Source organism: Solea senegalensis, linkage group LG19 (assembly GCF_019176455.1).
Source record: "Solea senegalensis isolate Sse05_10M linkage group LG19, IFAPA_SoseM_1, whole genome shotgun sequence".
NCBI classification, from domain to species: Eukaryota; Metazoa; Chordata; class Actinopteri; order Pleuronectiformes; family Soleidae; genus Solea; species Solea senegalensis.
The window spans coordinates 12,368,510-12,481,026 of NC_058038.1; the positions used below are offsets into that span (position 1 = coordinate 12,368,510).

The following is a 112,517-nucleotide window of genomic DNA, read 5'->3' on the forward strand; positions in this document are numbered from 1 at the left end:
TCACTCCACACTCTCAAGTCTTCTTTTCTCTCTCGCGCTCTCTTTCTACACGTCAAACACAAACACATTAATGCAGTCAGACTGGTTAAAAACGTCAAGTCATGTGAATCTGAATCATCGTTCTCCTGAAGTCACGGAGTCAGTAGTGACTGATGAGAGAAGAAATGCACGAGTCCAGCTGCTACTGAGCTCGGTGACTTTTGGAGAACGGGTTAAATATAATTTTGCTCTCGTGAACAGACTTGACGTCAGCACAGAGAAGTGAGAATTTAATCAGAAGTGATCACTTAAGACACGTTTTAATGCTCCGTGCGAACAGTTGCATACCAGGTCTGAATGGGGCCTTAAGAGAAAAGTGAACGTTTACTGTCTCACATTGAGAATCTGTATCAGAGGAGAGGTTTGACAGTTAAAAATGAAACACAGAAAAACCTCAATTAATCAAACGTCGGGGGTACAATTCCACTGCAGGTTGAAACGAGAGCCACAGTGATGTTTGTATGTGTTTCCTTTCACTGCCCCTGCTTTTGTTTACCTGATTCTTCTTGTTCCTCTGTTCATTGTGTAATGATGCAGTGCATAAATAAAGTATGAAATCTATTAAAAAAAAACATTGACATGCTTTGTTTTTTTATTTCTGTGTGTTTTAAAAGTGTAATCATTTTAGTGCTCTTACAACACACGTGTAAAGGTCTAACGTGGAAGTTTCACTTCATCATGCTCGGACAGGGCTCTATAGTGCCCTCCTAAGGTGAAAGGCAAATGGAGCAAACCAAAACTAACTTGCATCGAGTTTCACAAAACTTGGTAGGGACACGTTATCGCCCAAGACGAACAAAAAAGTCAAAGGGGACCACTGTCTCAACTCAACAGGAAGTTGGCCATTTTGAATTTGGCGTTCCAACTTGGAGGTTTGCACATTTTGTAAATGAACAAACTCATCTGTGCTCGTTTATGGTTCCAACATTAAAAAAAATATGTCCATTTGTACATATTATTATTATTTTGTATTGATTGTTTATTTATTTTACATCTTATTATTATTACATAAGGACTGTACCGTGCATATAAGACAAGCTTCACTCCACGTCCACCCCTCCTCTCTTTGTCTCTCGCTCTCTCTCCATGGCTGATGTCAGAGCTGGAGCAGTGTTTACTTCAGTTCGTTCCCTCTCTGACTCGCAGCTTCACTGTCGTCTTGTGCTTCACAGTTTGCAGCTTGACAAAAGCAGTGATCAGTTAAGACGCAGCAGCTTCATCACATCCTCATTCGTCCTCAGCCAAAGAGCTGAGCTGCAGGATACAAACAGGTGAGGATTTTATTTTATTTTTATTTTTTTTATTTTTTTAAATAAAGTGTAGGAATGACTCCTAAAGGTGACATTGTTTATAATGAGCAGGACTTGTCACGTGTTCATATTATTATTATTATGCTTATTATGTTTAATTAAGTTTTGAGTTGGTCACAGCTTTTCAGTAATGCCCATACGTAGTATTTCTATGTGGAATTTCTACAAAATTATGAAACTGTAATAAATTGGCATGCAGCTCGTGAAGTGATAATGATCTAATGTGGTGACTTATGTGAGATATCTTGTCTCCTTTGTTTGATGAGGCTTTAGTATGAGGTGTATTTGTATATAGTATATTTGTGACTGGTTTCGTGAGACGTGTGATCATCTGCATGTAATTGATCATTTTCACAGCTGCATGAAATCCTGAATTTTTACTTTTCCAGTTGAATTTGTCATCGTAGGGGACAGGTGTAAGATTTTAGACGAGTCTCCAGAGGATTATTTTATGTCTGCTCAAAATATGTGAGGATTGAGATAGTGGTGGTTGGGGAGAAATATTAAATGGTTTTAAAGTCTAAATCTATCTGTCTGTCTGTCTGTCTGTCTGTCTGAAAAAAAAACAGTCACAATTAATTCAAGATCAGCTCTTGTAAAAATTAGCTATTCATTAACGACTGATGAGATGATTTGATTCCTTCCTCTGTCCCAGTGCATAAATCATTCCCAGGTCCTGGTGATGTAAATCATCACCCTGTCACTGCTGATGATGTCACACCACAGTCATGTGATCAGTGTGTGAAATCCACACTCTGACTTATAGATGCCTCTATGACTGTTTTACCTTTCCCTGTTAGAATGATGGCTGTGGAATATCAAATCCCACTTTTTTGTGTGTGTGTATTATTCTCAGTACATTTTGGAAACCCAGAGGTGTTCCTGACTCAGATGTCATTCATTTGAAGGGGCGAGACAGATGTAGCAGTGACGTGGACTGAAAAGTTTCATTCTAGGGAATTGAAAAACAGTACAAATAAAACACACTTATGTGAATCTGTGAGTCAAACAAAGTTGCATTTGGACTGTATTTACGTGAGACTTTGAAATACATCACAACAAGTGATCTGACTTTGTAAATCTGGAGTAGGTGGTCTGTTTCTCCTCTACATCTTTTCCCTTTTCCTCAGTTGAGCTCAGAGAAAATCTGCACACACACACAAAATATGGTTGCCATGGCATCAGAGGACATTACATTCCCTGGAGATTTACTTAACCATAAATATGGCTGACCTCAGCCTAACTTTAAAACATGTCTTCACCATAAAATGTAGTCATTTACATTATCGGGATCTTGATTTTTGTCCCCATAAGGAGGACAAGTCCACACAATGTGACCTTGTAGGGTCCCCACAACATAAGGAATACCTCACACACACACCTTCAAGGTTATTGTGTAAAACACCCCAAAGTTGATTGATTTGGTTTGTTTACATGATGCATTTGCACATGTTAACCTTGTTCTTCGTGTTTTACAGCAGTTGGCATCCAAATTGTTTTCTTTTTCTCATTCTTTTGCCCTTTATTCTCACTCTCTTCCTCCTATCCAAGGGTAGAACAGAGCTTCTAGAGTCCCTCATTTTTTGAATGCCTCTTTCTAATCACAATCTGTGTCTGTCAATCAAGACCAGCAGAGGTGTCTATGGGATGTGTTCTGCTCATCGAACATCTGACTGCTGTTCACATTATGGAATAGAAAGAATAACAAGGGAAAGTCCTCACATTGTTCATGGGACCTTTTTCTTCTTTTAACCACAGATCTCTGGAACCCCCACACACACACACACACACACACACACACACACACTGTCACCATGAGTGCGTGCAGCAGGAAGGCCCTGACTTTGCTCAGCAGTGTCTTCGCAATCAGCAGCTTGGGTCTGCTGGGAGTGGCAGTCAGCACTGACTACTGGTTGTACCTGGAAGAGGGCGTCATCATGCCTCTGAACCAGAGCACTGACATCAAGGCTTCGCTGCACTCGGGCCTCTGGAGGGTCTGCTTCCTTGCGGGTTGGTAACAGTTGGACGTGACACATTTCTTTATTTAATCTCCCTCGCGCAATTTGACGACAAATCATGTAAATTAGGATCGTGATCGAGATGCCGGTGTCAAATGTTAAAGTGTTTGTAGAGGTTCTAAATGTGGCAGCAGAAGCAGAAGCAGCAGCAGCAGCAGGGAACTGATGCTGTCACACTGATATATCATCACTGCGTCAGCCACATTTGATATTCACACAGAATGACATTCACAATTACTACTTCGGTGTGTGTGTGTGTGTGTGTTTTCCAAAACACAAACTCCAATTTAGGTGAGGGTATTAAATTATGCATTTATGAAAGGGTGAACTCCAAATGACCATCTTCTCTGTAGTTACAGACCTATTTCCCTCCTGATCCTTTATGGATTTCCAGTTTCTTACAAAACTGAAAACCACTGCCCTTTGATTTTTGTTCATCTGCTTCCTCCGTGTGAGTGTGTATGTGTGTGACTGGGTGAATGTTATACGTCTGTGTCTTTAGTGGGAGGATGAGGAAACAATTGGACGAGAGCATAATTTATACTGTGTGTTATGAGTGATGTCCTGTTTTATTATAACCCATTCTCAAGTTCAAGGTCAAATGTATTTAGAAAGCACATGTAAAAGTCGTTTTACATGCTTGAATCAAGTTAAAGGAATCAATACTATTGAATTAGGAAAGTCACAAAAAAAATGTGTAAAACATGTAAAACCAATAAAAAATATGCTATACAATATCAAGAGTAAAAACATGACAACATATTTCAACCACCAACACCCCAGGGATGCCCTAAAGAAGGCCGTGATGGATGATTCCTGTAGATGTCATTCAGTGACCTCCATGAAATATTGAAGGCGTTTTACTGCCATAAGTGTCTTGCTGTTTTTCATTTTAAGTTTAGGATTTTAGTTTGTATTTAAACAGTTTTGTCTGCGTTATATGCATTCAAACCCACCACATATTTCACAAAGCTGTTATAGATTCATCGGGTGATGAACATTTTTAAGGTTTGGAAGTCATATGACCTCAGGACACACGGAGGCTGCACCAGTTTTCACTGTGTGATTTCTCTATTTCTTTCATGGTCCTGTCGTCTTGTCTCTAAATCTGTTCCTGTCCTCTCCAGGTGAGGAGTCTGGTCGGTGTTTTACCATCGAGTACATCATGCCCATGAATGTCCAGCTCACGTCAGAGTCCACCGTGAACATGCTCAGTGAGTAACTACATCGGAAACATCCAATAACAACAACAACAACAACGTCGGGCTTGAAGACAGCATTTTAGTCCAAACTCTTGTCATTTTCTCTCCCACTGTTCAGAGATGATCCGCTCAGCCACTCCGTTCCCTCTGGTCAGCCTTTTCTTCATGTTTATCGGTTTTGTCCTCAACAACATTGGGCACATTCGTCCTCACCGCACCATCCTGGCCTTTGTCTCTGGAATCTTCTTCATCCTCTCAGGTACATGTTTACTACTCTTGTTTCTTGTCTTGTTTCTCTCTTCATTTCTTTTGATCCCACATGTTTCCCTCTTCTCTCTGTGTCACAGGTCTGGCTCTGGTGGTGGGTCTGGTGCTGTATATTTCCAGTATAAATGATGAAATGTTGAACAGGACTAAAAGCAGTGAGGCCTATTTTACCTACAAATATGGCTGGTCCTTCGCCTTCGCTGCCATTTCCTTCCTGCTCACCGAGGTGAGCAACAGACCATAAACACAAATGACGGCTGTCCAGTCCTGCTGTCATATCAAATGATTTTACCCGGTGTCTTTCATTACCGTCACTCACAATTATTGGCAACCTTTTTGATGATGTCACACGGCGATGCAGTGGCTAGCATTGTTGTCTTACAGCAACAAAGGTCACCAGTTTGGAGCTTGGTTCTATGTCTTTCTGTGTGGAATTTGCCTGTGTTGACCCGATGACCTGTCCAGGGTGTGACCTGTCTTTCACACCATGTCAGCTGGGATTGGCTCCATCATCTGCCATGACCCTCATGTGGAAGATAAAGTGGCAGAAGATGGATGGATGATGTGCGAGACTGTAATCCTTCAGTTCTTCTGACTGTGTATCAGACAAAACTAGTGGCCTAAATCTGTCATGCTGAGTGTTTTTTACCATTCAAAATAACATTGCATATACTTAAAGAATTCAGTTTAATCTAAACCAAAACAACGTCCTTATTAAAATATAATTGAGCAACAACGCTCCCTTCAACCTGAGGTACATTCAGCCATCTTCTACTGCTTTATCCTCCACATAAGTGTCACAGGTGTTGCCGTGCCAATCTCAGCTAACATAGGGCGTTAGGCGGTGTACACCGTGGACAGTTTGCCAGTCCATCACAGGGCCACAAAAAAACATCCATTCTCACACTAATTTATAGTGTCCAATCACCTTTGCCTAATGGAGATTTTTGGAGCAAAAATGGCTCTTACACTGAGCTTTAGGAAATTATAACATGCTTTTATGCTGTTTTTACACTTTATTGAAAAAGATAATAATGATAATAATAATACAATAAAAAAATATTAGAAAAATACTCAATGAGGTGAGCTGTCCTTAGTTGATTGGTTAAAATATTTAATTTTAGCGAATTTACTTATGGTATCTCTACCATAAGTACATTTGGTGGTCAATTTCTGATGCAGTTCACATGCAGTGTGTGTAGTGTCATGAGATTCTGCTGCTTTCTTGTGGTGGCAGAGTGAAACCGCAACACAACCGTTTATGAGCAAATCCATCCAGACAACCATCCACTCTCACGCCTACAGTGAATTTAGAGTGCCCAATTTGCCTAATTCTCAAATCTGCCTGTTTTTGGACTGCGGGAGGAAACAAACTCCATGCAGAAAGACCTGCAAGAAGAGTGCTAACCACTGCACCAAATGTGTGGCCTTTTATGAGCAAATGTATTCTTACATTTTACGATGTCCACCTTTGTTTCCATCTCCTGCATCCTTCTCCTCTGTAGAGTGCAGGCGTCATGTCAGTGTACCTGTTCATGAAGCGCTACACAGCAGAGGAGATGTACCAGCCGCGTCACCCCAGTTTCTACCGCCCCCGACTCAGCAACTGCTCTGACCACTCAGGCCAGTTCCTCCATCCAGAAGCCTGGTCCCGTGGACGTAGTCCCTCAGACATCTCTAGTGAAGCTTCACTCCAGATGAGTGCCAGCTACCCCACACTGCTCAAATGCCCTGACTATGACATGGTGTCCTCTTCACCCTGCTGATGATCGAGGTCAGGTGAAGATATAAATGAAGAATTAAAAGGCAGAGTGAAGACAGCGAGGAAAAACCCTTGTTTGGACTGTTAAGTGTAATTATAGTCAAACAACGATAATAAATCAAGCTTTTTGCACCGTTTACTGTCATCTAAGTGTACAGTTAAACCCTCAAAATGTAAAATACTTTGGGGAATTAATGTAAAACTATAAAACCACACACAGTTGACAATACTATACCCTGGTGGGTCCTTCTATAGGAAAAACGTCCAAGGACCTTGTGCTGCACTGATGATGTGTCCTCAAATTTTCCTTTAATATATGAATGAATACTTAAAAATAGCAAATAAATTATTTAACAGAACAAGATCTGTCTGGTTAAAATTAGTAAATAAGAAATTCAAATATCATTTATTGGGGATATCTGTCAACCCCTAGTGGTTGGCAACCGATATCTGACCTGATGTGGAGAATAAAGTCTAGTTCATGTTTGAAATTGCTCATACATCACAATGTTTATGTCACAATGAGTCAGTCATTTTTTTCTTTCAATGAAAAATCTCCATAGTATGTGATGTAAGTTAATTTGATTCACATTTTATTTCTGCCTCTGAATGAATATTTAAGTATTTCTACAAACTGAATGTAAACAAAGTCTGTCCACATCAAGAATCCCTTGATGTGGACAGAAAAACACACAAATTGCTGTCAAGAAAGGAAAACAGAATCTTATTCACAATATCCCATTCAACAGCTGATTGTAATATTCAGTCATGCTTCCACTTGGTCAGCCATTGGCAGAAGACGGGTGTGAATGATGTCTCTCCAAAGGAAACATCTTGTCCTGCTGATGTGCTCTTGAAGAAGATAGACAGTGTGGTCACTAAAGTTAAACATTTTCATTTCAAAAATGTAAAATGTTCATTTCCATCCAGTGTGAGAGAACCAGGTATTGTAGTACAACAAGAATGAGCGAGGCACAAATGGTATATAAGATATAAAGTATTTGGATATTAAATTTGTGTTGATGTGAAGACGTTGGGGTGAATGACTCGTTGTGCTGTAACATTTAAAATGTGGACGAATCATCCATGCAACAAATGTCTAAATTAAATAGTTTGGTGCTGCATTGACCAGTGGAGAGGACGCACAGTATATGGTCTATTTATCTCTGATGTACAGCACTTTGCTGTTGTTGGTTTAAAAAGTTGGATTGGATTGGATCAAAGTGTCAAAAATGCCTCTGCCGCAATCATTGGCTTGTCCTTGTTGACAGTGACTTTTTGCATTACCAGTAGATGGCACTCTCTCCTCAGTCTTCCACCTCCACATGCATGAGTTTTCTTTCACCACAAACCTTCTCTGTTCTGCTTCACTTCATTTCACCACCAGGTAGCATTATCCCTGCATATTATCCATTGAATGAATGAATGAATGAATGAATGCAACACACATTTGCAGTAAGCTGTATGTGTGTATGTATACTTTATATATTTTGTGATAAACACTAAACATAAACTAACATAAAAGCTTATTTTTATATGTTGTATAGAGACGTGTTCAAGGATCATAGTTAACCTCTTGATGCTTGCGTTTATGTGAGGAAGACAAGTTCCCATAATGTGACAGATTTAGGGCCCCGCAATATGAGTACACACACACACTGGTTTCCATGACTTCAGAGGACATTGCATTGACTTACATTCATTTCCTGGAGACTTACTCTGACCTCAGCCTTAATTACTACTGACCTAATCCTAACCCTTAAACTAACCTTAACCCTAACCCCCCTCTGAACTTTAAAACACCTTAAAATATAGTAGTTTATGTTTTAGGGACAAGTATGTGACTGAGTAAACAGATTTAGGTCCCCACAGCATGAGGAATACCAGGTACACACACATACATACACATACACATACACACACACACACACACACACACACACACATGCACACACACACACACACACACACACACACGCACACACACACACACACACACACACACACACACACACACACACACACACATTGCTCTCTGTTGAATTTCTCAGGCACACACTGCCGCCTTTGTGCTCAGTGAGCAGACGCCAGATAAAGACTCTACTCATACATATCGCTGAATCCAGAAAAATTCACCTCAACTCTGATCAGGTGATGATGATGATGGTGGTGGCAGGAAAGAAGTGGTCGAGACAGAGAGTTGCACTTTTTAACCCAGAGAGGGAAAGAGGAAATCCTGCCTCCATCCATGACCTCGGCGACAGGAAGACGGTGTAAAACCCTGTCACGTCCACTGGTTTGGATTTACTATTTATACGGTCAAATGCTGCTATAACACAACTTTCCCCCTTCTTTGCAACACGTGAGCTCCTCAGATCCACTTAATATTCAGATTTTATAAATTAGCCTTTTGTTATGTCAGGTGATGTGGGGGGGAGAACTGCTTACCTGTCTATATTAATATTTGTTATTTATTTAATTTATTTTCCCCTTTGGCTTCAGCATCTCTAGGGGTTACCACAGCGGATGATCCGCATATTTGAGTTGGCAGACTTTTGTATGTCGGATGCCCTTCCTGATGCAACCCTCCCATTTGTCCCAGACTTGGGACCAGCACTAGGAGTACACTGGATGTGGCCCCCCCTGTGGCTGGGGTCAATTTAGAGTGTCCATTTAACAGTGAGCGATGGGGATTGGGTACATTGCTCCGGGGCACTTGACCTGGTGGGGACTTGAATCAGCAACCCTTCAGTCACAAACAAAAGGAGTTAAAAGAGGCATCTTAATCTGAATACAAAACAGAAAGATTAAAACCAATAAAAGCTATAACATAAAAATCAAAAAGATCAAAATCATGACAAAGACATTGCACCGTGAAACCGTTAAAGGGTTTTGAATTGTAAAATTCCTATAGTCCTATAGTCCTATAAAAGCACACTAGTAAAAGTGTGTCTTTGATGGGGATTTAAAGAAGGGGAGGGAGAATAATCTACCTGACAGGGCCTGGTCACCCTTGGACCTCTGCTGAGTGTGAGGAATAACAAGAAAGTCTCTCACTTAGGACCTCAACTCTATATTTAGGTGTATGTCCAGACTTAAAATGAACCGTTAAATCATCTCTTAAATGCATTGGAAGCCAATTGGGCAAATTTAAAATAGGAGAAGTATGTTCTCCTCCAGTGGTAAGAAGTCTTTTGGACAAGCTGTAGTTTATGAAGACTCCCTTGGCTCAGTCATGTCAACAGGGTGAGGATGCATAACAGTTTTCTAGGTTTCTCCTGGATAAAGTTTTCTGAGGTGGAACAAACAAGACCTTACAAAAGAAATGACACGTTGTTTGAGATTAAGGGTATTGTAAAATGTAAGAATAAAATGTAAATGTAAATGTCAAATGTTTCTACTGTCGTATGTTGTATGGTATGGTGTAGTGTACAGTACGTGTGGAGTGATGGGTCGGGGGCATCAGGAGGTGATCGCTCTCTGGAGCAACTGAAGTAGCATGACTGCTCAATCAGGTCACGTGAAGTCGGTCAGGGGGAGAACCACAGACGTTTGTCATGATGGCCGGGCTAATCTGCCAGGCGTGCGACTGCCTGAGGGTGTGTACCCTTATTTGCACAAGAGACACGGAGTCAGAAAGCTTGAAATCCCCCACTTGTTGGGAATGTGAGCTCTTTGTTCTGTGGTTTGACCTTGTCTCGGTGTACAATAAACTCTAAAATGACTGAGCCTAATTGATAATTTTCTGATTTGAAGCCTGAATGGTCTCAAACCTGCATGTGCTCACATTCACTCTGATCACTAAGGATATCTGGGCCACATTTTAAGGTTTATTCTATGACTCAGAAACACGTTATGACATTTGTGAATGTATGGGTTTGCCTCTAATGGATCTTGCTCTGACTCAGTGAGGACTCTGTGCTTGATCAGATCCAGTGCTGACATAAATTAACATTAACAGTGAACCATATTCCAAAAGCTATCACCAAAATAATTCATATGACCTATTTTCCCTCTTAGAGAATATTCAAATAATGGCTCGCTCTGTGTCCTGACTGCTTTGCATGGATCCATGGATTTAACCGTGTGTGACTAAAGTGACTCTAACTGCAGGGTCTTCCTCAAGATTCCCCCTTTGCTATACTCTCTATATTTTGCGTTTGTTCCTCCTAATTACCCACAAAATTGAAGTTCAACCAAAGACTTGAAACATTCTCATTCTCTCTGTTGAATTTTTCCCTTTGATTTTTTCCCGGCTCAACTAATGCCACACACCTTTGGGAATGAAGTTTCCTCTAACGCACATGGTTAGGTCATCACATCTGCCTACGCTTCATGCCACAGAGTGTAGAGAAAACAAACAGTGTCTGAATGCATGGACCCAGTGCTGTAGTCACACGTTTACCCAGGTGTAACTTTAGTGTCCTCCTGCACGCCTCCAGTTTCTCTTTTTCTTGTCATTTGGCACCAAACTGCACCTGACTGGATCGTGCTAGATCAAGGTCTTTTGGTTTGTGCTTCGTGTTATGGTCAATTATGAAGCAAATGTAATGAAATTGAGATTAAATAGAGCAGCGTTTAAACGATAGACTTTATTATTAGTCAATCAGGCCATCTAAGTGAGACTGGTAAAATGCTTTTCCAGTGATATAACACACACACACAGTTTGACTGAGCATGAGGGAAATCGTTTGCTTTTCCGTACTTAACTCAAACAGATATTTGTGTTTAGTCTAGAGGACATCTCTTTGTTTAGATAAAAGTACTGAGAGTGAAACATCTGTCCACGTATGAATAAACAAATGAATGAATACATTAAAACATCTGTTCATGCTTGACCATTAGAATAATCCACACAGGAAGTGAGACCCCTTCCTTCTCTTTGGAGGCAGGAATGTTATAATTGAAACCACGTGTGAGACAAGCTCTCTTTCTGTGTATGTGTGTGTGTGTGTGTAATATTCTCCGTTCCACTATTTCCAAACCTGGTGTTTCTAGCTGCTTACATAAGAGTTGAACCAGACATTGGACTTTCATATTTTGCATTCTTGTGTCATTCCACACGCAACATACTATTTGCAGCTGCGTCAGTCAGTCACTCCACTATTTGATTCCATAAATCATCGTTCTTGCACAGCACTGACCAGCAACCTTTCTGTTTAGAATGTGTTGCATGTTTAATGGTCCCCCACTCCCCAGTTTTTGCTTCACTGCATGGCGAAGAACTCATCACTCAACTAAAGAGATGGGACTGGATTGCACAGCTGAAACCCTGCAGGAAACATTCAGTATCTGTGACTAACTGTGGAAAAGCTGTACTTCAGGCACATAATAAACAGTTTCACTTTTCATTTTCTACCACTTTGTACACTAAAAAAAAGTTACTTCAAAGATACATTGTTGTAAAATATAAAGTATAATAATGCATCGTAATTAATTTATTGGATATATTTTCTATAAAATGAGTATTGGTACAAACATTTCAAACCTACTTTACTTTGTTTTTTATTTTAGTAGTAGATATTGCATACACTTAAATGGCAGTTTAGGTCCTCAAAATGTAAAAAGGCACTACAGTATATACTGCACACATATGATGAAGTACCCAAACGTTTTCAAGTTTATTGAAAACGTTAACAGTAAAAGTATTAGTACATTTGTTTTTAGATTAGTACTAGATATTGCGCACACTTAAAAAGTAATTTAAGTGCTCCAGTTAATTAAAGCGTGAAAAGGTACCATATATACCGTACACAAAGTTTCCCAGTTTACTGAAAATTCTTTAAAGTACTAGATATTGCACATAATAAAAAAGTACCCAAAGTCATCCACTTAACAAAAAACGTATAAAAATAGACAAATTCATAAAAGCACTAGTAAAAGTACCTTAAGTGATCCAGATGATTAAAACCACATAACAGTACTATGCACACGAGACATATAAAGTATTATTATTATTATTATTATTATCTAAAACTTAGACTGAAAGGTTGAAGATAAAGATATATAAAGGTATTGCACACACTTAAAAAAGTAGTTTAAGTATTTAAAAAAAGAGTACTAGACATTAAACATTAAACATCACGTACAAGTTAGAATAATATATAAAAAGTGCTAGTTTTATAAGTACCTTAATTTATTAAAGTTGATTAAAACCACATAGAAGTACTATGCACACACTTAAACATGTATAAAAGTACTAGATATTGGCCGTAGGAATAACATAAAAACACAAACACAGACATCTTTAACAACTGTAGCGACAGGGCGAAATTCAGAATAATCAATAGCAACAGGACCGATACATGTGATTGGTATAAACCCAGGTGGAGTCACGTGAGAGTTGAGTAAAAGATGAATGCTGACGCGCTGTTGAGGCCGTTTAGCGGAGCTGGGATGGGATTAACCACAAGTGTCAAGTTTGACAAAAACGTGACGCCATTTCTCCGCTTGCACTTTCAAAATAAAAGACGCGGCTTCCTTTTGGGCTTGACAGAGCCGCGAACCCGAGCGTTGCTATTTTATTTTGGAGGCACATGTACCCCGCTGTGGCTCGTGTGTTCATCACAATGACGCAGCCATGTCAACTACTCCGCCGCCGACAGACTGCTGCTGCTGTGGGCAAATGTGGAGCGATAACGACAACACGCCGGGCCACAGCGGGCGAAGACACGCCGCCGTCACGGAAAGACACACCGCACAGTAACTGGCTCGCGATAGTGGGACGTCAATGTTCCCTACAAAGGAGATTCTGCATGTGAGACAACCTGTGCGTCCTGGAAATCAGGTTTACGTGCATTGGCCGTGAATTAGACGTTTTTCGCTCCACGGAAGTTTCCCTGACCGATATTTTTTTTTGGGATTTCGATTTATCGGTTGCCGGCATGGACGAGGACAACCAAGGTATGGAACAGTCTGTGCCTTTTGTAACAGTGATATGTTGCTGTTCCACTGTATCCACTGCTCATTAATGTCATGAACAGAGACTCTGCTCTGTAGTTTCAGTCATTTTCTTGTCTTGACATGGCCAGTTCAGGGTCATCTCTCCAATATCAGCCTGTGCTTGTGCTGACATAAAAGTTACCTTTGTCACTAAATGTTGCTGTTTGAATGATTTCAAGAGAAGCAGTTTAAAGGACTAGTGCTGCAAGTGCTGAGGTGTTCAAAAGACTGACCTACACCGAGGTTGATGACGAAGACGCAGGGAATTTAAAATGGATCAGTACGTGCAGGACTGACATTAGTGTCATCAGTGCTGCAGCTAGAGGATTTAGGGATAGGACTATTTAGCACGATAAAATCGTTTGGTGAATTTACAGTGTACGGGTGCATTTAGTTTCACATAAGCGACTTGAAAATGCTGTCTCGCATGCCAATTTAAAGGGGATATAGGTAAAATATATATGGTGTCGGTTAAAATGGTTGCTGCATTCCCAGTTCAAAACACTCTGTACATTTACATACACAGTTTAATCGAGCTAAGACCATAGTCCGACTAAGACAGGCAATTGGACTGCTTGTCGAGTCTGAGTATATGCCGAGGAGAAACTCTATTTATTTATTTATCCTGTAGGTGGCGCTGTATCTCTCTGGAAGCTAGTGTATATTGAATCAGTGTCCTGTTGACCTTTTACATAGCAGAAAAACAGTAAACGGTGAGATGGATCGTGCTGTGGTTCTGCATGTTTCGTACCTGCTGTATATGTTAATCGTGATACAAATTAGATCGAGCATGACTCCTGTGGTTGCTGTGTTTTCCAGAGAAATACGCCACCGCCGTATGATTTCCGGCAACAGTATTGCAGTTTATACATTGTCTCCTTCTACTTCTGGGGAGTAAATTTTGGTGCATGTGCAGAACGGCAAGTCCAACTCCCGACCGACTAAGCATACACATGCAGGCGTAATCGGACTATGAATCACATTATCCAGGTGTGTTAGTCCGACTATAAGACAAGCTTGATTTTTGGACTGAAAGATAATAAGGAATCCTAAACCTCAAGTAATAGGGATAGGGAATGTATGGATTGTGGTTCTTGGGATTAACTTACTCTTAACCAGTCTATTCAGTGTTACTGTTTATCCAGGCTACTGAAAGAGATAGGATAGTGTCGTCCCTTTGAGTTTCTTTGCGGTTAGTTTACATAATTTCTTTTCTTTTTTTGACTCTCCTTCTGGTCATTTTGTGCAACTCTCTCTGGGGTTGTTTGACTTCCCTACAAGAAAATAACAACGATCATTTCAGAAGCTCTGGTCTTGGGCCTGTGGGCCTGTACCTTGTTGCCTGCTGATTCTGATTGGTCACTCACCTGGGAACCCACTGGTCCCACGTTGGATTTGGAAAAGCCTGTTGATAAACTGCACAAACTCACTCTCTTAATGTTTGTCAGGATTTAACCAAGGGGCAACCGGCCGTGACATCACCCATAAGAATCTGAACTCCCGTTGTTAAAGAAGACCCAAAACTAACAATGTGACTATTAAATCCTCAGGCTCTGTCTCGTAGACTTCCTTCAATATACTCCTGTGTCCTGATTGGCTTCACTGAGAAAACAGAGACTTATATCGAACTTACATACAGTTTATGGATTGACGATAACTGTCTTACGTCTGAGTGTCAGCGTTTTTCAGCTCCACATGTTCACTGCGCGTGGAGCTGCAGGATGTGACTCTTGGCCTGAAAAGTGCATGCACGGTGTGTGTTCGGGCATAAAGCTGTCATTGTGCTGTGTGTACAGCCAGACTGGCCTCCAGCGGTGGCACACGTCAGCACAAGCACACAGACGGACATATGGTCCAGTGATAGCTGACAACAGCCAGCAGCATTTAAACACACACACACACTTCAACTCACAAACATCCGTGGCTGCAGAGTGATACACACACACTCACACAAATTAAATGTTCCCTTATGGCACTGTTTGCCAGCTAGATTGTTTGTTGATGGATGGATGAATGGATGATGACCTAGACTTGTGTGTGTGTTTGTGTGCCCATGTGTTTGCGCATGTGAGCAGGTTTTGAGTGTGCTTGTGATTTATGCCACAGTTGGTCTGGAAGAAGTAGAGTCCTGGATGCTGCAGAAACAATGCTGTTTAAATTGTTTTTGTTTTATGTTGTGAGGATCTTTAAAATGTGTACAATTTGAGAGCGTTAGACCACACACACACATGAACACAAATAAGAGGGAGAGGACGGACAGAATGAACCAGTGAGACAGTGATAAAGGTGTGAGGAATGGGAAGAAAGTGTTGCAGCGAGGAGAGACAGTCATAGTAGCAGCAATGGTGTGATGTCTGACAGGGAATGAGAGATGGAATGTGTGTTTGGAGGAAGGGGGTGCAACGAAGTGCTGGACCAAAGTTGGTCACTGTCCAAAGCTGTATGGAGCAGTACCAGGGACAGACAGACAGTAGTGAGTGAACTAGATATTCTAAATAAACTAAATAAATTCTTCATTGTATTGCCTGGGTTTTACTCTGCAAATCCACATTCACTGTCTGTCTGTAGAAGAAGAAGAAGAAGTAGAAGAAGCTTAAACCATCAATAGGAATACTAATAACTTTATCATCAAGACAAAATCTAATTATGTTCCCAACAGTTCGAGCTTGACCTCATGTTTATGGTGTTGGAAATTAGTCTACATTAGCATACAATTTCCCCCATATCAGTCACTTTCCTCCAGCTTATGTTGAAAGAATACTTGGACATGGTTTTGCACAGTTGGCCTTACAATACAATGCCTTCTGCCCCAGCATTCATTCAGTGGACAATGGACCAATGAGCATCCACTGCATTTTTGCTTCAGTTCAACTCGTCTGACTGAGCAGACTGACATATTCTACATTTCCATGCACAGTTAAATCAAGCTACAGTTGTAGCTATGGCTGTAGCATGGCTGCGCCTTTGAATTGGGCTACTGTCCTTGTCCCCAGTCTGCCTCCACTACACCAGGTGACAAGGTCCCCTTTCAGCTTGATTGTACTTGGCAGTTTTCAGTTTGGCTGGCAGATAGTTCTGAGTCTTCCTTCCCACCATCCATGAACCTTAAAATATTCAAATCTTGATGGTGACAGAGCAAAATCTGTCTCGTCATCAGCTCGACAAATTTACTGTGCAGAGTTTTGTTTGTCACAGTTTTTCTTCTGTGTATCATCTTCTTTCATTATTTACAGGTAAATGGGGGGAGTGTAATGCACAACAGCCAGGTCAGCTTTTGTCTTAATCTTGTCTCCCAAACACGTTATTGTTATAACGACATTTCAACGTACAGTCCATCAGATGAACACCTACAGTATCTCTGCTTCATTGTAGAATGCAATTGTAGTTAGCTGGTGAACTATGTACACTGTGTTCAGGGATGTCCATATGATATGAATCATGAATTATGCCAAATGATTGCTGGTGATTGTGGTTACAGCCATTTGAACTTGGCCGTTCTGTGTGTATGTGTGTGTATGTGAGATTATGGCACGCCACAGCACAAATTAGCCGCGGAGAGACTCACGTGGTGCGTTTGCTCGCAGAGATTGTGGAGCCATTCATCAGCCAAATGTCCGACAGCACCAGCAGCTTCCTGCTATGTTCAGGGTCTGTGTTTTTCTTTGGAGTAGATTTGCAGCTGCTGTCTTTTCCCCACAGCCCACACGTTGTCGAGTGACTAAGAGAGGAGCGACATGGAGCGTAGGAACAAATCCTGCTTTATTAAGACATACCTCTTAGGGATAACCAGACTGAATACCTTCCTTTCTGATTTGACTTTTTGAGTGGGGTCACCTGGCTCGCTCTGTACTGGTCATATCTCACTAAAGTGGAGCTCTCAGAAATCCACTTGGTTGTGGATGTTAACTTCCAGCCTGAGGGGGCTTGAGCGGGCTCTAAGGGTCTGTATGCAGCCTTTGTGACAGTGAAGCACCTGAGGGTCTTGCAGGAAGTTAGGGGCCAGCGGAGGGATGGTGCAATAAAGGCCAAGAACTCTTCAGATGGGATAACTCAGTGTACAGTCTGCTGTTCTGTTTGATGGAGTTAAAATGTCCTGTGTATTCATGTCATGTTCTTTCCTAAAGTCAATGCAGATCGATTTGACAATTAGACCATTGAACACAGAGACCCCTTGTTGAGATTGCCTTCCCAGAATATCAGATAGTTCATATTTACCAATGACATCCTTTCCATGGTTTAAGTTGGACTCTGCACATCACACAGTGGAGGTCAACGTTCTGGGTTCGGATTGCTGCTTGCATCAGTGAGTTTCAAGTGAGCATGAGTCATGTGTGCAAATTCTCTTGGACCGCCACTCTGTTTTCTCAGCCTTAAAAACATGTGAGGTTAAAGTAGTTTTATAAGTGCCTGCATAGCTGATGGCAAGACTTAATTTTTGCCAGGAGCAGAGCAGGGAAAAGCACAAACACACGGGGCTTTTCAAGAAAGTATCCAGTTTCCTCTTCATCTAAGAGACAGCGCTATGTGCAGTTCAACGGAGTCACAGATTGGGATCTGTCTTTGTGGCGTTAAGAGTGTCAAGGGGCTCATGGAGGGGAGACATGAGGCAAATCAAGCTATATTTCTCCTCTTTGGAAAGAAAAATCAGAGCGTGCCAAATGTCCCAGGAGTCTGAAGCCATGTGCTGAAGTGAATTTCAGTCAAAAGAACGTCCTGCTCCACTTGGGCCTTTGTGGGAGTCTGGGTTCATGGTTTCCCTGAGCACAGTGTGTGTGTGTGTGTGTGTGTGTGTGTGTGTGTGTGTGTGTTTGTTGTGAGTGGTGGGGGTGTCAGGTCCATCGGAAAAGGACGGAAGGGAAGGGGAAAGGGAGGGTTGGAACAATTATATAAGTGCACAAAGATTGTTTGACCTGGTGCAGATGCAGGAAAAAGGTGTATCCCCCTCCGGCTGCCAGTACGTCCAGTACTTCCCACTTTATGAAAACACAGCACACACTACAGTGGCTTGTAGTAGCCTCTTCTGAAGTATGATGTGATACACAAGTTTATAATGCTGCAGATATTCTGGAGAAACTTTGGACACCTAATTATCACCCTGTAAATCTTCTTCTTCTTTTTTTTTTTACTTCAAGTCACTTTTGAAAAGGTTTCCACCTTCCTTTCCCCCCACCAGCGCTGTCTTTAAATGCTCAGAGTTTTACTTGAAACATTTAATACTGTTGTTTTTTTTTTAATCTTAGCTTGGAGTTCAAAGTTTTCTGATTTTTCAGCTTCTTAAATGTGAAAATTGCTTGGTTTCATTGCTCTGTTAGACAAGGAAATCATTAAAGCTGACAACATTTGGTTTGTGGACAAAAGAAGAACATCTGAGAACATCATCATTTCCTGCTTTGGGAAAGACCAATCCACATTTTCCAACATTTCCTGACATTTTATGGACCAAACAAATACTCGATTACTTAATAACTGACAGATTGATCGATTCTTAGCTTTTATCTTAGCACATGACAGCAGCACAAATAGAACTGCAACAATTACCAATTAGCTGGTATACTACCTTTTATTAAATGTTGTTTCTTATTTCTTATATGTTTGAGTTTTAGACTCTGGGACAACAACCTATAATTGCATGTTGATGTTCTAAAGCTTTAGTTTCTTCTTGGCTGGTCAAACATCAGTCTCTCCGTTGGGTTTGATTGATTATTTGTTATGAGTAAGACACTAGAACAGACAATATCAGTTGGAAACCAACAGCGGGAACTGCAAGGACATGAAAATACGATGAATATCCTGTTCATGGTAACTGAACATTCAGATGCAGGTTTGATTATTGACGACAAACTGTTCAGTGCATTACTGTGTGTGTTTGTGTGTGTGTGTGTACATTGAGCATCTGGCCAGCCTCCAGTCTCTTACATCCTTAATCCCCCACCGGCTCATGGCACTGCCACTTCAGTGCCAGCCCTGCTTTTGAGAAGGAATTTGTAGCACTGAGTGAGTCACTGCAGGGGTCAATATGTCATGAAACCAATACAGCAAATCCTTCAGTTTTTGCTGTCTTTTTTATGTCAATATTTCTGCCCCCTTTCCCCTGTTTTTTTTTCTGTGAGATGCTGCTGTATCATGCAAAATTCATTCTCCCACAGAGAGAGAGAGGGAGAGGGATCTGAGCACTTACTGCTCCTCTGGTGCCCTGAAAAAGGCTGAGGTTGTTGCAGTCACGTTTGTCTTTTTTCATTTTTCAGATTCCTAATCAGTTCAGAAAGTTCATTCAGTACGGTCATACAAGATATTGAGTGTATACTGTATATATTTGTGTGGGTACAGTAAGTGGGTCTTTGTATATGTACAGGAGTGAGAGACGAAGACACGCAGCCATGGCACATATTCAAAGAGCGACTGATAGGGAGCAGGGTACACTGCACTGTGTGTAGTGTCAGATGCTTAAAGTAGGTTAGTAGTGCAACGCTCAGCTGTGTATATATACACCTCATGCTTGTCTACTTCCACTGTTTCACTTGTGGAGGCACTTGTGCGTGAGTGTGTGAATGTGTGTTGATTATGTGCACTGTCAGTGAGTGCATCTCTTTACATGGAGCGCATGCACGCTCACACAGAGTATTAGTGTGAGCTATGTAGACAAATGGAGATCAAGCGGGGAGGGATATGGATGACAGTTAGGGGATTATGGGTCAGGGACGCTCACTGTCACTTTCCTACAGGAATGCAGGGGGGAAAAAAAACATGAATATATAGTATACTGTACAACACATGCTGTATGACAAAAAGGAAGAAGAGCCTAAAAATAAAAAGAGAGACGCTCTCTCTTGTGATTTACATTCTGATGTGTCACCAGGATTTTCTGCTCCTCACGTTTTAGACTCTTTCCTTCACCCTGACCCTTTAATGGGATAATTGTTTCCAGACATAGAAGGCCTATTGTTGCCTTAGTGAGGACTGTGAAATATAAAATGAACGGCCTTGACAGCAGGTCACCGTGACAGGATCCAGAGAACTCGACAGGGGCATGGAAAATGGTTCGCTTGAAACATGGCTGTGCTTGAGGTGCTTTCACCCATACTGTTGTGAATGCACGCGCCCAAAAACACAGGTTTGTGCAGCTATTTGTCTTAGGACACGGCACTGACTTCCGTTCATTTGGACAGCCTAAACAAAGCATTAACCTTAACCAGTTAAATGGTCAGAAGGTGATTGATTTGCAGTGGCTCTGGGGTACAACTTCCTGCACTGATGCATTTAATCTCCCCAGACCCGTGTCAGCGTATACATGCACTACATCTGACCTTGAAAAAAAGAAGAAGAGAAGAGTTGTCTGTTGATAATGTATGGTGGCTAGAGGGAAATGAGGCAAATCATTACCGTCCTCCTAAATGGACTCAGTCAGTCTGTCATTAAAGTGAAGCAATAGTCAGTGACTCTGAAGACATGAGCAGCTCTCATGTGCTCATGCTCTTTGGAGATGTCTTACAGTACATGCCTGCAGGAGGAAGAGGAAGAGAAAACCAATCGGTTTCAGTTTGATCATGGCTCCAGATATTCAAAAGTGTGACATTGGAAAACACTATGTAATTATATGTGAAGAGGAAGTGCAGGGCACTGATAAGTGTTCTGAACTGTCGCTTCATTTGCGACTAGGCGTCATTTTCACATCTATTTCATGTCATATTTTCCACATTCCTGTACGACTCCTGTTCCTGTATGGATTTCATGTAACACTAAGTGAACTCCACCCACTTAAAAACCTCAACTATGGTCTTTTGGACTTAAGTCAAACTTTGGTTATGTACATTGTTGTTTAAGTAAAAAACAACAACAATATATTTCCCTATCATGATATTATCGATACGCCAAAGAAAAGGCTCCTTTGTGCAGATGCTCATGATGTGGAAAACACCTTTGCTTGAAACCTGGTAAAGATTGATGATTAGACCTGAACCACCCACACTCAGTGTAATAAAGAAATCCTGGCTCAGGTTTTAACTCTATTATGAACTCTCTTTTTTCCTCTCTCCTCCTCCACATCTGCCTTTTTTTTTTACTTCCTGCTGTCTTGGAACAACAAAAGGAGAAGTGAAGTCCCATCTGGAGCATCTCTTCAAGGCCCTGTCTCCTCTGTCTCTCTTTCTCTGTCTGTCATCCATCGCTGTCTGTCTCCCCAAAATTGAAGCTGTGAGCCTGGTGTAAACAGTCCGCGCTGTTGCCTCCTCTTTTATGTATTTATCAAACTGTACAACTTCACTGTTGAATATCTTGTTTATTATCCCCCACATGTATCTTTATCCAGACACCAGAGAAATGACAGATATACCTTCTTTATGACATTACTTATCCCTACTTACTATAACTTATGTATAGTAATATATAATAATATATAATAAATCTATTTAAATATAAATATTGGGGAAATTATCTCAATTTATCAGCGTATCGATGTTTTTTTTCACCATTTTGAACAAATATATAACAATATTGTATGTAATATAATATGTAATTCTCATACTGTTACATCCCAAGTAAGTATATTGGTAAAAACATGTCAGAGCAACATGTTTCTCCCTCTGTGTGGATTGTATCTAGCTTGAGTTTAGTTCATTTTGTCTTGTGTTTGCCATGAACACACTAATAATTGGGTTAATATAGGTATGTAATGTGAATTTTGTGGACACACCAGGCTGAGATCTTCTTAATCAAAAGCATCTTACTCCTTTCTGCCAAAGATCAGGTCTATGGGGTGTGATAACCGTGATGTCCTATGATTACTTGTTCATGCTGGTAGGAAATAGTGTGTAGAGCGATCGCAGCCATTTCACCAGATCCGACTGTAAACTTAGTAAACATAAAATTCCTGAGGGCTTAGCTTGGTCCCACACATGCAGTGTTCATGACTTCGGTGTAGGGGTTGTTGTGCAACAGTTGAATCCTTGGTCAATTAGGAAAGATCTTGTCTAGACAAAGAGTGAGATTACAAGGAACAAGGTGTGTGCAGCAGGATTTAGAGACAAAGCAAAGCTGTACCGTCACTGCGAGTTTATAGATCATTTAGGTTAAATAGCAGGCCGTCGTGAGCACCAAGGCTGAGCAGGATGGAAACAGTTGAGATAAGAAAATGTCTTGGTTTCTGTGGAAAAACAAAGGGGTGACAGACAGTTGGCCCCATTGTTTGTCAGCGGCAGCATGCATGATGAAACCAGTTTTAGTGAAACATATTCAGAAAGAATAATCCAGCATTTTATTTTAGTGGTGACAACACAAGGTGAGATCAACAAGCATCATGAAAGACCATCTCTACACACAGTTGTGCTTGTAATTGACCAAAGATAAAACAAACATGGAAATCCTCCTGTCAAAACCACTTCAGAGGCACTTATTCAAATCCAAAGGGAAGACGGAGTGTTTCCCTGTGAGTGTCGGAGTCTTCAGTAGTTTCAGTATTCAAACACCTGAGTTTGATGTAGCCTCTGATTTTTGTTGTGATTTTTATGAAGGCAATGTTTTCTTTGTCTCTTCTGAGATGAGCGTTAACAACAAACGGCTGTCGCAGTAGCTGAAAGTTTTCAGTCATTTCTTTGAGGCCAAGAAACCTTTGAAAGAGGGTGAATTATTTGTGTTCGACTGGCCAATAATGGAAAATCCCATTTAACTGTCATTGTGAGGATCATGCTAATATTAGCCTTTAGCACAAAGCAGTGTTTTGTACTCTCTTTGTTGGCATACAGAGTATGACTGCTGGATCTATTTTGCACCTGGTCGAGTGCGATGCAAATGTTTGTTTTCAGATTACTGGAGTTGACATTTCCCTTTCAATTTCCTGCGTCTAAATGGGAAACTTTTAAAATGAGCTTTTGGAGTCGCATAATCTCAAGAATAGCGATTGTTTGGAAGACCAACAAAAGCCTGGTATGAAGTGAATGGCACAATATTTCACTGTCATTTTAGTAATATATGGTATATATTGTTTGACTTTATTTACACTTTGATATTTAAGCAGTCATTCTTACTTTGCAGAGAAGCATTCTTTATTAGTGCCGTTAGATGGCAACACACACACACACACACAAGTAATTAATGCACCTGGTGTGGTGCTCTCTTTTCCGCCATTATAGCTAAATTGGATTTGACACTCCTTGAATACACTTCTTCTCTGTACTTTATCTTATAAAATTAAATTGGTTGATTTAACTTGTTTTTCCTCTGTCTTCCATATTATTTACACATTCTCTCTGCTAATGTGCCAAAAGACCCCAGCTGACCTTTTGTAAAGATGGAATAGCAAGAGAATATAACATCCAAGAGTTTGTTTGGTTTGTAAATTAGAATTGGATTTTGCCTATTAGCACACACACCAATTAGATATAGTGAATTTGACCTCTGCATTTAACCTACCTCTATTCAACACCAGTAGTAAACACACAAACCAGATGCAAGAGCTGTGGGCAGCACTTGGGGAGCAATGGGGGATTGGGTGCCTTGCTCAGGGGCACCACAGCCTTACAAGCCCAATTCTGGTCCTCTTTAAAGATGTAAATAACATGTTTTTATACATGTTTGAAATAAATTAATATGAGTAATTAAATCCAATCGCACACGACAAATGTAGTAGTATTGTAGATAGATTGGTAAAAAAAGAAAGAAGAAGTGATTAGACCAGAGGTGGTGTGTGGAGAGCTGGTTTGACCAGACTGGGTGGTTGCAGCAGGAGGAATGTGGGCAGTTTTCTTGTTTCTGTTGTCATCTGTCAAGAGGCAGAAACTGTCAGAGGCTGTGAGTGTGTATGTTTGTGCTTTGTCTGCGTGTTCCTGTGTGTCTGTGCAAGCTGAGAGTGGTGAGTAGGAGTAACACCACGGGGAAAAAAACAATTACTACTCACCACAATTGCAGCTAACATGAGCAGGAAACTCACACTGCCAAGTCGGTAAAGCTCAACTACAGCACTGACAAGGACAGAGGAGACGGACAGAGACATCTCTGCTGATGGCATGTCAGTCATCATGGGAACTGGAGAGAGAGAGGGGAGAGGTGGTATGTACTGTATGTGTTTCAATCAGGAAATGAGGTTTATTTTGTAAAAAAGGATGATCAGATATAGATCTTTAATTTTGAACATGATGGCATCGTGTGGACAGTCGGGAGAGAAGGGAGGTGTCTATTACGCTGCGTGTCCCTGATTGACACTCTTACCAGCTTTCTTGCATCATTCTTATCTCAGCTGGGTTGCACGTATTTGCAGCAGCCTTGCCTGTGTTGTGCACTCCCAAATTAGCCTATGGTGGAAATGGCCAAGACCTGTTTACATGGTTGCTATTGTTACGGGAAGGGTGGTCCTAATTACATCAGACACCCCCTCCCCCCCTTGTCTCACTCCGCCTAGTGAAAGTGAGGAAGTTTGTCACTGACTTTTTTTGTTGACTTGAGTGTAGTTTTGAACTTGGAGCTGAGCAGGAATTAGTTGCCTATACATGTTTTTGATACATTTATTTCCATTTATTGAATTTAATTAAATGATGTTGATTATGTTGAAAAATTACTATTTAAATACCAGTAATCGTTCATGTTGCTGTTTTTTAATTTAATGACAACGGGACTAGATGAACTGTTTGAACGCCCTTGTATAGCTTAGCGTATTACTATGGATATAGCCTTATACTACATGCAGTGTCTCATGGCAGCTCCTCGACTCTTTAAGCTGAATGTTCAGCAAAAATCATTCAATAAAACGTGGGAATCGATACGAAAGTCCGCCTGCTTGGCTTCCCTTCGTGCCACAGATGCTGGAAAGATGTGACTATCTGGTGTTTCATCATCTAACCTTGTGATCTGCTAATCAAGACCAGACAGTCACATGAATCCGATTCCAATCTGTCCTGAATCTTCACTTGTGTCAGATAGTGAACTAACTGGAAATCGGAGCACGACGGTAAATGAATTAGTTAGTGAATCAGTTGATTGGAATGGACTCTAAGAGCAGCTCCAACCTGTGGCGGTGGGTCAGCGCAACATGCACATCGAACCATTTCAATGCGTCGCTTTGTCTGTGCTCATTTAAACCAAGATGATGTTAAATGGCTCCAATAAAAAAAGACCGAAAAGGATAATCATTTGCTTGTGATTTAATTATATTTTAATGGTCCCTATGGCTGTGAAGAGCAGGGCAAGTCATGTGTTACATTTAGAATGGAGTCATGAGACGTCGCCACCAATTGTAACTAATTATACTGTTAACCAGCTGCGACCATGTCTGAAAATGACCGGAACACTATAAACTGATCTAATATTAGTTTTGTTTTAGATTTCAGAAACAAACACGCACTCCTTTAATCTGTAAATGACTATGTATGTAGGCTTTTTATCTGGATCACCTGCAGCTTCACATCTAATGGTTCTACGTGACTATTTCCTCCTTGAAAAAGTCAAGTCGTCATGCCCCTATGCTTCATTTTTGTTAAAGGTTTGTTTTCCCAGACACATGTGCAATAATCCTGGCAACAGTGAGCGACTTGATTTCCTGTTCTCAGTTATATTGAGAGAGAGAGAGAGCGCAGGAGCAGACTGTCGAAACAAACCCTGTGAATATGGCAGCTTTGATCCAACATTAATTGTCGAGCACTTTCACTGCCACTACAACTGTTTCCTGTTGTTCGTGTTGGGGTGAGAATGTCTGTTGAATGTAAATACGCTGAATGACTTGCAGATGGCACACTCGTCAACATTATCATAAATTAGGTTGTAGTGTTGTAGTGAAAAATCCTGAGGATTATCACTGAGACTGTGTGTTGTTACATTTACTGTCTGTGTCCCATCTGTCTCGCTTGGATCACAGACTGTCTCAGAATACTGTCAGGTTAACGCTGCAGTGTTCTTGCTCTCCTTGTGGCTGGATTTTGTTCATGACTTTTTCCCTGACCCCCAAAAGATTGCATTGACCAAGATTACACTTCCCCTACAAGTCGTGTTCGTAAAATGTGTCTGTGATTGCTTTTTCTGAGAGAGGTCTGAACATCATGTCTTGGCACATTATCAGTTACTCATCCATCCATGCATGCTTGCAGGCCAAGGGTGGAAAGGCTGTTATGATGATGTATTGATTATAAATGGAACAGCAGCATCCTAAGTCCTATGAAAAGAGTGTTATTGCATTGGTAATCTATGTGGATGTGCGTGGGGTTAAGCATGTATATAGCTTTATATGGATTTTACCTAAAGGAGGGCTGCTGTCTATGGAAATACACATACATTCACACACGTTCATGCATAATGCATCAGATGTCCAGTCAGTAGTAGTAGCCCTCACTATGATATCTGATTACTCTGCTTTTCCCACATTGCTACAGAACATACACAGTGGGGGAACTGTTGGCCAAAACAGATTTTGTCCTCACAGACAATTTGTCCCATTCTCTGCTCCAGCTAAGCTCTTCCAGTCGGAGTAGGAGGGAGGGAGGGAGGAGTGTTTTTGCGCATTACAAACGTAGGTTGCCTGCAGGGTCTCATTGCTTTACAATTATTGCTTTATGAGGTTGCTAATCTGAAGCCAAGACCGAAGAGCGAAGGAGTCGGGGAGAGTGGAGACGTGTGGTGCGCTGGTATCTGTTCCGACATCACTGTTGAGTTCTGCATTTGCATGCATCCTTTGGTGTCCTTGTTCGTCTGAAGACGCAAACCTTGTATCCCCCACTTTTCTTTTGCTTTCGCTTCTTTATCTTCTTTTCCTCAGCCTCACATACCCTCTGCCAGGAGTCCGTCATTATTTTGTATCCATTCATAATGAATTATAAAAGAAGACAAGTAACAAAGAGAGATAAATGACTTTCCAAGTCCTAGAAGCTGACATTCGTGTGCATGTTCCACTTTGATTGGCCAGTGACTCAGAGGCAATGAGGCCAGCTTCCTCCACAACCTGCTGCTCTTCTCACATGAAGAGTAGAGTTCTACAGTATTCTATAAAATACATAACAAAATGCAAAATCCTTTGTCCCAGTTTTCAGATGATATCTGTTCTTTTCACTCCATGATGACCAGATTTGTGCTCCTGCCGTCATGTGTTTGGAACAACAACAAGCACTTTTGATGTGCAGTGTGGTGAGACGACATGCTTCGAACCTTGTTCTGAAAGGGTATAATGCTGCTCTTGTGCTATCTGTCCTTTCATCTTTGGGCCGGATCATAATTTCCCACATTGTGTACGCGGAGAGCAACGTTGCATTCTCACATGCGCATACATGCCTGCGGTTCCCGCTTATGATAAAATGAGGGTCGATCTCACATTTCATTCCAGAAGCGGCAATTTCTCTTGTGTCTGATTTGACTGAAGGAAGACAGCGCCACCAACTGGACTGGAAAGCGTACACTCTCCCCAAACTCAAACTTTGGCATGGGATGATTTCTAAAAGTTTACGTTGCGATTATTGTGACGTAGGGCAGAAAGAAACTATTTTGATAATCAATTAATCCATTAAACCATTAAAACCAGACCTGATTTTAATCATTTAATCATTTTTGGTTTGTGGACAAAACAAAACAAGAAATTCACCCCTATTAACTCACTGTAAGTGCTTTTAATCCCCACTTAATGATTAATGATTACGATAATGATCGTATATTTTCATCGCTACTCAAACTGGAGGTGTGCTCTTTGTCTTGACCTGTGGGGTCAATGGGGACCACTGTGGAAAAAGGAGTTCACGTCAACCACTGTGGACACGGGGGAGAAAGTATGACTGCATAAGCAGCATCATACTGTGAATGATCAAAAGATCAAAACCACCAAACCAGCTTTCAAATTTACGTTTCAAAAGTGACATCATGTGCAATTTTTTTGTGTATGTGTGTCTTTTGCAATGTTTAGAGAACTAACATACAATTAAATATACGCAAAACCTCAAAAGACGAATATGGGGAAATCAATACCCTTTCCAGACATCAAAGTCACTTACAATCCTATACTTTACAGTAAAGATAATTTACATCATATAATTAATACCAACTGTGTGTCCTCATTAGCTTTTATGATAAATATTAGTTAAAAATGTATAATATAGACAATGTGATCGCAATGATCAACGATCTCTCTCCTTTATGTCTGTTTAGTCAAATCATCTCACTGAAACTCACACATTTAAAAAAAAAACATCTTCCACCATCAGGTTCCCCGCTCTTTTGACTGGCTGCTCGTCTGCGATGCCATGAGGCCTCTGCCCCCAGAACATTATAACTTAATGATCCTTGCTGTGTCTGTCACTTTCTGTCACAGAGTACAATGGGGAGAATGATTCATTTAGAGAGAGCTGGAGAGAGAGGAGAAATAACTTTATGTAACAAAAAAAAAATTTAATACTTTTGTGTTTCCACATAGTTAGGGGGGAGGAAAAAAATGACTGAATTGCAAAGCTGCTTAGTGATACAATTCAGCTGAGGGGTTTTTGTATCTGCTTTCACCCTCACTTCCAGCACCGGGGTGGAGGCGGACAGCGAGACAGAGCGAGATAGAGGGGGAGTATGCTCGTGTGTATGTGTGCGAGAGAGAGAGACAGCGTAGGAGCTCCATGTGAAAATGACCTACTTCCTGTCAGCCTGCTCTCAAATGGATTGCTGTTTTCTGATGTGTGGAGGAAAAGTGGGGGAGGTCTTCCGATGAGTGGGGGGGGGGAGATTTTTGACATGGCCTGGCTAAATAAAGGATAAGTAGGTGGCTCTGGGGAGGTCCTTGGCGTAGAATTAAATACATTTCAGTTGTGTAAATTCAGCACATGTGTTTAGTGTATTGTGTGCACTCACCTGTGTATACAGTACATGTGAGCTCGTGCAGTAAAACGTGCATTTTGTGTGATGTGATGCACCGTCTCTGCGGAGGTAATTACCTGAAATGAGGACTCGGCGAGAGTTGACTATCTGAAAGCCAATATTTGAGGGGGTGGGTCATGCCAGATGCTCAGTGGATGCTGCTTGTGTGTGTCCATGGAAGTTGTCTTGCTTTTTAACTGGGATGTTTCTGTGGTTTTAATTTGGTTTGAAAGAAAATTCTCATGCCAAGCTTCAACTTCATATGTGGCTTCTTTGCCATCTGCTGTGTTTCACCATATGCACAGTACTGCGTGGTCACTTTGCTGATTACTGTGCGATAGGCCACACCGTTGGTGTAGTGGCACTCTTGCCTTTGAAGAAGAAGAAGACCCTGCATGGAGTTTGCATGTTCTCCCTGTTTGTGTGTGGGTTTTCTCTGGGTCATTCCATTCCATATTTAGTGCAGATCTGTGAGAAACAAAGATGTTCTCTTCAGTCTGTAGGATAAGATGTGTGTACAGATCAAGACAGCAGTTAATCTAAAATTATATTTTGACACACATCAGCATCACTTTTTTTAAACATGGTCTCCTTGTCCAACAAATGTAGTGGCCTTAATGTTGCCATGTTTTTATCACGTCTTATTCTTTCGTGTAGCAGCTTCTTCGATTATTTCGAGGGATTTTGCTGCTAAATGCCGACGCCAGCTTGATTCAGACTCTGGTCCGACTGAAGGCAGTAGTAACTCGACTCCCAATCGTATTATCAGGGTGTTATCAGAGTCTGATTTTGATTTATTTATTTATTTTATCTTCCTGAGGAGTTAGAAGAGACCGCAAACCACAACTATTGTAACTTCCATTTGCCAATACGCTTTTTTAAATAAATTACATCCGTTTCCGCCTTTCTCCTCAGTGAGTGAGCTGCCTCATTTGACAGCTTAAACCAGGCAGTGCTACTAAAGGCCTCTTCTATATTCCTCGTCTCTTTGTGATTTATTGTATTTAATCCAAGGTGTTAAAATGAAACGGCACTTCTGTCTGTTACTCCGTTAATTTAGGTCATGAGTTATGTCATTGGATTTATTGAATAGGAATGCACTCTGAAGCTTAATCCCTGTGACTGGCTGGATGGAAGGTGAATTAATTTAATCCATCCTCACAACCCTGCCCCTCTTCCTCTCCGTCTCTCACACATACTCATATTTCATTTTCTATTCTCTCTGTATTTTCCAGTACCTGAGGACCTGTCGCTGGAGGAAAGAGATGAGCTGTCGAACATACGACGAAGGAAAAAAGAGCTTCTGGATGATATTGAAGTGAGTTATAGTTTGTTTGTTCCAACATAGACAGATATTGTTAAAAGACCGTATCATTCTGCTAAAATTGCATATCAGTCAAGTGATATCAAGTGAATGAAATATAATCTGAGAACTCAGTTGATGAATTACTGAACAAATGTGACGTTGATTTGATTAATGTGTTTCTTGTATGATCTAAACCACATCGTTCCAGCAATGCGGCACAATACCTCTCTAATAAATCTCAGCAAATTAGGATAATCCTAAAAAACTTGTTTTTTCCTGGTCTGACTATTATTATTAGATGTAGAAAAATAACACAACCTGACTCATTTTCTATGTTTTCTTCTCTGCAGCGGCTGAAGTTTGAGATTGCAGAGGTAATGACTGAGATTGAGCAGCTAACCTGTGTGGGGGAGAGGTGAGTTTTCAATGCATTTAAGTGTCTCATTTCTTTTATTTCTTTTTTTTTAGCCTGCTCTCCATATTGAAAAGTGTTTATTTTCTTCACTGCAATCCCAAAACTCAAAGGAGCTAAATGAAAAATCAGTGCAACTGTGCAATAGAGTTTAAGATGGATGCTGTAAATCCGATTCCAAAATAACACATAAAAACGAGGAGCAGCACTTGTGTTACCACACATAAACCTGCACATGCATATTTATTTTTTTATAAACATCATGCTCATTTGGTTCATGTTTAAGTTTGCAGGCCATAAATGAAAATTCTGACATTTTTCCCTTTAATCTCTTTTGACATTTATTATCTTAATGTGCATTTAAGATATTGAGAGCAACAGATTTGAACAGTTAGTGTGTCATGTCTGTGGTTATCCATCTAATTTAATCTCTTTGAGATTAAATTAGAAATCATCCCATGCCAAATTGAGAAATTGCATAATTGGCATTATCATTTGATTTTTAAGATTATGCACAAATAGATAGGGAATATTCTACAGTAAGTTAATAATAGTGATACAGAAATCACCTGGTGTTGTTTAAGGTATTTCATTCAGGTAATCCCACTGTACGCAGAAAATAAACCAGTCACAATCTGACCTACTGAAGAAACACGACAGCCTGGGGACACCACACCACACCGCACCCTTAACTGTCATGTGACGGATGTTCTTGTGTTTTATTTAGTTTTGTTTGTGTGGTTTTTTTTCTCTGTAGCAAAACCACACAAAGAAACAAACAGATCGCCATGGGGAGGAAGAAGTTCAACATGGACCCTAAAAAGGTCAGACCATGACTTCGGCTATTAAAATCCTAACCGACAAGAGGCAACTAAAGAGTAAGTGTGTATTTTGACAGGGGATCCAGTTTCTTTTGGAGAATGATCTTCTACAAAACACCCCAGAAGACATTGCACAGTTCCTTTACAAAGGCGAGGGGCTCAACAAAACAGTCATTGGGGACTACTTGGGAGAACGGTGAGCTCTCCAGTTTTTGCTCTGTTTTCTTTCCACCCCCCCCTTCTAATTTTTCTCTCAGATCTGCTCTGCATGTGTTCAAATGTGGGCATGAAGCCCTAGGAAATTGGTAGTCTGGATTTATGGAGCAGCACAGCGATGGGAGACAGTGACAATAAAATAACTGAGTGGACATGTGGTTTTTATCAAAGACTGGTCTGTGAATACAAGACGGTTGTCGAGCCCGCACCGGTACTGTCTGTGTGAAACGGCTGCACCGTTTCAGTTTCCACCTTGACCCCACAGCAGCACATTTCCAGAGAATTTGAGGCCAGTGTCTGTTTCTGTTTGGGAAGAGTCGTTAAATGTGTCACCCGTGTCTGTCCTCTCCTCCAGGGATGACTTCAACATCAAGGTTCTCCAGGCGTTTGTGGAGCTCCATGAGTTTGCAGACCTCAACCTTGTTCAAGCTTTAAGGTGAATAATAAACTGTTTTTTAACACAGTGGGAATGTGTTAAGTCGGCATTATCGGCTTCAACTCCAATCATTATCAGTTGAAACTTAAGACCTGGGTGAACTTTTCTCACTACGACATGCATTCATGCTTAGCATTAATGTTTGTAGGGATCCTTACCTTTAAAAAAATTGGGACAAATAGTCAGTGAATCAATTATTTCATCAATCACATGATCTAAATGATTGATTTAAAGAAACATTGTCACTGAGGGATATGGTGGTAGTGTTGTCTTTTCTAACATTTAATGAAACAGCAGATTCATGTTGTAATAACACCAATTTGAATGTATTTTTTTCATTTATTCTACAGTTTCCCTCATTTATTCCATTGTAGGATTTAAATTACAGTGCATGTGTGTGTGCTATACTGTAGTGTGTAATGTCATTAAATCATTGTCTCTCCCTCTTGTTGCTGTCGCAGGCAGTTTCTGTGGAGCTTCAGACTTCCTGGCGAAGCCCAGAAGATTGATCGTATGATGGAGGCATTTGCTTCCAGGTACTGCCAATGCAATCCTGGCGTCTTTCAGTCCACAGGTACGACACACACACACACACACACACACACACACACAAGAAGCTGATACATGAGACAGACAGTCCAGGACAGTACACATGGGCCAACTAGACCACCTCAGACTCAGATCAATGCTCTCTGTCCTGACCTGTATGTAAAGCGTTTAGCCATAAATGTAAATACATGAACACTGCTGCATTTTTAGAGGATTTGTTTTTATTCTCTTAGTTCACCAAACAGTCTGTTTACTTCTTTTTTTCCCTCTGTAGCTTAAAGCTTGGTCACTAATTGCACTGTGATCAGTATCCGTGTCTCCAGCAGGGTAATGAAATTGATCACTAGTCAATAGAGTTTGTTAGTGAAGTCGCGGCCCATTTCTTTGCTGCTGCTGCGAGTGAGTGTTGAGGACACAGGTGACAGCTCAGGTCATGAATATTGATGTCGTGCAGTGGAGACACACCCAGACTTAGTTATTGGTCATCTCCCTGAAGTGGTGCACTCGCGATCATAAATTACAGTACAGAGGATGTTGACTGGAGCAGTTAGTCTGCTGGATGGATGGAAGTGGAGGATGGTTTCCAGGAGTTATGACGCGTTTGTGTGTGTTTTCCTGACTGCAGGGACACTCTGACTTCAATGTGTGATGGCCTTGGAGTGCAGTGTGTGTGTGTCAGTATATGAGGCTTTTTGTCTTGATTAAATTCTCCGTTTTATTGGAATTTTGTAGTGCCTTAAAATTGAGTGGTGAGAATCTATTGATATATTGCACTCTAATGAATCAAAATAGTTGTTGCTGTCATGTGTAAATTAGTGGAATACCGTCCACATGTTGTGAAATAATTTGCCTTCACATTGTGGATATCATTCAGATTTTAATTTATGTGAAAGTTTTTGAAGATTTCTTTTATTAGTTAATAATAATAAAAAAAACTTTTCCCAAACCAAATTTTGAACTGAAAAAGTTGTTTCCCAGCAGGAATTAAAACGTGTTTTCCTTGCGAGCCTATTTGTCAACAGTGGTGCGTGTCAGTGTAAACAAGTAAGAAGGAACTAGGAGCACATACCGGTGAAAATGGTGAGGGAAGTGAAGGAATCCTTAGTGGTGGTGTAATCTGGATTGACGGATACACACATTCCTGAATTAAGAAGGAAAGCTCACAGAAGCTCAGTGTGACTGTCGTGCCACTGTCGCATTTACTTCCTTCATGCAGTGCATCGGCCAGCGCATGCCATCGATGATGCCATCAGGACGGAACTAGATGCAAAGTGCTGCAAGAGATCAATATTTTTAATAATACAACTTCTAGCAAGAAAAGAAATGTACTCTCACACACACACACAGATTTGACTGTGCTGTATTTCAGGCTGAGAACTCGGTTGATAAATTACTGGACAAATGTGACGTTGATTTGATTAATGTGTTTCTTGTATGATCTAAACCACATCGTTCCAGCAATGCAGCACAATACCTCGCTAATAAATCTTATCAAATTAGGATAATCCTAGTAGTAACTTGTTTTTTCCTTGTCTGACTCTTTTTATTAGATGTAGAAAAATAACACAGCCACACTCTGTATCATTTCCTCCACAGACACCTGCTATGTCCTGTCATTTGCCATAATTATGCTGAACACCAGCCTGCACAATCCCAATGTCAGGGACAAGCCCCCTGTGGAGCGCTTCATCTCCATGAACAGAGGGATCAATGAGGGGGGAGACCTCCCAGAGGAGCTACTCAGGGTGAGAGCTTTGTCTTTATTAGCCCATTTAGCTTTGACGAATGTGTCCAATGAAGCGCACGTTTGAAACGCTGTGTTGGGTAAACATCTGTAAATGAGATCTGGACAATTTAAAGTGTAAAGTACAGCGTTTTATGGGATGCAGGACATAAACGAGATGCAACCCTTGATGCACCCATATTTTCTTTTAGAAGACTTGTGTCTGTACAAAAGTATTCTTGGCAACAGACGGATTTTTGTGTGTTTTTTTTGTCTATTTTTGTGTGTTTCCTGTTTGTTAACTGCAGCTGTTGCAAGACACCAGTAAGGATTCAGGATGCATCAGTATAATATTCACTTTTTGTGTCTGGTACTACAAAATCACTGAATTAGAAAGCGAATAAAAAAAGCACAGACTGTAAAATGAGACATGCATCAGAATGTCAGTGAGGCATGTTTGTGTGCCACGCTGCAGTGATCATGTGAGTTATATGGACGTATTTTAAGGTAAATGATGACGATAAAAGCAAAACAGATGTCGCACATATTTCTGTATTTGTCGATAGGACAAAGTACTTTTCCTCAGAGCTGTTGTACTAAAATAACGATTCCTTTGTGAAGAAAGATGATACATTCTCGTGAACCAATATAAACGTGTTCAGCAAGATTTTTTTTCTCCTTCTCGGTCTCTCTCTCTGCAGAATCTATACGACAGCATCAAGAGTGAACCCTTTAAGATCCCAGAGGATGATGGGAATGACCTGACGCACACGTTCTTCAATCCAGACAGAGAGGGCTGGCTGCTCAAATTAGGTTAGTGTGTGCGTGTCTGCACATTCTCCTGCTAAGTTAAAGCAAAACATCCGGGCTTCATTTAGCTTTATTTGATTAGTCCTCCATTTTTTCTCCCTACAACTTATTCTCACAGTGGTGCAAGAATTTAAATAGCAGGATGCAGACTGAGGCCAGTGTTCTCACACTGTTCTTTTTTAAATAAACTGCATATCACTGTGAAAGTGGTTTCCACGGCCAGAGTACAGCTAGACTTAAATTGGTGACGATTCATTCATTGAGTACCTGACTAAAGACAATTGAACTGAATGCTAATTTGCATAACTACTCAAATCTATCAGATTTGGCTCAATCACTCCATTAGACAAAGTTTAAATATCAGGCCTTACAAAGTGCCTCATACATACAAATACACATGTTTGTATTTGCTGATAAGTCGAACAAACTGAGGAAAGGAAATGCCAAGCACATGTTTGAAATCATTTAGAATATACACACCAACACCACTTATTTGCCTTAAAATGATTTCACCTGACCTGTGAAAACTAGACATGTGAAACCTATTTCCTGAATTAAAAACCTTAAGAACCTTAATTATTTGTTCAGGATGGGTTCGGTTCTGCGTTTACCTGTGTTTTGCGGCACCGCTTGCGTGTTTTTGCTTTGGATCTCAGTCGACCGCTTTGCATTTCACGGCACATATAAAAATCATTTCTTACCTGCTGTTCCTAAAGTCTTTACAAACCCACGAAGCATCTTATCATCTTCCATTTAAATGCTTCTAATGATTTACTCATAATGTTCAGATATCATGAGTAATTATGAAACTGTACCAAATGGTGTTTGTCAAATGTTAAAGAGCAAAGTAACTGGCAAATGATTAAGTTTGTTACCATGTTTACACACACACACACACACACACACACACACACACACACACACACATACACACACATCTACCAGGCTTTGACCTGCACATTCCTCTAACTCTGTGTAATGTCTCTCTAGTCTCACTAAACCTGTGTGTGAGACTGTAAATAGCTCCATTGTGGCTCACAGAACTAACATGATTACATTTTAGTACAGTTCCTCCCTGGAGCCCATGTCCCTCACCAGGCATCAGAATAGCATAATATTGTTGACGCTCTAAAAATAAATCCTCAATGATGTGCAGGAAGAAATGCCCTCTATTTTTAGCAAATCTCTCTCTCTGTGTCGTGTGGATATTTGGCCAAACCCAAGGGCTTTTATTAATTATATGTGACCTATATATTGCTCATGTGAGGCGCCACAAAAACAGGGAAGGAAATGCTTCTGCGATGGGTGTTGTGACCTCAAGGAATTCTCATAACAGAGAGGAACTCAGCAGGGGTGTCAGGTCCAAGCACACACATGTGGGAAAACCATTAGCGACTGCTTGTGCATGCTCATGTGCACATCTTCGTGTTTTGATTCATGATTGGGCCGGGTTCTTCTACGTGCATTTACAAATGTGCGCTGTGCGCTCCCGTCGTCACCCACCGGGAGACGCGAGCACAGTGCACGTGTCTCCCACCAGGAGAGCTTCCTCAGTGTCTGCTTTACATCTCTGAAGCAAGTGGTGGCTCCGAGATCACTGCCAGAGGCTTCAAACCAACACACATTCATTATGTCTTTGGTTGGTTTTGTTTTTGGAATTAGTTGCTCAAGTTAACACGTGAGATAGTGAACTTGCTCTGGAATCTGTTGTGTGTCTGATATTTGGTTGATTTTCTGAGAGCCAAAGACGTTTGATCCTGTTGCTTAAAAATGAATGGGCACAGTCAGTAATAATTTATCAGCTGTATGAGTTAGTGACTGTAATCACCTGCTGGGTTTGCTTAAGTTTGCTCCAGGACATCTAAGTGAATTTCTCTTCATGTGATGTTCGTATTATTATACACACACACACTGACGGGACACCCGTCAGTGTGTCCCTGTGTTCTTTGTGTCACTTCCTTCCTTCCTCTTGTTTCTCTGCCAGGCGGCCGAGTCAAAACGTGGAAGAGAAGGTGGTTCATTCTGACGGACAACTGCCTCTACTACTTTGAATACACAACAGTGAGTCTCACACTCAAGATGGCGGTGTTTCCCTTAATAAAAATGCCTTTTTTTGCTGGTGTGGTGGTGAGAGTTTAAGGCCTATTTGTTGCTAAATGATTTTGGGTACCCGTATGTGATTGTGCTTATGGATGTGAGCTTCTCACTGTAAGACTACTTTTATTTGTTCATACTCTTAGATTTGTTTTCAGCGCCTCTCTGTCCCTGCAGCATCAGCACTGTCCGCTCCACCCTGGCATTATCCTTGAGGACACTATCATTATGTCCTGTCCTCTGTTCTGACTGCTTTGTGGAAGAGCTGCAAGGATGAGAGGACAGGGGGAGCAAAGTTGATTTCCAGCATTTGCTCGCAAAGTGTCACAGTGGAATTTAACCTCTCTCTATCTCTCTCTCTTTCTTTGTGTTTCTTTCTCCTGTGATGCTAAAATGTACGGCTTCTCTTTCCATATCCCATCCCCCTTTTCTTTTCCTTTCATCACCCCTATCCTTGCCTATTTCTCTGCTCTAATGTGTCTGATTGTTTGCTTTTACACTTTGCTCTCTGTCATGTTGTCTTGTGTTAAGCTCGGGTGTTTTTCGTCCTCTAATGTTTCTCATTCTCATCCCTCTCTCCTTTAGGATAAGGAGCCCCGTGGGATCATCCCACTGGAGAATCTCAGCATCAGGGAGGTGGAGGAGCCCAGGAAACCTGTGAGTAACCCCCGGGTTACTGTGTTTATCACAAGTTCCGCATGTAGGGTGAATGATCTGACAGTGTCACATTATTGATGCTCTGTGTTTTGTCCCTTCTGTAGAACTGTTTTGAGCTCTACAACCCCAATCACAAGGGCCAGGTGATTAAAGCCTGCAAGACGGAGGCAGATGGACGTGTTGTTGAGGGAAACCATGTTGTGTACAGGATATCAGCCCCCACACCAGAGGAGAAGGAAGAGTGGATTAAATCAATCAAGTAAGACACACAACCCCCTCCGTGTGTAAAAACAAAAATGGAACATTTTACTGTTGCCAGTCTGTGTACTAAGGTTATTGTTGTCCGTGAAGAAAACAGGACCAAAAAAAATATCCCTGACATACAGACCTCTCACCACAACGATTACGGTCCCACACAACTAAACTGCAAACTGCATTATGTATCGTTAAGGACTGTGTTTACTCGCGTTGTTTTTGCCGCAATTTAAAGCTGCATTTGTACCCAAAGGTGGAGTGAACAGCGGGGGTCAACAAGGGCTGGGTTATTGAAAATCATTCCTCTTGTGGTATCGACTAAACCTTGGGCTGGGTGTTGAAGCTCGATACTTTTGTGCAATCGACTGGGTATCGAACTTCCTCTTATATTGAAAATGCATTATATTGAAAATGCATTTCATTCAATATCGAATGACAGTAGTTCAAATCATCATCAGCCTCAGTGAGGCAGTAAGCACAAGACAGTGCACGTGACTGCCTGTGTCGAGTAGTGCAGGAAGTTTACGACCACAGATGGAGCTCGTTCCCCAAAGAAGAAGAGAATAACGGGACTGAACACATGTGTCTGTGTCATGTTTTCAGTGGTTGGTGCTTGTTTAATGAACAATGGTATGTCAAGAATAAATATGCGAGTTGAAAAGGTGACTACAGTTTGACAGCAAGAAGATGACCAGGCCAGCTAAAACTAAAAAACTACTATACTCTAATACTGTAAAGTGTGTAACAGATTTCATACAACTGGTATGAAAAGGGTTTTCAGGAATCATAGTGAAGTCCAGATATCAATACTAATACCGTATTAAAAGGTTTTTAATCAATATCCAGCCCTTCACCTACCAAGTATCAGACCACAGACCAGATCAGTGGACATCCAGGGTTTATGAGGACGTCTGACGCTGTGCTTTAACCCTGACAACATTTAAGGAGAAGACGTCTCAGGAAAACCTAACCAGTGGCACAAAATAACCGCATTCATAACCAGATGCTGCAAGCAGTTAATACACTATCACACGATTGCATATAAATAATTCACGTCATTCCCGTTCACAAGAAAACGTCCCTCACAAAACATAATTGGGAATGTAGTTGAGTTGTGTGGAAATGTGGTTTTCAGGAGACAAGGTTACCCCCTCACAGTAATGCAACAACGTTGCCGTTTGTGACCTAAATGCTGGATGCGTTGTGTTGGGGCCTCATAAAAGATGGTGCAATGTCAAAGAGAATTGGCTCAGCAGAACAGTGCACTTGTATATATAGTACAGTTCCTGCTCTCCCTCCCTCCATACTCTAAATGAGTATTCACAGGGGAAATGATGTGGGATTAGTCATTGCTTAAAACACCCCCAGGGGTGAACCAGTAAACCCAACGAACACAGGAGATACAGGTCCTCCATACCAGGTTGATGCATTCATACTAACATGCATTTTACCAGAGGGTCCAAGAGGACTGGTGGTCTAGAAAGATAAAAGGCTTTTTATGGAAATGATGATTTTTTTTTATCTATAGTAAAGATGATCGGAGAAGAGCTGCTCTTTCTGCTTTTCTTCAGAAACACATATGGCAATAAATTAATTCATTCATTCATCCATTCATGCACGTTTCTCTGAGAAGCATGTGGGTGTTTTCTATTTTCACTTCCATATTTTTAAGGATGAACTGTTATATATTGCCTGGATTCGGTGACTGCGGGAGTCCTTTTTGTTTCATGACATCGGTGTTGTTGACTGGGACAATGAGCAGTATGAAAGAGTCATCGTGTACATTCTTCAGTGCGCGGCACTATAAAGGGAATCAGAGATATCCGCAGTGGGGGGGTTGAGCCTCTTCGTTCTTTGTGCCGGTGCTAACAGGATTTAGCAGCCGTGAAACTGGGCTCCTCAGTTGTAGCCCATAATGGCTTCCTGAGTCACTCAGTCATACTCTATGTTGAGCACCATCGGCTCCCTCAGAACTATCAAACTGCAGAGTGTGATTGCGTATTTTACCTAATTTCTCGTGGAAGTGGGAAATCAGCGAGAGGTTCCAGCAAATGAGTACCAAGAAAAAACTTGGGTATAGGGAGGGTTTCTCCTCAGAAACCATGGAAACCAAAGTAGGTCATTGCTCAAACTTTTTTTTTTTTTTTCTGATCTAGTTAAGGCAGGGGTTTGTATCAATGTGTCCACATTTCCATATCAAAGATGCTGGAGACTCTCTCCTCTCATGTGATGATGTTTATTTCATCTGTGTCCTTTCATTGGCTTCTTCTCCAGGGCCAGCATTAGCAGAGACCCCTTCTACGACATGCTGGCCACCAGGAAGAGACGCGTCGCAAACAAGAAGTGAAGACGGACAATCTTCATCCTTCAAACTCCGCCCCCCCTCTCATCCTTCAGTCCATGAACACATAACTCAAAAGCTGGTTCGCCGCAGAAATGACTGTCAAGAGAAGTCTTTGACCCTCGGGTTTTCCTGCTGGACGGTCCACAGGTCTGTGACATCACACACTACTGAGGAGACAGTAGCGCTTCAGGAAACTCTTGCAAAAAACTTGCATGGAGCAGCAAATGAACACACAACTCATCCGTTTTCTCCCCTACCTCCCTCTCTTTGTCTTTCTAGGTTTTGATAAAGCACAACTGCCATTTTAGTCCTTTGTGTGTGTGTGTGTGTGTGTGTGTGTATCCGTGCACACCTAAGTGGGTGCCTAAGTTGAGTGTTGTCCCTCCATGTTGCTTTTTCAGGAAGACGTTGTACTAATTCAGAATTGAGTTCAGATTCAGTCACATGGGGCACGAAACAAGGTGAATGTGGGGGGGAGGGGGGGAGAGAGGAAAAGGGGCAAACAGACAGAAAGAAGAAGGGTTTTAGAGTGTGGTGGTTGATTCTGTGCCACAGAGCCTCACCTGTCGTCATCTCACTGTGGTGCTGAATTATTCTCTCCAGGTGCGGCGCGGCTGAAGTCCTGCTCAGAGAAACCTCAGAAAACAACAGTGCTGACTTTCATTTAAGTTCCTTGCAGTCTGGAGTCAGCTGGGCTGATATCATTTTTTTTGTGTGGATCTAAGATTTGTGAGATGTGCATACTTTTTTTTTAATTTTTAGTTAAATAGTAAAGGTGCAGTTGCCAAGGCATGAGATGAAATGTACTTTATGGACGTTGAACTTCTCTTTTTTGGTTTAGGTTCTTTATTTAACTGTTCACTGTAGCTGGTCCTTCTTGTTACATTATGCCCATAGATATGCTAAAAATTATTAGCTTTTGTTAACCAATCTCTGTCAGCCCATGCAAGACATATCCTATGTCTTCATCACATTGTGCAGCTTTTGCCTGTTTAACACTCGGATGCGATTACATGGAAATGTTGGATTTATATTGGCAGTTATTTTACAGGTAAAATTAAAAAGAAAACAGTTAAGGTTCGGCCAGATTGGATTTCCTCTCAATTAAATTATGAGCAAATCACAAAGAATAACGGTGAAAGACGGCAACATTACATTTTTGTAGCCTGATGCATGTGATGTTGTAGAAACACACTGGAATGATCACATTCGTTGCTGATTGAGCAGATTCAGCTTCATTTGGTCAGAGCTGAACTTATATTGAACTCAGAGGTGGAAAGTGTACTGAAATATTCTAGTAAAGTAAAAGTACCACTGCTGATAATATTTTACTTAAGTAAATGTAAATGTACCTGCAAAATAAAATATGTAAACACATAATGTATCAGTCAAAATGGGCCAAAGGTCACTCAGGGACCTTCATTTTAAAATTGACACAAAAAAAACCCCTACTCAATTACAGTAACGCGAGTAAATGTAATTCATTACTTTCCACCTCTGTGTGAACTTTTTTTTCCATTAAAGTGAAACCAGGTGAAAATTCTTAGGACAGTGGAGCAATGTGACCATACTTGATACCTGATTAGAAATATCATATGTTTCCTTATAATATTTCTAATCAGGTCCTAAAAATAAATCCCAATTTAATTAAAGCCCTGAAGGTTACCAGTCTGATTAAGCTTCTTTTTTTTTTTATTGTTCTCCTCTCTTATCTATGGCCGGTGTCAGTGAAGGTTCCATATATTATTGTGATCCCGTTCCCAATTGGTTTGTAATCCTAAAGATACTTACTTGCTTGCTTTTGTGTTCTTAAGTAGAAGAAGAAAAAACCCAGAATAACCAATTATCATTTTGTATTTATTTGTGAAATGGTTCAGTACCTGTAAATGTTAAACAACCTATGTTTAAGTTATGTATGTGTATATAATGTATAGGGTTTTTGGTCTCTTTGTTGTTGTATGCACACTCTTGAGTAACACATTTGCATCAGCTGAAGTTTGGGGTCTTCTTTACAAAAAGCCTTAAACATAATCATAAGTAATCATTAATTATATATATATATACATATATATACATATATGTATATAAACTCTCATGATGATTAGAAAATATTTGTCTAATGTGATGATGCTGTTAAAAAGCCATGATTTTATGAGTGAGAAAGACGGTTGTATTTATGATGATGATGATTGAAGTTTACAGTGAAAATGAAGTTTGAATCTAGTAAAGTGATATGATTGATTATGATGTCAACAACTATGAACACAATAGTTTTCTATGTGATTGTAAAATAAAAGAAAATGATCTTCTACTGCCCCGTCTGGGCCTATAGTTACTTTGACCTTTATATCCTCTGTAAAATCTTTTGCACAACTGGCGGCGGCAACAGCAAGGCAAGACTGACGCGTGTGAATTCAATTAAACAGCGGTTTAGTAGTATGCCCTGCCGCTGTATACACATGCATGCTCCCTCAATCAGGTCTGATAGACCCAACAACAAACATCATAACACTGCAGCTTTAAAGAAACTTAGCAATGGTTATTGGTGAAGCTGCATGCTGCAACATGACCTGACCCAGATCTTGATATGAATATAAAAGTGCACTGAAAAGCAATAAATCATCCAAAATTACAATTAAAAATGTATAATATTGCATTTAAAAATAATTTAACCTAAATTTTACACACTGGGCCTTTAAAGCAGTGCTTTCCTGACCTATTTCAGTTTGACGACATGACAGTGGCAACTGCAAATCCTCCTCCTCCTCTTCAAGCAAAACCTCAAACTGGGGGTTTAAAAACTAATGCATCAGAGCTACAATCACGTGGATTAATGTTTGATTACATTTGGCATTCGTAATCCATTCTCTATGCATGGATGCATGGTGTATTATTCATGTGTGTCATTAATACCTGCTCACACTGCTTGTAAACTGTTGTGATCTCCCTCTCGGGCAGTTTGTTCTGATTCCAAACAAGTTAAATCAGACCTCATTTCCTGTTGGCGTGACGTGCACAAACGGCAAAGGTAGACGGTAATAAAAAAACAAAAAAAAGATTGGATTTTTGGATTCTTAAAATCAAGTGTGACAGAGCCCAGATCTAAAGTTTAAAATATGTGGTGTGGAAAATTGCATTATGATTGGTCCCGATTTTCTGGGGGAAGTTGAAAGAAAACTGATGAAACTTTGTTATTTGTATTTCTAGCAACTTTTACTTTTATTCCACTACATTTCCTCCAACTATCTTTGTTACTCCCAAATAAAATCAGAGGAGTTGGTAAAGGTCTGTATTTATATAGAGCGTTTCTAGTCTTGATGAGCTGCTTTACATTATTGTTTGGCCATTCACCCATTCACCCATTCACAGGCTTCAACATGGGGTCAAGTGTCTTGCTCAAGGACACATATAAACTAGCAGAGCCAGGAATTAAACCCACAACCTTCCAGTTGAAAGAACTTGCCCTACCACTGAGCCACCATGGCTCAATCCTCACTTTTAGTACTTAAACTTCTAAAACTTAAAGGAATACTTCACTGATTTGCATTTAGCTTTGTATTACTAAAATAGGGGTAGTATTTTTGAAAAATTGTGCAGTTTCGCTATAGTTGAGAAATATCTTCTTCCTTTTTTTTGTTACGTGAAAAAACCAGTGACACTTGGTGCGAGGCTTGAAACTGCAACGCTAATTCCACACTTTTTAGACCCACTCGTAGGGGGGCGGGGCCTCATTCCCAGAATGTAAACAGTGTCCGCCATCTTTGCTAACAGTTACGCTAACAGGACCAAGTGACCAAGTATTCCTTTAAGTACATTTTATATCAGAATTTTGATACCTAAGTACAGTAAACGTCATAGACTTTTACTTAAGTAACATTATAAAAAAATGACTTCTACCAAAGTAACTGGTAACGTACTTTTACTCAAGTATCCCTTCAAGGTACTTTATACAAGACTGCCATCTATGATAGCTACACAGTCTTTAATCAAACCTTCTACTGAGATTTTGATTTGTTGAAGGCTTTGAAAAACTGGAGCATCAGAGCGAAAAATTTGAAAAATGAGACAAAAGAAAAAAAGGGGACAAAGGGGCTTATAATATTAGAATACAGACAAGAGTATGGCTGAAGTGTGAATATTATATGGACAACTTCAAATATACTCCATTGCAGCTTTAATTGAATCCCGGCCATTTCCATTTGCAGCATTATCTCTCTTAAACACACGTGAGCCGCTGCAGATGCCAAAGGCTAAAACTCTGTAATCTTTTACCACACGACCTGTGGGTACAAAAGGAGTTTGGGAAAAAAAAAACTGGGTGTCTGTCATCTACAAATCTCTCTCATGCACTCTGCCACTCCTCTGTCATAACCTTATTAAAACTTTATCCTCTGACCCTGAGAAATAAATAAATCCCCCCACCCCAGAAAAGGCAGGAGCATTTGTCTGTCACATGGAGAAGTCAGTTGCCTTGACAACGCCTGGTGGTTTTTTACACTGCAGCCTGGCATCAGAGCAGCTGGTTAGAATAAGTTTGCTGGGGCCTTTTTTTTGCGAGGATGTCGGCAATTTGGAAATCTACTTAAAGGAAGTGCACATCCAAGGGAAGTGCCAAACCATTCTGTTGGCCGAGGCTCATTCAGCACAAGTGCTCGCTCAGATTTCTTTAATTTACTGATTGTGGATCAAAGGAAAAAAAGCAAATACACATCACAGTGCATGCAAAATTTGTGTGTCATGAAAATTCCCAAAGTGATCGGATCAACTGTACGGGTAGAATTCTTGATTTGAGGACTTTTGGAGAAGCGTAAATTGGCTTATATCTTAAAAGAACATTCTCATACAGTGGTGGAGAGAGTTGTCTTGCAACTTGAAGGTTGTGGCCCCACTAGTCTACATGCCGATGTGTCGTTGAGCAAAGCACTTAACCCCACGTTGGTCCTGATGGGACGAAGTGATAAAAAGATGAAAAAGATGTGCTGTATGAAAGTGTGAGTGAATGGCTAAACTCTGCTATATAAAATACAGACCATAACTGTGTACAATTATTATTATATTGACAAATGAAACATTAGAAATAGTCACACAGCAATAGTCAAGTGTGAGATGGGATAAGTGACAGGCTGCTTCCTCCACGTGGGCACATGTGGTACTGCAACACATTAGACAGACGTTTGCCTCTGACAGGGCTGAACTAATATCCACATGTTTTCCCATCAAATGATGTTAAAAACACATTAAATGGGACATTGAAACACATTTAATGATGCGTGTTAAAAGAGGGCAAAGTGTTTATATCAGTGTTGTATCTCTATTGACATCCTCAGTCTCTAACCGACGATTTATAATACCTGGATTAAATGTATAATTTAGCCTTTTCTCTTATTGGAGAAAGGCTGATTGGATCATATTCAATTCACAGACAGCTACTGTAGGGCTGCAATTTACAATTATTTTCATAACTGATTAACCTGTTGGTTGTTTTCTTGATTGTTGAGGTGCGTAAAGTGTCAGAAAATGTTGAAAAATGTCAATCAGTGTTTACCAAACCTGGAAATGATGTTCTTGAATCTTCTTGTTTTGTTTCCACAAATCAAAGTGATTCAGTTTGAATGATTTCAACAAGCAATAATGAAATAATAAGCTTCATGAATCGATCATTAAAATAGTTGACAATTCATTTAGTTACTAACTAATAACCGAAGGCTCTTTCAGGGAAATGCTTCACCAATTCTAGATTTTAATGTAACTGAAATTCAATCGTTATCCAATGTCCAATGACTTTTACAGATTACACAGTACATGGCCATTATTTTGCTTAAACAATTCAACTTTGGAGAAATGTTCGAAGCTTGTGGACTCAATGTGATAGAAGATAAATGTGTGGTTATATGGGGGGGAATCCTTTTTCCTTTAAGTTTGAAGTAAATTTATTTAAGTAAAGGTTGTTAATTTAAGTATATTTGTTACTTTTTAACAATAGGAGGGCAGTGGATATCTCTAAATGCAAAAAAGAATAAATTCAAATGTTTCAAATAGTTTTCTTGTTCATTATTTACTGCAGTGGTTTCCAGGGCAACGAGCAGTCAATGTGAGGCTGACATTTTCTTTTCTTGAGTTTTTTTTTTTTTAAATGTGATATTTAAACTTTTTTTATTTTTTTAAAAAGTAGCTATAAGAAAACTTCAAACTAAACATATGTAAGTAAAAATGATTTTAAAAATGACATAAAAGATTACAAGTAAGCAAAATACAACTCTAATTTCCACCTTTGGATATACTGTATGTAACCTCTGTAAATACAAGAGGGAAGGGCTTTTCCACAATGTGCTGCTTTTATGTTCAGAGATAAAATTGCATTAAGGGATAAATGCCAAGTTCTGAAGAAACAAAAATCTGAGAATAGTGATTTCATTTATTTATTACTTCTTAATTTTTTAATTCAATCATCCTTATCCTCAGTTCGGTCACTTCAAAGGCCAACATAGACATTTAACGCAGAAATAAACATATGCAACAAATGCAGCTACATAAATAACAATTCTTATGGGACCATTTTTTTCATTTTTCCAGTGCCGGTGATGAAACATAAGTGTGTGTACAACCACATAGAAGACATGCAGTTGTTCCCTTTGAGACTGCATGTATTGACAGACTATAAATTCCCAGTGCAACAGTTGAAATTATTGTTTTTTCACCAAAAAAAACAAACTGTACCGTTGATCCAGCAAACTTTAGCTTCAGACAAAGTGTTATATAAAGTGTTTTTAAATAAAATGAAATTGTTCCAGTTTTGTGTCTGAGAGCTCTTCATGCCGAGCACCTCATGAGCACACACATCAGACACAATGAGCAGAAGCGACACAGTTACAATCCACACCAGCAGTCGTCGCCATCCAGCGAAAAGGCCGCGTCTTAATCTGACCTTCACCCGACACATTCACAGAAGGGATGAGACGCTCCCGGATCTTAGGTGGCGAGTTACAAAGGTCGGGAATCATCTTTCCCTCCACCCTCACATGCCACCGCTGACTTGACCTCAAGCTCACTGTTCTTCTCCCTCCGTGTTTGAGCTCATGTGATGACCACTTACCACACAGCAAGCTGTCACATTATTGCACTGCCACACCAATGTGTGGCATTAAAATCCCTATCCAGCTTCAGCCAGGACTGAAACATGGCACACAAGTTTTTGTTTTGACTCCAAACGTCGACGACAGGTCAGTGGATTTCGATGTGGACCTGTGAAGAGATGAGGCTCGGTTATCTACTCCTGGCAAACAATTAATGAGCAGCAACCAAAGCACAGTTTTTTTTTTACATACATGTACAATTTGGAGGCGTAACTATATGAAACCCACTTACGGAATGAGTTGCTCCACATAAAAATCACCAGCTACAATTTTATCAGCCAATTATAGAGCTGTAACAATTAATTGATTACTAAATAATTTGTCAGCTATTTTGATAATCGATGAATTGTTTTTTTCTCTGATTTTTCAGCTTCTTAAATGTGAATATTTTTTGGTTTCATTGCTCTGTTTAACAAATAAATCATTAAAACTTTTGTCGACAAAAGAAGACATCTGAGAACATTGTTTTACCTCCAGGTTTGGGAAGCGCTGATCAATATTTTCCAGACCAAACAAGTGCTCAGTTAATCAAGAAGATAATCGATTACGAGAATAATCGTTACTTGCAGCCCTTGTCAAATACTTTAGCACTTTTTGAAATACTGTAGATTTGACTGTTCAGATGTAAACAATAAAAGAGAGTAGTCAGTTAGTCATGTAAACAGACACAGCAACTAAAAGAAGTGTCAGTTAAAAATCTCCAGTTGCCATTTCCTTGTATTAACTCTTTAATTGTTCAAACAATATCACCACTTTTGAGATACAGGTCAGATAACATTTCTTTTCAGACAAGGTTTTGCTCCTGGATGAAACTGAAAGGCAACTGTAGTTTGTAAACTCCTTTATGGACAGAACAAAACAAACATGTGTTAAACAAAGAACCTTTCACACATCTGAGGCAAAACAATGCTGTTGTGTGTCTCAAAATGTGCACCAACATTACATTGATAAATACTGAACCTTAGTTGTATTAATACTAAGGAGAAGACACATTTTTGACTAACTAGTTTGGTATGTACAACAATTGTACAAACATAAACACAGACGTAGCAACAGAAGAGTACAGTAAATACAGTGTAAACAAGCAAAAATATGCAACGTCATTATACAAAGAAAAAAAGTCGATAAGCAGTAGAGAGTAGGCAGTTTGGTCTGTTATGTATAATTCACATCTATTTACATTCATACCTAATATTTCCTCACTGCCTTTCAGTTGAGGAAGGAGAAGTGTTCATAATTACCTGTAATCTGACATTAAACATCATCGAGGCGACGAGGTAGATATAAGGGAATCTGATTCGCAGTCGCCATGCCAGATCGAAAAATATCAACAAAGTCCTCGTCAAGCCTTTGGAAAACACCCCGTAAGAGCGACCGGCGGAGCCCGAAAACCGGAGCACCAAGTGAGTCAGACCCGCCATAAAGGCGAGGTCTGCCCCGGCGCTCTCTACGGTGACTGCTAGGTCAGGGAGTGATGAGGAGCACAAGACACAGAAGCGGAGATTGACGTGTGAAATGTCATGTTTCTATTGCTGTCCACCTCCGGGCTCCATTTTTCTTTCAACACTGTCTACGACTGCTGTGTTGGTTAGTGTGATGTTGCGCTCCACCCCGACAGCTCCTCTCTGCCGATGCTCACCCGGATGAATGACGGTGTGACACATGGAAGTCAAACTACAGAGTCCTTTTCGCCCTGAGTTTAGACTCTCAGGTTATCATTTGCATTTTGTATCGTTTTGTGTTTTTGTGTGTGTAATATTTAAAATAATGTTTGTATTCTATTGTCATATTTACCATATGTGTATTTATGTGTGTATGTATACACACACAGCTTTTCCTTAATATGATCTGTTCCTTTTGAATAAACATGGAACAATAGATGAAAACATAAACCTCACACAACTCATCAAGTAAATGTGAATATTACACATACACACAGAATGAATGAATGAATTAAAGTTACACTTTATTACAACTCAAATAAAAGGACTCCAAAGCACAATGAGGTTCACAATAAAAAGTGACTTGACTCTATACAGGAGCCATCCCAGAAGCACACATGAAGAAAACTGTCATTTGACACTGTTTATATTATACATTGTATATTTTTGCTGTACATAGTATTTACATTATATACTTAACTTATTTATCTTCATATTCATATTGAATGAAAGTATGAATTGATGATTTAATGACTACATTTTCATTCAGACCAATTAACATCAAATGCTTTTTCAGTTCAGTTCTTTTTCATTTTGTTTTGTTCAGTTAGACAGATATTGCGATGTATCACCATATGATTGTCTTGCAATATATCGATTATCACAGAATCATTGTATCATGATATTATTGGTATCATGGACCATGTATCACGTATGGTTTCATGAGGTAATAGGAAGCATATGAAGCCACACCTTTTCCCACTGGTTTATTTGACAAATGTATCTAATTGTCAAGGTATCAGTTTGGCTAACTCTTGGTGTACCATCTCATTTCTAATACAACATTTAATGTAAATTTCAAAATTTTTATTATTAGTAGTAGTATCGTTGTTGTTGTTGATGGTATATTGCCTGTAGGTCTAAATCGGGGAACGAAAGCATCTAGGAGTTTTATTGCGCTGAGTTCAGTTCGACTTTCTGTGTCACACTTTAACTAGTCCGTCTTGCTCTCTATTTCCAAATATTTATTTTGACCGGCTGAGTTGGGATATTCATTTAAAATCATAACACAAAAAGAAAACCTAACCCATGTTTACATGATTACGTTCACTGAATTAAAACCCCAGTGTTTGCTCTGAGGACGCCTCAGTGGGCGTGTCATCTTCGGTGAACACAGGGTTGTGGTGTCGAGCTTCATTTTTTCACTTCGGGGTGGTGGCCGCTGTTTTGCTCCAGGACTTCCCGGTGAGCCTCTGAAAGCATGGGCGTGTTGAGAGGGGATTTCTGAGCAAACTTAGGAAAAAACTTCCGGATAAGTTAATACAAGTTCGTTTACAAGCTCTTCCACCTCCCAGAAGCTCCACTGTGAAACTATTGGCCGGTTAAAAAAAGACGTTGTTTGGGACGTTTGAGCAGCAGCGAGCAAACCCGGACAAAGAAAACCAGACGTACGAGCTAAGGTTAGCTGCTGGAGCTCTGGGCTAACTTAGCATTCCTCATTCCTGCGCCGCAATGCAAGCCATAAAGTGTGTCGTTGTCGGAGACGGGTGAGTACACTGTTAGTTTGTGTTCGTTTTTAAAACAAAAATGATGAAATGGAACATAAGCTGAAAGAGATGTCACGAGACTGGCCAAAGTTAAGGGGTTTTGCTGCAGATTTCTTTAACGTTACCTGCGTATGTTACGTGTTGTATCTTTCATACACACACACGCCCTTCGTTATTGGTACACCTAACCGTACTGATGTGTATACATATATGTGTATATATAGCCTTATAAAACAGTGAGTATGCAAGTGGTTGGTTAAACATTTACATTGGTTTTCCTCACACTTGGATGAGTCATTCTGGCACCACAGGTAAGGTTATCCGTCCCTTTAGACCTTTGTTTAAATGTGTCACTAGTTACTCATTAGTCTATTGAGGAAATGTGTAGAGAAGTGATTCCCAAAATATGGGCAGTGAGAGGTCATTAAACATCAACACATATACCAGTTTTTAGTTTTCTTTGGCTGTGTAATCAATTTCAAATCACCGTAAAATACATTCAGTAGTAGTAGGATTAAAAGATATATAATGTGTAACATTTCCGCATTCAAATATAAAAAAAATATGACACCAATGGTATATTTTATTCAGTAGTGTACTTACATCAGCCAAAGTGTTTCCAGTTAACATTCTTTAAATCAACATAAATTTGTATTTTTATTCAAAGTAGCAAACCGTTTAATTATGGTCACTTTGAATGACGTTATCTCATTTAATTGTCTCCACTACAATACCCTGTACAACTCCATACTCACTCACTCATCTTCTACCACTTTATCCACATAAGGGCCACACAAGCTGGCCCCAATCTCAGCTGGCATAGGGCAAAAAAGCGAGGCACACATTGAACAGGTAGTCACTCCATCAGAGAGCCACATAGAAGCAAACAACCATCCACTCTCACTCCTACAGTCAAATCTGCGTCTTTTTGGACTGTTGGAGAAAACCCACGCACACACAGGGAGAACATGCAACCTCCATGCAGAAAGGCCCTTGTTCTGAACCTGAGTTTGTGTGTGTATTTAAATATATTGTATTCCTTTTATATTTGGTAAAATTGCAATATGCAATAAGGTTGAATACTGCAGCAATGTTGTAACCTTTGATAAATTAACAAATATTTGAAATAATGGTGTTAATGACTTTCTGATTTGGATTCACTGCTAACATAGAACCAGAAGTGAGAAGCATATCCAGATCCACTGGGGGGAAAATAATAATTTTTCCATTCCAACAACATGGTTTTATTAAAAAAAATCTTTCTGTCCCCGCTTTCATTTTCTGCTATTCTGAATAAATCCCACATACCCAGATTTCAGACATTTATAAATAAATTGTTTTAAAAAATGTTAGTTTAAAGATTAAAATGTAACATTTCTGCTTGGATATGTCAAAAATTGAAACAACTGCCCTAGAAATGCATGTTTCTATTCAAGGTAACAAACGGTTTCATTTTGATCGCCTTTTATATTAACAATGTAATAATGTAACCTGTTTTTGCCATAATGTCTGGGGTAACTACCTATGAAACACTCGAGTGAGGAGGGATATATTCTGTACTACTAGAGTGTTTGTCATTAATGGATCACGAAAGGTCATTGCTACAGTATTTGCTGCACATTACTGCATTCCCACAATTCTACACTCTTTTTAAACACCATTAAAGTATATATTTTGCTATTGGTTTCATTTTGAGACCCACATTGACAGAAATTACTTACTGTGTGTTAAACATAATATTTTATATTCATCATATTAACACTTGAGCGTATCTCTTGTACTGTAAGTGGCGGCGGGCCATAGCTGACGAGACTTTTATTACGTTGTGGTCAGCCATGATAGATTGCTGGCTTTGAGGTGGGGAATCAATAGCATCAAGTTTTGATGAATGGTTGTGGTCATCTGCAAACAATTTTCAGAATTTAAAATGGTATTTTTCCGTTTGGGAATGAATGGTGTAGAGTTAAGCACTTGTTTCATATTGTTGGTGTGAGGTACACATGTTATGCATAAATTCCACATGCTACATGTTTTTATCATCTTGAAAAAAAAAATACAATGGCTTTGCCTGTGACAGTTTAAGATTGGTAAAAGATTGAAATATGAGCATAAACTCACTTTCTGATGTATGTGGCAGATTGACTCAGTTATATTGGTTAGGGTGTGGTGAATACCACAGCAGCAGAGTCACAGATGGAACTATGATTCTTTTAAGTTTATATTTAATTTGAGCAAAGGGAACTACAGCTTGGATGAGATTTGCACTAAACAGTACAGCATTTAAGTTGTATATTGTCACTCTATTGCAAAAATTAAAGTAACCTAACAGAATGTATTAGTGGTAAAAGGCACTTTACATAAAAAAAAGGTTTGAATCTTCTCAAATATAAACATTTGCTGTTTTTTCTGTGTTACTTGGGATCTTTGGGTTCTGGATCACAGATTAGCCAAAATAATGAATCTGAACATGATGGATGTTGGGGAAACTAATACTGGACATTCAACCCTAAAAGTCCAGTTGTATAAAAAATGGAACTATGTCTCTGTGTATTCAGAGCAGCTTAATCCATCTCTGGGATGAAAATATTAACACTAACATTTTCACTGTCCATTCAGAGCTGTGGGTAAGACCTGCCTGCTCATCAGCTATACCACCAATGCCTTTCCTGGAGAGTACATCCCCACAGTGTGAGTATCTGAATTATTCATTTATCTATGTCAGTGAAGAACTCGGTCTCCACCCAGTTTCTTGTTGCATTATTAAGTTGACATCTTGCTTTTCAGGTGTTTTTTAAATGGCTTTTTTGCTTGTAAAACAGGTTATAATTAGCCATGGAAAGTGTTGTTCTTTATCTGTCTAATTAGTCTACATGGACTGGCATAGCAGGCAGTTAATAAACAAGTTTCTGGGTTGGCCAGAGCGGGATTTAAAAGTCAATGAGTTGGGAACCAAAGAGGCATGGACGCTCCATAAATCTTTTTTTATTTACTGTGGCATGTCTGTATTTTTCAAACTGTTTATATTGAACACATCTTATTCTCACATCACCCCTTCTGTCAGGTTCGACAACTATTCTGCCAATGTTATGGTTGATGGGAAGCCTGTAAACCTGGGCCTTTGGGATACAGCAGGACAGGAAGATTACGACAGACTCCGCCCTCTTTCCTACCCTCAGACGGTACAATAAACTGTTTGACAATGCTGTATTATAATGTAACCTACCCTTCTATTTCACATATGCCATTTGCCCTGGGAGTATGTTTTGATGCTGGCACTGTCCTTACATAATCCACTTGAAAAAACAAGGTGCTTAAAATGAATGAGGAAATTTGAGAGAAAGAAAAACAAAACGCCTTCATGTGACATGACTAGGAGAAGATTCTGTCTTCTGTTCCTAACAGTAATTAATTGTTATGGACATTGATTTCATTGTTTGCATTCTTTTCAGGATGTGTTCCTCATCTGTTTTTCACTTGTGAGTCCGGCTTCTTTTGAAAACGTCCGTGCCAAGGTGAGTTGATGCGGTACCTGTGTGTGTGACATAGTGGAAGGCTGTAAATGCATTTACAGTTACGGTCTGTTTAGTGCATGATGATAGAGATACATTTTAAATTTGATCTGGTTTTTCAACAGATAAAATTAGGTTTCTGCTAAAAATTCTAATTGTTTTCTGCATTATGACCTATTTTCAGCCCTGTGACTAAAGTGTTTTTTTCCTCACGTTTAAGCATAAATTATACAATTAGAATGTTATTGTATTTATCAGTCAATACCAAAAACTATTTATTTACTTTGGTCTGCTGTTAAGATGCGCTGAACTTGTTGGTAGGTGGCGCTGATGTGTACCAAACTAATAATAATATTATTTTCTGAGTTGTCAGGGAAAGTTAGAAACCACTTTGTAGTGTTTTGTTGCCTGATGAAGTTTTAAACACATGTAAGTGTCACTGGACCTTCTTGATTGAATTTCATTGTCTCACTGGTACAAGTGGTATGTTCCCACTGCCGCAGCCCCTGAGTGTTTTTTGGTGTGAATCATCTCTGCCGTTCAGACATAATATGGCGCATTTCCACCGGCTCTACTCGCCTCGCCTTGCCACTGCACGGTTTAAGTAGCATTTCTACTAGCCTAGTAACTGGTACCAGGTACTGATTTTTAGTACCTGCTCCAGCGAGGTTCCAAGCGTGCTAGTAGTAGGTACTATGCAATGACTGGCCAGAGAGCCGTCACAGGAAGAGACCTCCCACCCACAAATCAAGCAGAACAGCGCGAACTGTAGATCATTAAAACTACTTAACAATCCTAAAAACCTGGGTTAATCTCCAACAACTACCAGGGAAACCTCTATATTTAACAGGAGTCTTTTAAAGTGGAGTGGTGTATTTAGGAACAGCGCAGGCGATCGCGTGCAGCATCACAGAGCGCTGCCGCTGTAATCTGTGGAGTAGGAGGCTGTACTAACAGTGCCGAATTGTAGATCAGTTAAAATTACTTAACTAACCTAAAAATCCTTCTTTGTTCATGTTGTGAGCTTCTGCTTCATTGTACAAAATATCTAGCAACATCGAACACGGCACAACAGACCACAGCAGAGGATATCCAGCAGCTCGTTTTTTCTGCTCAGTTTGTGTTTTTTTCTCAACAAGACTTCAAGCTTTGTATGAGAAAAGACTGCGGGTGTTGAAGAAACACTGGTCGCAAGGGAGGGATGTTTTCTGTTGCCCAATCAGCCAAGTGCCTACCCGAGCCGTACCATTACTCTGGTACCCCAAGGGAAATGTACTTAAATGGAACAGTTAGGGCTAGGTATTTTGGTACTATTCCTAATGGAAAGTGGAATGGTTTCCCAGTAAGTTTCTCTGTCACTGGACCCTTGCTACTTGATGACATTTTCACAGTAACTGGCTACACAACTTAACAGACTTGAAAGCGGGTCCAATAATTTCATTTATAAAGGCAGTGGCAAGTCAATGACACAAATGCCCACATATACTCTTGTTTTACAGCTTCAGTTCATTTTCACCATTCATAGTATTGTCTTTTCAGCTTGCTCATACTAAAAGCAGACACAAACGGTAAATAATTAGATGGTGGGTGCAGTGTAACATATCAAAGCTAAAGTTCAGACCTGAAACATTTACTCGATTAATGGATTATTAATCGATTACTAAATGAATCGTCAACTATTTTGATAATCAATTAATCGGTTTGAAGCTTTTTTCATGATTAAAACTAGATTTCTGATGGTTTTAGCTTCTTAAATGTCAATATTTTCTAGTTTATTTGCTCCATATAACAAAGAAATCATTTTGGTTTTGACATTTGAGAAAATCATAATTTCCAGGTTTGACACTGATAAACGTTATTTAACATTTTCTGATATTTTATGGACCAAATGATTACTTAATTGACAGATTCATCGATTATGAGAATAATCGTCAGTTGCAGCTCCACTAAAGTGTCAGATATTGTGCCTTCTTGAGTTTTAAGAGACCAGCAACTGAGTTAAAAGAGTCTAAATCGGATTGTATTTTAAATTGACTATTTTCTCTGTTCGAACACTGTTTTGTTATGCATTTACCTGCTTATTAGTGTATCTATAGCTCGCTTAAATCTCTTATCTCTGTCTCGTGTTCTCTGTGCAGTGGCACCCTGAGGTGAACCACCATTGTCCCACCACTCCCATCCTCTTGGTGGGCACCAAGCTGGATCTTAGAGATGAAAAGGACACCATAGAGAAGCTGAGGGAGAAGAAACTTGCCCCGATTACCTATCCTCAAGGACTGGCAATGGCCAAAGACATTGGTAACAGCCTGTCTTATGACCTTAAACTGTCTCTGGTGTTTTGTGTTGAAATATTGATGTGTATTAAATGTGTTAAACCACCGGCCTTGTCTGTGCTCTTCCCTCAGTTGCTGTCAAGTATCTGGAGTGCTCAGCTTTGACTCAGCGTGGCCTTAAAACTGTGTTTGACGAGGCGATTCGGGCTGTTCTCTGCCCTTTACCTGCCCCTAAGAAGTCAAAGAAATGCCTTCTTCTCTAAGACTTCCACCATTTGAGCCGGTTGCAGTGGAACATGACTGCTGTGGGTAGCTAATCACACCAGTGTACACACAAAGCAATGTACTTGTTTCTTTCCTTCCATGAATATACCCACAGTACAGCAGTTACACCAACCGTTACCTAGAAGACCTTGATAAAGGGTCCATAATTGGAGAAATGTACCGTGGAATGTTTTCAATTTGTTGTTCCACTTTTTTGTTTACACTCTTGTTTGCTTGTTTTGAGTGAAAGTAACATTGCCAAATATGTTATGCACACATTCTGTATTGTAGCAAAAAAAACAAAACCATTGCTTTAGTGTTTTAAACCTACAAAACAAACAAAACACAGCCAATGACTTGCTGCTGTTTTTTCAGCTTAATGGCAGATGGCATTCCATTCATTTTATGGTAGCGTCTGTGAAGCTTGCACACCTCATGTTATTGTAAGTGTAGAGAGTTTGTTTTCAGTCTTTGCTCATGAATTATATTAATTCCAATTTCATGGTCAAATGTTGCATAGCACACGCTGAAAATCCACTCTGTGGAAAGGTCTGCTGACTCTAACACAGCTAATAATGTCTGAAAAACCAAAAATGATCCAGTATTTGATGTTTTGGACCTGTCAAGTTTATTTTCTTTCCGCTGAAATACCCCCCTAGAAATGTCTCAAATGTATGTAACTGCCAGGTGTGCACAGCTGAGAACTTTATTAGATATTGGATTAAATCTGTTTAAATTGGTGGTGGGGATCAAGAGCACCTTTATGCTCTGGGAATTTTTCAATAACATTTTGTGTGGCACATTTAATTCCCAACAGCAACACTACATTCATGCCGTTTAACAATAACAGTAGTATACGGTGTATTCATTTATGTTATAATCATGTCACTGACCATTTTGTATCTTCCTTCACAGAAGTTACATTTCACTCACTGTATTGTTTAACTAACACTATCTTTTGCTTATTACCTCTACACTCAGTGCTACCTTAATCTCTCTGCAAGCCTCGCTTTTTGTATTTAATGCTGACAGCCTGTATGCGCAACGTAAACTGAAAACTATGGTTAGAATTGCTGCAGTTACATATATATACTGTGTATATATATACATATATATATTTGCCTATTCACAAAATGTATTTGAACTACAAGATCAGGGGTACATGATGTTTGTCAGCATTGCATTCAGACATCAAGCTGTGCTTTAATTCAAGCCAATGTTGTGGGACTTTAAGTTTTATGGATAAAAACTATTGTCACTTTTTAAAAAAAGCCAATAAATTCAAGAAGAAACAGACTTTCAGGAGAACTAACCATGCGTTTTTCTTCATGAGATTAACATGAACAGAAAATATGGCATTTCAGTCAACTGGTAATGAGTATTTTCCAATGTCATGTGTCAGACATGATGATTAACAGAATATCTTCAGAATAACCTTTGAGAACATCACTATGGGCTTTAAGAAAGTATTGTGGCCACAATACATTCGCAATGAAAGTATTATGCAATGATGCAGTTTTGGTCTCAAAATTATGAATTATCCCCTTCTACTTTATCTTAAAGAGGTGGTGGATTCTATTTTTAATTGTAAGCATAGAGTACAGTTCACCTAATAAGTGTTCTCATTCATGGAACTGTTAATCATTGATGCTGTAACTATATTTTGGTGTTTCTATTTTTTGCTCATCTATATGTGAAGAAGTGCAACTCTGCAAAATACACACAGTTAAATTATCTCTCTACAGTGCCCCATTCTTTTATTTTTATATATCTGTGTAGCTCAGCAATAGGTAAAGCCCTCTGTGTCAAACATGACACAGAGGGCAGATGTGTTGATATTTTTATGATGCTTCCAAAAAAGTAAGTCACAAATGAAAGAAATAATAATCTTTATTACAACATAAATCAAAACCTGACAATGTCAGGTCAAAAATAATGTCAATTCATAAACCTACAAGGTTTTTATACACCATTTGGCAAAGAATCAAAATGTAAAATCTTACATTCATTTACTCTGTCCTCAAACACAAGCCTTGTTCAGGTAGTGCACCTTCAAATCTCTGGTCCGCTGACGACAGACTGGTCACACTTCCTCATGATTCAACAAATCGCAACAATGCCCCTGAGGTTGTAGGTATGCTGCAAAGAAAACAGAGTTCATTTAGTACAATAAGATGCAAAAATAGGCTAGGGTTCCACAGGTAAAATGTAACATTGGTCCATTTTCCATTCACAGCAATGAGATTAAAATTTAAAAAATGTTTTATCACAGTTTAGATGTATTAGGGGATTGAGCTGGTTTGCTTTTGTGTCCAAGCATGTAACAAAAGCTCTCAATAAGGTTAGAGGATCATAAATCATAAACCATAGGGGTTTACTCTGAAAAACCTCAAATTAGGAAACAAATAAATCCAACACTTTTGCATTAGCATCCAGCCTATAAACAGATGTTACCTTTCCACCAGATCTGCACCAACAATATCATGGATATGATATTTCATATTAAATTTCACTTGTGCAATGGTCCGCCGCTCCTCCAACTCTGCCTGCAGGACTTCACTATATTTGGACTTCTTCACCATACCGAGGACAGCTTTACGGCCTAACAGGAGAAGGCAGAGAGGTAGTCTCACCATTTAATACAGGATTGTCAAAAAAAATCTTTCCAAATTGAGCATATCACATGTGACATCAAGATAAAGCACAGATGACACTTTCCAACGCTCACCTTGTATAAAGTACTTTGTGAATTTGCCAGAGTTTGGAATGGAGAGCCACCAGCTGCCTGCGTCCCTCACTGTCAGGACCCCTGATTTCACCAGCTGCCTAGGAGGTGAGAAAATAAAGCATGTGCTCAAGCTTTTTTATAACTTTCACACCCTAACATCAATAGTGAACGGTTTGTGTTGTGATTTTGGTAGATAACTGGTCAACTGTGAAACAAATGATCTTGCTTAAAGGGTGGGATGATGAAATAAACATTTTTATAAAGATGAGGATCTTTCATACGTTATCTCTGAGTCGGTGAAGAGGAACTCCCGGAGCATTTTTTCTTTGCTGAAACTCAGGTCAGTACACGACGAAGTCAACAATTTCTCCAAGAACCTTTCCACCGTTGCTCGCGTCACCTTGCCCTCTTGTCCTGCCAGCACTTTGGCCTTGTAGTCTGAAATGAAAGTCAGCCCAAAAGCTTCTGTATCGAACCCGAGCTGGAACATCAGCAGTTCCGCTTGTTCTCGCAGTTTGTTCTGTGAAGCACAAACATGACATATAACAATGTAACATAACATAACAATGACAAGAATATGCTTTTTTCTGAGACTTAAGAGCCATCTTACCACTTCCTTGTCCACTAAGGTCTTGTCATTGTGTAGGCTGTAGAGTTGATGCTTCAGTACAATTGTAGGCAAGGCGTCATTGAAGAGCTTCCTGGGAAACAGTGTCATGAGGTACTCCAGGCTAGATTTGACGTCAACCGGCCCTTTGGAAATTACGATATGAATGGTAACTTAAATTAATTAAAAGAGGAACATAATCCTCAAATGAGAAAGATAAATACTGCCACACACACATACCATTGCCATTACAGACAACTCCAAACTTCTCTGGGCCATTTCTACTTTTCTTCACTTTGAAAGTGTCTGAAATCAAGGCCCGTTTCCTGTTCATAACTAGAAGACAAAATAATGACAGATGATCAGACTAAATATTTGTATGGCAACACTGACCACAGGGGAGACCAACAGAGAAACATGTCAACAATGAAACGGTTGTTTTAAGTTTGGTGATCTGTGGAGGTTTTGCAGACAGGCCTCACAAGGGGCTATACAAATTCTTACATTCATCAAATTAATGTATTAGTCCCCGGAGGAAAACCTAAAATAAAATATATGAAAACATGTATGATTAAATTTGATGTCTCAATGTGTAATTCATATTTTATTTATTTGTTTGTACCAAGAACATTGGGCTCCTCAATTATTACCAATTTTCATGGAGATAATTCATTGGTGATAAAAAATATATTTTCATTATACTAATTCAATGTCGTGCTACATTCTCGCTAATGTAAAAATCTAGTTTTTTAGTTCGTTTATTTCGGTATTCACGGATAAATGCAGATACATTTGTTTTGACACATACTGAACACACATTCATATAAATTAAATAAGAAATATCTGTCTGCGCGTGACTTAAAAAAATAAATAACAAATAGACAAAGACCCTTATCTTAACTTATAAGGGGCGCACACCTGTGATGATTTGAAGCTCCGTCCGTGATACAAAATTTGAAAGGTGTCACTAGTTCAGTCTTTTTTTGTTTGCTTATTGCGGGGCTAACTGCTAAATAACAAAACACTGAACACATAAGCAGATATTTAACCATTCAGACTAGTTCATATTCTTACCTGATTGCTACTTGCTACAATAACACATTTCAGTCATGTTTTTGGTCGAACTCTTACAGACAAAACTCAGCTGATCGTTCAACCGTTCTTCTTCTTCTTCTTGTCTGTCGATTCTTCTTCTTCTACTGTCATTCCGACTTCCTGTTTCACAGCTGGTGGAAAATCATCATCGCCACCCGCCATATTGGAGTGGGAACATCAAACTCCTCAGTGAAATAATACAATCGAATAAACCCTTTATCGTTTTATGTGACGATGCCCTTGGATCTCTATGTGACGTGATAGAAATGGCTTTGGGGTCAAGTGTTTGTAGTAGACTCGCTACTTGTTGTTGGTTATCGGTAGTAGAAGTTGCCACGGCTGCCACCTTGCGGACCGGATGAGAAACTGCTTGCGGAAACAACGTTAGTGTTTTGGGATAGCATACCATGTTACTACAGGCGTTCACTTTAGGAAAACAACAGGCATTATCAGGCTGTTAACACTTCTGCTGTTCTATTCCTATCAAAAACTACGCAGAAACATTTCGTATTGGCCAATTCACGACGTCTGGTTTGCGGTTGTTGCTAACTTAGCGATGTAAACTTGAGGTTAGCTTAGCTGCGTCTGTTGGTCGAAGAAGGTAGGGTTTCATATATTTACTAGTAATTTCCGTTTTAAAACTCAAGCTTTTGATTTGGAAATATTCATTTAAGTGTAAAGTTGCATGCATATCCGTTTACCTACTAAACATGCACATTGATACACGACAAACAACACTTGCATGTTGACGTGTATTTACAGAGGCCACCATATAATGGTTTAATTAATACAAAGCTGAATAAAGCCACCTGTAGTTCAGCATATGCCAGTGCCACAGCAGCCCAAAAAGCAGTACAATTTAATTTTCACAACAAATTAAATTAGGTGTCTACTACTGCAATAAAATATCACTAGTATCATCTATTTCATACAAGAAGAGGTTAAAGTAACTCAAACAAAACCATTTAAATTTCAACCCCTTGAGCAGTGGAGATCTTGGGAATGTTAGATGGTAGTTCTTTGCCAGAAGGAAATAATGTAATTAACTTAATTTAGTTTTCTCCATTTAATACCAATTTAAGTTCAGTTAGGTCGGTCTAAACAACTTCAAAGGCAGATAGCAGGTATTCCACAGTCTTATGCTGAGAAAGAGGAACAGTAGATGACTGTCATCTTCATAGAAATAGCATCTGATAAATTGTTGTAGAGCAGGGGTCTCAAATTGGCGGTCCGGGGCCCACATGTGGCCTTCCAATCGATTTCATGTCGCCCTCCAAACAATATCAAGTTGTAATGAGTAATTTCTATATGTTTTTATTTTTAAATTAATAGATTAATTTTGCATTATAAATATGTTTTTTTATGATTTCATATTAAAACAACCACTTATATTTTGAAATGATCCAATCCAACTTTATTTGTAAAGCACAAACACAGTGGACCAAAGTGCTGTACAGAATATGGATAAAAGACAGAAGAAGTAAAAGACAGGAAAGCTCACACAAGGCAATAGAGTACATATACAAAAAGGAATTAATACACCATATTGATGATATGAGCTCATAACATCCACAATCACTTAAAATGGACCACGGTCTTACATATAGAGTGCAATTTTGCAAACTACACAATAGCTCCGCTTCTACAGTGACCATCAGTGATGATTACTTTGTGACAATCAAAAACAACTGAATCATCACTATTTTCATTGCTCTTCTGCACATAAGGTAACAATGGACCACCACCGACTCCACAATCCCACCTCCAGCTACCGCCACCACCAGTCTGCATACAAGAGAGAAAGAGATGACAGCTGGAGAAGTACCGACGAGAACAAACACTTAAAATTAAACCCCCACCACCACCATCACCACCAACATCAGTCTGGATCAACTCAAAACCCTGTCAGCTCCCGGAGTTTGAGCACCAGGCGGGAGCTTTATGAAAGAGACTTTCCTGTGTACAAACAGCCTGTCGAAGTAGGATGTTTTTCCCTCGACTCTGAGCGGAGATTCTTCAACGATAGAAGACAGATGAGGTACTATGTGGAACCTGACAGAAATCCTAACTTTGACCTGAGGGATGGATACAAGCACCGTTACGTGAAGAGAGACGACGGTGTTAAAGAGAAGTTGGATCACATCCTGTCCTGGATTGTAGCCAACAGATCAAAGCATAACTCAAGTGCGACCACAGCCTCGTCACGGTAAGTGCACAGACTGGTAGGGACCAACAGCACAGTTTTCTGTTATGATTTATTGTCTTCAACAAAATAAGTAAGTGCAATTAACAATATTATAAATATTGTGTTGGTTGTCCATAGTCTCTCTACCTCAATTTGGTTTGTATCATTAGCATTCATAAAATGTTAATTTTTATGAAATCTTATGGATACAGAGGAAGCAGATCGACTAATGTAACAAAGCATTAAAAAATGTGGAGGGACACATGATATTTGGACTTTTTGATGATATCCGAAATGCCGATATATCAGGAGTGCTTGGGCTGGTAACTGATACCAATACTGATTTATATATATACACGTTTTTCTCTGCACCCAACTGCAGAGGTCATTCAGTCTTCTGTCGTGAAATTAACACAATATTTTTCATATTCATGTTGCAACAGATTTAGCTATACATTTTCTTCATTGAGCAAAATGAATAGACGTATCCGATATCCGATAATACATTTTAAAGCCAATATCTGCCAATATCGCAATAATCATATCATAATATCGCGCATCCCTAAAAAACATGTTATAAAATTATATGATGTCACAGAAACATTAATTACAGTGAATTCCCAAACAAGGCAGACTTCACTCCAGATCAGAAGGTTGTGTGTTCGAATCCACATCAGGGTCAAAATTCTTGAGCAAAGTGTGTCTATCACAAATTCTAAGCACACACAGACAGAGCCACCAAAAACAATACTTGTTACAAAACAAACAATAAAATGTTCCAACAATATTTATATATTAATATATAATATATAATAAACGTATTAATATAAATACGTTTTACAAAATGTGGTATTACAAGAATATTTCTTATGTTATAAAACGTGTTTCAAAGTGGTGTGATGTTACAAAAACACTTTTGGACTGAACGTTTGTGAGTTTAACAGCATTTTCAAATCATCACTTTTCCACCATTTCCACCAATTTCCACCATTCACTCTTTTGTGTTCTGTGACCACTCTTCCTCCCAGTGCTTTAGATGCTGACTTTGTGACATGGCGGGGCCATCTGACAAAGCTGCTGACCACTCCCTACGAGACACGAGAGGGCTGGTTGTTGGCTGTCACCAAGTTTAGAGGCACGCTTTACATCAGTGAGCTGGAAACAGAAGCTGCTCGCAGGGAACAAGAGAACCGGACTGAAAGGCATGAAGAGATGACGTACTGGGGTTACAAGTTTGAACAGTACACGTGTGCAGGTATACCTGTAGTTTCATTGTTCCATATATACACTTCTTTTAATAAAGGTGATAATCTGACGATAACACATAATCTGTATTCACCCGTGCAGATGACCCCCACAGTTTACCTGACCCAAGTGGAGTGGTCAACACCAACGAGGCCTTCTGCACGGTGGTGCAGACTCGGCTCGCAGATCACAGACTGCTGTTCTCTGGTGAGGTGGACTGTCGGGACAAAGACCCCGACGCTCCGGCGGCTCCTGCCTGCTACATCGAGCTGAAGACCTCTGCGGAGATCTGCACGCCCAAACAGCGCAGCAACTTCCACAGGTGAAGGATGACGCAGTAAAAAAGAAAAACCATGGAAGCTTGTGGCGTTGTGCTCACGTTATTAAGCAACCAAAAAACCTGGGAGCTGCTGAGATGACTGCAAAGTTACTGCAGCCACTGAATTAGAGGTCCAGTGTGTAAAATTTTGTTGAAATTATTTTCATTTGGCAGAAATTGAGCAGCAACATAAAACTTAAATTAAAAACATATGTATTTAATTTATATTTAATAACCTTTTAACCATCACACGGCCCATACTTCGCTGACCTAATGCCTTCAAATGGGGAAGAATAATCAAAAACCAAGGCACTGGATTACCAGCATTTGCTTTCCTGTGTGATACACAGTTCTTTCCTGTCTCTGTTGAAAAATAATATATTAGTGTACTCATTAGACGCTGCATGTGATAAAACCCCAAACTCAATCTTTCTGAAAGCAAATGTTTCTCATGTGTGTGGTCTGTAGGTTCAAGCTGCTGAAGTGGTGGGCACAGTCGTTCCTTCCTGGAGTCCCTCGCGTTGTCGCAGGTTTTCGGGATCACGAAGGAGTCGTCGTGTCTCTAGAGACTTTTCACGTCTCCAAGATTTCTCATCTCATCAAGGTGCAAGAACTACTCAAGCTCATTTATAGTTGATCTATGTTAGTCACGTCTGTGGTGTGGCTCTAGAGACGATAGGGTAATTTTTAATCACCACAAAGTGAAGATAATCATTTAATATCTTTATTTAACTCTGTACCTTTTCTTTCAGTGCCTCCAGCAGGTCAAATGTGTGCAAAAATAAAACAAACTGCATTCCAAATCGTTATTCTCTCATAACGCTGCCATGGTAGCATAATTAAATAAGATGTATTAGCATTTCACTCACAGCACCATACAGAGCATACAACCTCAAAAATAAAATAAGCACAACTTTAGACTTAATATTCTAGTAGTTTATTGAGTAAAGAAACTAACCTAAGAAAATGCCTGTTTTCTCTCTGAACAGAATGAATACAACTGCTGGAAGCCAACCGTCTGCATGAACTTTTGCTGTGATTTCTTGTCTTTTGTGAAGCACGTGGCTACTGAAGACAATCCAGGGTGAGTTACGATGGTACAGTTGTTAATAAGTGGTTACTTTCGGTGTATTTTTTTTAGTACCCAGTTGTTAATTAGTGAGTCACCGTTTCCTCTTCCAGTGTGGTGTACCTGTTCTCCTGGGAGCCACGCAGAGATGTGACCTTCTCTGTCCACAGAGACTCCCACTATTCATTCCTGCCACAGTGGTACATTGAGGGGATGACCGGTAGTGGAGACTCACGCCATCAGACCTGATTTACTGGTCAACTAGGACTGTTGATATACTGTATGTTGCCTCCAATGGAGGGTCCTTTACCAAACTATTACCAAGCATTTGACATGTGCACAATTTTACCTGTGTGACTCGCACGATTCACTGATCAAGTCTTAAGGGGCGGGGGAAAAAATCACAGCAGTGGTGTCAGTAGTTTCTCAAACTTTATTATTCCCTGGTTATTACATGAATTTAAATCCACCCCCAAACAGTGATATGTTATGGAGCCCCAGACCTGACTACGAAATAGGAATAACGTGCGCACAAAATACTAATTTGTGTAATAATTTGGTAATAATGATTCCTTCCAATGTTAGGCTTTTGTGAATATTTTTGTAACTCATTCCCAAACTTAAGTAAAACCCAAATCAATACTATCTCCGTCCATCATGCAGCCTCAGTCCACCCTTTTTGCTTACGCAGCTCTCAAGGAGATTCATGGGACTAATAATAGTACTATTTCCACAAATTAGAGGTTTTTTGTTTATGACCGGGGCTCCGTAATATGTCGATTTTAACATGGTTAGAAATCGATTAAAAATGTAATGTACATAAATGGAAGATGACTTCAAGTAAGTGCTGCATCAGCAGTTACAAAGTATTTTCATGACAAAACATGAAAGCGATGACAGTGACTTCTCATTCACAACTTCACAACTCCTCAAGACGCGTCACAGATCTGTTCACAGTCTGCTCTCCACGCATAAAAAATACAGACCGTTCATATCTTGTAATTGGAAACATAGGTTAGGGAAGGTTTTAGTTGATGAACTGAATTAGAAAAAGGAACATTACACTTTACATTTGATCTTTTAGTGGCTGTACAGTTGTCAGGAGATACTTGAGTCAAAACCAGGCTCATTTAATGGCAGAGGATTTTAAATCTAGTAAACAAATCATGTAAGCTTTTGGTCAATTTTTGCAGCAATGTCACTGATTAATACAATAAAGAGTCAAAAAGAGTGTATCGCCTACAAGTGATGTTTAAAGCACCTCTCGTAATGAATCTAACACGTACACCAACCACTTCATTAACAAAAAAATGATGAGACCACAGCAGCACTAGTGGATCAACTGTGGCTGAGTAAACATCCACTCACTGACTCAGAAAGAGGACTGCGATTAACAAATACTGTTAAATAAAACAAGTCCTGACTACTTTTCACTATTAATGGGACAATGCGATAAACAATGGTAGACACCAGTGAGGAAAACTACTGACCAGTACGATGAAAACAACAGACAGGAAAACTCACTGCATCATCGTTTGTGTAAATCATCAATAATCACAGTTCATAGAGACACTTACTGCAGTATCATTCCTAGTTACACTTATATCAACCTTAATATAATCATTAAAACAAACATTTTTATCCTGGAAAAGAAATACAGATTTTACACACACATTCAATCCAAATGATCCCATTGTTTACATTACATCACCTAACGGTAATTTCACATTTCATTTGTTATCTTGCAAAAACATCAAATCAAATTAATAGCACGGTTAACTGGAAGACGGAGTGTATGAGGAATGATCCAGTGAAAAAAATCAATTGGTCACATCCTTTAAGAAAAAGTTGACATCTCATTCGCTTCCTTGCCGAGAGAATGAGGCACAAAAAAAAAGTCACAGAATCCACTGACATGTACATTTGCAGATTATGAGTTATTGCAAATTTAAATAGGATTATAAACCAGACTATTTTCTTGGTTCACGCCCCAAAAATCCCTGGAGTGTCTCCAGTATTTTTTATGTTGACATTTGTTGTACTTAAACTAAACAAGAGAGTTGCAATGTGTCATTGCAATGTATGTCGCTGATATGAAATGCAGTTTTAGTAACGCCCCCACAGCTCAAACAGCCAAACAGTTCTCTACAAATGTAATGAAAAGTAATCAAATATGTCAGAAAATTAACCAATTTGGTTTTAAAACTTTATAGAAAAACAAATGTGATTGTTTCCCTTGTTTTCTCTGAGACAACAACTATAACAAAGTAGTTTGACTTCATTTACTTGGCCTTGAAGGTACAATGATGTGGCCACTGAGCCACTATTTTCTAACATATATAACGTGAAGAGAAAAATCCATGCATTGACTTCCTGATGCTCGTGATAGGACACAGAGTAATTCATATTTTGATAGGTGTCACATGGTAATGCTCAGGTGAATCTGGAACTGAACCTTTATCTAGCAGAAAATGATCTAAAATATATATGGATACATAATATATACATATATCTATATATATATAATTATGCAGCTTTTCCCACTTTATCCTATTACATAATGTAAACTGACCAGTCATTGAAGCAATCCGCTGTCAGATGCATTGATGATGAAAAAAATTGTTGCTTCTTTCCTGAGGTTTTCTTGTGCTTGATGTACTGAACTATGTGATAAAACGCAACTTTGCATGAAACAGTATGCAAAAACTAAATTGAGTGGTTATTGCAAGTGGATGTGTCACATTTTGAAGAACCAAATGATGTGGAGAAAAAACATCTGTTCTCACTAATCCTATTATATGCAGACAGCGTACGTGCCTGACATTAAAATGCGTCTCTTGTGACCACCTGTGATCGGATTTGGGCTTCCCTGACCCTTGGGCTGAACAATTTTATATAAATATCAAATTGCGATTATTTCAAACGATCATTATTCTCATTCTCATTTGAATGACATGTTTGATTGATGGGATCACTCAGGACAGACGTTAATAACCAGGTGTGGACCAAGTCAAGAGTGGCGTTCAGCTTAACATTCGACTCTCCCCAAAAGTTTTCTTTACAAAACATGTAATGGCACATGAGGCAGAATGTTTATCTACTTATTAGAATCATAGGTGAATTAATCTCTGTAAAATTGTGCAAATTAAAGTTAAAGTTATTAGCAGCACTGCTTCTCCTTTAAAGGTTTAGCAGACACACAGACTGGTCCATGTCAGGAACAGACATTCTCAGCAAGTATGTGGTTTAGTTGAAAAGCTACAATGACAATTTCAGCTCCTGTGAGAACACGATGCTGGGAGATATAATCAAGGTGAGTCTGCACAAGTGGAGCCAAGTTAAATGTTAAAAACGAGACAGAGGGAGAGAAAGAGAGGTATGTAGCATTAAAGGCATTGATTCCATCCCTCTTTTTTTTTACATTTTACACGCCTGTGTCAAGAAAGCTCACCAATGAACAAATGCATTAATCCTAGGTGCATGTTCACTGCTTCAGTTTCTTACTTAGACCCATGACTTTGAATGTAGCCGCAGTGATCTTCTCGTACACGACAAACATGAGGGCGGCCGTCAGCACCGTCTGCAGCAGCTTGGCCTCCAGGCCTTTGTACAAACCGAGGACACCGTTCCTCCTGGATGTAGAGAAGAGAACAAGTTCACAGACTAATCATCATATCTCACCGTCGTCAGTGAATGTATCTGTGCAGCTGCAACTCACTTAACCCTCTCCATGAACATGGAGAAAATGTTTGAGAGGCTTCCAGTCACGCCGCCCTCTCCGTCGCCTTTGTACTGACCGAACTGATGACAAAACACGGGACACACTCTTATTTCACAGCATCTGTCACATCTGCCTGCTCTGAAATATACTAAAGTAGGTTTTAAAGGAGGTTCTTATGTAGCTCGTGCTAATGTTACACAGAAAGTACGTCATAACGTAAACAAAAAGGTGAACTTTGACATAAGATAATATTTACCCTCAGGATGGCTTGAATCGTCTGAAGAGGATACGTTGCTGTCGTGGCAACGGCCTTGGCGATAGCTCCGATGAGAAAGATCTGTGCTGAGGAGATCTGTGGTAAGAGACAAGAGATTTTATTCATATTTATTTCATTTAACAATGACTGTGTTTTTATATTTAAAATGAAAGTGGTTGTTCTCTTGGCAGTTTATAAAAAGCAACATTTGGTAATAGTCTGTGCAAATACATGGATTTAGCTCTTAAAATGTCAATTGATGTATGTTATATGTATGCTTCTTTGGCCACTATTAGTGTTGTTTTTTTTAAATTGCTTTCGACAGTAACTGCGGTTACGGTTCTAAACATAAGTACGCAACATCCGTTTCCCAGTCAACGCGCCCCAATTGCCAAATAGCAAACATTTTTAAATGTATTATTTCAAATGGAGAAGACTCTGATGCGTCCAATTACGATAACAACGCATCTGTTAATCCCTCACACTACAGGATAAATAAGTTTCCTTTTTTTTTGTCCATAAATAGAATTTTACAGAGCTACGTGTAAATGCAACACAACTGTAGTAATGTCATATTCGTATTTTTAGCGTGCCCCCTCACCTTCCTCCCTCCTTTGCCCGCTTTCCTCTTCATGGCTTCGTAGAACATGAACTGTACAGCCGGGTTGAGGACGAGGATGAGCGAGGGCAGAGTGCCGTTCCACAGAGTTCGTACTCCCTCGTTGGAAATGATCTGTGAGAAAGCATCTGAGAGGGAAACGCCAAACACATCAGGCTTTCACAGCTGCACAAAAACAAAAAGTCTAAAGTGAGTATTTACATCACACACACCAAATATGCCCCTGTAGTGCGTCTGGTGGAGATCTTCATTTCTGAACTTCACCCCTTGCAGCTTCAGTCGAGTGTTGACCACCCACATGGGAGTGGTCAGGACCACGTTCACCACTCCTGTGTAAACAACAGATTATCAGATTACACTAACTCTTCTTGAATAATACTTTTTTCAATACCCATTTTATCAAATCCCTTTTAACAAAGCATTACATTACACACGTACAGTAAAATTCTTCAGTTTTAGCTAGTATCAAAATGTTTTGATTTATAGTTCTTACTGCTTTTCTGCTATTGTCTGCTATTGCTTTTTAATTAATATGCTGCCCTGTCATCCTGGAACGACTTTGATTGATCACCCCGGGGCGAATTTAACTTTAAACCCCTTTTCTAATAAAGGATATGTATTATATATATATATATATATTCATGCTAAGTAATGTTTACTGTTGTGAACTAGACTGTATTTATCGTTACAGACATCTGTAGTACTGTTTTTGTTTTTGTCATCTTGCCTACCTGTCCAGGGAGCACAGATGCAAATTAGCAGCAACTAACTCTGCAAAAATAAACAATAAATAAACAATAAATAAACAAATTAAAGTATTGACACCCCCAGCCCTACGCACATGACAGGTGGCACTAAAGGAAGCCCATAAAAATGGATGTAAAGTAGTAAAATAGAGCTGGCAATGCAGTCCTAATATATGATGAATGAAACACATGATGTAAAGAAGTGAAATATAAGCAAAAGAAGCACTGATGTACGAGTAAAGGAAGTGTACAGAACAGTGAACTTACAGTGTAAATTAGTTTAATTGTATGCATGTTTACCTGCTACGATCCCCATGAGCAGGTCTTTACCAGGTCTGGACTTTCCTGGACCAGCAGCCATCAGCTTCTTCAGCGTGTTGAAGGTGTAGAAGTAGACAAAGTTGGAGCAGCAAAGGCTGGAGATGACCGGGAACCAGCCTCTGTACAGAGACTGACTGAGAGAAGTGGTGAAGGGCCATTTGAATTAGGAGAGTTCAGTGCGGGAACATCATTATGCTACAACTCAGTAAGTAGTCAGCAGTTACAATAATGTCAGAAAATAAGGCTTCGTCATTGTTGCCAATTCATTTGCAGAGGGTAAACTGACGCTGACAGATCTTACTCGTAATAAATTTCTGCTGCTGTTAAAGTGTGGCACAAAACTCTACTTACAGGCCTTCTTCTTTCACTATTTCAGCCAGGATGACGGGTGTGGTCTTTGCCTTTCGCTTGTCATCCACTGAGGAAAAAAAGAGAAAAGAAAACGAGGTAAATGTTCAAATGTCAACTTCAATTGTCAAGAGATGTAAAAAGATTAAAATGACGTTTACTTTGCCTTAGAGTAACGTCTATAGAATCTGAATAAATAACACCGGTGAGGCCGTCAAGGTTGTTTCAGCCTGAGCTTTGAGACTTTCATCATTTATAGCCCTAAGGCTACTCTAGAGATCTCTACAGAACAAGATATACCACATTTCAGGAGCAGAATATCAACAGGTGCTTCACATTTAAACTAACCAACTGAAATCCATTCAGTTCAGAAAGAAATACACAGACCGGTCAGTGTTAAACTGCTTCTTTGAGCTAGATCTCACTCATCTGTGTTGACATCTTTATTTTCTCTTTAGGGGATCAATAAAGGTACCTTATCTCACCTTATCTTCGCGATTTCAAATTCAGATGCAGAACACTTTTAATTAAGAATGTGAACTATCAAATCCAATCTGTAATTAATCAGATGTAGATCTGATTTGAACAACGTGGCTGGTAATTTCAGTGTTTAGCTTATGTGTATGGACTCAGGTACAATTTATGATATCTTGATCTTCTTCTGGTGAGCTCAGGTCTTATCTTATCTTTATCATGGCACTATACTTAATATGTGGACAACACCTAAAACTGTTTTGATTTATAATGAACTGCCATGGTAGTGATTTCATGTTATGTTGAACGTATAACCCTCTACGCCATGTGTTTAGAGTAGCTGCTATCAGGTGACCTCTGTCCGAGATGATAAGACTCACCCTGCAGTCTGCTTTTGGCCGTGTCCAAAGGAAAAAAGACGGTCATGGCGGTCACACTCCCCTTAAGGACAAAGCAAAAATGTTTGTGTTTACATGGACAAAAATAATCCAAACTACTGACTTCAAAAAAATAATTCCTGTCATGACTATCGTGACCAAAGATAATTCAGATTATTATGTGATAGTTGTTATAATACACTTTCAATTAGTTTTTAGATTTTATAACATAAACATGCTGCATTCGCTATGCGTACTTCATTTGGTCAGTATCTCTAAGCTTTCAGAAAATATGTGCACATTGGTTTGAAAAGGTTTGCAAAATCTCACAAAAAAGATGACTAACATTTGCCATGTTCCAAACCGTATTGCTGTTACAAAAACATGTTGGTCATGATGTGCGATACTAATTTTTGGTGAATATTTTAAAGTGAAAACCAAAAATCTTGTGGCAAAGACTTGTGGCATTTGAAAATAAATCACTAGGACTGTATGTTGTTGAGGTACACATTTACATTACATATACATGTTTTAAAGTCATTCACGTGAAATATTATTGCTAATGCCCTGTTTTACACTCATAAGAAAGGAAAAACTACAAAGATCTGGTTTCACTAGGTTTCATAATTGCTTAACCTGTCAATTATTTTCTCGATTAATCGAGAAATCGCTTGGTCCATAAAGAAGTCAGAAAATATTGATTGTTGTTTTTCGAACCTGGAAATGATTGACTTGTTCTGACCAAAATCCAAAATGATTCCGTTTTAGTGATTTATGTGTTGTATGGAGCAAAGAAAACAGAAAATATTCACCCTAAGAAGCTGAAAATCTGAAAAAATGTTTCAATAATGAAAAAACCCTCAAACCGGTTATTATCAGAACAGTTGACGATGCATTTGGTAATCGATTAATTGTACTCAGGAGCAACTGTCATTATTTACGTATACAACGACATTCTTCACGAGAATTATTAGTATCGACGGATCTACAAAATAAAAGGGTTCTATCGTGATGATGTTATGACACAGCCTTTATCTGCGCTCACCGCTGCACCTGCCATGGCATGAACCAGCGTTTCATAAGAGAGGAGACCGTCAGTTGAACCGCCGCTCCCCGACATCTCTGCTCTGTCTGCCGGGCACAGCCTCACACCAATGTCCCGGAAAGTGAGAGCGCTTCCACCCGAGGAAGGTAGTGGAAGAAGAAAAGCAGGTTGTGGAAACAGTCAAACCAACGGCTGAGTCAAAGTCAACAGCGACATATCCATGTTTATACAAGTTTTGAGAAAGAGAGACAAGATGCGACTAATGACAGAGAAACTGAAGAGTAACTTGATCCCACTCGTTAGTGGGTCAGAGGTTGATGTTAACTTGTTTTGGAAACCCACCCAAACCGGATTGCTGCCACCTACTGGACTGGAGGCCAAAGTAGTTACTTTTCCACATACAGTACAGCACAATTTCTTTCACAAGGGCTTCTTCTCTGAAAAGTCACACATTAAATTACTATAATTTGACCTCTTAATAAATAAATAATAATGTGTTTTGCTATGTTTTTTTTGGTTAAAGAAAGAAAGATAATTACCAATGATGTCAATTTAGGGCAGCTGTGGCATAAACCTTACATTGGGTGGTGGTCTAGTAAATTTGTTTTATATAGTTTTGATTTTGTATGGCTGCTACCTTGGCCAGGCCACTTTTAAAATACATTTCTAATCTCAATTGGAACTTCGCAGTTAAATAAAGGCAAACACATTTTTTCCCCCTTTTTTCATCAAAATCAAGCTACTGGTTCCCAAAGTCATTGGTCTGTGTTTTTTAAATGCCTTTTAAATGTGTGTTTGAAGGCCTTATAATTTTAAAACCATTTTTAAGTGCCTTATCTATGATCTTTTTAAGTTTTGTATTGCTTAATTTAAAGATCTAATTACAATTTCAGAGTTACCACAATGCAAAAAATACTCCATAATGAGTCCCTGATTAAAAATTGTACTTATAATTGTACAAAAATGTACAAGAGATGTCAGTGAATTATTCTAAATACTCATATATAATGTTAACATACCATATAAGCAAATTTTAATTGTATTACATGATTTAGATTTTACTTTTTGGGCAATTTAAATCATCATAATATTAATTTTTATGCTGTTTCTTATACATGTGTTTGTTACAAGTAGTGTTTATAGCTGTAAAAAAGTAAAGGATGCATATGTTCCTTCATAATTTGTTCATGAGTAAATGTGGTTTTGTGAATGTCACTTTTTATTATTAGAGGCTCTGACAGTAAGTGATGACGCAGTGACGGTGTTTTAAAGGAAATGCTGTGGCTGACAGCTTTGCGCTGGACTTTGCTTTTGTTTTATGGCTCTGAGCTGCTGATATGTTGACGCCCAGTGAGCACTTTGTTTGCTCGGGTCTGCTGTTGTGTCAGTCTGTGCGTCTGCCCGAAGAAGGCTCTTGTTCGAGATGTCTCGGTACCACAAAGCGGCAGTCGATGGCTACTTGGACCTGCTGAAGGAGGCCACAAGGAGGGACCTGAACATTGCGGATGAAGATGGCATGACTCCCACTTTGCTTGCTGCTTTCCATGGACATGTTGATGCTCTCCAGCTCATTTGCAGCAGAGGGTAAGAGATACATTCCTCTCTATCCCCTCCCCAGGCGTTTATAACAAGTTTATTGTTAATGTGCTGTATTTCATTGAACTGCTTCTCAAAGTATGTTAGATAATGTGACACTCAGGCATACACATGTTGACATTGTGATCCAATTTTCTGATCTAATATTTCAGGTAAATTCTCTAAATCATATTTCTATTGAGGCCACAGTGAATTTTATGTAATGGCCGGGAAACAATGTTTTGTATGTTTTTTTTTCCTTATATGTTTTGAAAGAAAGCAGATATTTATGTACACCCTAATGAGATGGAACTTTATTTACCCTTCTAAACTAGCGTCTTCCATGAGCCAAATGTTTAATCAACCATCTCATGAAACAAAAAGGCCCTTTATCTCTACCCCCACCCCCCAACCTCAGTCAACAAAAGACTAAAATACAGCATGAGATTGTCTGGGGAAAATACAGTATGAGTGAGGCCTAACATTATAAGTGAGGCATTTCCACTTACATTACCTTTGGGATTTATGGCAAGGTTTTTACAGCAATCAAGACGTTTATAGCTGTGACAATGAGACTCAGCGGAGGAGGACTTTAAATCTTAATAGTTTACTAATTAGCGTCAAACAGTTTCAGTATTATTTTGTATTTTGTCCAAAATTAAATAATGGTTTGACACTTTTCATTGATTTTCCAAGAGCCGTGGAGAGGATTGATATCATAGGAAAAATAAACAGCAAAATAAGCACATACGTATCACTTAATGCAGGGATCAGCAAGTAAATGTGGCCGAGGGCCAATTTTTTTGAATTTGAAGCAATTGAATATTGGGCCAAAACATTGTATCTTCATCAGGCAAAGTGCCTGAAAACGACCTTACAATGTTGCCATTCATCACCAGCTTGTTACAAAAACAAATGTGTGAGATATGTGAGATATGTACTCATACTGTTAATATTTACTGTGCATGATTTCAATTTTAAGAATTACTTTAATTATATTTTAAGAACTATTTCTTATTTAAGCCTAACATATCATAATAGGCATTTTACAGTTACTCCCCAAACCTGGCTGTCCATTTGGATGTACTTATCACCCCCGGACCTTGAATATGTGTCTTTTTTTATGGAAATTATCTATAAATAAAGAGTTTTAAAGTAAACTGTAAATTCAAGCAACATGACTTAACAAATCACTTAAGAACTTAACAGATGACTTAACAAATCTGATCTTAAATTATTTGCTTATCTTCACAAAAAATTAAAATGTCATATCAAGTTCAGAGCTTTTATACTGAAAAAGATCGACTGCATGTGCTTTTATACTGATTCAAATAGATTCTGTTGCTCGAATTGACAGTTAACTTAAACCAAATGTTTGGTTTGAAAAATAAAAATAAAAACACTGTTGTTGTCTTGAACAGCCAGGTTTGGGGAGTACATGTCCGTAGAGAGTACGAGTACATATCTCAAGCTGGTGATTAATGACAAATGACATCTCTCACAAACCTGTTTAATTGACTAAATGTGACAGAAAGTATTTAAACAATGATAAAGTTGCATTCTGTTACTTTCAATGAATCTTTTTGCTTCTGCTTAACAGAGGAGACCCCAACAAGAGCGACATCTGGGGAAACACGCCATTGCACCATGCTGCAGCGAACGGCCACATGCACATCCTGAGTTTTCTGGTCAACTTTGGTGCCAACGTTTTTTCCCTGGACAATGAATTCCACACAGCAATGGACGTGGCTGCCTCTCGTGACCGCATGGACTGCGTGCGCTTCTTAGACGCTGCCGCGTCGCAGCAGACCAACCAGAATCCCAAGAAGGTCGCCACTCTGAAGAAGGAGGCTGTCAAGGAAGCAGAGAAACAAGTTAAACTCTGTGAGAAGGTGAAGAAGAAACACCAGAGCAAGATGGAGAAAATGCACCATGGAGCAAGCAACACTGGGACTGTGTCAGAGGCCAGCATGGCGTCATCCTTCTCAAACGGTGGTACCATGTCTGGCATCAGTGAACAGTTCTCCGAGCTTAAGGTTAAATCTGGCTCAGTTAAAAGCGGGGTGATAGGCACCCTCCAAAAGAAGCTTGGAAGGAAAGACAAAGGCACACTGCAGAGACCAGAAGGGAATGGGAATGTTATTTTTCTCAAGCCGGAGAACAGAACATTGGAGAAGCCAGAGTTTCTGGGTGTCTTCAGTGAGCATGATGAAAACATGTTTGATGAGGAAGGAATGGGGGAATGTGACGATGGTGAAGAATCAGGTGAAGCCAAACAGTCTATCTTCAACCGTCCTGGTCTTGGAGGTCTGATTTTCATGAAGAAGATGGAGTTGGAGTCAGATGATGTGCCCAGGGGGAACGATGAGAACCTTGGCTACCTCGTTCAGAACACGTTGTTTGAGGCAGAGGAGGTTGCTGATGGCTACGAGGAGAATGGTGACACTAATCTGCCTTGGGATCAGGAAGATCTGGGTCTGGATGATGATGAAAACGATGAAACTTCTCCTCTGGATGTTTTCTTGTCTGCTGTTTCCTGCCCAGAGTTTGCCCTCGCATTTCACAGAGAGCACCTAGACCTGGAGGCGCTCATGCTTTGCTCTGATGAAGACCTGAAAAGCATTCGCATCCAGCTTGGCCCCAGGAAAAAGATCCTGGAAGCTGCTGCTCGCAGAAAGAACACGCTGGAAGCTCCTGGACTCATGAAGGACAGCTGCTTGTGATCCAAAAAAGCATGAACAGAGATTTATATTCCTACAATTAACTTAACATTTTCATCTGTATGTTTTGTAAAGAGAGATTTTTGATTTTCTGTATAAAATCATTCAGCAAATCATTGCACCAAAAGCATATAAAGTTGTTAATAGAGGATTGTGCACTGCTTTGTTTGTAATGTCCATGGCCTATGCAATATGAGAGTCAGTGATAGGCCACTGTCTGTATATCTGGTTGAAAAAATATGGAATAAAAAGTATCTAAAATAAAAGAATCTTACGCTTGGCAGGCTGCTTGATTTTAAATCAGCAATATCACTAAAGTGTCCATTATCGAGATAACAGAGTTTTATCATTTATTATTAGTGCAAAATAAATCCATTTGTTTCCCACAAAGTAGTTGAGATTTAGATAAAATGATCAGAAGAACTCAAAACATGAAATTTGCCATGTTTACATGAACTAACGGGTGAATTAAGTGGAGAATTTACCATGTCTGCTTGTTGTGTTCATATATTTGCCTGATCAACTTGGAAAGGTGAAATCTGGCTGCATTTTGCGACCCAAGGCAAAGCAGGAAGTGTGAGGGGTGAATTATCTCATGCCAAGCTTCAGGTTGCCAGGTCCGCAGTTTTGCGTCGGTTCTACTTTTGACATAATTGCATGTTGCTTTTCTATTGTTTGCAATTTGAGTAAACGTGTTTTGCATACATGACAATAACCAAGACAGTGATGTAAACAATAATATAAAAAGCATTGAATCCAGCCCTCTATAACAGTGTTTCCCAACCCTGGTCCTCAGGGAACACTGCCCTGCATGTTTTAGATGTTGCCCTGCTGCTCCAACACACCTGATTCAGATGATATCAACAAGCTCTGCAGAAGCATGGTAACACGCTTTTCTTCTGATTCAGGTGTGATGGAGCGGGGCACACTGATCTATACTGTATGCTGTCCATTATAGATTATTTACACTTTACTGAAACACTTTTGTCCAGAAAAGGCAAAATGGAGGCAGATGATCCACTATCGCAACTCCTAAAGCAGAGGTCTCAAACTTGCATTATTTGTGTGTTTTTGTTATTTATAGAATAATATTGCCTCACAAATATATATTTTTATGATTAACTCTGTATTCTTCCATATCAAACAAACCCTTTGTTCACACTTATTTTGAAATTATGTGAAATATCGCCATGCCAGGATCATTACTACAATGGAATACCTTGATGTAATTTTAAGCTTCTAAGCTTTTAATCTCCTTCCCCTAAACAAAATTACTTTTTTACTTTCATTCAATTTGAGACCCCTGTCCTAAAGGAATAAGCCAGAAGAAGAAGAAATGCATATGCTTAGATTGTGCAACAGTGAGTCAGTCACCACATTCACCAAGCTGTATTTTATTTATGATTAAACACCAGATTAAAGACCAGTTCATGTTAAACTGTTTTCAATAAAGTCTTGGACATTAATAAAGGCCCACTGAGTACGAATTTGTGAAATTTCAGACTGTAGCAGAGGGACAACTCACCCCTCTTTCCCAATTCCGTCAGGGAAGTATGGTGAACATTGTATTCCACTTCAAAATCTTAAAATGTGTTTAGGCTGGTTTGTCCATTTGGGCTTCGGTAGAAACATGATCGAGCAAGAATGTGGCTTTTGTATAGCTAAAAAGAATACACATCAAAGGATAATTCTAAGGCTACATAAACCATTTGATTTTTAATTCAGCGTGATCATACCTTTAATAAAATATTGTTGTGTGCAGTACATTTTATTTCTGTTAATAAACTATGTTAAATGTGACACTAAGGCGCTTGTATTGAGCTGTTTTTTTTGCCGTTAGGTGGCAAACCTGGCAACCCTGTTGTGCTGCGACGGAAGGCGGGGCTTCCTGTAGCTGCTTTTAATCGTAGGAGAGTGTGTTCGCTGTGTGGAAGTCACGATCATGTCAAACAGGTAAACGGGTAGTGTGTGTGTCCGTGATGAAGCTACTGAGTGTTTCAGGCCACTGTGTTTGTTCTTCTGAAACAGCTCACGTGTCTGACTCGGTGTAGAACGGTTCGTTTGAGCCACTTAATCTGTACTAAGCCTCATTAGTGTGCTCAGAGACTATCTCTGACTGTCTCTCTCTGTGCGTTTGCCTCTTTGTCTGTTTTTAGACTTTTGTAATTGTCATTTCTAACTACTAAGTTTGAGTTCAGAAGAGATAGTTTGCCGAAAGTGAAATGTCAGGTTACCTAAGTACTTTGACTTGAAAAACGGGCGCCAAAGTGTATCAACTGCCTCTATTTTGACTCACAGGTTCATATGACGAGAGAGACATGGCTGAAATTATTGCCGTTAACGCCGGTTTACCGTCCCTCTCCGATATTAACGTCACATTTCGGGTTCAAGAGGACGCTGGCGCCGCTGCCACCGCCCCTCCAGCCTCCCTGAGCAGCGAGGACTACCTGTTTGTGGAGGCCAGACACCCCAACACTGTCCTGCAGGGCCTCAACAGCCTGCGGCTCAACAACGCCTTCTGTGACGTGACGCTGTGCTGTGGAGGACACGAGTTCCCGTGTCACCGCATCGTGTTGGCCTCTTTCAGCTCTTACTTTCAGGTAAACGTAGTTTTACGTTCCTCACTATTAGCGCCACCGACTGGCTAGTGAGGGGACGATACTTGGCAGGAGCCGATGCGATATTCAGTATCGATATCGGTTCTATACTGGTAAAACTCAGCTACCATCCAAAAACCCCAGAAGGACCTAATCTGTGTCATTCGCCCGTTTCTGCATTGGTCAACGCAAACTCAAATGACCCTGAGGCCACTGAATATAGGGGGTGGAGTGGCTCAGTGGTTAAGACCCTACTTTGTGTACGAAAGACATCATGGTCGCAAGTTCGATTCCACCCCTGGCTAATTGTACTTGATTCCATTGTAAGTCGCTTTCGATAAAAGCGTCAGCTAAATGACATGTAATATAATGTAATGAATATCCAGTCTGGTCAGGAGGTCAGTAATAAACAGTCTAACATTTAGTTAAAATAAAAAATGTAAATGAAATCACGACATTCCATCGTGATATTGCAATAATGATATGTGCTGCAATATTTCCCAGAATTTCAATATAAAAGTGAATCAGTAAAGTTAAATACACATACAGAAATGGTTCATTTTAACTTGGCAGGCCACTTGAAATCATATGGGAGGCTTCAAGTTTGAGAACTCTGCCCTATGCGGACCAATATGGTGGTTTTAACATTTAATCGGTAGGCAGGATATTCACTCAACATCATTCTTACTAGTCAAACTACAGTTACAGATGTCCGTAATTCAGTTTTTACTAGAACAACGTCCCTTCTGCCATTCCAGTGTATGGGGTTTGTTATTTTGGATATCTACAATTCAGTTATCCATATCTGGATTGTAGATATCTCTAATTTCAGTTGCAGATATCTACACTGTCATTATGTCTAGTCACAATTCAAGTTCAAGATATCTTTAATTATCCTGAATTGAAGATATCTATAATGTCCTTTTTAGATATTGTGAATTAAGTTTTAGATAGTCAGAAGGAAGTTGTAGATGTGTTGTAGTATTGAATTTTAAAAATAAAAAGCAAAATATAATTTTGACTTGTGAGATCCTCTTATTTAACAGCTGTGAATGGAATAATGTGTCTCCACAGGCAATGTTTTCCACTGACCTGATAGAGTCCAAACAGGAGCGAGTTGCCATCAATGGAGTTGAACCTCAGATGATTGGCATGCTGGTGAGCTATGCCTACACGTCAGAAGTCTACATCTCAAAAGCCAATGTGCAGGTAGAGAAAACTCTTATCCCCAGCCAGTCCCACGTCTTCCTCTTTTTCCCTGACCGACGTTTGTGCTGAACACAATCGATTTGTCCTAGGCTTTGTTGGCAGCAGCCAACCTGCTGGACGTGATGGCTGTCAGAGAGGCCTGCTGTTGTTTCATGGAGCGTCAGATGGATGAGATAAACTGTGTGGGAATTCACTGCTTCGCCGAGGCCCACTCTTGTAAGGTGCTGGAGAAACGCAGCATGGACTACATCCTTGAGCACTTCAGCAGTGTTTATCAGCAGGTAAGAGGCTGACAGAGTCGTATATTGTCATTTTAGTCTGTCAGAGCTGACTCCTGCAGGTTGACATGTTTGTGACAGTGTCTTGTGTTTCATTATGTTTTATATTGTGATAAAGTTTAAAATAAAGAGACTTCTGTTGAGTCAAATAATAATTAGTTTATATATTTAAGTAGCCACACTGGAATGTAAGTTGGTTACATACTCCATTCTGTTTGGTCAGTTATGGCATGCTACAGACTGTAGCAGACCACTGCTATGTGTATGGGCAACTGGGAGGAGAGTGGTTCTAATCATACTGCAGAACACAAATTATTCTGCAGACTGCAACCAGGTGAATCTGTGGAAATACCAAAAACAATCAAATGTCTTCATCAGCTTAGGCTTTTCATTTTTTTAGCATTAACAACATACATATAAAACCTGTCTGGCTGAATTTCACCAATGCCATGGAAAAACTAGTCACCAGCAATTTACTAGTGTCATGCACTGCTCTGGGATTTATGAGAGAAAGGAGTTTGTCAGCATACAAAGACCTATAACTGGTTAACTTCAATTACTGGTCTGTTTGTGTGTGTGTTCATGAAGTCATCACTGAGATTTCATTAAATAACCCTATTCTTTTTCTTTTATTTTGTCCCCCAGGAGGAGTTCCTGTCTCTGTGTGTGGACAAACTGACAGATATCATTGGCAGTGACCACCTCAATGTGCCCAAAGAGGAGCTGGTGTTTGAGGCTGCCATGTTGTGGTTGAATAAGTGCCCCTCTCGAAAACAGAGCTTTGAAAAGGTCATACTCATTTCTCAACACAAGTTGAAATACTTTTTTGTTTGCATGCAAGTAGAGATGACGTTAACTATGTCCATAAATGAAAGTGGTTATTACTAAATTGTGTACTTGCCAGTGGTTGTCAAAAAGTAAACAACAGATTACATTTTTAAGCTGTAACCATGTACTAGTCCTCAATTCAACAGCTATTTAAAGGTAAATAAACCCCACTCTGCCAGGTGACTGAAATCTGACACAGAGTTGCAGTTGTGTTCTCTGTGAGACAAGCCTCTCATGCTCAAACCAAGTGGTTGAGAAAGAAAGATGAAGAAGTGACATATCTGGCATTTCAAAAAGGAGGAGGAATCTGGGACTTGTCCCAGTGACGTGTACTGAGAAAGCTAATTGCAAAATTTTAATGCAGTAGCTGGTGTTTGACCAGAGAGGTAGCATATACATTTTTTTTTTTTTTAATGCATAATTTCAACACTTTAAACTGGGAAGATTTGCACCTGGATCGGCAAATCATTTTACTAGATACCCATATACAATTTTTTTTTATCTGAAGAAAGGGGTGTAGGAACCATGATTATGGGTTAAATATTACATCACATTAGAGAAACGGTGTTATTGACTAAGTTGAAGTTAAATTTATCAGATTTCTCTACTTTCATTTGTTCCTCAAAGGTCCTCGAGCATATCCGCCTGCCGCTCATCAGCCCCTATTACCTCCATGATGTGATTGAGTCTCTGGATGTGGTGAAAGAAAACCAGGGCTGCCAAAGGCTTATCTCCGAGGCCAAGGACTACTTGCTGCTGAAGGACCGCCGAGGGGAACTCTACTGCCCCAGATCGAGACCCCGCAGGTCCACAGGTAAACACACCTAACACCAGCACGATTGGGGAAAAAAAAGAGAATTTTTAAGAACCAAAGTAGTAGATTAATTATTGGAGAAACTAGTTGCCAGAATATTGCTAGTTTCAGGTCCTACACATCATTACGTTGCATTGTATCCTACAGGGGCATGCCTCACCTCACTCCTCTCTGTTCCTCTCCTCCTGTTGCCATGGCAACAGGGACAGCTGAAGTGATAGTGACAGTTGGAGGGGAGGACGACAAGGTGGTGCTGCGTAGTGCCGAGAGCTTCGATCCTGTGACAAATCATTGGAAGAATCTGGCGAGCCTGCCTTTTGCTGTGAGCAAACATGGGCTGGTCGTGTCAGGTGAGGAAACTCTTTCAACTAAAACATTACCAACTCCCTTCAAATGAGTGAGATGTTTCTTTCCATTCACTCCTTCCTCTTCTCCTCCTGCCTCTGTAGACTCGACTTTGTATTTGGCTGGAGGGGAGTTTCCTGACGGCTCAGCTAGCAGAGAGATGTGGCGCTATGACCCTTGCTTCGACTCCTGGATGGAGATGGCCCCGATGAATGTAGCTCGATCTGAGTTAGGTTAGGATGCCTGCTCTTATTATTACTATATTATTATTTTTCCCACATTCGGGTCTTATCGGATGGTTTTATGTTTTGTCATATTGTTGACAAATATCAGCACAGCTGATGAACTTTCATTTATTACCTGAAAGGTGGTGGCATTTAATTACAGGGGAAAAAAAAGAAGCAAATTAAATCTAATTAAAATGTATATTTTGATGTCTTATGTGTTTACGTGAAATGTCTTTACCATTAGTGACTATTTATTTCCCTCCTCTCTCTCTTCTCAGGCCTGGTGATGCTGGATGGCTTTGTTTATGCAGTAGGAGGGTGGGAGGGTCGGTCTCGTCTGGACTCTGTGGAGTGCTACAACCCTCACACCAACTCCTGGCAGTTCACAGAGTCTGTTAAAATGGCCGTCACAAGTCCTGCTGTAGTAGCCTTGGATGGACTGCTTTATGTTACTGGTATAAAATAAAGAATATAAAGATTATTCCTTTTTAATGAAGGATTTGGATGATGTTTTTTTAGAGGATGTAGGTTAATGTCCACTGTAGGAGATTAGATTTAGATTTATCTAGATATTGAGACACTAAGACAAACTTGGGTGGCTTTGGTGAAGGTTTGCACTCTGAGTGCTTTAAATGTGTCACTGCTTCTTATTATGTCTTGGTAGGTGGTGCAGTTCTAGAGGATGGTGATGGTACAGACCTTGCCCAGGTGTACAATCCAAAAACAGCAGTATGGACAGAGATCACCCCGATGCAGATTGCACGCTCTGGTTCAGCAGCGTGTACACTCAAAGGAAAGATCTATGTTATAGGTATCATATTTCAGCACTCACCTCTACCTTTTCTAGATTTACAGCTGATTTATACTGATCAAGAAATGGTGCAGTTCTGTTGTTTAGTCTCTCATTCCTTCTTTCAGGTGGATGGCATGCCTCAACAGAGAACACGGATAAGGTGGAGTGTTACAATCCCAAGACCAACCAGTGGACCATGTGTGCCCCTATGAAAGAACGAAGGTACCGGCCCGGTGCCTCTGTGGTGGATGGAAAGATTTATGTCCTGGGAGGAGAAGAAGGCTGGGACAGGTGAGGGGCTATACAGAAAAAAACATAACTTTCTAATAGTTTTCCCAGAACCTCAGGGACCATTTTTGCTAAAAGGGCTTTTGATTCCTGTGTTCAGTTTCTGTAGATACAATATTTAGTCGGTCTCTTTTCTTACAGAACAACATTGTTTGATACAGTTGTTGAATTAGAATCAGTTAATTACTGACAATTGTACATGCAGATATCACGACACCATTGAGAGGTTCTGTGATGAGACAGACGCGTGGGAGATTGTTGGGGAGATGCCCACCAGTCGCAGCTGGCTCAGCTGTGTCTCTCTCCAGCTGAGGAAGGACATTCACATAAACAGCTGTCCTGGGACACCAAATGACAACTGAAGCAGGACATGGAGGACTCTCTTGTGGTTTCTATTGGCACCCTATTCAGGGATCATAGCACTAAAAAGCTCAGAGCTGCAGAGACCAGCAAACTAAGAAGTGATGCCTGGATTTGCCACAGCGCCCTTTGAGCTGTTACTGATGGCAAAGTAGTTGATTTATGTGTTAAATCTGTGAGAGCTGGTGGAGTGAATCTCACTGACCTGGGTCTCTCCTTTGGCATGGATAAAAGATACTGTTTACACATATGATCTCCAAATTACTGTGATGGACAGCTCAGTCAGCAAACTGAGCTCATTTTCTGTATGACATGAACATGAATAGAATGTTGTCTTTATGTCCAATCACCTCAAATCTGTGAAGATTCTCTCAGCCAATATAGTGTATTTTTGTATCAGCATTATTGATGTATTTATTGAGGTGACAAGCTGTGAAAAATACTTTCTTTTTTTTTAAAAGCAAAAAAAGAAAAGTAAACATTTTGCTCTATTAAAAGACGCTCTGAGGGCCAAAGAATCGATTTGCGTAAATGATGTTTGTGAGCTTTTATGTGAGCAGTGTTTTTTGTAATTTAACTTTATACGTTTTGAATGAGTCTTTACTAGCTGTAACCTGTTGTATATTTTTGTAATGTAGTGTGCGTCATGCATTTCAGCGAATATAAATGGAGCTAGGTCCTAATAAAGATGTTCACTTATTTAATTGCGCGTGTGTGTGTGTTTTGTTCTTGTGAACAGATGAGAATTTTTTGAAGATTAAGTAGGAATTTTATTGTTCCCTCTGTTAAGGAAATTATATTTTTGGCATTTATGGCATTTTTCTACATACGATCATGCACACACATTTTAAACAGTCATACAGATACATGAATTCCCCATCTGCAAAACTGTTATGAAACAGTGCATTTATTGTATTAAACTTTTGAATAAGGGTTACTATGTTATCTAATTCCAGATGTGGGAAACAATATTGTTTTGTTTCACTCCATTTGTTCACTAATGTATGGCTTAGATATTACATTACATTACATGTCATTTAGCAGACGCTTTTATCCAAAGCGACTTACAATGAAATTGGGTATAATCAGCCAGGGGTGGAGTCGAACTTGCGACCATGATGTCTTTCACACTCAGGGTACCGGTCTTAACCACTGAGTCTCTCCATCCCCAGATATGGTGCATTGTCATTTAAAAATGATAAATGTGACCATGAAAATAAAATTGTTACAAAACAGTGCATTTGTATGTATCCTTTAATGTTGACTCCCCTAAACAGTGGTCTTCAAAATAACTATAACTGATGCCCCTTAAACTTTAATGTACAACAACAGCTCACAATCCCCTGTTCACACGGAGCAGGGGATTGTGGGTAAGAAGTCACAGCGCCGCCATATCTGTCACCGGCTGAAGGAGAGAGTCTGGAGTCATGAGAGGAATCCGCTCTCTCAACAGTCTTCCCGTGAGTGCAGTTTTTATATATTGGTGTGTGCTTCGACACTAATAGGACCGAAACATCCCGTTTCTTATTCTCGGACAACTTGGATAAATAAACCCGCATTTCGCCGCAGTTACTACTGTTGTTAGTTAGCTAGGTGTTGTAGTTGACGGAAGCTTATACTGCTTTACGGTGTAGTAACACTTTCTACGCACACATTCACTTCAAGGCTCACGGTGTGAATATCGCATGTGCAGTGAAGTCCCGTGATGTTACGTTGTAGCTTAGCCGTTTGTCGTATCTTTGTGTTTGTATCCACTGAAGGTCACATACGCACCGGTGTGTGCTCCTTTAAACCAATAACGCTTCCAAAAGTACTATAAATAATGTGGGGGTGGCCTGAGAATCTCTCTTGTCACAGGAAATACATACACTGTCTTAGTTCACAGGACACTTAAAATGCGGTCATGGTTTTAAGTGTAGTAAATGGCAGGGGTCATCTCAGGTCGTACGCTCTGTAGCTGTATGTATAGCAGTACTGTCAACCTACTGATTTTCGACTGTATGTTGCTCACAGCTGTTGTGCTTTATTTATATAACAATTTTTCTAATTTAAGTTATTTAGTGACAACAAATGTTCAGGTGCATTTGCAGGATCAAATATATCAGGGCTCAATGGCGGAAAAACCAAAACATGCATTGAAATTATTTTACTTTGTTTAATTTATGAGAAAACCCAATAGGTAAATATCACCATTATTATTTTCAATATTTCCCAACTGTGACCAGTTACAATATAGTGAAGAGAATTTCACACTGAAATAGCAGTGCTGATTAGGTCACATGTATTTCATTGATTCATGTCAAAAGAGCAACACATGTTCATATGACTGTTCACACAGTCATATTGTGCTACTCGGAGTTAGCTAAAGGTTATAGTGATTAAATATTGTGCTACTCGGAGTTAGCTAAAGGCTATAGTGATTAAAAATAATAGTGTATGAGATTAAGAGTTATATTGATAGTTGATAAAGCATTCACCTGGCATGAAGTTGTTTTTTTTTTAAAGTAGCTTCTGAACTACTTTAAAAACGGGATGTGTGCACGTGTCTGACAGCTTATATGCTATGATGCTTGGGAGACTGCGGAAGAATAATCAACTGCAATTAAATCATGTCTATTATACTTTTAGGTTACACAACAGGACACTTGTTTTTGACTCAAAACTGACTGTTACTATGATTAATTAATTCATCAGTATATTTTTAGCTATAGGTAAACAGAGAATCAACAGAATTGTTTTGGAGATGAACCACATTCATGGGCATGATGTTGTATGTTCCATCACTGTCTTGTTCTTAATGTCCTTTACCATCAAACAAGTCAAGGAATAGTTGCTTATGCTCTTAAACTCTTTTCCCACAGAAACGTTGCTATGCAGCTGCAAGGAGGAGTGAAGCTCTGACTGAACCCCTTGCAGACCTGAAATCCTCAACAGCTGCAACACACCATCCTCAAAGTGTCCAGGTAGAAGCTGCTTTTATTTACATGTGACAATACTGCATTCTGTAATACAGAGCTGGCAAATTTTAATTCAGAAAAAGATTGATAGTTTCATTTGAAATGTAACAAGTACCTTTTTTTTTTACTGCCCCAGGTCTCCAAACTCCCAAATGGATTGGTGATAGCATCACTTGAGAACTACTCCCCCTTATGCAGCGTGGGTCTGTTTGTGAAAGCTGGTAGTCGTTATGAGACTGCGCAAAACCAGGGTGTTTCTCATGTGCTACGACTGGCAGCCAACCTGGTAATTTTAAAATCATTTTGTTTCAAGCGTTTTTAATCACATTTATTTAAGTTTGTATTTCTTACATGAAGATGTTTAATCAAGAATTTTCCCCTGTTATAGACTACCAAGAATGTATCCGCCTTTAAGATCTGTCGTGGTGTGGAAGCACTTGGGGGCAGCCTGAGGTCAGTGACGGTTCTTCTGTCCATGTTTGCTTTAACAGTCCTGCTATAAATCCACTGAGTAGGTGAATACCAGTGTAACCATAGATGAACCAACTGCTTTTTGTTTACTTGCAGTGTGACATCGTCACGAGAGACCATGGTCTACACTGCAGACTGTCCCAGAGATCACCTGTATGTGTTCTATCATGATTTTTATGTGCGTTTAATAAAAAAATATCTAAGATCTTACATAAATAACAGCCAGTCCTAATCAGTCTTGTGTCTCTGTGTTCAGAGATACTTTATTGGAGTTTTTGGTCAATGTGACCACAGCTCAGGAGTTTCGTCCGTGGGAAGTAGACAACCTGACGTCCAGGGTGAAGATTGACAATGCCCTGGCTCAGCAGTGTCCTCAAATAAGTCAGTAACAGCAGCCATCTTTGAGTCTGTGTTTATGTTTTGGATGCCCAGCTTGTGACATTCAGGTCTCTTCTCTGTTTTGTACCACAGGTGTAATAGAGAAGTTACATGAAGCAGCATACAAAAACACTCTTTTCAACTCTCTGTACTGCCCTGACTATATGGTTGGCCATGTCTCCTCTAAACAGGTAGTGTCTTAGTAATGTTCTCTTTTTCTATATAGGAATATCATTATTTGTTAGATTGTATGTGGCTCTTACTCCCTTCTCCTCATTTTTTCCATGTAGCTGCAGTCATTTGTTGAAGAAAACTTCACCACTGGCAGAATGGCCCTTGTAGGATTAGGTGAGTGCCTGCTTGAGGCATCTGGCTTGGTTGTGTCCTTTCATTGCAGCAGCTTTCATTACACATCAAGCTTATCATGCCTGTGTGATGACACATCATGCCAATGGCAGTTTAAATGCTCGGACTATGTGGCTTTTTTTCCCTTTTGCTTTTTGTTCCGCTTCACTTTTATGTTAATGTCTGTACTCTTTGATTTTTGTATTGAGGTGTGAAGCACTCTGTCCTGAGGCAGGTGGGTGAGGGGCTCTTGAGTGTCCGCAGCGGGGCAGGAGCACCTGTGGCCAAATCTGTGTACCGTGGAGGTAAAAACGTGCATTTGAATATCACAATACACACATTTTAAGCCTGGAAAATGCATTGTTGTCATTGTGTTGCTATGTGCATGTGTGAAGGTGAGCTGAGAATGCAGAACAATGATGCTCTGGTCCACGCACTGATTGCCAGCGAGGGTGGTGTGACAGGTAGTGCGGAGGCTAATGCCTTCACTGTGCTGCAAAGGATCCTGGGAGCTGGTCCACATGTAAAACGAGGCTCCAACATCACTAGCCAACTGAGTCAGGGTATTGCCAAAGCTACCACACAGCCCTTTGATGTAAGAACCTTTTTTTGGATTTTTTTTTTTTTTACTTGACAGAGAGTTTTGTACCCTAATGTCAGATGGGATCTAATGTCTTTCAGGCCACAGCCTTCAATGTCTCTTACTCTGACTCTGGCCTGTTTGGTCTATATACAGTTGCACAAGCTGATTCTACAGGAGAGGTGATAATCAGATACACTGCGTCTAAGACAAATATAACCGCATCTCAAATGTGCTTAGATGCCATAACATGCATTTCACTGCTTTGTTTTTATCCTCTGCACAGGTGATCAAGGCTGCTATTGCCCAAGTTTGTGGTGTAGCTGAGGGAAATGTGTCAAAGGCTGACATCACCAGAGCAAAGTAAGTGCACTTTTTTTTTTACATGCATGTTATTTTGGTTTAGACTGTTGCATATTTGACAGATTTGTGTATTTTTTGTGTGGTGCAGAAACCAGGTGAAAGCAGAGTATATGATGTCAATAGAGAGCTCTGAGACCCTGATGGAAGAGATCGGTGCTCAGACTCTGACCACTGCAGCTTACCAGCCACCTGATGGTGTTCTCCAGACTATAGATGCCATCACCCACGACGATGTGGTCAAAGTGAGTGATTTCACTATTGATGTTTGGGATGATGGGAATTTCTTTAAATCGATCAAAATGATGGTGCATGTTTTATTTCATACTACGCTCTTAATGTGAAACATTACAGCACTAGTACAGTTCTGTTGCTCTTTATGGGGTCACTGAAAGATTTTTTATATAGTATTTTATATCTCCTTTCTTTCCAGGCTGCGAAGAAATTTATGGATGGCAAGAAGACAATGGCAGCAAGTGGACACCTTATTAATACACCATTTGTGGATGAAGTATGAAAATAAAATTCAAAAACTGTTGATTTTATATTTGGGCATGCTGTGCCCAGCTGCCTGAAAAGGAAAGAGAAACCACAGTCTCCTGCAACAAGTTATTTGATGTCACCAATCATGGGTTTTCTGTTCTGAAGAATGAATGAACTCAAACAAGGAGCTAGAGAATCTAAATGCAATTTTCTTTTGTTTTGTCGGTTTAACTGTATATCTGTGTAAATTAAAGTTGACAGTATTAACAGATGGTTGGTGGTGAATGTGTATGCTGGGATGATTTTAGAATTGGGCTCCTGTAGGTTTATTTGTCTCTTGATGGTCTTTCTCACCAACAAGCATTTTCAGCACCTTACAGAAGACACTGAATTGTTCCACTACTAGTCGGTAGGGGGACACAAAAACACAAGACTGGATTTACTGGATTCAGTGAGATTCGTCTGGTTTACATCAATAAAACAGCAGTACAATATATTATTTTAATGAAGGCAGTTTAAAATACCACAGTCTTCAAAGTAAATATATGCATTTTAAATATAAATGATTATGTCTCATCAAGGTAAATGGCTGCACTGCAGCTATAGTAAAGTTGGAGATGATAACCAATTTAAACAGTACTTGCACTAGAACACTGCATCATATTTTATTAATTGATACAATATCAAATACTTATCTGCTGATTGGCGTTGTAAGCATAACATAATTTGCATAAAGCTGAATAATGGAGAACATTTTATACCAAAGATTTATTCATAAGTGAAGTAAAAGTACTTTTTGTCAGTTAATGAATACATTACTATGTTGACAAAATCATCACAGTTAAAATCAAAAAAATTAATTAAAGCATCAAGGAAACAGAACACAAAAACAATGTAACAAACTTCTACGAATTGTGTTGTAATTTGCCCACCTAACACTTAGGTTTTTACACAGCAGACATAAAAAAATAAACATGAATTATGTGTAAATTAATCAAACACAAAAGAAACAAACAAGATAAGGAAAATCTGCAGATAAAATGAATGTCTGTACATCATAAAACTCGGGACCCAGGACAAGCCGACCGAGTTTTTAACATAATATCGCGAGGAGACAACCCTCACCCCAGAACGTGAGTTGTGTATATGCATGGGTGCGTGCGCGCGCACGACGCTGCGTGGGGGTGTTCGCCTGATGTCATTTGGTGGTAGACAAGGAGGCTGAGCTAACGGTGGGCGCACGGCACAAAAGCATAACAATAACGTTTCAGTTTTACCGTACTCAGTGGGATTTGTATGGTCGCTCTCGGGTTAAAGTACGCAGGGTGACTATCTTCTCACCGTGCTCCGTTGAAGAGTAGGAGGAGGAGGAGGTGGAGGAGGATGAGGTGAAGCTAACGGATTCAAAGTACCAGATGCTATTCCAGCGGAGAAGGGAGACGGATAAAGCACGGGACGGGGATGGGTGCTCTTTTTCCTGACTGGTGACTGAAAACACGGATAACACTTTGTCGGGTGGACTCGTTAACCTTTTCTGCACCTCCCCTTCAGTTGCGTTTTGTCTGAAATGGTAGCGCTGCCGTGGTCTCGGCCGTCGAGCAGCTTCTGGGCCGCAGCTCGGCTCGCCGAGTCCGAATCTGGGAAGTAGCTAGCTAGCTACCCGCTAGCCGCAGCTGTACCCGATGCTGCTGCCTGTCGCTGCGGCTGTTGCTGCTGCTATACGGATCCCACAGACAACACGCGCGGTTCAGGAACTAAGTGAGCGTTTGTTTTACCTTCCTGGACTACAGTGGGTGTTTGAGATGTGATGCTTTTGTGCCTTGCATTTGAGCCTTTCGTAGGTGGAGGCTCTCACTTGCTCGATACGAAGGAGCTAACGTTGCTGCAAAATGCACAGCGGAACCACAACAGCAGGCTTCTGTTGACGGGGGCGAGGTTAGACAGATAACAGCCTACCCTGTGTCTCCCAACTCTCGGGGTCACGTTTGAACATCGACTGCCACATCACCCCCTCCACATCTTTCACCGCTTTATCAGCAGGCGATATGGATAAACTAACAATAATTTCAGGGTGCCTGTTTCTGGCAGCAGATATCTTTGCAATAGCCAGCATTGCAAACCCAGACTGGATCAACACGGGTGAATCAGCAGGTAAATAAAGCAGGCCACAACTGCCAACTTAACATCTGTTGTTTTGTTTTGTGTGTTTAGCAGGGTTTTTGTCTGATTCATCTGTCAAAGAAACACAGCAGATAATCTCCTCAACAAAGCTATGCCCTATTTTGTCTGTGGATGCTCTCACCTGCAGCTTTTATCCTCCGTAGCAGATGTGTCCATTGCATGTCCATTGCAAGTTCTCTCTCTCTGTGGCTCTCCGTTGGTCCCAGGAATGCTATCTACTGGAGCTTTTCAACATATAAATAGTTAAAAATAATTGAGAAAATAGTGACCAAGGACGGATACAATATTTTAGATCCCAAAGTGATCCCATCATGACAAACGGTGATAGGAAAACAACAAATTATCTGACGCTGAAAAGCAAGAGTGAATTGCATAATTGCCCTATGGCTGAAGTAGTTGGTCCATGAATTAATTTCTTGGAAACAAAGTGGCAACAGCTTTGCTCAGTTTTGCCCAATTCATGATTGAAATGTTCAATGAATCCTACAAAAATAGAAACAACAACATGGGCTTGCACTGCTTTGATAGTGTTTCAAATGAAATGTTTTGGGGGCAGAACTTGGTTAAATTGTAAAAACAGTGAGGATGTGCTTAAGGAAAGTCTGATTAAATTGAAGAAAACAATGCATTTCATTATTAAAAAAACAATTATAACAACTGGATTAAAAAAAAAATACATGTAAACGTGATAATGCATTAAATCAAATTAAAATGTCTTCAAGTTGGACTACCACACCCAGATAATGTGATTAGGAGTTGAATCATTACTGTACTTATTTGTTCAGTCACACTCAAGTTGGCCTGGACTCTATGTGCATGCGCCACAGTTTCCACCCTCAAAAAATTATCGAAGCCAGTATGTGGAAAAATTTAACAACAACAAAAACAGGTTGAAATTCAGGATAGAATGTTATTTAGATTTATGAGGAGACAGAGAGAGATTTATGCTCCATCACTTTAAAGAATTAGATATTTTAATGGTCATGGGTGGTTGGGAGACTTGGAATGGCATCCGACATGCTAACATCTAGTTGCAAAATACCAAAACGGATAACTGCCTAACACCAAAAAGCTTAAAGGGAGTGTAGTGACCCTTGCTTAGTCGAGGCGGTCACACTTCATTCAATAAATTGTTTCCCCTCTAATGCTTGTACACTGGGACAAGGGCAGCAGTCCAATTGACTTAAGTGGAACATGGAAACGTACTGACTTAGGGTGCAAACATAATGCCACTCGGTTTTATATCCGCTCAGTTTTTATCAACAAACTGTAGTACTAGCACTGATTTCTTTAATTGTGTCTGTATCGCTAAAGAAGTGAAACTAACAGTAATTATTTTACACACAGTTAAACTGCTGTAGATACTACTACTTGAAGAAGGAAACATCACGCAGATGTCACTCTGTGCTAATGACGGAATCTATGACTTTCTCCTGACATCAGTGTGATATCCTCAGGCAGTAAATGCAAAAGCCAATTTCCTGTGCCAATGCTCAAGACAAAAGCCATTGTTGCAACAGTGTCAGACAAAGACTGTGATTCTTAGCAGCTCTGGCCCATGATGGCCCCTCTTCACAGGTACTTGTTTCTACCTTTGGTGTTGTTTTCTACAGCCTGAATAACCTCTCTAAAATGCTATATACTCATGTAATTCTCATTTATGTAAAGCTAGCTATGGCAATGGGGGTTTCAAACAGAAAATTGTTATGTATGTTTTCTATGAAGCAGGCCCAGTTTACAAACCGCTACTCTATTGGACATGCACATCCTGCACACATCGCCCAAACAAGTCAATGTGCCTGGTCATACTTACTGAGTTCTACATCCCTGGAATTGCCCAACCCAAAATAGAATCCTGTTTAACAACATAGAAGTTCAAGCTCTGATAGCTCTTGATGTAATATTACTTTTTGGGATTATTTTTTCAGTGCAGTTTACACAGTTCTATATTTTTGGCACACATTTGAACAAGAAGAGGATGTGACCCAAGCTCAGAAGTGGGATCCTATGTTATTACTAATAAAATTTGTCATTGTATTCAGGTCACAGTTGTGTCAAGACAGTATACGAGAGACATCTAATGCCCAATGTAATCACAATCTCAGACATTGGAGTGGACACATTTAATGTATTAGTCATTGATAATAGCTTTGGTGTGAGTTAATAAAAAAAGTACTGTTTTGTTTTTACTTTGACAGCATTCAAAATAGACAAAATAGGAGAATATTAGGTGTGGCTATTTTTGGTATCCCCTTTCAAAGCACAAGGACACAGTGTCATTGATACAAAGCAAGTGAAACCAGGCCCACACTATACAGTATTATCCAGTGACACAGCTGCAGAGCCAGTAGTTTTAACCAATATCTAGCCTCTTCCACCAACAGGCAATGACAAAAACCACAGCACCAGTTCATAACTGTATGTAGATGCCATTTACCAGCTAGAAGATGTAGTTTTGATATTGAAAAGAGTAGGTAAAAAGGGTGTGAGCAGTGTTAGCATTGTAGCATAGATTGTGGATATTGTATTTTTTGCCTTTTAGTTTGAGGCATTTCAACAGCTTCTTTTGCAATGAATTCCACTTTTTGCTGCAGGTCATCACGCTCTCAATTGATCTTACATTTACTGAATTGCTCAGTCCAATGGCCCAAAAGATATCGGAGCATGTTGCTGGACTGCCACATTTTAATCTGTTTCGAGGAAAAATTGTATCCACCACAAATGCATGACCAAAATATTATAGTTCAGTGATCGGACAACAGCCTGTAAAGGCGAAGCTCACTTTGTACAGGATTAATTTCTTGTAAAATCAGCAGTTGGTTGTATTTGACGTTCAACACATTTTGGTGTCTGGTGCACGGCAAGGATGAGAATGTGTTCGGTTTTCTGCCATTTAACACAGGACATTAGATGTATTTTATTCAAGCTTTATAAGTGTTTATTTTCACCTTGATTTGGAGGTGAGTGGTTGGATTTTTTTCCCCACACATTTATGTTTACATGTCACTTTTTGTATGCATTTTTAGACCATGGAATGGTGTGCTCCAGTGCCCCTACAATGTATGTGGAGGCTGTGAAATCCTCCTGCAGCATCAACACCAGTGGCGCAAGCTGTTGTTGGCTGCTGTAGCTTGCTTACTTGCGTCCACCAAAAGTCCAGAGTCCTGTATGAGTCATCCCTCCAGAGCTTTCAAATAGCAGCACCACTATGCTCCACTAATGACAGCATCACTATGCTGAAGATGAGCAGACAGACACTGCCCTCATTTCCTCTCATTGAGCCAATGCATGGTGAGAGGAGTGTTTTGATCATAGAAAGCAAAGAGCTGACTGCAGGGTAACAGCATGATGGAGGCGTAAAAGGGGAACTGGCCTGTTTTTGTCGTCTTTGTTCAGGTTTCACTATATGAATGTGTGCAGACATGCATTACATGTAATAAACGGATGCACTGTGTTTACAAATAAGGATCATTAAATAGGAATGTGTCAACACATTGTTAAATGCTATATCACTTAACCAATTGTATTTCTTACGTACAACTGAATTGTGACATTTCAACTTGTTGCATTGTCTAGCAATGAATAGATGGCTAAACTGACCTTTTTCTTTATATAGGATCTACAGCTTATTTGGATACATTAAGATTCAGTCTTTGTTGGTCATAATTCTGCTCTCACTAAAAAGACAATTTTAGAAAAAATGCCTAACTTACTCTGTAGAGGCAAGCTCAGTTGAATGGTTGACATCACTATAATCCAAAAGTTATCCAAGCTTAGCAAAGAGACTTGACAGGGAGATACACCTAGTGTGGCTGTCTATGTTTAATTCACACAAAGATGCCATGAATAACAACATATTTTTAATGATGAGTTGTTAATTGTCTGTGAGCAGTTTCCTGTTCAAGTATGTGTCATTTAACAGATACATGAGTGGTATTAATCTGTTATTTACCAGACTATTTCATATATTGTGTATGTATTGTTCTTCCATAGCCTTCATATGGTTGTATGAAAGTTAATGCTGACATCTGAATAAGCACCTCCCATGTTTGAATATTGACTTAGACTTTCACTAGCTCTCTTTCTGTTTCCCTGCCCGTTCAGTTTTAACCTGTATTTATGAGCTATGTCTTATCCACAGGAGACAAGATGATCCAGGGGAAATGATCTTAAACCTATGCCATTAACCATCGCTATTAAACTTTATCCTATTATTTTCCTGTTCCCAGGACCAATCCCGGCTTCTTTAACCTCGCTAATCTCCTGTTATTACCTTTGCTTAAGGTTGCTTTGTAATATTGGCGGGTACAGAGTGTTTGCATTTTTGTCATGAGCTAACTGAGAATTCCCGATAATATTAAAGACCTTAACATGAAAACTGAAGACAGTTTCCTCAAATGTCAGTATCTTCATGTGTGGTGTGTAAGTGGCTCTTATTACGGTTGTTTCTATGTAGGAACCCTTAAGCCATGGGGTCTGTAGTTTACGGGGCTTATGAAGCTTACCTTTAACATATGCTCATGAGAGTTTTCTTTGAACCACTGGCATTGTAGATTTGGAAGGGTTGTGTGTGTGTTTGGTTCACTGCCTGTTATAAATGGGACAGGATTTCCTCTTGACAACCTGCACAACCCACCACACCCCTAGAGCACATTTCTCACTCAAGTTTTGTTCTTTTTTTTCAAATGGTTGATACGCAGTGGGGTTATTAGCTGCATTGCATAATTGTTGTTTGAATATACAAAGGTTAATAAAGACGGGTATTCATACCTAATAACATACTTTACCATCTGAAATTCCAGCTTGCTTACCTTTGTCTCACTTAGGCCACTGTTTAACTTTTATAATGTTGACCACAGCATGGAGGCTTGTAATTTAAGCAATGTGTCATTTTTGGCCAGTAGAATGAAAACATATCACTTGCTCTCTTTTTACATTTTATTACTCAAGCAGAGACGAGTTATCTCTTTGTATTTTCCACAGATGACGTTGTCTGACTTAAACATCAGTTTATAGAATTAGCCTCTCCATCCTGCCACTCAGTATTCACAGATCCACAAAAATATGCTATTATGGAAACCATAGGTTCCATAGGTTTTCAGATGAGGAGACAATGTTTTGTGTGGACCTGTGTGCCAAGCTGGTATATTGGTTTATTTATGCCATGTCAGTACTTGGTTTCTGAATGGAGATTAAAGCAGATCCCATTGCGATCCTTTGAGCAAACATTTAATTTATTGACATACAAGTGTCTGACATGCACCAGTCCTATTTACCTGTATTATGACTGATGCTTGTAATTGGTGCCATTTCACCAACTAATGACACCCTTTACATCAACAGCCCTGCTCATTGTCCCGTCCTTTCACATCTATTGCTCAGGGTCCATCTTTCTTACATTCTGTGATCTGTGATCAGCAGAGTCCTGAGTCATGTGGCACTGTTCTGCTTACTCAGGGTGAAATTTCCCTCGAGTATATGTGCTCTAATTGAATCACTTCCCTCCAGAGGGATTGCACCACCAGAGCATGTTCCTGGTCTCAGTACTGGCCTCACTGGCTCTGGCACTCTTCCACGCCTCGGTGTGATCATTGAGCGATAAGCACATTAAGTCATGCCATTTTTTTTTTGTGAAAGCAGATGTGCATACCTATGCATTTACAGAATACTTGGAGGTTAGGAGACCAAGTGAGAAGATTTTATAAGAACTGGTGGTTATTGCTGGGAGGAGGCTTAATCATACAGTACAAATATGGAAATTATTATTATACCTTTAAAGCTGCACATTTGCTTGATATCTGCAGTGTGTCTGAGTGCCATGACTACGTGGGATGGATTCACTAATTGGCAGGAGTGATATAGTGCGTGCTGTCTCTTAGTGAGTGTTGCAGTACAGGGAATAAAATGTTGGCCACTTGCACATTTTGGCCCATTTTAGCAAGATTTGAATGGGTGGCAAATTAAAGGACACGCAGGACATGCAGGAGATGAGTTGCTATGCTGTGTTCTTCCCTCTCTGGACAGTGTCATTGATTAACACAAAATCATTGCTGCTTTGTTTGTCTTGATTATTGCACTTAAGCCTTTTCTATTAAAGCTAGATAGAAGGCCTAATCTCTATTTATAAATCCAAATGTTTGACCTTATAAAACACACCTCATTAATGTTTGGTCTCTCTCTGTGCAGGTGCCCTTACAGTCGGTCTAGTTCGGCAATGTCAGACCATCCACGGACGAGACAGGACCTGTATTCCACCACGGCTGCCCCCAGAGTGGGTCACTACACTTTTCTTCATCATCATGGGCATCATCTCCCTCACAGTCACCTGTGGACTGCTGGTGGCATCACACTGGCGCAGAGAGGCGACCAAATACGCCCGCTGGATTGCCTTTACTGGCAGTAAGTGAATCGCCCCGCGTGGAAAGAGTTGTGCTGTCGGTACATTTCCTCTGGAGCTTTCTCACGGTTTCCATGTCCCACTGCATCTGTCTTTACATAACCTTTTGGAAGTCTCCTTTGCTGCATTAGTTTACCCATAAACATTTTCTCTTAGGGGCAGAAAATGGTAGAAGAGATTTAGTCGAATCAGTGTGACATGGTGACATGGGTTATGCACTGTGATAATTTACAAGCATAAATCTGTATTTGACATCAATGTTTTTGTGTTTCTGACTTAAGGACATGTGTGTGTGGTGTGTGCATGTTAATGACTGTTTTTTGCTGCTGACTCCTCATGATCCCTGAAGCTAATTTATTAAGTAATGCAGCTTGTCTGTTACCTGAGTGGGCGGCTTGTGTGCTACAGCTTTTCTCTCCTCTCCCTCTTTACCTTGAGCATTTTTGCTCGCTTTTTTTTTCCCCAAACAAGATTTTCTCTCTCTCTTCCAGCACCTTTAATAACTCTCAGAAACCGTCTCATGCTTTGTGGCTGAGTTTGATTGGTTAGTTAAGGGAAAAGATGGCCTCAAGCACGCTTGTACAGATGGAGCAGTGGCATGTGAAGCCACAATGCTCTGTGTGGTTTTATTGTTTCAAAGCTTGGTGCATTTTTCATGACACTGGGACTTCTTTGTTCTGTGGAGGAAACATAGCCCAAGGATTTGAACAAGCACCCAAGTTGTTTTCATGTTGGACCAAATGCAGATTCATGAGGTTTTTGTAGCTTGTTTTAATCACTTGCAAATGCCCAGTGAATCACGACTTTATAATATCCCAAACCCCTCTACTAACGAATTGGTAAATATGAGACATTGCGATGAGCTACAATGACAAATTGTAAAAACACACCATACGTTAAATACCAACACTGTGTGATAAAGAGACCTTGGCTGAAGCTGAGTTGTTAACCTCTCCAGGAGAAAATTATCCACACCGGCACCTGTCTTCAAATTCCTCTCTGCTTTTAGCCGCCTACAGTTTTAATGCATCTCTAATACAGACATTTAGTGCTGGGCGGTATTCTGGTTCATATGGAAGAGTGGTACATTTTTCATACATTTTCACTGCTGCACCACACATGCTAAAGGCTAAACTGAAGAAGTTACTGTGGGAATGCTCAATTTACTCCACCACCTTAAAAGAAGACAAGTCTGAGAGAACCAAGAATGTATACAGTTACGTAAAGGCAAACACACACTCTCAAATCTTTCATCATACCGCCCAGCACTACAGACATTTTTTTTTTCTTCCTCCTCTCATTTGGTAAACGGATGTCAAAGTGCTACGAGCTGCTATTGAATGGGATGGATAAGGTGCTCATGTTATGTGTGTGGGTTTTATGGCTCTGTGGATTGTGCTAGCACTGCTTAACACTTCAGTGACTGGTGGTCTGCTAGAGGTCCTCTTGTTTTTATGTAAATGGAACAAAGCTGGCGTTGATGAACCTGAGCTACGATGGCAAACAACTCTCTGCTCTGTGGGATATATGGGGAGAGGGCAAGAAGTTAAGTGAGGTAGTGTACGGGGGCTCTTGAACAGTTGAGTCAGGAAGACAAGCTGAATGAACAATCATGTGGGTTAAGGTCAAGAACTGCTCAGGGGGTTAGTACGAGAGAGCTGGATACAAGTGTAGACTCGAATAAAAGAGCAGAGAGGAAGAATAAGGTGGTTCAGGTGAAGAGGGTGAACCGTCTGTAGTGTGTTTGGCTCCAGGCTTTTGGCATCTGAATAGGCATCTTTGTATGACAGCACAGCCTGTCACTGTGTGTGTGTCTATATATACACACACACACACACACACCAGCAGCAGCGTTTCCCCAACTGTTAAATGTGGGAGTGGAGTGTTATTGAGGTAATAAGTAAAATTTACAGTAACTGCCCAAAATAAATCTACTACTCTGGAGTTTAGACCTGTTTAAGGAACTGTCTTCATCTCACATCATCACTAGACAAAGTCACACTTTGCAAGGGTCTGGCAATGCGATACATATTCTGATATGTGGGTTATGATACGATATATATGCATATTGAGAGCGAAGCTCTCGTGATAAAAATAACAATGTAGCATGCTTACACAACATTCACAGTTTTCTTTGTCTAATGAGAGGAGTGAAAGGAGGGGGAGACGAGCAGTGCGAACACACGTTTGCTGACTTTATCCGGCACATTAGCTTCATATATAAAATCCTCTGAGGCTGGAAGTTTGTGTAACACACTGTGCTCCACTGTGCAGCCACGAACAGCACACTTGTCCCTCTGCGTTGACATAATAGTACTCTTCCTCCCTCGCCTGCACTCTCGCAGGGACAAGGTGGAGCTAAGGTGGAGCTAAGGTGGAGCTAAGGTGGAGCTAAGGTGGAGCTAAGGTGGAGCTCAAAGTAAACTTACTGGTGGGGTGGTAACAATCGCAGTGAAATGTGCATGCTGCAGTCATAAGCGCAGGGAATTCAAGATTGTGTGTTTTATCGCCTATACTTACACTAAAGGGGACCACGAAAAAATTACTGAGTATTCTTTCTCTACACTTTGGCGACTGGTAGGGCCTCCAGAGTCCCAAATATAAGTACTAAAATGGTTAAAAAGTTGATTTTGCATAATATGTCCCCTTTAAATCCAAATCAAAACCACTGACCAGATTATGTGCAATATATCGATGCAGCACTTCAAAGAATGGATAAAGTATAACGTCATGAAATTTTGCAGTATTTTAGTATATCAGTAATATATTCTCACACCCATCTTGTTGTTGTAACTAGGGATGCACCAATATGACTATTTCCACCGATACTGATATCCGATATTAATATTGCTGCTATGGCCGATAACCGATATCTACCGATATCGATATATGTTTTAAAAACATGTTTTACCTCCAAAACTACATGTTTACATTTTTATCTCTGAGTTCTGATGAAATATACTGAATTATAGCTGATTAACAGCAGCGGGATACAGGGGGGAAAGCATTTACTGCCGAACGTCCAAATGGCTGTGCTATATCGGGTACTGAACAGTCTTGCGAGATGAATAGTAATGTGAAGCTAAAAATGGCGTCATGAGTTGTTAATAGATTACCCCCAGAGATGAGGTCAGCAAAAAATAGATGCAGCCACATTTAAATTGTAAGCCGCCCTAATCTTTGTCGCCCTGTGTGTGGAAAAACAAACCTGATGCACACGAAGTTTGTTAAAAATAATATTTTTTAAGATGCAGCGCAATGCTTTTTTCAATTTCACTTGAAAAGAAAAGTTCAAATTAAAATTGAAGTACATGTTTGACTCCTTATATTGATTTATGAAAAAGTAGCTGTTGATCTGTTTATCTAGATCATTCAGGATAAAAATGAATCTAAGGACTGTGATGATGATCATATTTGATTAGAATCCTGAGATCAGTGACGTAAACACATAAACTAAGGCACACTGAGGCAGAACATGGGGGAAAAATGACTGTAATGATTCTCAGCATGTGGGTTTTTGTCAGCACAACAGTCACATAGGAAACCAGGTGGCAGGAAAGGAAATCCAGAGTTTACGTGTGCTGTAATAACCTGGTTATCACGTACAAGTGAGAGGTCCCAGTTTGTCAGTTTTCATTATGGTTGACTTTCTCAGTAATTCTTCCCCATTGAGGATCCCTTCATGCACATTTACTTGTTATAAATCTTTAAACTAATACAAGTCCAATTCCAAGAAGTATTTTCTTCCCCCCTTGTTTAGCTTTAGTGAAGCTGCTTGCTGGAAACCTGTTCGAAGTGTACGTGACACATATATCTTCGTGTCCTTGCATGATTGTAAGACCCGCTTTTGTTTTTAACCACACACCATCTTTGATAGATTTTGCAGGTAACACGATATATACAGTATATTTCAGCCAGAAACAGCAGGTCGTGGAAGAGATGATGCTCAGCAATGCCGCACACAAAGGTAGCTCCACAGGAGCAAACACTTGATATGTGTGCAGACGCATCAGCTGACAGCATGAGTTCAACAGTCCCATCCAGCATTCCAGTAGTGAACATAAACGTGTGGTGATATTATATTGCCTTTGAGACACCAAGTATTTAGCATATAATTTGGTTTTACTCATGTTACGAATAAACATACAATAAACCCTTTTGTGGATGAGCATAAAAAAATCAATTTCATGATAATATTGTATCGTGTTGTCTTAGTGTAAACCAGGGGTGGTTATAAGAGCAGAGCTTTAGGGTTGCAAATAAACAAAAGATACCTCTATCTTATCTTGCTATCAAAATATTTAATTATTATATTAATTATTTCTTCATCCCCATAGGATAATATAATAAATCAATCAATAATAATATATGAATATTGTGTGGTTAAAGTGTAGAAATGGCCACCACGCACCAAACTACAGTAGTAGAGTGTGTGCCGGCTGCCACAGCACTGGTAGAGTGTGTGGATCATACCATTTGCAAGGTAGCCGGGGAGATGAGGGTTGCTTCATTTGTATCCAACAAAGGATGTTAACCAGTACCATGCAGGTTGCATCTTAGCTTTCTTCAATTAGTGAACTTTGTAATGGGGCTGAACGATTTTGAATAAATATCTAATTGAGATTATTTTAACAGGAAATGAGTTTTAAAATGATTAATGTGTGATATTTATAAGAAACAAAGATGTTCTCTTCAGTCCCTAGAATAAGATGTGTATAGATGAAGACGGTAATTCATCTAAAATTATGTTCTGATACATTTTGGCTTTAATAATCACAGTCATTGTTTCAGTCTGTCCTTAGTTAACTGCGCTTAGTGTTATCTCATGTTCTGCGACTGACATGAAAGAACACAGTTCTCATTTAACACAACTATCGCCTTTGGGGAAATGTGTGGCCCACACATCATGATTTGTAGGAGATTGAATCTGCTATTGATTGTAGAACGTGCAGCTCTGTTATCAGACGGTGCCAGATGTTTGGGTTTCCCTAGCTTCTGTGATGAGTAAGTCAACATCGAGAAGTCTTACAAAACTAATCTGCTCCTATAATGAGGTTAAATGCCCAAGGTCTGTCATTTCAGCAGCTGCACAAAGCAAGATTTAGCTTTGATTGAATCACCTTTTTTTTTTTGCTTGGACAACTCTTTTTTGTACATTTGTAAGATTGTATAGTCTGACAAATAATTGAAAGTTACAGGACTGCTTGTGTCACTGACTGTGAGAGACTCTCTCTCTCTCGCTCTGCGTCTCGTCTTCCAAAGAAAAGATACAGAGTCACACTGTTCTTCCTCCATTCTATGCATCTGCCTTTTGAAAACTGCTGCTTCAAAGCAGTTTGAAAGGCTCTATTGTTATTACAATTTAATTCAATTCAAGCTTCCTTTGTTCATGCTTAATTTAAAGCCGAGTCATATACTGAATGTCAATGTAGTAACTCCTAACTCTTTTTTGATGTTGTCATAGACAGGCATAGAAATAACGACAGTGGCACTTTTTGTCATCTATTTCCCATTATGCATATGCCACATCATTACAGTGTTTACGTTAGTGACTAATACAAAATCTGTTTGTGGAGATGTTTTTTTTTCAAGAAAATTAATCGTTTTTCTCTTGCTCCTTCCAGTGATCCTCTTCTGTATGGCAGCGCTCATCTTCCCTATAGGCTTTTATATCAACGAGGTGGGAGGCCAACCGTACAAGCTGCCCAACAACACGGTGGTTGGCTCTTCGTATGTTCTTTTTGTGCTCTCCATCTTCTTCACCATAGTGGGACTGCTGTTTGCAGGCAAAGTGTGCCTCCCAGGCTGAGGACTTGACTGTGCTTGCCTCCGGACTGACACGAGAGGCTCTGAAAATTTCATGGGATTTACAGAAACACACAAAGACTGAAAATGAAAGACAATGAACTTTTGAGAGCCTGAAACGGCACCATGGAGTATCTAACTACCAAAAGATGAAAACAAATAAATGAACAAAACATTAGGGGAGGGGGGGGCATGGGCATGGGCGCAATGAGGTAGAGAGTGAAGTATAAGAGAGGGCAGCTGAGGCTGTCAAAGCACCCTGTCACTTTTGATTTAAAATATGGCTGTCTCTCTCTCTCTCTCTCTGTTCCTGTTCTTTTCGAAAGGGTGCTTACTGTGCCGTTGTCATGGCGACCGTGGCCACAGTGCTGGCACACATTTCTTGAGGACCACTACAGCCACTCTTTCTGATTCCCTGCTGCCCGCTCCGCTGCCCTCAGCACACATTTGCACCGTCACGGCCGCTCTTGTTGCTATTTTTGGCTCCTCTTGGCTATTTCAGTTGTGTGTTTTTCTGTTGTTGTACATTTCGGGTTCTTTTTTTTCTTTTTTTTCTCTTTTTTCTTTTCCTTTCCACCCCTTGCCACCTTTCCACTGAAGTAGTGTGAGTGTAATTGAGGTTCACTGAACTAAACCCTATTGAGGGATATTTGGTGGGGCAGGGTATATTCTTGCTCAGCTGTGTGGTTGGAGAGAGCAGCTGTAATCCTAGGTGTCCGGGGCCGACACACGAGCGGCCGTGGACAAGAGGTCAGTGCAGGTGTGCCGCCTCTTTGTCTTCACCCACCTCCAGCTCTGGAGCAGGTGGCGGTGAGGGATGACCACATGGGCAACAGAGCAGATCAAGTACCATTAAGGAGAATGCCACTCAATCTAAGACCTTGCATAATGTTATTTATATAGACAGCAATAATGTATCAAAGACAGCTAAACCCACAATACTGATGCACATGTTTTTGCCAGTAACTAGATGACTGTGAATTTAGAGAATAATCATAAACCCAAACATAAACACAACTCTTGTATTCGTACAGCTCAGTGACCTGCAAAGTATTTTTCAAAGATGTACATACATCTCTGTGGTGTTGCATTAAGCTGAACTCATACATTACTACACACAGTATTACTTTTGTTACATAGAAGATTAAGTTCTGATCAGTGTAAAAAAAAAAAAAAACATGTAAATGCTCAGAGTTGGTGGAATTCTCCTTTAATGTATGACGGCAAAGAACCGAGCCAGGAGTATCTTTGTGTTTGTCTTCTTTTTTTTTTTTTTTTGAAGACGGTGAAGTCACTGGGACTGCAGGTCAGGTCCATGTGAGGGGCTGGGCCTCTGTGTGCTGATCATGAGGCCCGTGAATTTAACACACACACACACAAATACCACACATTTATATGCTTTAGGCTTTATTAATAGTCTAATAATACAAAAGTATAAAGTTCCTACAACTCAAATTGATTTGACCAGATATAAGCTGTCTTATCCAAATATCTGCTGTACTCGTGGTCACATTTGACAAAGTTGTTTGCAGTTGTCTCGAAGCAATTCGTGTTTCTCACCAGACGTCGCGAGGCCTCCCTGATTCTGAGGATTCCGGGTCAGCAGTTCTGGGGTTGCAAGGCTGGTGTTCGGAGGAGTGAGTGGAGATGTTAGACCATCACAATGAGGTAAAAATACTGCATAGTTGTGCTGTAATGTGTCCATAAAATGATTGATTTAATATCTTCGGATGTTGGAACAAAAGTGTGAAATCCAGTAGTATTCAGTTTGGTGTTATGTACAACAGAGACAGAAAAGTATTAAATCAGTGATCAACAGATTATCAAAATAGTCGCCACACATTAATATTATATAAATCTCATTAAGTATTGAGACAGTACACATTTACACACTACTGGTGTGTGTGTGTGTGTGTTTTGAATCAGTCTCTGAGTTCAGTTGCAAAGTCTTTTTTGGTGTTTCTGTTTCCTGCTCGGCTTTTCTTCCTCTCGGTCTGACGATGTATTCTGACGAGCTGTACACTCTGCAGCGCCCTGTCTCTGGGTGGTTCAGTATTGTGCCATGACATGTTTTTTTGTTTAATAATGTACAGACACAAAAGGCAGAGTTTCTGTATTAGAAAGCACTGTGCATTACGCAGTATAGGTAACAGAAGTAGAAGCACCACAAATGTATAAAAAAAGGAGAACTTCTTACCTCATTGTTTTTTTTGTTTCTGCTATTATTTTCTAATGGTGGCAGTGTGTGCCCTCCAGTTTGTCTCTTACCTTGATCGGATGTCTACACATAAAGCCTATGATCATAGGAAATTATTTATCACTGAATAAAAAGAGATAAAAATGGGTGTGAGTGACTTGAACGCAGTGTGAGTGCTTTATTGGGTTTATTTGAAGGGATGTGGCAGCATCGTCAGGTTATTTAATACAGGAAATTCACCTTAAAACTCCAGTTTGCCACATATCATACAGTATATACTACCCACAAGTGTGTAAGGACAAAAGCTACAGTGTGTAAAATTTGGATATTAATGAATTATTGTGAATAGTGGTACAACTTCAGCAGTCAGTCAATGACAAATATTTATCTGATAGTTTATCCACAGTTATGATCTGAAGCTCATAAACAAGCTGCTGGAAGTCCCGTCTTTGTTGTCCATTGTGTCGTGTTTGATGTAAGTAGGCAGCCAAACCACGTACCATGCTGTATTATTCTCACATACTGGACCTTTAAAGTAACATCTATCACTCATGGTACTTCCTCTCAAGGATGTGGCCCAAAGTTGTCCTAATCTGACATTTAAATCTGAGAAAACAGCATAAACTGACAGTGGTCTAAGAGCAGCCGTCAAGGATTGATCAGTGAAGAGCTTTCTCTGTTTTGTTTTGTTTTCCAAATTTGAAGGCATGACAGAGTCTTGGTAAAAGCAGCACCCTCCTTTGCTTGAACATTGTCAACATCTCTCATTGCCCTTGATGTCTATTTTTAGACTTGTGTTGCCTGGTCTAAATGTCATGTTTAATGAAGTGATTTTGAGACTTCTGATGCATACTGCTAACTTTTTCCCTCAGAATAATATCCTAATGCTCACTTAGAGGACATGCAGTGACCTTGCTAGGTTGCCAAAGCAGTTTGATTTAAAAAAATAATAATTTTTAGCTGTAAAATATCATCTGTCATAACACTGTGGCAGCTTGACCTTCAAAATGTCAGTTCCTAGTGATTTAAACAGTTCTTCTTACTTCGGTTTTGAAGGGCTTTTAACATAATATTTACTTTTATTTTATAGATCCGCCAATGATTCTGATGTGCAAGGGATTTATATGGACAGAATAATGAGGGGAAATTGGTTTGATTAATGTTTAATTTCAGTCAGAGTCTTTGTGATTGTGCACTCCCTAATCTTCGCTATGTTTCCGTCAAAACGAGGAGAAAAACAGTCGGATGTATAAACTGGCACCGTTAATGTGTGAGCTTTAAATAAATAATGGCCAATACGTATTTTAAAGAAACGGACAATAATGTCTAAATCAAACTTGTCTGCTTTGATAACTGAAAATTGCTCAAATCAGTACCAGACAGGAAAGGTTTTTTAATCATCAGTCTGACAAATAATGTGAAACAGTGTGAATAATTTGCTGCAGCACCCGCTGACGGGTGCCAATTTTATCTGCCTACATTTTTACGAGGTGAATAATTCTTTCTGTAAACGCCTGCAATAGGAAGAAAGCAAGTGCACACTTTCATCATTGAAGTGCCTGTACAGTTGTTTCAGTTGCATGCAGTGATGGATCCCTAGTATTCTAATCAGCTGACTTTAAATACCGGATGTAATGTGATTGATTTTAAATGTATTTACTTTGATTTCTTCAGTGTGTTTATCTATCTTCATCCACTTATTCAAACCTGTACCCAACATCCACATAATACTGGATGTGGATACTCCACAAAACCTGAATGAAAGGAAAGCAACTTTAATAGTGTTACATTTGGTCGGAAAACCTTCACCGGTGTTGAATGAATTGTGTTTAGCTGCTTCTTTAACGTTGTTAGAAAGGTCAGCACCTGCTGTGAAGTGCTTTTATGTTGCCTCAGTATTGATCCGTCCGTAGGTGGTAAATAGAGGTGCAGCAGGAAATGCAGTGAAGTTTCCTTCCAGACTCACGGCTGCTCTTCAGTATCTGTCACACACTCCCGCTGAGGCCACAAGAAATGGGAATCTTTACCTCGGTGTTTTTGTTTCTGCTGTTACTTTCTCACGTGCTCTCGTACAGATTGTCGTGGAGCATTCAGCTGCTAAAAAGAATGACTTTTTCCACAGGAACAGTGTGGAGAGAAGAGAGGTGGTGACTGAAATATAGCAAAGATGAGAGTAAATGTCAAACTTCCATTAATCAGCTACAGACAAAAAACAGCACCACAACAAATGATGATGTTGCTCCGTAACTTGAGAAACAAGTGTTGTACAACTGTAAAATGTACAATATAGCCCCATAAATACTGCAGTGGTGCTTTTACTTATACAGTTATTTACCAATACTTTCCTAAGTAACGACTATGAGATGTTAACACTGTGTCGATTACACTTCAGCAGTGACACAAATGAACGGCACAGCATTGTAAGTAATTTCCTCCCACAGTCGGTATCTGCATGTTTTTGGACTGTGGGAGGAAACCAGACACTCCAAATTAGCAAGTTGGACACCCTAATTTGACCGTAGGTGTGAGCGTCACAGTTGAATGGTTGTCTGTCTCTGTATGTCGGCCCTGTGATGGCCTGGCGACCTGTCCAAGGTGTTTCCCCGCCTTTCACCCTATGACAGTCAGCAAACACTGAAGAAGAGAGGAGGGCTTGATTTACTTTTACCATGTCAGTGTCAGACATAGGGAAGTCTGTCAGACGGTGTAAGGAAGGTCCTGTTTGGATGTTATGTACATATCGGAAGAAAAACAAAAACAAAAAATACTTCCTGCCTCAGGACACTTGCAGAACGACAGCTGGACTCTCTGCTCTGTCACTTTGTACTTCCTACATGTCACTATCACTAACACTTGAAAGCAAATGACATCTGCTGTCACAGATGCTTGACATGCACGTACTATATGCGGGCACAGACACACCCATGTTTGTGTGCTGTCGTATGGAGCCGACACAAGATGTGTTTTCACACATCCTGGCTGTTGACGGCATAACTGAGCTGTAACACGGCAGACAGAGGACGTCAGAGGTGATTTATCCAAACACTGTCAGCACACAGCGATGTAAAGGTGGACTACAGTCCAGAGGTGGAAAGTAATGAATTGCATTGACTTGCGTTACTGTAATTTAGTGGGTTTTTTTGTGTACTTGTACTTATTAAAGTCCATCATCCATTATCTACCGCTTTATCCTCCACGAGGAATATCGACTGGTGAATTGGCGTTAATGTCCCTGAGGAAGAGACATTTGTTAACTTTGACCCATTTTGAATGATGCATTTTATGTTTAAATATTTTATTTTGTCAGCACTTTAATTTGAAAAGATTGGTATCCCCTTGTAGTTTTGCACCACAAGAAATAACCCCAACCATGTTAAGAAAAAAAACAACTTTTACTTTAATTTAGACCGGCCCTTTTATTTGTACTTAAGTACAATTTGATCAAAAATAGTGGTACTTTTACTTGAGTAGAATATTTCAGCTCTCTTTCCACCTCTGCTACATTCATCATATCTCACGTTACACTGGTGAAAAATGCATCACCGTCTGTTTGAGTGAACCATTTGCAAAGGAAACGTCTGGTAACTTTAAATATCTGACTAAACTCCGTTACCAGTCATGTTGTCAGTGGGTGTTCACATACTGTGTTGAATGACTGTATGCTGCTTTTTTTGCCCCTCCATCATTAAGGTGTTCCATACATTTTTTTGGGTTTGTGTTAATGCCAGAAAGAAAATCCATGAAAACAGGGATATGAATCACAAACAACAGCTTGTGATATTACGTAACATTTTAGCAGTTCAGTAGAGAAAATAAAAAATAAAAT

The 112,517-nt window shown here is 39.8% G+C and overlaps 11 protein-coding genes and 1 long non-coding RNA gene across 13 annotated transcripts; 9 read left to right on the forward strand and 3 right to left on the reverse strand.

Annotated features, from left to right (window-relative positions):
• The first annotated feature begins 3,140 nt into the window (after positions 1-3,140).
• cacng5b (calcium channel, voltage-dependent, gamma subunit 5b) lies at positions 3,141-7,687 on the forward strand. Its single transcript, XM_044051350.1, has 5 exons — positions 3,141-3,359; positions 4,495-4,581; positions 4,688-4,828; positions 4,917-5,062; positions 6,342-7,687. Exons 1-5 carry the CDS (start codon positions 3,164-3,166, stop codon positions 6,600-6,602), a joined length of 831 nt encoding a protein of 276 aa, XP_043907285.1. The 5' UTR covers positions 3,141-3,163; the 3' UTR covers positions 6,603-7,687.
• A 5,775-nt stretch (positions 7,688-13,462) lies between these two features.
• Positions 13,463-41,003, forward strand: cyth3b (cytohesin 3b). 2 transcript variants are annotated; one of them, XM_044051640.1, is made up of 13 exons: positions 13,463-13,501; positions 30,574-30,656; positions 30,995-31,059; positions 31,814-31,880; positions 31,955-32,073; positions 32,449-32,529; positions 32,991-33,103; positions 34,675-34,823; positions 35,503-35,614; positions 37,596-37,672; positions 38,291-38,362; positions 38,467-38,621; positions 40,892-41,003. In XM_044051640.1, exons 1-13 carry the CDS (start codon positions 13,483-13,485, stop codon positions 40,962-40,964), a joined length of 1,185 nt encoding a protein of 394 aa, XP_043907575.1. In that variant the 5' UTR covers positions 13,463-13,482; the 3' UTR covers positions 40,965-41,003. The 2 variants fall into 2 exon arrangements, with proteins under 2 accessions (XP_043907575.1, XP_043907574.1); XM_044051639.1 differs by lacking the exon at positions 13,463-13,501 and adding an exon at positions 24,271-24,580.
• Positions 41,004-47,364: 6,361 nt separating this feature from the next.
• LOC122785664 (small integral membrane protein 10-like protein 2A) lies at positions 47,365-49,732 on the reverse strand. The gene is made up of 2 exons (XM_044051560.1): positions 49,336-49,732; positions 47,365-48,203 (listed from the first exon to the last, which is right to left on the reverse strand). Exons 1-2 carry the CDS (start codon positions 49,513-49,515, stop codon positions 48,183-48,185), a joined length of 201 nt encoding a protein of 66 aa, XP_043907495.1. The 5' UTR covers positions 49,516-49,732; the 3' UTR covers positions 47,365-48,182.
• A 1,101-nt stretch (positions 49,733-50,833) lies between these two features.
• On the forward strand, positions 50,834-58,644 carry rac1b (Rac family small GTPase 1b). Its single transcript, XM_044051559.1, has 6 exons — positions 50,834-51,302; positions 53,919-53,990; positions 54,364-54,481; positions 54,752-54,814; positions 56,950-57,109; positions 57,217-58,644. Exons 1-6 carry the CDS (start codon positions 51,268-51,270, stop codon positions 57,345-57,347), a joined length of 579 nt encoding a protein of 192 aa, XP_043907494.1. The 5' UTR covers positions 50,834-51,267; the 3' UTR covers positions 57,348-58,644.
• A 576-nt stretch (positions 58,645-59,220) lies between these two features.
• Positions 59,221-62,036, reverse strand: stk19 (serine/threonine kinase 19). The gene is made up of 7 exons (XM_044051558.1): positions 61,758-62,036; positions 60,924-61,019; positions 60,687-60,829; positions 60,358-60,596; positions 60,077-60,174; positions 59,803-59,950; positions 59,221-59,487 (listed from the first exon to the last, which is right to left on the reverse strand). The coding sequence occupies exons 2-7, from the start codon at positions 61,015-61,017 to the stop codon at positions 59,442-59,444; spliced, it is 768 nt and encodes a 255-aa protein (XP_043907493.1). The 5' UTR covers positions 61,018-61,019; positions 61,758-62,036; the 3' UTR covers positions 59,221-59,441.
• Positions 62,037-62,121: 85 nt separating this feature from the next.
• Positions 62,122-67,826, forward strand: dxo (decapping exoribonuclease). The gene is made up of 7 exons (XM_044051556.1): positions 62,122-62,379; positions 63,506-63,984; positions 64,992-65,218; positions 65,311-65,530; positions 65,996-66,131; positions 66,517-66,611; positions 66,710-67,826. Exons 2-7 carry the CDS (start codon positions 63,512-63,514, stop codon positions 66,843-66,845), a joined length of 1,287 nt encoding a protein of 428 aa, XP_043907491.1. The 5' UTR covers positions 62,122-62,379; positions 63,506-63,511; the 3' UTR covers positions 66,846-67,826.
• Positions 67,827-68,312: 486 nt separating this feature from the next.
• On the reverse strand, positions 68,313-74,839 carry LOC122785661 (peroxisomal membrane protein PMP34). The gene is made up of 9 exons (XM_044051557.1): positions 74,504-74,839; positions 73,462-73,522; positions 72,611-72,677; positions 72,239-72,393; positions 71,405-71,521; positions 71,175-71,320; positions 70,574-70,669; positions 70,315-70,397; positions 68,313-70,228 (listed from the first exon to the last, which is right to left on the reverse strand). The coding sequence occupies exons 1-9, from the start codon at positions 74,576-74,578 to the stop codon at positions 70,081-70,083; spliced, it is 948 nt and encodes a 315-aa protein (XP_043907492.1). The 5' UTR covers positions 74,579-74,839; the 3' UTR covers positions 68,313-70,080.
• Positions 70,611-74,143, forward strand: LOC122785665. Its single transcript, XR_006362318.1, has 4 exons — positions 70,611-70,674; positions 71,218-71,381; positions 72,261-72,464; positions 72,636-74,143. It is a non-coding gene; the product is annotated as an uncharacterized LOC122785665 (long non-coding RNA).
• Positions 74,840-75,070: 231 nt separating the features above from the next.
• On the forward strand, positions 75,071-79,067 carry anks4b (ankyrin repeat and sterile alpha motif domain containing 4B). Its single transcript, XM_044051221.1, has 2 exons — positions 75,071-76,087; positions 77,679-79,067. The coding sequence occupies exons 1-2, from the start codon at positions 75,927-75,929 to the stop codon at positions 78,799-78,801; spliced, it is 1,284 nt and encodes a 427-aa protein (XP_043907156.1). The 5' UTR covers positions 75,071-75,926; the 3' UTR covers positions 78,802-79,067.
• A 1,600-nt stretch (positions 79,068-80,667) lies between these two features.
• si:ch211-256e16.3 (kelch-like protein 20) lies at positions 80,668-87,241 on the forward strand. Its single transcript, XM_044051222.1, has 12 exons — positions 80,668-80,751; positions 81,097-81,398; positions 82,470-82,604; positions 82,694-82,885; positions 83,528-83,671; positions 84,338-84,524; positions 84,728-84,874; positions 84,974-85,102; positions 85,375-85,551; positions 85,761-85,907; positions 86,015-86,180; positions 86,383-87,241. The coding sequence occupies exons 2-12, from the start codon at positions 81,117-81,119 to the stop codon at positions 86,537-86,539; spliced, it is 1,863 nt and encodes a 620-aa protein (XP_043907157.1). The 5' UTR covers positions 80,668-80,751; positions 81,097-81,116; the 3' UTR covers positions 86,540-87,241.
• A 672-nt stretch (positions 87,242-87,913) lies between these two features.
• On the forward strand, positions 87,914-92,378 carry LOC122784787 (cytochrome b-c1 complex subunit 2, mitochondrial). Its single transcript, XM_044050133.1, has 14 exons — positions 87,914-87,997; positions 89,399-89,500; positions 89,631-89,780; positions 89,883-89,947; positions 90,062-90,118; positions 90,222-90,346; positions 90,437-90,534; positions 90,634-90,691; positions 90,898-90,993; positions 91,084-91,283; positions 91,370-91,450; positions 91,555-91,631; positions 91,720-91,873; positions 92,062-92,378. Exons 1-14 carry the CDS (start codon positions 87,965-87,967, stop codon positions 92,143-92,145), a joined length of 1,380 nt encoding a protein of 459 aa, XP_043906068.1. The 5' UTR covers positions 87,914-87,964; the 3' UTR covers positions 92,146-92,378.
• A 921-nt stretch (positions 92,379-93,299) lies between these two features.
• mosmoa (modulator of smoothened a) lies at positions 93,300-108,854 on the forward strand. Its single transcript, XM_044051484.1, has 3 exons — positions 93,300-94,262; positions 100,479-100,691; positions 106,314-108,854. The coding sequence occupies exons 1-3, from the start codon at positions 94,157-94,159 to the stop codon at positions 106,496-106,498; spliced, it is 504 nt and encodes a 167-aa protein (XP_043907419.1). The 5' UTR covers positions 93,300-94,156; the 3' UTR covers positions 106,499-108,854.
• The last annotated feature ends 3,663 nt before the right edge of the window (positions 108,855-112,517 follow it).

Excerpts from the sequence above, each read along its gene's own strand:
- cacng5b (XM_044051350.1), top strand. The coding sequence starts at position 3,164 with ATGAGTGCGTGCAGCAGGAAGGCCCTGACTTTGCTCAGCAGTGTCTTC. Across the intron at positions 3,360-4,494 it reads GAGGGTCTGCTTCCTTGCGG|GTGAGGAGTCTGGTCGGTGT; the intron begins GTTGGTAACAGT and ends TGTCCTCTCCAG. Across the intron at positions 4,829-4,916 it reads AATCTTCTTCATCCTCTCAG|GTCTGGCTCTGGTGGTGGGT; the intron begins GTACATGTTTAC and ends TCTGTGTCACAG.
- cyth3b (XM_044051639.1), top strand. The coding sequence starts at position 24,538 with ATGTCAGTCATCATGGGAACTGGAGAGAGAGAGGGGAGAGGTG. Across the intron at positions 31,881-31,954 it reads TCAACATGGACCCTAAAAAG|GGGATCCAGTTTCTTTTGGA; the intron begins GTCAGACCATGA and ends GTATTTTGACAG. Across the intron at positions 33,104-34,674 it reads TGGCGTCTTTCAGTCCACAG|ACACCTGCTATGTCCTGTCA; the intron begins GTACGACACACA and ends TTTCCTCCACAG.
- LOC122785664 (XM_044051560.1), bottom strand. The coding sequence starts at position 49,515 with ATGGCGGGTCTGACTCACTTGGTGCTCCGGTTTTCGGGCTCCGCCGGT. Across the intron at positions 48,204-49,335 it reads TGTTTAATGTCAGATTACAG|GTCCACATCGAAATCCACTG; the intron begins GTAATTATGAAC and ends ATCTCTTCACAG.
- rac1b (XM_044051559.1), top strand. The coding sequence starts at position 51,268 with ATGCAAGCCATAAAGTGTGTCGTTGTCGGAGACGG. Across the intron at positions 54,482-54,751 it reads CTCTTTCCTACCCTCAGACG|GATGTGTTCCTCATCTGTTT; the intron begins GTACAATAAACT and ends CATTCTTTTCAG. Across the intron at positions 54,815-56,949 it reads TTGAAAACGTCCGTGCCAAG|TGGCACCCTGAGGTGAACCA; the intron begins GTGAGTTGATGC and ends TTCTCTGTGCAG.
- stk19 (XM_044051558.1), bottom strand. The coding sequence starts at position 61,017 with ATGAACAGGAAACGGGCCTTGATTTCAGACACTTTCAAAGTGAAGAAA. Across the intron at positions 60,830-60,923 it reads AGTTGTCTGTAATGGCAATG|GGCCGGTTGACGTCAAATCT; the intron begins GTATGTGTGTGT and ends TAATTTCCAAAG. Across the intron at positions 59,951-60,076 it reads CACAAAGTACTTTATACAAG|GCCGTAAAGCTGTCCTCGGT; the intron begins GTGAGCGTTGGA and ends TTCTCCTGTTAG.
- dxo (XM_044051556.1), top strand. The coding sequence starts at position 63,512 with ATGGACCACCACCGACTCCACAATCCCACCTCCAGCTACCGCCACCAC. Across the intron at positions 63,985-64,991 it reads GCGACCACAGCCTCGTCACG|TGCTTTAGATGCTGACTTTG; the intron begins GTAAGTGCACAG and ends TCTTCCTCCCAG. Across the intron at positions 66,612-66,709 it reads GCTACTGAAGACAATCCAGG|TGTGGTGTACCTGTTCTCCT; the intron begins GTGAGTTACGAT and ends TTCCTCTTCCAG.
- LOC122785661 (XM_044051557.1), bottom strand. The coding sequence starts at position 74,578 with ATGTCGGGGAGCGGCGGTTCAACTGACGGTCTCCTCTCTTATGAAACG. Across the intron at positions 70,670-71,174 it reads CGGGCAAAGGAGGGAGGAAG|ATCTCCTCAGCACAGATCTT; the intron begins GTGAGGGGGCAC and ends CTCTTACCACAG. Across the intron at positions 70,229-70,314 it reads ATGTTCATGGAGAGGGTTAA|GAGGAACGGTGTCCTCGGTT; the intron begins GTGAGTTGCAGC and ends CTCTACATCCAG.
- anks4b (XM_044051221.1), top strand. The coding sequence starts at position 75,927 with ATGTCTCGGTACCACAAAGCGGCAGTCGATGGCTACTTGGACCTGCTG. Across the intron at positions 76,088-77,678 it reads CAGCTCATTTGCAGCAGAGG|AGGAGACCCCAACAAGAGCG; the intron begins GTAAGAGATACA and ends TCTGCTTAACAG.
- si:ch211-256e16.3 (XM_044051222.1), top strand. The coding sequence starts at position 81,117 with ATGGCTGAAATTATTGCCGTTAACGCCGGTTTACCGTCCCTCTCCGAT. Across the intron at positions 82,886-83,527 it reads TCAGCAGTGTTTATCAGCAG|GAGGAGTTCCTGTCTCTGTG; the intron begins GTAAGAGGCTGA and ends TTTGTCCCCCAG. Across the intron at positions 85,908-86,014 it reads AGGAAAGATCTATGTTATAG|GTGGATGGCATGCCTCAACA; the intron begins GTATCATATTTC and ends TCCTTCTTTCAG.
- LOC122784787 (XM_044050133.1), top strand. The coding sequence starts at position 87,965 with ATGAGAGGAATCCGCTCTCTCAACAGTCTTCCC. Across the intron at positions 90,119-90,221 it reads GACTGTCCCAGAGATCACCT|AGATACTTTATTGGAGTTTT; the intron begins GTATGTGTTCTA and ends CTCTGTGTTCAG. Across the intron at positions 90,347-90,436 it reads TCAGCAGTGTCCTCAAATAA|GTGTAATAGAGAAGTTACAT; the intron begins GTCAGTAACAGC and ends TTTGTACCACAG.
- mosmoa (XM_044051484.1), top strand. The coding sequence starts at position 94,157 with ATGGATAAACTAACAATAATTTCAGGGTGCCTGTTTCTGGCAGCAGAT. Across the intron at positions 94,263-100,478 it reads CAACACGGGTGAATCAGCAG|GTGCCCTTACAGTCGGTCTA; the intron begins GTAAATAAAGCA and ends CTCTCTGTGCAG. Across the intron at positions 100,692-106,313 it reads CTGGATTGCCTTTACTGGCA|TGATCCTCTTCTGTATGGCA; the intron begins GTAAGTGAATCG and ends TGCTCCTTCCAG.